This window comes from Branchiostoma belcheri, unplaced genomic scaffold (genome assembly GCF_001625305.1).
Source record: "Branchiostoma belcheri isolate BF01 breed outbred unplaced genomic scaffold, Haploidv18h27 scaffold5, whole genome shotgun sequence".
Taxonomy (NCBI): domain Eukaryota; kingdom Metazoa; phylum Chordata; class Leptocardii; order Amphioxiformes; family Branchiostomatidae; genus Branchiostoma; species Branchiostoma belcheri.
Window position 1 is genome coordinate 5,928,592 of NW_017804131.1, and position 131,249 is coordinate 6,059,840.

The following is a 131,249-nucleotide window of genomic DNA, read 5'->3' on the forward strand; positions in this document are numbered from 1 at the left end:
CAATTTTTAGTGGTCGTAGTCTCTAATGGAAAGGTGATGTTACGTTCCATGAAATATGAAAAGACAGGAACAGTACTTTAGATATGTTTTACGATTGTTAATCGAAAAGTCCCCACATTCGTGGACCGGAGTAATAAAATTGTTGATTGATATCTTTGAATCAAATTGTTACAACGAAAACCACCTCAGTATGGTTAAGACCATTTCAAGACCCCCAGCGAAGTGGGCGTGACCGCCTTAGCAACACATGGATACAACCTTTGACCGGGAATTTTCCAGATTTTTCCTATTGTTTCATAATTGCCCCGTCTCCACCTAGTGTGAAAACTTTTCAGGAGGGGAGCATGTGCACAAGGCCAGGTGAGGTGATACCTGGCACCCTGTGGACTATGAATGTTGTTCAGACATGGCTGTATGGAACACAAATGCTGTATGTGTATTGCAGTGATTCTCCAATCCCATGTCAAGAAAATAATTTTTACTTGATTTACAACCAAGGAATACATAAAGTTTGGTAGTTCCACTTTTTTCAATCGCACGCCGGAAAGGGTTGTTGAGATCTTTCAAATAGTTAGACTTATAGGCTAACTCAAGGCCATCTATCACAGAACAGAGTTGTCAAACTTCCACGAGATTTCCTTTTTGAACCTCCTTGCAAAAACTTACTTACTTGTACCGCACCAAAAAAGTATTTAACACCATCAGCTATCTTATACAAGAGCCAGATTAGACCAAAAATGGAACATTGTTGTCACATCTGGGCTGGAGCTGCCCAGAGCTCCCTAAACTGCCTCAACCGAGTTCAAAAGCGCTTACAAAATTTTGTTGCAAGTGACTTGTTCGCCACCCTACAACCACTCTCACATAGGCGTAATGTTGCAAACCTTGCTTTCTTTTATCGCCACTTCCACGGTAAATGCTCCGTGGAACTTCACTCGCTAGTGCCCCCACTTCGAACATTCTCAGCAAGGACACGTCTTGACACTTCCACTGAAGCAAATCGCCTTCTTCTCCATTCACCACCTCTTAGGAGGAAGTTACACGCTGAAAGCTTCTTTCCAAGAACATCACTTTGGAATAAGCTACCTCGTGAATGTTTCCCTTATGAGTACAACCTTAAACGTATCAAGCCTAACTGTCTAAGGTCAACAAACATCTGTCCACACTGGCTGTACTGTAACCAAAAACATTTTGAGCCTTGTTTTGTGGTGACCTATGAAGTAAATGAAAATTTAAAAAAACTTTCGAAAATCAGGTAGAAGTGTACGTACATAAATGTTATAAAGCTGATAATAATAACAATCAAATGTAACAGTATTTGGTACCAAAGCCCTGTCAAGCTAAATGATTTTTCACAGGACGGCTTGACAAGCCGTACTATTGTGCTGGGGAAAAACAAGCTAGGGGGACATTCTCCTCCTGTTTTGTTGTAACAGTTATTAAAATTAATGTACAGTGCTAATCTGGATTATGAATCTTACTAAGGGAAATATTGTGTAATGTATGTTCAGCCTGTTATTTGGAGCCTATAGTGCTTTAATAAAACATTCTTAGGCCAAGTCCAAAGGATGTTTATGTTTGTAACCCAAGCCAAGCTGTCCGGCACACACCAGGTAGTGCCAGGTAGAGGTGTGAACAAGCCGTGAACTGCCTATTGTTTCCTCTGGTAGTCTGCTCCCCTGCTATCAAGGTGCTATGTAAACAAGTTGATTAGCTGTATTGTTCACTTATCCCAACAAAGTGATCAGATTTCTTGTCTAGTGAGGGCAAAAGTTACATTTTTGACATCTTATTTTGTCCTAAGTTGTGGGCCCTCATTTTGTGCCCTTTTGGGTCAATACATACCTCTTTGGAAAGTATACAAAATTTACAAGAAGATAGCAGTGTGGTATTTGTGATAAAGGTTTGCAGTATAAAGCTATGTGTTCATGAATATCCCAATGCTGTCATTTTTGTCAAAATTTTGAAGATATTAATAAAAATCTTTGTTCCTACAATAGAGGCCACACTGCAGTGTTGTAGAGTTATCACTGCTGAATATATAGATACCAAATTTGTCAAGAAAAAGTGTACCTTTAAGGCCCACAAGGTGTCTAAAGGTGACAAAATTTATGCTTATTACATTAATATTTTAATATCTGTACGCTTTGGGCAAAACCCGTATGCGTTGGACATATCTACTTGATGTGGAGCTTCACATTTTGTGAAAATTTTTGGGAAATAACCAACGTTAACCAGAAAGCTTGTATAAGAGATGAAAGTCAGTGGATTAGTTAATTAGGCAAAAAGGCTGAAAACGGTCTTAACCATACTGAGACTGTAGTATAAGCAACATAATGTACAATGGATACATAAGTAAATGATACATGCATGTAAACAATCTACAACAATATAATATTTGTGAAGTGCATAGCATATAACGTTATATATTGCATATTGAGGGAGAATTCAGACAGGCTTTGAGGTGATACAATATGAATATTTGTAAGCTGCTTTTAATGTGCACCGAGTGATCCCAGTTTGTGATGATACTTGATATGTGGCGTGTTCTTGTGCTGTCATGTTCTTGTGCTTTTATCGTCACCTCCTGGTTTTAAAACTCTCCAACATAGTAGAGCTACAGCATCTCAATGACAGTTTCCTATGTTCCTTACTACTTCGAGGGTCCACATCAGGGCTTTAGCCAGCTCGAAATTTTTTACCGTCAACCCCAGGTCAACCCAATTCGCGAAAAAAAATACCGTCAACGCGAAAAAAAAATTCCGTCAATAATTACTTTTAAAGAGTGTCTTTCACGATCCGGTGATCGACATCACGCCCTCCCGCACACTTTGCATTCGGTGTTCTAAATACCCGTCAAGATTGCAGAATAAAAAAAAAAAAACTACACAATCTGCAATTTTGCAGAATGAAAAAAAACTACAGTTCTCACAAGGAGACAACACGCAATGAATAATCCGCTATTCCCTTTGTTTTGATCCGCTCAAATCCCGCCGCGATTCAAGCCGCGGCCATGCAAATGAACCTACTCATGACGTCACAGCCTCCGATTTCCACCGAGCCGGCCCCGAGCGCTGACCGACAGCGGGCGATGTGGCTCAGATCTCCGACGATTTCCTTATTTAGAGCGTTCGGAAGACTTCGGGTAGCAAACAAAATGGCCGACATGTACATGATTTTACTTGTCAGCTTCGCTTCTCAACCGAAATGAGGAAGTTACAACTCCTTTGCGGACTTTAGCGGCCATGAAGTTGACTTGGGGAAGCGCTGAGACGTGATTTCGCTACGACAAAGGGGATTTTGCCGCGGAGGGAGTTACGTGGCCGGCAAAAACTCGCGTGTCAGCGATCCTCCAGAAATCTTTATGCTGCCGCTCAAGTCTTCGCGGGAAGGAGGTCTGACGAAGTTTTAGATTAAATAAGGCCACATTGTGTGGATCAATCTCCGTTTTCTTGCGATAGTATGATTATTCAAGTACAGTATATTATTCAAAAACGTTTGATATTTCTTTGTTCGTTGTCACATGTTTATTTATCGTATTGTCATGTACAGTTAGCAGCGTGTGTCTGAGTCGAGCCATTATTTTATTTTATTCTTATGTGGCCGTTAGCACATGTTGTTTTAACAGACAGCAACATTGAACAATAGAGCCAAGTCAACAGACGTCGGCACGGTTCTTGAAATCAGGTTTCCCGCCGCCGTGCGTTTGGAAAAGACGCCGCGCCGTGGCTCATTCAAATTCGCTAGATTTTTTCCATGTCTTTACCCACGATTTTTGACCGTCAATGTTGACGGTAAGGACTAAAATTTTTACCGTCAGACGGGACAAATTACCGTCAATTGACGGTAAAACGGTCCCTGGCTAAAGCCCTGGTCCACATCACTCTCACACCTACAAAACTGTAATGTTTTTGATATAGTCCAAAACTTCATTTACAGTACGGGTAGATTCTCGTGATTGATAAACCATCAACTTGTCCTGTTTGTATTTATCTTGCATGCATGTGCATGTATCTTGTCAATGTGTTTTATACTCGTTGTATGCTTTTGAGTAGAAGGTTTCATATAAGCAACTGTTTCCTTTTGCCTCATACTCAATAAATATATGTGAATAAAATAAAATGAAAACAAACCGTTTGTTACTTGATTTGAAATTCTTCACCATCAAAGCTTTATCCGAGTGTATCGTTCTTGTGGACCCTTTTGTAGGACGCAAAGTTTGGCATGATGTTCAAGGTCAAACTAAACAAGTCGGATGATTCATGGTTCTTGGCACCCTACAAGGAGAACCGCATGGCCGTCATCTATTCATCCACGCCTTCGTCACCCCCTGGAGTACAGTCAACGGAGCCGCTGACAACTACCCAGAGTTTGACAACAACCGTCGTGTCCATGTCATCTACGGGTAGGCAGTTATCTTGAAAGTTCATACAGTGTGTTCATACAGATTCAGATTCAGATTGGCTTTATTGATGTCGCAGTGGAGTACACTGAATTAAGATCAATATTACATAAAAGTACAATATAATGGTTGGCGATATAGGGTTAAAAGGTAGTGCAATAGCACAATACAGTACATGATTAAAATATAGTACAATAATCAATAAAAGAGGAGCGTCATATATACAAAGAATTGGTCGTGACAGTAAGAGAATATTCGCTCATTGACAATGCATTAAAAATAAGTTACAGATTAAAAGTCATGCTGGTTCAACAATCGAGTCAGGTAGGGTATTGGTGTGTTTTAGCCTTTGGAATATCAAGTTTTTTACTATTTTTGGTACTTCTGCCTGTGATACTAGATCTGCGTCTCGGCAACCAATGTTCAAACTCAGAGTTTCATCATTATGAAGCAAGTTTAAACTGTAATTTCCCAAACAACAAATTGGACACACCCAAATTTTCGACTGTACTCCAGTCTCCAGTCTTTGTCAAGGAATGGGTAATCCACCGCTTCCGTGACGTCACGCAGATAACACACGTGACTCCGTGAGCAGTGGATCATATGCTGCAGAAAGTCTGTGGCGCCCCCCGTCTCTGTTGAGGGATGGTTGTAATGCCCTGATGTAGAATGGGTAGGCAGTGTTGACATCCTACTGCAGTCCGGATAATTGCATTTTCAACTTTGTGCCTGTAATTATAAGACAAAGAATTCAACAGTGAAGAATCGATTTCTTGCATTGTAATTCAACCAAGATTTTGGTTAAAGATGTTTGATGTCGACTTGAAGACGATGCTTTCATTCATTCATTCATTCATTCATTCATTCATTCATTCATTCATTCATTCATTCATTCATTCATTCATTCATTCATTCATTCATTCATTCATTTTAACATTAAACCTTGAAGCATAATGCCTGTTAATGCAGCAACAATGTGCTATAGCTATGTTGATGAGTTCAAGCTAGATCTGTATATAGTTACTGAAATATTTGTTTTTACACAGACATAGATGAGTGTACCCGGAAACCCTGTCAACATGGACGCTGTGTGAACAAAGATGGCGGATACAAATGCACCTGCTCGCCTGGATGGACTGGACACAACTGTCAGCAGGGTGAGCACTTTTTTATTCAATCAAGTTCTTAGTATTTCTTTTCTAAACAAATCCTTATATATCATTTTTGTTATACTTACAAAATCTAAATCTTTTATCGATTTCCTTGATCATAGAGTTGTATTCAGAGGTTCATCATTTGGTGTAGATTACCAACTGATGTAGCTCAAGGTACAAGATGTCTTTACTTAATCACACAGACATAGATGAATGTACTGGAAAGCCTTGTCAACATGGGCGCTGTCTGAACAAAGATGGCGGATTCACCTGTACCTACTCACCTGGATGGACTGGAAAGAACTGTGAACAAGGTGAGTCTTTTTTTAGTCATTCAAGCTTAAAATTGTTAGTATGAATAATGAAGTGGTATTTCTCCTCTTCAAAAAAAGTTTCAGATTGCTTTAATGCCAGGTTATGGTCGATTCAGTTCTATCTGCAACTAACTAGATACCTCCGCGTCTTACAGGCATAAATGAGTGCGGCGGAAACCCTTGCCAACATGGACGCTGTAAGAAACAAAAGGGCAGATACAGATGCAAATGCTCGCGCGGATGGACTGGAAAGAACTGTCAGCAAGGTGAGGTGTTTTTGTGTAGCTAATTCAAGTTATCCTACCTCTTTCTCATAGGAGTAAAAAAGAAGTTCTAGAGTCATCTGCGTGTTCTCTGATAGATTGTAGGTGTCTGAAATATAGAAGTTTTCCAGAGTTAACAATATCACTTACTCAACTCTTACTTTCCACACAGATATAAACGAATGTAGTAAGAGGAACCGTTGCCAGCACGGGACTTGTGAGAACAAAGATGGCGGATACACCTGTTCCTGCTCACCTGGATGGACTGGAAAGAACTGTCAAAAAGGTGAGATCCTTTTGATTCAGTACTTATATTGTTCCCTTTTCTACTTTCTGAAGTTTCAACCAATTTCTCTTAAACTAGATTCATAATCAAATGTACAGGTTCATTGTTTTGGTGAGATGTAATTCAAATGAAAGTAGGCCGCTCGGTACAGGCTTTGTATTCTTTATTCCACAGACATAAATGAGTGTACCGGGACACCCTGCAAACATGGACGCTGTGCAAACAAAGATGGCGGATACAAATGTATCTGCTCTTCAGGATGGACTGGGAAGGAATGTCAGCGAGGTGAGTCTTTGTTTGTGGAGTCACACACTCTAAAGGTTCAAATGTCGAAGTACTTCATGTGTTTTCTGCAATGTTTTGCATATTTTCTACCAGAAAGGTATGTTTTTTCTTGTACTTGTAGCCTGTATAATTACAGTGATGTATTTCCAGAGTTGTCAGTCTTATCAATGACCTTATGTGTCACACAGATGTTGACGAGTGTGTGAGGAACCCTTGCCAGCACGGGACTTGTGTGAACAAAGATGGTGGATACACCTGTACCTGCTCACCTGGCTGGACTGGGCAGAACTGTCAGCAAGGTGACCACTTTTTTATTCACTCGTGTTCACAGTATTTTAAGTTTGGAATTCTCTATTTGACAAATCTTTATATATTATTTTTTTATCCCCTTGACATCTGATCTCTCACTTCGATGTCATGATAATGAACCCCTGGATTTGAAATCGCCACTTTCGTTAATTGAACTACACTATTAATCTGCTTAATCACATAGGCATACATGTAGATGAATGCATCGAAACACCTTGTCAACATGGACGCTGTGTGAACGAAGATGGCGGATACAAATGTACCTGCTCACCTGGATGGACTGGACAGAACTGCCAGCAAGGTGAGCACTTTTTTTATTCAATCAAGTTCTTAGTATTCCTTTGAACTGTCAGCATGGTGAGCACTTTTCTTATTCAATCAAGTTCTTAGTATTCCTCTTGTGAACAAATCCCTATGCATCTTTTTTTTGTTTTACTTACAAAATCTGAATCTTTAACCACAGATTTGTATTTAAACCCAGAGTTATTTGGTGTAGATCACCAACTGGTGTAGCTCTAGGTACAAGATGTCTGTCCTTGATCACACACACAGACATAGATGAATGTACTGAAAAACCTTGTCAACATGGAACATGTGTCAACAAAGATGGCGGATACACCTGTACCTGCTCGCCTGGATGGACTGGACAGAACTGTCAGCATGGTGAGCACTTTTTTTATTCAACCAAGCTCTTAGTATTCGTCTTGTGAACAAATCCTTATGCATCTTTTTTGTTATATTTAGAAAATCTGAATCTTTTATCAATTCCTTTGACCGCGGATTTCTGACTGAAGTCACGAGCTTATCATTTTGGTATAAAATACGAACTAATGTAGCTCTAGGTAGAAGATTTCTTTACTTAATCACACAGAGATAGATGAATGTACTGAAAATCCTTGTCAACATGGACGCTGTGAGAACAAAGATGGCGGATACAAATGTACCTGCTCACCTGGATGGACTGGACACAACTGTCAGCAAGGTAAGTACTAGTACTTTTAGTAGCTTATCATTTTGGTATAAAATACGAACTAGTGCAGCTCTAGGTACAAGATGTCTCTACTTAATCACGCAGAGATAGATGAATGTACTGAAAATCCTTGTCAACATGGGCGCTGTCTGAACAAAGATGGCGGATACAAATGTACCTGCTCACCTGGATGGACTGGACACAACTGTCAGCAAGGTGAGTACTAGTACAATTAGTAGCTTATCATTTTGGTATAAAATACGAACTAGTAAAGCTCTAGGTACAAGATGTCTCTACTTAATCACGCAGAGATAGATGAATGTACTGAAAATCCTTGTCAACATGGACGCTGTGAGAACCAAGATGGCGGATACAAATGTACCTGCTCACCTGGATGGACTGGACAGAACTGTCAGCAAGGTGAGCACTTTTTTATTCAATCAAGTTCATAGTTTTCGTCTTGTGAACAAATCCTTATGCATCTTTTTTGTTTTACTTACAAAATCTGAATCTTTTATCAATTACTTTAACCACAGACACTTATTTAAACCCAGAGGTTTATTATTTGGTGTAGATTACTAACTGGTGTAGCTCTAGGTACAAGATGTCTCTACTTAATCACATACACAGACATAGATGAATGTACTGAAAAACCTTGTCAACACGGACGCTGTGTGAACAAAGATGGCGGATACAAATGCACCTGCTCACCTGGATGGACTGGACAGAACTGTCAGCATGGTGAGCACTTTTTTTTATTCAATCAAGTTCATAGTACTAGTATTCGTCTTGTGAACAAATCCTTATGCATCTTTTTTGTTTTATTTACAAAATCTGAATCTTTAACCACAGATTTGTATTTAAACCCAGAGGTTCATTATTTGGTGTAGATTACCAACTGGTGTAGCTTTAGGTACATGTACAAGATGTCTCTACTTAATCACACAGACATAGATGAATGTACTGAAAAACCCTGTCAACATGGACGCTGTGAGAACAAAGATGGCGGATACATATGCGCCTGCTCACCTGGATGGACTGGACAGAACTGTCACAAAGGCGAGCTACTTCTTTTTGTGGAGTCATTTCATGTATTTTGTGTTTTTTTGCGATGTTTTATAGTTTCCTAGTTTTAAATATTTGAATAGTTTAGACAAATTTATATATCTTATGAAATTAGACAAGCCGTGTTTTGTAAGTTCTATATGTTCATTCATCTACAATTGTTTTAAGAAGCGAGAAGAAGTCAATCCTGTAAACAATAGTATTGTTTAGTTTGTCTTCATGACCTGTACTTAGCTCGAAAGAGCATAAATGTGCAATAAAGGTCTTTCATTCATTATCTACTTGGGCCTCATGTCTTTCTTTAATTCTACCCCAACTTGAATCATTGCAATGGTGTATCCTGAGTTGTTAGTCTTACCACAACCGTTGTCTCACACAGATATCAACGAGTGTGTGAGGGAACCTTGTCAGCACGGCGACTGTGTGAACAAAGATGGCGGATACACCTGTACCTGCTCACCTGGATGGACTGGGCGGAACTGTCAGCAACGTAAGCATATCTTTAATCATTCAAGTTTATATTATCCCTCTTTTGAATTGAACAAATCCCTATGTATTCTTTGTATACTTTCGAAAACTGGGTCTCTGATGTGTTCTCTTGAAATTGGATTAACATAATTTAAGTCACAAGTTCTTAATTTTCATTACTCTAAGTAAATTAACAACTAGTGCAGCTAGATACAAGATTTTTTTTCTTTATCACACAGTTCTAGGCATAGATGGATGCAATGGAAAACCCTGCCAACATGGACGCTGTGAGAACAAAGATGGCGGGTACAAATGTATCTGCTCACCTGGATGGACTGGACGGAACTGTCAGCAACGTAAGCATATCTTTAATCATTCAAGTTTATAGTATCCCTCTTTTGAATTGAACAAATCCCTATGTATTCTTTGTATACTTTCGAAAACTGAATCTCTGATGTGTTCTTTTGAAACTGGATTAACATAATTTAACTCACAAGTTCTTAATTTTGATTACTCTAAGTAAATTAACAACTAGTGCAGCTAGATACAAGATTTTTTTTCTTTATCACACAGTTCTAGGCATAGATGGATGTAATGGAAATCCCTGCCAACATGGACGCTGTGAGAACAAAGATGGCGGATACAAATGTATCTGCTCACCTGGATGGACTGGACAAATGTGTCAGGAATGTGAGTTCTTTTCGTGAAGTCACGGACTCTTAAGATTCAAACTTTGTTTCATGTGTTTTTTGCTTTGCATGTTTTTCAACATGGAAGCATTTTTTTGTATCTTACCCTAGACCATGACAATATGTGTATTAACATTTTACCAGTTTTCAGTCTTACCATAACCGTTATGCATCACACAGATATCAATGAGTGTATGAGGAAGGAACCTTGCCAGCACGGGGCTTGTGAGAACAAAGATGACGGATACACCTGTACCTGCTCACCTGGATGGACTGGGAGGAATTGTGAGCAAGGTGAGTACTTATAGTATTCCTCTTTTTAACAAATCTCTGTATATAATTTTTATACTTTCAAATCTAAAATAGTTTAACCTTAATAATTCCTTTGAAACCAGGTTCGTATTTCAACTCACAATCTCACCATTTCTGTTAATTGGGGTAAATGATCAACTAGTGCAGATAGGTACAGTATTTCCCTTCTTTATACCACAGACATAGATGAATATGTTGGAACGTCAACCCTCTGTCAACATGGACATTGTGTTTTTGAATTTTTGTATTTTTGTTTGTTATGTGACAAAATTATTTTCGCAAGTTGATCTTTACCTAATGTTAATTAGGTTAGGTGACTTACTTATCGAAACTTTGCATCATCTAATAGACATAGATGAGTGTGCTACAAAACTATGCCAACATGGAACCTGTGTGAACAAAAACGGCGGATACAAATGCACCTGCTCACCTGGATGGACTGGACAGAACTGTCAGCAAGGTGAGTTAGTTCTTTTCGTGCACTCATGCACTCCAAGCAGTAAAGTATTCTATGTATTTATTGCAATGTTTTGTACATTTTGAGCAGACATTTTCCACCAGGGAGGAAGCCCATACTGATCACCACATTTATATATGTATTGCCAGAGTTGTCGGTCTTACCATGAACTTTATTTGTCCACCCAGACATGGATGACTGTACCCGGAAACCTTGCCAGCACGGAACCTGTGAGAACAAAGATGGCGGATACAAATGTACCTGCTCACCTGGATGGACTGGACAAAACTGTCAGCAAGGTGAGTTATTTCTGTATCTTAATATTATCACATTAATGGGTGATTTACATACTATCAGGAAGTTTCATTTATTTATGATATTTCTTTCTTTATCACTAAGACATAGATGAGTGTGCTACAAATGTCTGCCAACATGGACGCTGTGAGAACAAAGATGGTGGATACAAATGTACCTGCTCACTTGGATGGACTGGACAGAACTGTCACCAAGGTGAGTTCCTTTTGTGTTGCCATACATCCAAACGCTGTCAAGCAATCTATAATAGAGATGTTTATTGCAAATAAATATAATGATTATCTATTGCTGCAAGAGCTACCATTTGATAATATCGTTTACACAGATATTGATGAGTGTGTGAGGAAGCCTTGCCAGCACGGAACCTGTGAGAACAAAGATGGTGGATACGAATGTGAATGCCCATCTGGATGGACTGGGCGGAACTGTCAGAAAGGTGAGTTTCTTTTGTGTAGTCATAAATCCAAAATTTGTCAAGCAATCTAAAATGATTATATATATGCTGCAAGAGTTAACATTTGGGTGCATCGTTTACACAGATATTGACGAGTGTGTGAGGAACCCTTGCCAGATCGGGACTTGTGAGAACAAAGATGGCGGATACAAATGTGCCTGCTCACCTGGATGGACTGGACGGAACTGTCAGCAAGGTGAGGTTCTTTTGTGTAGTCTTTTGTGTAGTCATACATTCAAACGCAGCCAAGCAATCTATAATGATTATCTATATGCTGCAAGAGTTAACATTTGAGTGTATCTTTTACACAGATGTTGACGAATGTGTGAGGAAACCTTGCCAGTATGGGACTTGTGAGAATAACGATGGCGGATACACCTGTGCCTGCTCACCTGGATGGACTGGATACAACTGTCAGCGAGGTGAGTTCCTTTTGTGTAGTCATACATCCAAACGCTGTCAAGCAATCTATAATGAAATGCTGCAAGAGTCAACATTTGAGTGTATCGTTTATCAGATGTTGACGAGTGTGTGAGGAAACCTTGCTAGCACGGAACTTGTGAGAACAACGATGGTGGATACACCTGTACCTGTTCACCTGGATGGACTGGACAGAACAGTGATCAACGAGTTGGACTCCTTTGTGTAGTCATCAACGGTGTCGAAAGAATTTTTACAACTTCCTTTCAGGAGGGTCCGCTGTTTATTGTCTGAGGAGCTTTTGTGAGGAGCTTATAGATTGATAGCGTTTGGATGTCTAGAAAAACTTGACATTTGATCACTTCTTTTGTACAGTTGACGGATGTGCTAGGAACCCATGCCAGCACGGGATTTGTGTGAACAAAGATGGTGGATACAAATGTACCTGCTCACCTGGATGGACTGGACAGAACTGTCAGCAAGGTGAGTTTCTTCTTATGTACTTATTTTGCTTGCAAGCTGTTCTTTTTTTATGGATGAAAAACCATTAAGTTTGGTTTCCTTCTTTTCATGAAACAGATGAAATCTTGTTGTTACGCGTATCATTGTGTTATGTTAAACAAATTAGATACACTTTCTTTCCTTTATCACACAGACATAGATGAGTGTGCCGGAAATCCCTGTCAACATGGAACATGTAAGAACCAAGAAGGCGGATACAAATGTACCTGCTCACCTGGATGGACTGGAAAGAACTGTCAGCAAGGTGAGTTCCTTTTGTGTGAGCCCCCTTTTCGTAGTAACGTAAGCATAGAAGAGAGATGTCCGCCATTCAGATTCAAAGAGGGTTCACAATCACCATCACCATAACTAGGTTCAAGATTCCAGTCCTATTGTACACACACATAAATGACTGTGCCAGAAACCCATGTCAAAATTGACGCTGTGTGAACCAAGATGACGGATACAAATGTACCTGCTCATCTGGATGGACTGGACAGAACTGTCAGCAGGGTTAGTCTGTAGTCCAAAAACGTTCTTCATATTCTACAAGCATTAAGAGTTACATAAATCATCGGGTGGACTGTTAAAATCAGTTACATGTTTTCTCTCCTTTAACACGCAGACATAGACGAATGTGTCGGGAAACCTTGTAAACATGGACGCTGTGTGAACCAAGATGGCGGATACAGATGTCGGTGCGAAAGGGGATGGAGAGGACAGAACTGTGACCAAGGTGAGGTTGTTTTATCACCTTCTCCAGAAGATTCTGGAACCGCTGGAACATTCCTTAACAGTCTTTAAGGGGGGGTTAAGTCATGAACCGGTTAACCGATTGTCGTGATTTTTAGTATGTAGGCAGCTTAAGTGATGCTTGACATGGCAATACTTGTTATGTTGCAAATCAGTGTCTCATTTTTCTGCCATCAGATGTCGACCAGTGCAACATACGCCCCTCGCATTGTTTGCATGGACAATGTGTGAACTTTGTTCCTGGCTTCACATGCACCTGCTCACCTGGATGGACTGGGATACACTGTGATAAAGGTAAGTTTTAATGTAATTATATGTTTGAAAGTTGATCTTTTTTATTTAAAAAGACAATATTTTTGTTTCCTTCTTTCCATTACAAATCAAATCTCTTCCTTTTCTCCAACCTAGGATTATTATCGGGCTGTATGTTAATCAAACTTTCGAACTGCATGTTTTTGTACGCCAAAAAAGCAGTACTCAAGCAACTGGATATGATTTTGGAAAACATATCCAGTAGCTTGAGTAACTGCCTTTTTGGCATATTTTTATAGTCATGACCTGGATGTCTAACCTTCATCGACGTTTTTTGTTGTTGTTTTCTTCATCACTTGACAACACAGACATATATATTATGGGTGTGCCAATCATCCATGTCTACTTCTGATGTAGTTTTTTTGCTTTAGTTGGAAGTTGCTCTTTTCTATGGACAAAATTATATATTTGTGTCCTTTCTTTCATTACAAAAAAGTATTATTTTTTTTTAATGAGTGTCACATGAATCATCGGGTTGAATATTTGAAAAAGATATTTTTTTCTTTCCCTTATCACATAGGTTTAGATGGTTGTGCCAGGAACACATGCGGATTTGGAAAGTGTGAGAACACCAATGATGGCGGACACAAATGTATCTGTTTACCTGGATTTACTGGACAGAAATGTCAGAAACGTGAGTTTCCTCTTGTGTTTAAAAGTTGCCCCTTTCTCTGTGACAGATCATGAATATATCTGTTCCTTCTTTTCCGAACAAATTTGAGATCGTACTTTTCTCTAACTATGCCTTTACATAGTAAGTGCTATCGTGTACCCATGTAATTTTATGTCAAATCATAATTTTTCAGTACAAGCTTAAGGTTTTCATTTTCTCTAAGAATCTACATTGTAGGTGTTATTATCAGGCTCTTTGTTATTACTCCGTGAAGGAGGTCAGGACCTCCGGACGGAGTGTTGTGATCGGCTGATTTTTCATGTTCGCGGTCAAAACACTGGGTTCTCTTTGTGTAATCGGCACGCAATTTTATACGCCGCACATACCGCACATACTGGTAGATCGGGTAATTTTATGATTTGCTAGTTGTAAAGGCGTCTTGTAGTATGAGCCGGTATATGAAGAAGTAGCCTGTGTTACACAATCATGCTTTCGGTCGGATTGATGTGCAACTGTTACTAATTGCAGGGACTGCGCTAATGCCGACCAGTCGCGCTGTCCTGATACACCGCAAATGTGCGAGTGTTCCCTGTAGACAGTCCCGGGAGTCATTTTTTTCGCACATTCCAGGAGCCAAACCAAAATACGTTCATGAACCGAGTCCAAAAAACCGAAACGTGAAAATCGGATGATCGGACCTGATGTACATTTCTCTTTCTGTAAATTGTACACACAATACACACATCTTTAGATAATCTGGCCATGGCAGGTTTAAAAAAAAGTAACCCTGAATCATACTAGATTAGCGTAAATGCAAGTTTATGCGTTCAAAACAAGAAAAGAAATTGTTTCCGGGTATTAATCTCTTGAATCACGGCGCTGAATATTGACGCAAAAATATTTCGGGCATCGCGCGCCCTTCCCCGTTGTTTAGACTGTATGCAAATCCCGCGTCACGTGTCGGCATTTCGCATCTCTGATTGGTTGTTGCGTCTTAAGCTGAGCCGACGCGCGTTTAAACAATTTTTCTTTGTTCGATTTATCACACTTCACAGAGAATTGTCGCCAATGGCTACTTCTTTTTGTTGCAATATATGATACTTCACGGAGAATTGTCACCTATGGCTTCTTGTTAAAATTTTGTTCATTTTCTTTTCTTTATCACGCAGGTGTCAATGTGTGCGACTTTCACCCATGTCAACACGGACGCTGTGAGGAGAAACTTGGTGTCGGGTACAATTGTATCTGCTCATCTGGATGGACTGGACGGAACTGCCAGAAAGGTGAGTTCCTTCTCATGTATTCATTTTGTTTGAAAGTTGTTGTTATGGATGAAAAATAACATATTTTGGTTTTCTTCTTTTTCATTACACATCTATTAAGGTCTTGGTTTTCCGTGTATCATTGTGTTATATGTTAATTAAATTACGTACATTTTCTTTCCTTTATCCCACAGACATAAATGAGTGTGCCACAAATCCCTGTCAACATGGAACATGTAAGAACCAAGATGGCGGATACAAATGTACCTGCTCACCTGGATGGACTGGAAAGGACTGTCGGAAAGGTGATTTCATTCCAATATATTCATTATGTTTGCAAGTTGTTCTTCTTTATGGATGGAAAATCATTAATTTTGGTTTCCTTAATTTCATAACAGGTTTTAGGTGTTGGTGTTGCGTGTATCATTGTGTTCCATGCCAAACAAATTAGATACATTTTCTTTCCTTCATCACACAGACATAGATGAGTGTGCCGGAAACCCTTGCCTACATGGACGCTGTGAGAACCAAGATGGTGGGTACACCTGTACCTGCTCAGCTGGATGGACTGGAAAAGACTGTCAGCAAGGTGAGATCGTACTTGCCAATTAATACGAATACAAATGCTGCTCCGGGTATTCTGCTTGAATGTGGCTCTTTTCTGAGGAAATTCTATAAATGTGCCGTATTTCAAGGTTCCGGGTCGGAGTTTAAATCTGACCAGAGTCTAAGTAAGTGCGCAGTAAATCGCCGGTTCTGCGAGGTTGTCATGCTAGGTTTGGCTCCCCGTAGCTCGGAGATCGTTGTAGATTTTCAAATAGGTTTTGAATTGATCAAAAAACCTTGGGATTGTAGTGTTTTTCGGCGTGGTGAAGCTGGACGGGCAGCGACGCGTTTTAGGTATTAGTCCGCGAGCAAGGGTGATTTGTTGCCTGATTACCCAAATAGCTGCGTTCTATGTGGAATTTCAAGGCATTCGCGTCACCATGATTTTGCGAAAAACTTATCGCAACAACCTATATTTTTTCCGTTTTTCAGATACAGGAAGTAGTAAGCTATTTCGGCATATATAGCCTGGGAAAATTCGTTTTTTTTTCAAGCAGGTCCGTTGAAAAAACTGCAAAAAATCTATATTTTTCGTATCCAAAATTTACGTTTAACTACATTTTCTACCCAAATCATAGAGTCGACGGACAATAACCAAAATTCTATCGGAAGCTGGCTGGACCGCCAATGTGACATGCAAATTCAAAATTTCATTGTAACATAGTAAACGATAATCACCGACAACAGAAGATTCAGTTCATTACACTGTGATAAAGCACTTCTAGGTTCAATTAGGCCATGTTGATTTGATTATATGGATGACATCCGCGCGCGCATGAATTTTCGGCCGTTTCCAAAAAAAAAGTTTTCAACCATACTGTAAATCATACAAAACAGTTGCAAAATGAGCAAAAATATACCGTTAGTTACAAAAAAAACCATACCAATGTCGTAGAATGCCAAAATCAAAGGAAAAAACACGAAATTGTTAAGAAATGAATTCGAAGAGTAGGTTATTCGCGAAACCATATTCTGTGCCATTTGTTCAACCTTCGTGACCACGTACATTTCATAATGAAAACAACTTTTTTTTTTGCAAAACTTTTTTTATTCGCACGCGCGCATCAGTTTTGGGGTTCCCGGAGGATGTCATCCATATAATCAAATCAACATGGCCTTACAGTGATACAAGTCGGGTATCGTACTACATACGACTACTAGCCTTAGGGCTAATATCCTGATGTCGCAGTACACTTATTTTGCAAAAGGTGTAAATTACTTTTAAATTAGTAGAAATGAGTTTCGACTTCCTGAAATTACACGTTAAAGTGATACACAGTAATACATTCTAAAACATGTCGGTTCTTATCTTTTTAACATCACAGAGAAGCAAGAAGTCGAATTTACTTAATAGACTATAGTGCTAGTGCTAGCTTGATCATGTATATGCAAAATATCGATTTGTCGTGGCCTGTACTTAACTTAATAGGTATGCATGTACACAAATGTCTTCATTACCCTCGCCAAGAAGGTTATGTTTTCAGTAGCGTTTGTCTGTGGGTATGTATGTATGTGTGTGTGTGTGTGTGAGTGTGGTTTAGCAAGATAACTCGAGAAGCAGTTGATGGATTAGAATGAAACTTAGTAGGTGGGTAGATCTTAATGAGGCCTAGAATTGATAAAATTTTGGGCCCCCTGGTGACTTTCCTAGGTACTGCAGCAGAACTTCCGGTTTTGATATCTCATGATCTGGACATGCTAGGGTCAAGATTTTCGGATGGCAGATTGCTCTTGGAATAGGGAAGAAGTGACATGAGTTTGGGTCCCCTAGCAGCTTGTTCTGGAACTGCAGGAGCATTTGTTGAAAACATTTCGAAGGAGGATAACTCAAGAACCGGTGGACGTATTGTCGTGATTTTTGGTATGTAGATAGTTGAAGTGATGCTTGACATAATCAGATGACAATTATGCAAATAAGGAGTAATTTTCATAATTAATGAGAAAATTCTATAAATCTGCTTTGTTCGATAATAGAACTATGAAACACCTGTGACATCTACTTGAGAACAAGAAAAACATCTGAGGATATAGATTATGTAAATGAGGACCTGATTTGCATAATTAATGGCAATTTTTTATAATTTCATACTTGTAACTGCTGGGAATTTCATACTTGCCACATTTGGAAGTTAAATGAAGGTGAACATCGATAAACATAATTTATTCAAATCATGACCTCATTTGCATAATTTATGAGGAAGTGCTACAATAGCTTTTTTTGTTAAGATAAGGCTGTCATTGGGTGGAGAATAGGATGAACTGATATAATACATGTAAATGAGGCTCTTATTTACAAAATCAATGATTAGAATTGTATAATTAGTCAACCGCAAGGGTTAACATCATTTGGCGAAGGTATGAGATCGTGGAACTCTTGTTAATTCATTCGTTCGTTCATTCATTCATTCATTCATTCATACGTTTATTCATTCATTATACCTTACCCAGGAAGCACCAGCCGTGGGCAACTGTATAAGAGCCTGGGTTGCTTCAGGTACAAATCTGACCCCGCCATTCTGATTCTCGAGAGGACAGACCCACGCCTAGACGACAACTACAGGCACCGTACCGACGCGATTGAGAAGTGTTTCCAGGTGGCGCTTTCCCGTGGTTTTAACGTGTTTGCTCTCACGTTTGGCGGGTCCTGCTCTGGATTAGCTTCTGGTCCCACCGTCTACACGAAGAACGGACCCCCCAGACACGGTTGTGCTGCGGACGGTACAGGCGGGATTTTCGCACATGAGGTCTACCAGATCTTAGGTAAGACTCTGTAGATACGACAGCGGGTGAATGTGCTGATATTTCTATGTCAAAAAAAGTCCATTGCGTCGTTACGTTCATGCCACGTTCTGCGCGTTTAGTCATTTTATTGATTAGATTTGAAAATTTAGGACAGTTTGAAGGATGCCATTTCCATCAATAGTTTCAATCTTATCACTACATATTAAAGATAACGTTTCTTTTTTTAAACTTTTCCCGAGCATTCATTGTTGCCATCAGGTTAAATATTAACCACAATCTGCTTGAATGTGTCCCTTTTCTGTGGAAAATCGTATACTTTTCTATTTCATTATAGATTTAGTTTTCCCCATTTTAATTGCAATAATTTTTTTTCTTAGGAAAGAAGTCTATCGTAGGAAAGAAGTCCATCGTAGTTGAAAATAAAATACAGATAATGCTTGTTGCGTTTATAGCAGAGAAAGAGCCAATGATTTTGTATGGTTTGTGAATTTGTTGGCTGGTACGAGCTTTTTTTCTGCGATGTTTGTTGTGATGGCATTATTTCTATGTAACAGCCAAGAAGAGGACGGGGTACGAAAGACTAGGTAATACCGAGTACAAGGTATTTGCCGAGAAAAAGACATACAGCGGGGCCCAGCAGACCTGTGCATCAGACGGAGGCCGTCTTGCAACGATTAAGACAGAGGCAGTGTTCAGTTTCCTTCTTGGCTTAATTGGGCACGTTGATGGATTCAAAGGTTACTGGTTTGGTCTCAACGACATTTCCGTAAGTATTTTTTTCTGCCGTTATTTGTCGGAGTTTAAATGTGACCCATGCCCGTAGCCAGTCCACTTTTTATTTAAAGGTCCAAGATTTTTCACAAGATGAACTGATTCGTATCACCAGCGGGGCTCGAATAAAAACTACCTACTTAAGTACTTTGTCATTGAATAAAAAGTTATCTCTGATTTTTTCTTTGAAATCCTCTCAAAAACGCAGGAAATGCCATTTCAAAAGGCTCATTTTTTTTAATTTTCCGGTGGCCTAGGAACCTCGCGCCTTCGGCGCTCGCTGGTCCCTCAGGCACTGGGAAGAACCCTCTCTTTCAAAATCCTGACTACGGGCATGGCCGCTCGTCAACACACCGGAATGTTCCTATGTTTTGGTTCTGACTCCGTTGACGGGTACCTTGTTGTAAATTTTACCCTCCTCTAGGTTGAAAACCGTTGGACTTGGTCAGACGGAACACCACTGAGAGGCTGCGGTTTCACCAAATGGGCTCCAGGAGAACCCAACAATTGTAACCAACAGGACTGCGCTACTCTATGGGCTGCTCAAAACTTTCTCTGGGATGACAACCAGTGTGACGACGAGACGTACTTCATCTGCCAGATAGGTAACTTTGATCCATGGATTGACTTGAAAAGTAGGATTTGTAAATGGAAATGCAACCCTAACGCACTAACAGAATCCTGATCTGAGTTTCTGTTGACAAAGACGACTCCGACTGGAATCTCTACAGGTGAATTTGAGATCAGATTGTCTTCCCTGAGATATATTTTGAAATGAAAGTTCATCTGTGTAAATTGAATGCGTATGTTGTTGAAATGATTGAGAATAAGAAGCACTTGTATACTCAAATGTGTCTATTTAGAACGACTCATTATTATATAAATTTGAACTCTTCCCTTAAGTTGTTGTTGTGTCTTTTGCTTTTCAGGTCCAGGAGAGGAATGTGCCAAAGGTAATGTTAAGTTATGACTTTTATGACATCCTCAAAATATCCTTTTTTTCTTGGATATTGAACTGTGAAAAATCGTTTATGTCAGTTCCTCTAACCATCCTTATCTTTATTGTGCATGCAACTTCAACGATCATCAACTACAAAAGCAAATACAGTTAATGATGCTAAAGTAGTTTTGAACACAACTACTGTGATATAGAAGACTGTGTTATGGAATGGACCACGTTTTGGAATGCAATAGGCATTCCACACGTTGTATTCCAAATCATGGCACAAGACCACGAGTTGGAATAATCCAAAACGTGACTGGCCACGCTGTCAATCACGAATCGAATGATTGACAGGAGTGGTGATTAATTATTCATAGTTTCCATATTTGGTCTGTTAGCTGCTCGTATACTGTGTTGAATCGCGCCGTGTTTACTTGTCTGAACATGTTGAGCTTAAGAATGCCGACGGTGTTAGCACGTATTAGCTATATGGATACAAATGCACCTGCTCACCTGGATGGACTGGACAGAACTGTTGGCAACGTGAAAACATTCTGGTGTGCAGGCATTTTGCTCTAAAGTTGCTCTTTTCTATGGAAATCGTTTAGTGATTTTGTTTCCTGCATGCTTTTTATTACCAAATAAAGCTCTTTACTTTTCTCCAACTATCTACGTGTAACATGCATGGTTGGATTGACTGGCACTAGAATTAGATGCATTTTTATTCTTGCACAGATATATAAATGAATGCGCCAAGAATCCCTGCCCAGTTGGACGCTGTGTGAACAAAGATGGCGGATACACCTGTACCTGCTTACCTGGGAGTGGACAGAACTGTCAGCAATTCTATTTCAAGTGAAGTGGAGGCAACAAAAGTATACATATCCATTCAAGTGGAGGCAGTGTGAATATTGACGTTTCTGGGTGAAAGTATTGACTATATTTCAAGTCATTCTGAGAAAGAAGTGATTCTGTACACTGTACACTGTGAGGACAAAGTAGTATCTGAGTGACTTAGAAAGAAGTGACACTTCAAACTGTGAAGAACATATAGTATTATTTCATTCCACAATCTTTATTTTCAGACAGAACGTAGAAGTACGTGGCTGTTAGTAATAGTATTACACTATGTAACTATAGTTGTCAAATCTACAATGTAATGAACAGACTGAAGTAGAAAGTGAAGTGAGGACCATACTTTACACGTTACCAGAAAGAGCCGAACAATGTGTTGAATCGGTAACGCCAATTTGGTAGAAAATGACTTCATGTATGTTATGATGTTTCATCCAGAAGGAAGCTTGTGGGGGTATTTTTAAATACAGATGGACATTACTATTCTAAGACTTATACTCTGGTATGCCCAAACTGTGTCAGTGCGTTAGGGGACAAGTGTGGGCTATTTCTAGCTTTCATTTAGTTTTTTAGTCTTTTCTCAGCTTTTATGAATCAATGTTATCATTATACATCTTGGTGTATTTTTTTGTTTTGCTTTGTATGTGACACATTTTAGAATGGCAAATGAATTGGAAAAATGATTTTAAAATCACCCGTAGTAACAAAGTCACTGTTAGTCATGTTTCTTGGCTTAGAATCTAATAGAGAGACATTCGTGTGTCTTGATTCTGTGATCCCGTAACATATACATTCCTGAACATAGGAAACATAATCTTAATTTTAAATCATTGAAGGTAGTAACATCTGTGAAAAAAGAATGGAAGGGGCGAAGAAATGGGGTGTGTAGTTCTGTGTTTTTCGTATTGGATTTAAAAATGTGGTTTATTCTATCTATGGCAATCACTCGAGATCTTTATTTGCAATCAGATACAGATTCATGTACAAACATATTCATGTACAGATTCATGTACAGATACATATTCATGTACAGATTCATGTACAGATACATATTCATGTACATATTCATGTACAGATACAGATTGATGTACATATTCATGTACGAGGCCACTGTGGTCTATTCACATGATACATACGGCCATGTTGATTTGATTATACGGATGACATCCTCTGGGAACCCCAAAACTGATGCGCGCGTGCGAATAAACAAAAGGTTTTGCAAAAAAAAAAGTTACTTTCATTATGAAATCTACATGGTCATGAAGGTTGAACAAATTTGACACAGAGTATGGTTTGGCGACTACTCTACTCTTCAAATTCATTTCTTTACATTTTCGTTTCTTTGTATTCTACGACATTGGTATCGTTTGTAAATATTCTTTTTGCAACTTACAGTATATATTTTTGCTCATTTTTCAACTATTTTGTACGATTTACAGTATGGTTGAAAACTTTTTTTCTGGAAACGGCCGAAAATTCATGCGCGCGCGGATGTCATCCATATAATTATAATCAAATCAACATGGCCTATAATGGCCATCCACTCCATCTACATGTAGCAAGAAAAGCTATGTCATATATTGTCATTTGAGCATTTCTGCAATATACGTGACTGTATATTTTGCACAGCTTGCTACGCGCTGTTATGTTACCTCAGTATATTTGACAGTTTGAAATCTGAATGGATAACTTATACCTGGCAAAGTCATTAAATGTGTGGGATGAAAATGAGTGGTTCTATTTTTATTGCGTTTTGGGTCGTGACGTCATACGGGCTGCAGTACCAAATTGCGACGGTAGGGGGCACAAAACGTTGCGCTTTGCTATAGCATGAGCCAGTATCTTACACCAAGTCATAAGCACCAAGGACATTAAACATCAATATCCTTGCTTACAAGGATGCTAGTCAAGATTCCAACTTTGGTCAGAAGTTAGTGTCTATAGATTGTCGATTCCTCTGACGAAATAATGATAATGATAAAAGACCTTTATTGTATATTCATGCCACGACGGGCTAGGTACAGGTTAAGACACATAACAAACGTATATATAGACTAGAAAGGCCGACATTTGCTTGGGAGCAAATACAGCATATTTCAGTCCATCTCCCTCCCACGCAAAAGTGGACTATTCCAAACTTACCCCAGTGCAAAACTGGCAAAGGTTCTCAAATAAATTAATTAAATAGTAGCTACAAGTATATGAGAACAAAGATGCAACAACAAGTACTTTGAATCTCGAAAGCTTTACTAATCTTATTACAGGTATGCCGCGAAACTATAACAAACATAACAAACGTATATATAGACTAGAAAGGCCGACATTTGCTTGGGAGCAAATACAGCATATTTCAGTCCATCTCCCTCCCACGCAAAAGTGGACTATTCCAAACTTACCCCAGTGCAAAACTGGCAAAGGTTCTCAAATAAATTAATTGAATAGTAGCTACAAGTATATGAGAACAAAGATGCAACAACGAGTACTTTGAATCTCGAAAGCTTTACTTATCTTATTACAGGTATGCCGCGAAACTAACAATTATGAGATTTGATACATTTTGAAGGTCTTAGGCACATAAAATTGAATGTGTGGGTCATTACGCACCACTTAGGTGCAATGTGATCTCAGGTAACCCGCAATGGAACACGTGTTCCATGGATGGAATCGGCCATTCTTTAGATAGAACATGGAACGGGTACAGCACTTTTGGCCCTTTTTTTGCTGAAAATAGCCATTAAAGTCCCCCAAATGAGTCATTTGGAAGTGGTGTATGCCAAATATGTGACTGCTATTCTGTAGACACATGTTCAAGGTACCCTTATACCGAATTTCAGATCATTTGGTTGTAAAACCAGGGCTCAGGATCCAAAAATCCATTTTTGGCGAAAAATGCCCAAAAAAAACCTTCATAAAATTTTTTCAAAGGCATGTATCAAAAAAATGAAAAAAAAAAAAAACGACCTGGGGGTATTGGCCCACTACCTCCATGCCAAATTTCAAGTCATTTGGCTAAATGATGGCGGAGTTGAATCCCTCAGAGCGAGTGGCAGGAGAAGAAGAAGAAGAAGGAGAAACATGAGGGAACACAATATATTTCATCCATACCATGGTATGGACTGAAATATAAAAAGTGGAGACAAAAGATTATTACTTGACGTAGACATACATACATAAGGAACATACAAGGGTACTACACTAGGCTAATACAAAGTGCTCTAACTACTGAGCTAATACAGAGTGGTCAACTTCTTCTCTCTTTTTTGTACAATAGAAAATGTGGGAACAGATCATGTTTGTGATACAGGGTTTGTCTACACGCATCAAAAATATAGATTTATCGTTTGCATTTAGGTGCTCAAAGTATGGGAACTTCTCTTTGATATAATTAAAAAGTACAGATCTTTCATTAGAATATAAAGTACAGTCTAAAATAAAGTGTTCATCTTCTATTCTAAGTTAACAGTAATTACATTCTGAAGAACTAAGGGAGCTGTATGAATAATTTAAGACAGGTGTGTGACGTAATCAACCCCTGCTTGGTGACTGGAAGAACCGGTCGTTCAGTACTTACCCTTTGACCTCAACAACAATAGCATGGCTAAACACCCTCACGCTATATCACTAGATGAGGAAGTGCCGACCTGCACAAAGCTTATAATGCATGACACACTCCTGTCGCTGTTGGTTTATTTCAGGCTGAAAAAAAATGGTAAGTTGTCACTTTAGCTGCTTATTAAATTATTTCATTTCAATATCACAACTATGACAAGGTTGTTGTATGGCACATGTGATACGTGTGACACGAGACCTTCCCTTGTCTGAGTTGATATCTACCGCAGTTAATATCTGCGTCCAAAACAAAAGCACAATCATATTTTGTGTTACGATTTATGTAAACCTAATTCATGTATAATACACACATATCAACTCAACTCAAATCACAGCAGTGTTAGTCAGTAGCTTGCCAGTACCTTGTTTGTAGCTATATAGTAATATTTCGTGTTTTGTTGACAGTAATGTCTAGACTAAACAGTGCTCTGTGTATATACAGATTCTTTATCCACCTTGCCACAACACTGCAACACTTGGGTCACATACGAGTATTTAATGTTATTCATACAGATATGTTGACATGTGTGTGTGTGTTTTTGTGTGTGTGTGTGTGTGTGTGTGCGCGCGCGCGCGTCTGTGTGCGTGTTTGTGTGTGTGCCGGTGTGTGTGTGTGTGTGTGTGTATGTTGGTGTGTATGTACATGTATGTGTGTGTGTGTGTGTGTATGTTGGAGTGTGTGTGTGTGTGTGTGTGTGTCTGCGTGTGCGTGCGTGAGTGTGTGTGTCTGCGTGTGCGTGCGTGAGTGTGTGTGTCTGCGTGTGCGTGTGCGTGCGTGTGTGTGTGTGTGTGTATGTGTATGTGTGTGTCTGTGTGTGCGTGAGTGTATGTGTGTGTGTGTGTGTGTGCGTGTGCGTGCGTGTGCGTGTGTGTACGCGTTGATACATTCAAGGTTGACAAATTTAAAGCAGTACGTGTTCAAAATGTAAACGTAATTCCTATCCACAGAAAGATGGGTGCTGATTGGTCTGACGTCAGTGTTGTCTGTGATCGCCGTTGTCTTCCTGTCCACCAACTTCGACCTGAAGAGACATCTACCGGTTGACACGGAAATACAGGGTCACGAACATGCGGACAGAGAAGACCAAGTATACAGGTTAGGCCACACCAAGTAAATTTTATGGATAACGTCCTTTGGAGACCCTAAATCTAATGCGAGAGGGCGAAAAAAAAACAAGAAGGGCCCTAAAAAACAAGATGCCTAGATTAGAAATATACTAAGAGACGACAAATGTTAGGACACAAATTGAATGAGGTGACACAGATTAACAAGCAAGAAGTCTTTTATTCATCATCAAAACATCAATAAATCAGGTTGTCGTCCTGTGCTTTGGGGAGATAGATGGAGCGGTCAGCAAGTTTCTTCAAATGTGGCAGCATGTACCAAATTGAATTCCTAAAGGAAGTAATGATTTCCTTGCTTGATGCTTCATAAGCTTCGGTCCGTACAAACCTATTTGCGGCACTGTCGTGACTCTTTGGTCATGGTTAAAGGAAGCGGAATTTCTTGTTTTTTTTCTAGGAACAGGCCAAAATCAATGCGCGCGCGGACGTCATCTATAAAATTCATTTGGTGTGGCCTTACTGAGAAAAAATTGTCTACCTTAGTCTCATCCATATTATCTATATAGAGAATAGATAACCAGAAACCAAATATTCATCACCGTGTCCAAAATGCACCCTTACGTTCCTACTATGAGAAAACAACCTTACAACTCAAAGAACCCACATATTATAGAAGTGGGTAAATTCGTCCCCCACTGCTTCAAAAGAAGTCAAACCCAGCAAATCTAGTACCACACGTACGCATGTTGTAGAATGTAGTATAATGTTAGACGTAGTTTCTCATATCATTGTAATATCTTCTTTTTCGTACAAGTTGTATGTATCTGCAATTAGCCATCGGGCATGTATTTTCAATGAACTTTCAATATATCCGTGAATAGTTCCATCAGGTTAGTAAGACACTGAGTAAAGGGACTCTTTTTATACAACCAAGTCTTTCATTCAGCCGACGTTTCGGTGACCGTCTGTGATGCAATGTGAACCAGTCAGAATTGTCCTGAGGAAGGTGACAGACGGTCACCGAAACGTCGGCTGAATAAAAGACTTGGTTGTGTAAAAAGAGTCTCTTTACTCAACTTTCATTATAATTGTAGACATACATAGTTACAGTTCTAGACAGCTACCTTTATCATATAGACTTTATAGTTATTTTATACTCTATATGTTATTGTTATTTTTCTTTTATGTTTTGTAATTTGCAATTAGCCTCCGGGCACGAATTTGCAATAAACTTTCATTATAATTGTATACAAAACGTCACAAAAATGTGGTGCTTCCCTGTTTGTTTCCCAATAAACAGCTCCGGCAGACAGTGCAGAGAGCGAACAAACTTCGTGTTTGTGAAGGTGCACAAGTGCGGGTCTCACACCACCACGTGTATCCTACAGAGGTTCGGCTACGAGCGCGACCTGACATTCGTGTTACCCGCCCAGGATGGCCCGAACATCGGATGGCCACGTAAGTTAGTAACGGACGTTGTTAGGCCACAGCAAGTAATTTTTATGGTTGACATCAGCGCGCGCATTAATCTTCGCCTGATTTTGGAAAAAAAAACAAGAAATTTTGTTGCCTTCTGACAGTGGTCAACATGCCGAAAATGGGCAAAGATGTCTGTTGCCATGCCGGAAGATGGATGGCAGATAACTATGAAGAGAGGAGACAAGAAAAGGCTCTGATTTAATGTTTTGTTTTGTTTCTTACTTTAATGCAGTGGTATGTGATGTTGGCTGTGTATATGTGATGTTCCCACTGAATCTAAATTTGTACAATGATTGAGTAAAAATTTTAAAATGTAGGAACCTTGTTTTTTTCGGCCCACCTCGTTATTTTTCGCCCGCTTGCATTAGATTTGGAGTCTGCGGAGGATGTCATCCATAAAATTTACTTGCTGTGGCCTTACTTTGTCGTTTCAATGGAGTGTAATAAAACGTATATTTACTGTAGAATTTAGCGCATTTCACTTAAAGCTATAACTTAAAAAGATGATTTATTGAAAAGACAAAGGAGCTACATGTAGGGCCAGAAGCTGAAACGAACGTCATTTGAAAAATGTTTTACATACAGTGTATCAACAATCTGACATGTTTTTATATACGGATCACAAATTAAAGAAACTGTAAATTATTGTTTGGTACCACTTTGCGCTTAGGTATATATCGTTCAGTTGAAAGATCAATAAGTAAGATATACTGTACATGTGTTATATGGTTTTTTTTACCTGAAATAAAGAATGAATAACATTAACTGTTGACTTGCAATATTTAGATGGCTGTAATGAGAAAAGTTTTTTGAAGTGAAGGACTGGTCATAAGTACATTATAACAGTATAATCAGCATAACTGCCAACGATAATGATAGACATACCAAAGATGAATATTGTGTATTCATTTCCGTAGGTTTTCCTAAAACCGGTGACTACCTACCGTCTTCTGATGGAGTCTACAACGTGATAGCAGACCACATCCGGTACAACAAGGACATTGTGACAAACCTCATGCCTCAAGACACAGCCTACTTTGCCATCATAAGGCACCCCCTGAGTCACCTTAAATCAGTCTTCAACTGGAAAAAACTAGAAGGAGCTTTCAAAATAAGGGATAGGAATCCGGTCGGTAGGTTCTTAGATACACCATATTACTACAGGCGTACCCATCCCGGCATTGTCAGCTATACAAGGAACTTCATGGCTTTCGACATGGGTTTAGACTTATCTTACTTCAATCGGAACAGAGGCCACGTTTTAAAAGTCCCTGGACAGCTGTCTGGAAAATCCAGAACATCTCACTTTGAAAACGGTACCGGTGCGGAAAACCAACCTGATCTTGACCCCAAAGCTGCAGAGGTTTTGCGTCGATACATTAACACCATAGACCACGACTTCGTACTTGTGATGATCCTGGAATATTACGACGAGTCGCTCGTCATGCTCAGGAGGTTGATGTGTTGGAGCATCAAGGACATTCTGTACGATCTAAACCTCAGAAACAACAAGCCGCACAGATACAGAGACATGGACTTGACAGAGCTGCAAAAAATTAACCACAAGCGCTGGAGTGTGGCGGATTACGCCCTCTTCGACCACTTCAACGCTTCTCTGTGGGAACAGATTTCCTCACAAGGGCCTGGTTTCTACGAAGAAGTCGATTATTTCAGGTTTATAAACAAGGATGTGAATTGGTACTGTAGCATGGAGCTAGAAATCACTTGGACGATACCATCCTCAGATTGGAACGAACCTTTCGTGTTGAACAGAACATTCTGTGAATGGTTGGGTTTAAAACGCTGGGACTTTGATGACATACTCAAGGAAAAACACATCAAACGGTGGTGGGATAAAAAAATCTAAGTATTGGACCATGTTTTAACGTTTGTTTTGACGCAGAGAATATTTCCTCCATGTATATTTAAGAGACACACTCGCATTTTGAGCGAACTCATAACACTGACTTCCTATCACTTCCTTTTCCGTTTTAGCCTAGGGTGCACTAGACATGTTCATACCTTATTCATTGTTACTTGGAATCATGTAACGGTATAGACTCTCATGAAATGAAGATAATATATGCATCGGATCACCGATGTATTAAATAAATAAATGTTTTTTTTGTCCAAACAGTACCGGTACCCGTGCAGTTGGAGCCTTTATACGGCTGAATTGATGCAGGGTATTACATAATAATCAATACAAATTACAACAATTACAACAATCAAGTAATACACATGATACACATATTTGTTCCACAATTATTTTTTGTGGAACTGTCGCAAGGGTCTGTGCGGCTGCCATTCGGCGCCACAAGGTGACCTCAATACGACTTTCCCCAACCAAAGTCAGGTACCCATTCACACCTGGGTGGAGTGAGGAAAGTCGTGTTAGGTGCCTTTCCCAAGGGCACAACGTCGGGGCGCATGTTCAGACATGTACCGGGTACGACTCGGTCTCCCCGGTTCATAGTTGATTGCTCTAACCACTACGCCACCCGACGCCACTATACTATTATATATTGTCTATATATTGCAAAGCGCCATTTCTTGTTTACGTGTTCCCATATACTGTTATGTTACGGCTTACATAGCTGTTATTGACACAAGTGATGTAATGAAAATATGATACATACGTGAAGCACATGTGCTTTAATGTTGAATATTCATGTTGAAATCTATTAGTTTCCGTTCTCGACTGAACATCCAATAGGCCAAAGCAAGTAATTTTTATGGATGACATCAACGCGCGCATTAATTTTCGCCTGATTTTGGAAAAAAAACAATAAATTTTGTTGCCTTCTGACAGTGGTCACCATGCCGAAAATGGGCAAAGATGTCGGTTGCCATGCCGGAATGTGGGCGGCAGATAGCTATAAAGAGAGGAGACAAGAAAAGGCTCTGAATTAATGTTTTGTTTCTTACGTTGATGCAATGATATGTGATGCTGGCTGTGTATATGTGATGTTCCCACTGAATCAAAACCATTTGTACAATGATTGAGTCAAAATTTTAAATGTAGGAACCTTGTTTTTTTCTGCCCGCCTTGTTTTTTTTCGCCCGCTCGCAGTAGATTTGGCGTCTGCGGAGGATGTCATCCATAAAATTTACTTGATGTGGCCTTAATTCATATACAGAATTCCAAGGTGCTTTTTCAGACATGCATCGAATAATGCACCTCCATGTAGTGACACAGCCAGCAGCATTTTTTATTGCCAGGGCCCAACGTACCTTAGACAAGAAGGTTCCATTTCGTAAAAACAAGCTTTTGCTTAATCACCACTTAATAAATGGTTTCTAGATAAATATTAACCGGCCATTAACTGACCGTGCCATTGTTTGGATAGTTACTGGCTTTGATATTGCCCCCCCCCCCAAAAAAAAAACAAATAAGCGGCAATATAGATTACATTCCATTTGAACTCTAACTCAAGTTCTACGCTCACAAACACACATATTGCGTAGATTCATACACCGATAGTTAAGAAACTTAAGAGCTGTCTCTTCACTTTAATTATCTACATACCAAAAAATCACGACAATCCGTTAACCGTCTCTTGAGTTACAGTATCCTCCTTCGAAAATTTGTCAACAAATGCTCCTGCAGTTCCCGAACAAGCCGCTAGGGGACCCAAACTCATGTCACTTCTTTCCTACCCCAAGAGCTATCTACCAATCAAAATTCGTGACCCTAGTATGTCCAGATCACGAGATATCAAAACCGGAAGTTCTGCTGCAGTATCTAGGAAAGCCCCCAGGGGGCCCAAAATCTAATCATTTCTAGGTCTCATAAATACCTACCCACCTACTAAGTTTCATTCCAATCAATCTACTGCTTCTCGAGTTATCTTGCTAAATCACACACAAACAAACACGGACAAACGCTACTGAAAACATAACCTTCTTGGCGAAGGTAATGAAAAGCCACACACGTGCACATGCATGAATGTATTTCATGTTCGCGTGCAACGTGCTTGAATGGGACATGGCTCAGACAATCAATCATCATATAGTGACGTACTGCACATTCATAGGTACGTCCCAGTTCATTATGCATGCGAACATGGTACGCACTGCGGTGAACCACACATCTCAGCAGAAGTCAATTTGCAAGATGCTCCTAAACAAGGCACTGGTTGCGTTATTTCTGATTTCCAACCATCTACTTTTGGTGGCGCAGGAAAAAGCCCCACGATGCCCGAACCACTGTTACATGGATAGCGCTATCTGGGATCCAACTGCCAGCCAAGGTCTTCTTCAGTGTTCCTGTCCGGATGAAAAAGGGAAAGGTTCACCCTGTAGCTGGGTAGGATACGAAGGGGTCTACAGGTCTCCTGTCTGCCTAGACGCCATCCCGACCGGTTTTGACCAGGAGACTCGATCAATCTTCATCAAGCACCTCCGCTCTTCAACCATCCCGGAACGGTCTTTCCCGAACCTGACAAGTCTCCACCTCCTGAAGATACAGAAGTCGATGGTTTCCGCCGTACAGCCGGGGGCTTTCCTGGGTCTACCGGGGGTGGCGATGCTCCATCTTGACGACAACCGCATCACACGTCTGGGTACGTTGACAGAAATTTCAATATATTCGAGAAAAAATATTGATTATGTTTACCGAAGGAAAACATATTGTCTTTACTCAGTTTCTTCCTCTTCTGTTCCAAACACTAACCTTTGACCTGGCCAATGACATGATTTGTTTTGACGTCTGTCACCATGGTGACTGGTGTTGGGTTACATAATGTTGCAATTTCATGGTCTGCTCTACTCCTGTCACCATATACATTTGTACTCGTAGTGCATGTATGTGAATGTTTTAAAGTAAAAATTAACAGAGCAGACCATGTCCGAAGGTAAATATTGTGTATTTGCTTTCAAATGTTACTTCTCTAGTTTGCTTTCAATCTATATCTATTCCCAACGATAGTCCTAACCATGCCAACACTATATTTCCAGCAACAATTTATTTCCTCTACATGTAGTTTACACATCTTAACACATTGAATTGATGATAATATTTGAATTAATATTAAAATGTTTCAATGGAATGTTAGAATTGCCAGTTAAAGTATTTCCGAGGTCCAGTTTCTGCAAAAGCTGTACCAAGATGTCAGTTGGTAGAGACCGATATTTGCAAAGTGACTGGTGCATGTCATGGCAGGTTAATATTGAACCATTACATGTTTCCTGATTGGAAATGATATATTTTCGTCACTGTCGTTACATCACATCTATTTGACAGCACCATGATTTGATGGAAAAAATTAATTTGACGGAAAAAAACTAACTACTTTCCAACACATGGATCAGACATTTTCGACCACTCTTCAAGTTGGTCTTTTAATTAATTCCAGCAGGGACACAGATAAACTTTCATGTTGCCATGTTGATATAGATGGTTACTCTTCTTTTTATTCTTTTTTTCTACTACTCTTTTTAAACTGTGAGATCATTAGGAGCAGAACTTCTCAGGATTTTTAAACAGTTCATTAGGTGCAGGACTTGACACTGTTGATGTTTAGGATGTTGTAATTAGTAATAGTTTATGTACTGTGTATTTGTGTGTGTATTTTTATGTGTATCCAGTTTTACCTGATAACCAGGCCAAAATGGCCTGTTGTAATTACTGATTAAATAAATATATTGAATTGAAATTGAATTTTCTTCTTTCCAGAACCCGATACTTTCATGGGGCTTGACAATCTAGGAAAGCTGTACCTTGAGAAGAACCGTATTTCCGTCATAGCTCAGTACGCATTTCGTAAACTCCCCCTCCTCGATTCAGTACGGCTGTCCCACAACCACCTAAGGTCTGTGCCCATTGATACCCTTCTGCAGCCAAAATCACTTCTGATTGCAAACCTACGCCACAACCTCATCACCACAATCGACACCCAAGTCAAGCGTCTGAAGGAAAACCCGCGATTGGGTCTCCTGTTGGGGAAGAACAAGTTGAAATGTGACCGGGACCTGGGTTGGTTCATCTGTAATCTACCGACCCTGGACCAGGTAGAACTTCGGCAGTACTTGAAGTGTGCATCACCTCCCGGTATCCGTGGAATGTACCTGAAAACCCTAAAAGAGCACATCTGCCAGACCAACGTTAACACGAGACGGTATGCAGTAACGTCCGTCACGACAGCTTCTGCCAACAACGGTTCAACCTGTTCTCAATCTGTCTCAACCCATCCGTACACAGAAACCGTCTCAACTACTATAAAGTCTACGGAGATGCCATACACAAACAACAGCGAAATCCCTGAACACACAACTGAGGTAGATATTATCATTCTTTTGGGGAACCACATCATCAACCAGGATGAGAGCACGATCTACATTTTTGTCTCGATCTCGGTTGTTGTTGTGTCCCTCGTCTTTGCGATGGTATCATCAGTTATACTTCTCCTGTACTACCGCTGCTATCACTCAGGATTGGTAAGGGACGGAGTGTCCGTTTCTTTGGAAGCGGTGGGAAGCCAGGACGTCCAGCCGTACGCAGTAGTGTACGCTGAATCGGTTGAGCTGCAAGCACCTGTCATAAGCTCGGCTTCGGGAAGCCAGCCGGCCCCTGCTAGCGACGTCACATTCGATTCAGACAGTGTGGTTCAGCCATACGCGGTGGCATACGCGGATGGTCCGGGGAAACAAGAAAGCCACAACGCAGTAGTGAACGTTGACTCAGCTAAACTGCAAACACCTGTTATCAGCCCGGTCGTAGGAAGCCAGCCAGCCCCTGCTAGCGACGTTACGTCAGATTCGGACAGTTTAGTACAGCCATACGCGGTGGCGTATGCAGATGGCCGAAGGAAAGAAGAAAGCCACAGCACAATAGTGAACGTTGACTCAGCTGAACAGCAAACACCTGTTACCAGCCCGGTCGTAGGCAGCCAGCCGGTCCCTGTACATGTTAGAGACGTGTCTTCATATTCGGACAGTGTGGTTCAGCCATACGCAGTGGCCTACGCGGATGGTCGAAGGAAAGAAGGAAGCGACTAACTACAAGTGCATGCAGTGCCCTACGACGAATACCAAATGCACACGGATGCAAACATACAATACACGTAATATTTGAAGACCGGACTATAACTTGACTGGTATATCCAGCCGTGCACGACCTTATTGCCTCCACAGTCACTATCTAGCTTGCAATGTTGCAATACAAAACACATTATGCAGAAATCGTCACACAATGCAAAAAAAAAAAAGAAAGAAAAAAAGAAGAAAATTTAATGGTAAACGGACAGCTTTGATTGCAATAGTACTATTATTACTCAAAAGTGGGCTGTCTAGTGGCCAATGAAACGTGATAGAACGTCACCTACATATTATGTAACTGATGCATACGTGTTAAAACACGTGTATGTTAGCAATACATACTACATGTCATTAAAGTAAGGGTCATGTATTTACACATTCAATAATGTCGAAATCAAAAAAGGCATACAATGTTCACTGTATATAGTTCTCCCACGCATAAAGACAAACACACCAATTTCTACAGCGACCTAGGTGCCGAGACAGCTAGTAAATTACACCACGTCTTGAGTAGACATGTACACTGTAGTCAATAGTTTTGTGGCCTTCAGAAACAGACACATTAAAAGTTATATCAGCGAAGTTTCATTCTCCTGCGTGAATATATAGCCTGGTATCCAGTCTTACGTGATTGGGGGTATTGGGGTGTTCGTTCAGGTTGTGCCTTCGGGGGCTCTAATAGCTTCCCCCGCCCAGTGCAACAGGCCGTCCGGTAGGAGTGTTACGCTAATAAGAGACAGTATGATTGGGGATGTGGTTCGTGGAGGGCTAATCAATCTCTCGTGAAATACACACCGGGAAACCTATGTGAGGCGGGCGGGACAGAGCTCTTTCGGCCCCGACCACGAATCAAACTGATACCAGGCTAGAATATATAGGAGTGGGGTCAAAATTATCCGAGGTTTTGCCCATCGGTAAATCTTTTTGGACAACATAATGTACTTTTTGTAAAGTACGTCGCATCTAATTAATCTCCAAGCAGAGCCTAAGGTGGCAAAAGACAGTATCAAATTGGCCAGGGGTGTATGGGCCGTCTATACAGTATATGCCTGGCCAATTTGATACTGTCTGGCCAATTTGATACTGTCTTTTGCCATCTTAGGATCTGCTTGGAGATTAGCGTTCAATAGGATTTAGAGTATTTACATGTACACACGTTTCGAACAATTAGGCCACAGCAAGTAATTTTTATGGATGACATCACCACGCCTTTATTTTCGTCTGATTTTGAAAAAAAAACAACAAGAAATTTTGTTGCCTTCTGACGGTATTCACCATGCCAAAAATGGGCAAAGATGTCTGTTGCCATGCTGGAAGGTGGATGGAAGATAACTATAAAGAGAGAAGACAAGAAAAGACTCAGATTTAATGTTTTGTTTCTTACTTTGATGCAGTGATATGTGATGCTGGCTGTGTATATGTGATGTTCCCACTAAATCAGATCCATTTGTACAATGATTGAGTCAAAATTTTAAAATGTAGGAACCTTGCTTTTTTTTGCCCGGCTTGTTTTCTTTTCGCCCGCTCGCATTAGATTTTGAGTCTGCGGAGGATGTCATCCATAAAATTGACTTGCTGTGGCCTAAATATGAAAAGCCGCGCGAAGAGCTCACGGTTGAACGGGCACTCCGCAACAGCTGGGCGCTATATGGTTGGACCCTGCTCTAAATAGGGGAGCGTTCATTAATAACTCAACCAGTGGGATTTCGTTCACTTACTCATTTAAAATGTTATAACTTCGACTTGTGCTAGATATTTATGAATTGTCCCCAGACAGAGTGGCAAAAAGATAATACACGTGTCACAGAGTCACAAGCTGGTGTCGGTTATGACGTGGCTTTTAAATTGTCACAAAACCGCTGGACGAGTTGTATTACTTCTATAGAGATCAAGAAACGGTGTGTGGACCTGAGAAGGTAGGTTAGTTCTTTTGGGTACCCGCTCCCGCTCCCTTCGATGGATTTTAGGATTACGTGCATTTGTTGTGGCTCAATACATGATACTTAGTACCAAATTGTAGACGGCCGCACTTGAGTTTTCGCTGTTGTTAGGGTACAGTGACCGGGGAATAGGCTTTCATTGTGTTAAAATGCACACGAAATTCTTACTGTTCTAAATTCAACAGTCACAAATTGGCTATGCATTTAGAGTCACAAAAGTCGGTGAAATGTGGTTCAAAGATAGATGACGACCTGTCTGTAACAATAGGTTTTTGCTTTAGAGAACATATCACCATATGCATGTTGAGGGTTTGTCTGACTAAAACTTATAAACAGTCATCAGTGCATTTAAGTGGTTTCAACATTAGAGCATTTTTAATAGTGCAAAAAATGGGGGGGGGGGGCATAAAAGGAAAGTTGAAAAAAATTGAAAGATCTTAATTCATATGTTATCGTTGAAAAAAGGGAATCTTTGTCGCGCATACTAAAATGTTACATTGAACGCACTTCGCCGCGAATTTGCAGTAAAGTCAGAATGGGGAAAAACAGCAAAGCTGGAGAACTGAGGAAGCGAAAACAAGAAAAGAAGCAAGAAAATGGCACAGGTCACGTGACCAATGACGACAATAAAAAGCTGAAGACCGACGCAGCGTCAAGGAATGGGTCTGCAGCAAGGCATGCCGGGAAGCCAACCGACACGTTATTCTATGTCGCGGGCGCTTTTCTTCTCGGAGCAATTCTTATGGCATTTCTGAATGGCCCGAAAGAAACGGTTAATCTGCCAACAGAAACGCCACCAAAACCGGCAGAAAACACGGACAAAATTCTACAACCAGCAGAGAAAGAAGCCAAATCTTTCTTACCGCACAAACAACAAGAAAAGGTGAACCAAGAAAACGTGATCGAACAGGAGTTTATGAGACCTTGGTATCACTATCCCCGTGTGACCGACAAAAGCACCATCTCGCGGAAATCTGAGGAACTGCAGCCTGATAAAGTTGAGTTGATAAAAGAGAGTGCTTCAGCGGGAGGATGGAATTCTGCCGACAGGGAGACTGCGCAGAAACTGTCTACGTCATCATGTCTGATTGACAGGCACTACGTGGATGACGTCACTCCACAGATGTTCAGAGATAACTTCAGGTAAAATGATTGTAATTTTTTTTGCCTTTCGATGCGTAAACCTACGTATACAATTGATATCGATTTAGGAGGCAAAGGGTATGTAGCGATGTCTACTAGAAATAAAATACAATGCCTCTAGCCACAGTTATATCTTGAAAGGCACCCAAAGCGATTTCAGGGCAGTAAAACTGAATTTTTTAGAGTCAACTGTCTGGTGAGCATTTCTAAAATGTAGTACGTTGAATCAACCCAATTCCATTGCATATTGATCATGATATCTGTGAGGCAGAAATGCTTCAATTGTATGAAATAATGGTGCATAAGCGTGCTAAGAAATGGCAGCAAATGTCAATATCAAACAGATTTCTTCACCCAGAGATGATTTGGTACACACCACTGTGCAGTGTCTATAGTGCTTCATTATATAAAGATGAACGCCAAGAACTACTCGATATTTTACATTTAGACAAGATATGCAAGAAAATGTCAAAGCAGGACATGTTTAAACACTTGATGTCATGCAAGAACGAATGTATAGCAGACAAACTATGTAATTATGTTTCCAAATGTTTCAAAAAGAGAGAAGAAAGGGCAACTAACAGTAGATGATAGGTAGTACATAGTATTGTTGTAATGTATAAATTCCTAGCAATTAGCATTAGAATATAGCGTTCCAGTATATGCAATACTCATGTTGTGCATACTGCATATCCTCTTGTGCATTTAGCCCATCTGGGCAAGAACATGCAATAAAGATTCATTTCATTATCATTAAATGCATTTTCCAAAGTTGTTATGATGCTGTGCATGTACCGTGTTGCAGGTATAAGAACCCGCTCATCATCCGGTTTCGGAATGGCGCTTCCGGATGGGTCAACACACCGGACTGGGGAAAACGGAACCTACTGGGGAAATACTCCGGCTGGACGGTCCGATCAGGTGAGGGGGGGGGGGCGGGTTCTTTGGAGAGAGGACGGTATGAGGCATTGGCAAGGCTATGGCGGACTATCCCCGTCAAAAACCAATTGAATGTATTTTGGGTGAAATGAATTGTATTTCAGGGCCAAGCAAATTGTGTTAATTTGTTTATTGTGTAGCTTCATCTCTAAACACGGAGAGAAAGGTAAAAACTACTGAAATTGCATTAAAAATGCTGAAAACCGGCAAAGCTATGTGTATTTTGCCAAGTGGTCTAGCTGCCCATGAGCATTGAGATGTCTAAACATGGTTTCAGTGTCGTGTAGATAAAAACACTAAGGTACGCCTCTGCCATTATCTTATAGCTTAACGGTACTTTTGGCGACGCCTCAGGGATGTTGCCAATTACTTGATGCTTAACAGGTCGCCATGAGTTTTGCAATCTCAGATACGTGTGACAAAATCTGTCTTGTGGGGTCGTGTGGCGTAGCGGCAGAGTGCGCGACTCGGAACTTAGAGTCCCGGGTTCGAGTCCTGACACGCCACCGATCTTGTGCCCTTGGGAAAGGCACTTAACACGACTTTCCTCACTTAGCTCAGGTGTAAATGAGTACTGTCCTGTCATGTATTTGTCCCCTGTGTTGGTATCGGCATTAATATAAGTTGAAAAAACTTGAGTGTGTCGTCACCACGTCTGGTGATTACATGTTGGAATAAAAAAAAATCTGCCCTGCCCTGACGACTAGCAAAATCATGTTCCACACAGGTACATCCCTGGACATCGTGCGTAACGGTGGTGTAGGAGACAACGAGACGTCCTTCTACGACTTCTTATCGACTATGGAAGGACAAAGGAATGAAGAGCCACGGTAAGTTTAATATATTATTACTGTTAAAGTATCGCAAAATGCTTGTACAAATGACTTTATTTCAGTGTGAGAAAGTTATAGGTTGATTTTCAACGAGTATAGTGCGAAATGAAGACCTAGATTGTTAGGAATAATCTACTTTTATTTCTAACAAATAGAGTTTATCAAGCTTAAATTTTATCACAGTCATATGAAGCTCACTCCTATTTTCAGACAGGTCTATGACAGTGATTTTTACAGAGACAGCCGGCTGGACCAAACAGTCAACCCTCCAGCCTTTCTTTCGGTAAGAGTTGTTTATTGTTAATAAAATTATGTATTTATCTCAGGTTCGTGGCCCCTATACATACAGAAACATGTAGAATACTTAACAAAACACTCAAAGGTACCTGAAAAAAAAACACGTTTACCCAAGGATGTTATATCGTTTAATCTTAAGGGTCAACTATTGTATGGTCTGCTATTTTGCATAGGTAGACCATACAATAGTCGAGGGGTACACTAAACGGCATATAAACCATCTCTGCTTACGTTCCATCGTACCTTTATAGCCAAGTATCTCATTGATAAAAGTCTCTTCTTACCCTGTTGATTTGAACATAGATTGTATGTTGTAGAACCTTCGCGATGCCGTGACGCTTTCCGTGGGTCCCTCACAGAAAAAAAAGTATTTAAAGTTAAAACTTTTGGCCCAACACAAAAATTCTCTCACCTAGAGCTTTCGACCAGTCACTCTGGTCTTCCTCAGTAGACTGACCCAGTGAAGCTTGTCACGTGGCTTCTTTGAAGTGTGACGTCAACATTGGGTCAAAGGTACCTGGTAGACGATGTCGACCCCCGTCGCGGTTCAATGTAGGGTGATAGGCCCTGATATATATGGCTTCCTTCACTCCTCTCAAGAAATAGTCTTGTTCAGTGTCTAAAATCCTTACAGTGTCAAGTGAAACAAAATGTCTACTGAGGAAGACCAGAGTGACTGGTCGAAAGCTCTAGGTGAGAGAATTTTTTTTGTGTTGGACCAAAAGTTTTAACTTTAAACATGTAACTACCAACACAGATGAACTTTCATGATAGTATAAAAAATGTAGAATACAAAAAACGGTCAACCCTGATTTCAACTTTACGTCCCTCACTAAAGTTCTTTAGACTCTCATTGTCTTCCTACCCTAGTGATTGAGAATGGATTGTATGTTGTAGGACATTCGCGATGCCGTGACGTTTTCCGTGGGTCCGTCCCGGTCTGGCGCGGCATTCCACACGGGTACGGACGGCTGGAGCGGGCTGGTGTTCGGCCGGCAGCGATGGTTCCTCTACCCGCCACAACTCACGCCTCCAGGCGGTGCGTAATCACGTAACTTCCGTCCGCAAAACACCTCTTTCTGACCTGTCTATGTATCTTAATTGGTTTACATGTAGCCTCCTTCGCAGTCTTGTTGGGCGTCGGCGTAATTTTTTCTCTGAGCGACGCGAGTAATATGCGGCCGCGAGGGACGATTTGCTGCCGAGGGACTTTTGCAACGGAGAGAAGTTTGTTGGAGCGGGAAACCTTCTCTCCGTGGCAAAAGTCCCTGGGCAGCAAATCGTCTCTCGCGGCCGCATATTACTCACGTCGCTCAGAGAAAAAATAACGCCGACGCCCAACAAGACTGCGAAGGAGGCTAGTTTACATGTAGGTCCATGTCGGCAGAACGTACTGCGCCTTCGCCAAACCAATGTTTAAAGTCTGTTCCATGTTTGCGTCAGAATTTTGTTTGTTCCGTACGATATCTTTTCCGACACAACGTTTTAAAACTACAGGCAAGATATCATCCATAAAGATATGAGCACGACCTTAAACGATATGTTCTGTAGAAGTACACGCACAGTATGTTCTGACGTGCTGCCTGGAGTCATTACTTGGACCAATAATATCACAGTGTTATCCGATATTTTTCACAAGTTTTTTCTGCCTAGAGGTACTAGGTATTCAGCCTCTGTAGTTGACTTGACTTTGTACTTGGGAAATCTATCCACCTGAATTAAGCATTCCAACGACCATACGTTGTCAGAAGATAATGACTTTGAAAGTTTCAAAACTATTCTGTCCTCGCTATAGGTTTCTGGCCAGGATTCAGCGTGATCGACTGGTTCACTGACGTCTATCCAAAACTAAACGACAAGAAAAAGCCAAAGGAGTGTGTTTTAGAGGCAGGGGAAATACTGTATCTGGTAAGAACGCTTTATAATGCATGGTAGATATCTATGAAATCAGTCAAATCAAACAATCATAGTGTTGTTGTTAAGTAGTTGTTGCCATATATCAGTATGGTTGTCGAGCAATTAAGTTGAGTCATATTGTTTGTTTGTTTGTTTGTTTTGTTTATTTGATCGATCTCCATTAGTGTGTACAAATCAATGATACATCACTAGTCCTGGAGTCGTATTGAGTACAGACACTGCATTATACTATACCTACATACATACATATACAAGAAGCATAACGTAACTTAAATACAACATGGCAAATAAAATGCAACATAGCAATGAAATACGACATGGGAAATGAGAATACAACATAGGGTATAAAACTGCTGAGAGGTCAGAGGTCTCAATACAGTTAAGAGCAAGTAATTCTGTACGTCAGTCGTCGATTACCACCATGATTGCAGAGGTTGGGAAGTGTCCACTTTAGTTTTCAGCCAATCCCTGATATGTTTCTTAAAAGTTGTAGGTGCAGACAATCTGATGTGTTGAGGAAATAAGTTGCAAGTTTATTCATATCTAGTTTCGGAGTCAGTGAGAACTTTTAAAAATCATTGTATCTAATTGTCTAAATGTAGGGTTTATCACCCGTGTCCCATTCAGAGGAACACACTCTAAATGGCTCTATGTTATTGTTTATTTACCAGCCTGAAGGCTACTACCACAGCGTACTGAACATCGGGGAAACAGTTTCTATCAAGATGAAGAGAAAAGACGCCAGCACCAACTTGGGAAGGTGGTTCTTTGAAGGTAAGGACATCATCAGAACGTTAACGCAGTGTTAAAAAAGAGATCCTGTCTCAAATAGGATGACCCACAATGTACAACCATTCTAAGGATGATAAAGAAGAACTTTATTGGCACAACAAAAAGTACAGCGACTTTCGTAAGGTCTAAGACATGTAGATATACAGACAAATATACATGGGTACAACGAAAATATCCCACGTACAGAACAATAGGTGGGTCAACTAATACTACTTGTTCTAAGGTTTAAACATTCTTTGATATATTTACCTATTTGTACACAGTAAGGGTTATTGCCTTCTAGGATGAACTTAAATTTATCTATAGCATGAAATGTAACAAATTCTGTTGAGCAGGCGGAGAGACGGTTGAACAGCTTTGTGCGTTTATCGTTATATAGTGTACAATATCACTCAACAGATAGCTGACAGAATTTTTTTGAAAATAAAAGCTAATTTCTACAGCTACATAATATTTCAGCGTGCTAGATTAGAAGGTGGCTATACCAACTTCGTCTTCTTGGTTCTTTTCCCAGGGAACAGGAACGCCGACAGACTTGTAGACCCTCAGTACAAGTACAAGGAGCAGGCACGGGAGGGACAGGTTCACGTGTTTAAGAAGCTGCATGAACTCTTACCAGGTGTGGGATGTCACATGGTTTTTCGTACTGTTTATTATGTATACCGAAGGAAAACATATTGTTTTTGCTGTTTCCTCTTCTTCTTCTCCAAACAAATAAGGTCAATGACCTGAACCAGACGTCTGCCACCATGGTAACTAGTGTTGGGTTACATAATGTTGCAATTTTGTAGCAGAAGGGATTTAGGCTCCTGTCTTACCATTCCTGTCTTAACATTCCTGGCAAGTAATTTAGTCGACACTCTGTTTAGTAGTCATAGAACATGTTTTGCCGTTTTGTTTAGGTACAACTGCTCACTGTACCCTTCATAAGTATAGTTTAGCATATATGAATATGTTTGAGTAAGAATTGACAGCACAGACCATATGCAAACTTAGGTAAACATTATGCATTTGCTTTGCAAATGTTACCTTTCTAGTATATTATAAATCTATGACATTAGATATATCTAGCAGAGGACTACAATGCAGTATCTCCAAGTACGCGCTGATTTATTCGAGGGCATGCGCTAAGCAGTATCAAATTGACCGCAAGTTTCCATTAGACTACGCGGGCCAATGGTAACTGACCGGGCCGGTTTGATACTGCCTTGCCCCCAAATGGATCTCTGCTTGGAGATTCGCAAAGGGCGCAGAGAGGATGTAAATGATGAAAAATGTGTGGGGTCGTGTAGCGTAGCGGCAGAGTGCTCGACCAAGAGGTCCCGAGTTCGAGTCCTGACATGCCACTGATCTTGGGCCCTTGGGAAAGGCACTTTACACGACTTTCCTCACTTCGCTCAGGTGAAAGTGAGTATTGTATTGCCCCCTGTGTTGGTGGCGGCATTAATATAAATTGAAAAAACTTGAGTGTGCCGTCACCACGTCTTCTGATGTCATGTTGGAATATAAAAAATAAAAGAAAAAAAAATGATGAAAAAAACTTAGCCATGATTTGTTTCGTTTCTTCAGATAATACCGAGGTGATGCTGAGATACAGCCAAGCACTGGCTGATGTCGACCGGACGAAAGAAGCTAAACAGGTACGTACGATGTTCGTGTAGTGTCAAGGGATGGTCTGGTAGGTTTGCCTATCTGCCATGTCTACAAACTTTCGTAAATGATGAGATATGGAACAAGAAGTATTATGTTGAACATCCATCCATCCATCCATCCATCCATCCATCCATCCATCCATCCATCCATCCATCCATCCATCCGGATCCATCTGGATCCATCCATCCATCCACCCATCCATCCATCCATCCATCCATCCATCCATCCATCCATCCATCCATCCATCCATCCATCCATCCAACCACCCATCCATCCATCCATCCGGATCCATCCATCCGGATCCATCCATCCATCCATCAATACTATAATTTCATCCATCCATCCACCCACTCACTCATTCACTCACTCACTCAGTATAATTTTTTTCCACAGCTGAATCAGCGAGTGATTGAGACAGACCCGTTCTTTGTTCACGCCTACCTGTCCCTGGCTCAAATGTACACCGAGGTAAGTAACCTAACTGGAGTTACATACATACTATCAGATGGATACACACACATATAAACATATGTATAAAGCCTCTTAGGTGGCTTGCCTTAATCCACAAAACTGACAAAATAGCAAGGTTTCACTGCAATGGAAGATCTGTGTTAAAATGTACAAGCAACATGTATTCAATTCTCCCTTGCTTAGTATGAACAAGTATAGACTTAACATGAATGCCCCTGCTCTCGCCACTGGGATGCAGTTTAACGTCCTACCCAGGAAAATGTATAGTATGAATAAAGAAAGTAAGGGACTGTTGATTGATATGTTTTTTGTATCCTTAGCTGGGATTTCTTGGCCAGGCTGAGATCCTGTTCAAAGCTGCGATCAGAATGAACCCGAAATGTTGGGACGCGTACGCACAGTACGGGGACTTCCTACTCAACAGGGCGGTAGGTAGATTGACATTCTCATCACTAGGCCGGATGGGGTTTAGTAGACAGACTGCGTTTTAGTATTAACAAAATTAACGTAACTAGTTGATAAATGTATTGAGTGAGTGTTTATTGTTATCAAGAATGTCTAAAAAGTGACACTTTAACATCATTTTTCTTAATTTTCAGGGCAAAAGCAAGGATGCTGCGAAGATATATGAAAAGGTAAGTCTTTCATAACTCATAGTCACAAAATTTGTTTATGTAGATGATTTCACATACATGTAAACAACACGTTCGTGCATAGATCCACTTGTAGTCAACAGATAATATATAACCCGTTGTTCCATTTGAGTAATGATTACCACCATGAAAAATAGAAGTATTGTTTTTGGTACAAATGTATGTGTTTGTGTGTCTGTGTTGTAATCGATATATATACTAGTTGGCTTCAGTCTGCCCAAGAGGGAGAAAGTCATTAATCATATCTACATCTACGCTCGCTTTTTCACAGGTGTTTTTGTTACATGACCTCCTTGACAGCTGGTGCTGTTTCTCTTGCACAATAAAGAAAGACGCCATATGGTGAATGAGACACCTGTTTCCGATCAATACTGACATTGTGATATCTATCCCATACTAGCCCCCAACTCTTGTTAGCCTTATGAAAATGTAATTAATATGTACTTAGTAGATGCCATACTTTGTACCCTGTACAGCTATTGTGCAGTTATCGATGTTGTCAATTACACAGGGCGTCGAGGTTAGACCTGACATGAAGTCGTTCTACCTGCGGTTACACCAATCCCAGCAGAGGGCGCGGCTGACTGGTGCAGCCAAGGAGACCGCCAAACTCATCAAGGAGAGATTCGGTGATCAAATACTCTGATAGAAAACAGTGTAAACAATATATGTCACACAACCCACTATCATTAAAACGTGGGACTATAGCTAATGCCTCTAAAGAATACGCCAAATCCTGGTGATATAGTTGCTAACATCTGTTAGATGTACAATAGACAAATCTGTTAGATGTATATAGGCTACACACTTTTTACCTTGTCCGATATTATGATTATGTTTACCGAAGGAAAACATATTGTTTTTGCTCAGTTTCTTCCTCTTCTTCTTCTCCAAACAGTGACCTATGACCTGACCAAGACATGATTTGTCGACGTCTGTCACCATGGTGACTGGTGTTGGGTTACATAATGTTGCAATTTCACGGTCTGCTCCTGTCAGCATATACTAGTAGTACATGTATGTGAATGTGTTTGAGTAAGAATTAACAGAGCAGACCATGTCCGAAGGTAAACATTATGCATTTGCTTTGCAAATGTTACTTCTCTAGTTGTTTATTCCATTGCAACGACGTTTTGGGCAAAAGTTTGCAACAAAGTTTGATTGATAAAAAAGTTTAAAAGAAGTACTGAAACACGCAATGCCAGAAGCAACACATACAGGTTTATTTGGTCTCTTCCACTCACTGCATTCTCAAAAGCCAACTCCCTAACAACCAGGCGCTGATGAGAAAACTGTACTCATGGTATCAGCTGTCTCTCAGTATATACACACCGTTTGTTCTTATACTGCATCAGCTAATCATATAACATGCCTTTTCATTGGTTCAAGGCATTGAGTTGACCCCAAGAGAGCGAATCCTATGCATTGTAACATTACTAGTTCAACGGTATTTTTCAAATTTGATCTGAAGCGGCTCTGTACAAATTATAATGACATAGCGGGGTCACCCTTTCTCAACACTCATGTACTCTCTTAATGTACACTCATATGAGGAAAATACCAGTGCCTGTCTTTCTTTGTTGATGTTAGGAAGGTAAAACACAAATACCTTGAATACCAAATTTTGGACACAGCCAACTTTCCCTTTTGAATTCTTTTATGTATGGAAATACATACAGGGGCTGGTTTTTACTCACACAGACTTTCTGAAACTAGTGTCACACATTTTCAACACTCGTAATGATTTTCTTCAAGTTTGTACACATTTTTGTGGGACAACCTACATGTACTAACTCCTTCAGCCACATGGCTGCCTTTTCTTACTTCCGATGATACATTCAACAAATTTGCAGTGGTACATTTTGTACTTCATATGATTATTCCCAAGATATCGATATCTGAAGAAATTCCAGCACAGCACCTGTTTATGTTATATCCTATCTCTATCCATATCATCTGATGCTTCTAGGCAGTTGCATTTCTGACTGTTGCTGAGTGTCAAGATTATCAAGCAAAACATTTCATAGAACTGGTGTAAGTTTTAACAACAATAACTAGAGTCTTTTCAATTGTTAGTCTTAGGCGTTTCCAAAAATTGCACAAGACGACAGAGTGACACAGAAGATTGCAATGGTCTGTGCTTTCATCAACTGTCAACAATTTGAACTGTTTGTATAATGACTGTACATTCATTTCAACAACATTCTAGTGATAAATTACCTTTCCTGAATAAATTGTAATAACTTTTCAATTCATCAATGACTTAATTTTCAAGGAAACACAATTCAAAGGATCTTAAGTGTCTAAATCTTGACAATTCACTGATTTCGATGTTTGAGAGCCTGGTAGTCAAAATTGTATATCAATATGATTTATGATAAGAATGTTTGTTTCTTATATTCTTGTACACAACGCAAAAACTTTGCAATTCAAACTAATATGGCTTATATGAAGAAGGGAAGAACTTCTGTGTCACCCTGTACAACAACACTACATTGTAGCATTATCTTACATTCAGGCCATACAAATTTAGTTTCCTGGTTCATGAAGTTTCCATGTAGACTGGCTGATTTTTCTCGGTCACCACTTGTACTTAAACATAACTCCGTACTGTGTTTTCTGTACTGTATTGTACATTTCTTGTCTTGTTGATTATTTTCAGTAAATAATCCTTCATACAGGAAATTAACTTTGAGTGGCCTTGCTTACATTGCACTTCTGCACATTAAAACTTTTCTTAGCATACATTTTTTAATACAACATATAGGATGGAAGATTTACAATATGATGATTACTACTTGTCTATTAATATACATTGATAATCACATTGCGACAATTTTGTCTCTTGAATTGGACTAGAATTCCTAGAGGACATATGCATGGCACAGCATTCACCATGATAATAAATAAAACAAGTCAAAAAACAGAAATCACACAAAGTATCTACTGGTACTTCTTTTGCAGCATTTGCTAGAAAAACCACTGGCCTGTTAGTCCAGAAATAATGAATAAACACAACTTTTTAAATGTAAAAAAACATGGAAACAAATAAGTTTGAATAAAAAACAAAAATGGCAAGAAAGTTGCTCAAAAATTATGTGCCATTTTGTCCAAGCAGCATGCAAACTGAACCAGCTGAAGCACAAATTATACAGGTTATAGACCAGTATAAAATTCAGTAATCTTCAAAATTTTTTATAATATCCTGCTTTGCAAACTTTGCAAAATACACAACTAATTTTCAATACAGCTGGTCTCTATACAGTCACTTCATCCCTTTTCTACCATCTGACAACTTTGAAAATTCCTGAAAACTTATTTTCACACTTAAATACAAGCAAGGCAGATCACACAGCAAGCCATAATAAATGGTGAACTGCATATGCCATGCCTACGTACCATATTCTATACTCCTTACAACATTACTAACAACATTCATGGCAAGACATCTGCAATCTCACTCCACACCATACAGTCAGCACTTGGCTATTTGTACAATCACACAATCCATTCCACAACTGGAACGTGTACAATTAGGCTTGGGGAAAAATAGTACATCACAAAAGTTTGTCAAAATCTGTAACACTTGCATGTCTTTTTTTTTCTCTTAATTTTGCATCTCAAATTACTTGTCATAAGTTTGTGCGAGGCAAGGCTGGGTAAGCATGTTAAGTTAGCACTGAGAGAGCAATATACATTATACAGAACACTCTTGTTGGCTGAGCACTGATGAACAGTCACTACTGATCCAAAACTGTTTGACCATACTTTACGTACATAAAATGTAGGCCTTTCTTAGGTACCAAAGACATCCTTAAAGGGTTATAGCTGTAGTGGGGAAAGGATGGGGGAATACTGCAGCTTTGTAAAGCAATGTCCCTGTAACCAGACATTACATCCAAGTGCACTTCTGACTGCCATTGGGTGGTATTATGTGTAGGGAGGTGTTTAATTTGTAGAAACACCGATTAAGAGGAATACACATTGTCAAGTGTCTACCTTGCCTTTAAAAGCAATATTTTGGATAAGTCTGGTGGTCAATTCCCTTTCCTAAAATGTATGATAAGTTACTGTGATGTTGGGATGAGTTTAAAAAGAGCAGTCTCTCTCTAAATTCTTCTGACAAAGGTTCCTCTATATTCACGCAGCTCTGACTAAATGTTGCTGACACAATTGTAAGAATTTGCTAAAATGAAATGATTTTTGCCCTTTTGGATCAAGAGTGACGTATCATCACGGGTTGTGCCAACGAGTCAATCGACATGACATGACTTGTCTGTGTGCGCAAGGATGGTCATTATAGGAAGTACACATGCCACAATGTCTGACTGGGTCAACTGCACGGCTAGATTCTGAGGTAGGCAGCACGGCGGGCAAGCTTGGACCTGCAAAAAAACAAAGGACTGATATAGTTGCTAGCAAATCCACAATGCTTCTTTCACCCCTCCTTCAAATTAGTACATCAAAAATTAGTACATCACACTCAAATAGTGCACCATCATTGAACTCACTGATTTCAAAAGATGTTAAATGTTATTCTATTGTTCACCAATACACATGACTTTTAAACCTTAATTAGGTCCTAAATTTCTTGTACATTTTATGTTCTTACAAGCTACATGTAAGTACAGGTCATCATAATAAAGTAGTAAGTCTGGAAACAGTTACAGTGATATAGGAGTCTTATATGTTGAAAACGAGATGCACTTTCTACTTGACTGTACATTATATAAACTAAGATGAACGCCAAGAGCTATTCGATACTTTACAATTAGACAAGATATGTAAGAAAATGTCAAAGCAGGACATGTTTAAACACTTGATGTCATGCAACAACGAATGTACAATAGACAAACTATGTAATTATGTTTCCAAATGTTTCAAAAAGAGAGAAGAAAGGGCAACTAACAGTAGATGATAGGTAGTTTATAGTATTATTGTAATGTATAGATTACTACTAGCACTTTGCATTAGAATATAGCGTACTAGTATGAAATACTCAATGTTTTTGCATACTGCATATCCTCTTGTGCATTTAGCCCATCTGGGCAAGAACATGCAATAAAGATTCATTAACTTAACTAAGTATACATTTGTACACCTACAATACAATGTCTAATGTATATATTATACAGGATGAAGTTGTTGATCTCCACACTAATGTTGTTGTTGTTACCTGATGGTGCCTGCCAGCAGGGGGTTGATGGCATACAGCCAGTCATGGACGTCCTTATCACCCAGGGTCTGCAGCAGGAACCCGCGATGCTTGGTGCACACTGAGAACGTGTTGGGGGTCTGGAGGCCAAACAGAACAGAATACCTTAAGTTTGTATGAAAAGCTTACCCCTACTATTATTACCATAGGCCACACCAATTTAATTTCTTGGTTAACGGATTCGCCTGCTTCATTTTTTTCTGATTTGCAAATAAAAATAATAATTCAGATCTGAATCAACAGCAAAATGCTCATATTTTGCCCTTAACAGTTGAAAACAGTCCTTTTCATCCTAGTTGTTGCAGTTATTCCATCTTTCAATGCAATGGTATCATTGAAAGTTCAAAATTCATTGTTTAAATTTTGAACCAGCCTGGTGTGTTGACTTCTTGGCTGCTATTGTACCATTTTGGGCCATAATAGAATACCTAGGCCTGTTTTTATTTTTTATTTTTTTTGCCCGCCCGCTCCATTATTTTTCTAGAAAAATCCGTTAACCAAGAAATTAACTTGTAACACCAATTAGCCTGTGTTACAGAATCACTCACTGCTGGGTGTTTTTTACCCTGGGAGCCAGACTGACTATCAGGCCGTTAGCCAGAACCCTTCAGTGGCTCAAAGAACTGCAGTAAAAGTGCTGGCCAAATCCTCTTGGGCTCAACTCCCCTGTAGTGATATTTATTAGTAGATAAGCAAGTGTAGTGCTTTTGGCCACCAAAGGGCACTGGCTAACAGCCCTTTATCCAGCCTAGCTCCCAGGGTAGGTGTTTATTGGCCCTCTCCCCAATCAGTCAGGAGCGTGACTTAGTGTTGACAGAGTTACCTTGAGCATGGCCTGCTGGTCCTCGCTGTACTCCACCTGTGCAGTGGCCAGGTTAATCAGTCCCCGCTCTACAGGGTCCTTCTCATTGTTGTACATGTACACATACGGGCGACGCACCACCTACGTACACGGAACAAAATACATGATAAGAACTTAACTAATAGTATATGACAATTGTACACAGAACAATGTATGGCAACAACTATTGTACATAGTACAAAAAAAGGCATGGAATAAAATTTAACATCCTGATTTATAAAACAATAATATTAAAGGTCTAACATATTATAGTGCACCATTCAATTGTCAAAACTCGATTATCATTCATTCAACTTGATTAGAATTCAAATCAAAATAATCCTAAGGGTAGTTTACTAAAAATGAGAGTGTGATGTCTACATGTGCTTGTCAATGATCACTAACAGAAATTAAAGAGGAAACAGTTTGTTTGCCTTTGGAGGAAAAATTCCAGTGAATGCCTTACCACCCATCGCTTGATCCAGCCACTGGTTTTCTCCTCTAGAAAATTTAGGTATCCTTTGCGTGACACAACAGGGCTGTGCAGAGAAAAATGTTTGACCATAAATATCAATAGATTTTCATACAGAAATAATGCAACTTTCCCCTACTCACGCAATTACTGCCAAAGAACACTGTACATCATACACATACATTTGTATCTAGCATAATTTATAACATTATCAAGGACCACAAGTATTTGGTATCTGTCTCTGAATAATGTATAGCCAGTAAAAAAACTTGAAGTTCCTTTAACTGCCCTTCAGCATGACATACATGTATATACATGTAGGTGGCTTTTACACAAATGACTTGTTAGTGTTACAGTAACTTATACCTAACCTCTGCAAATCTGACTGTAAACATTGTATAAAGCTATCTAGTGCTAATGCCCCGATTGGTTAATTTAGTACCTGACTCTGATCTCCTCCACAGCAGGGATGTAGAGAGCCTGATGGTCAGGGTTCAGGTCGTCTGTAGAGTCGGGGGGCAGGGGGGGTAACACAGGCACCGCCACCCCTTCCGGGAGGGGCCCCTCGCTGTCTGGTGCCCCTAAAGGGGGTGGGGGGACCGGGGACTTGGCTGGGCTGTGCTGGGGGGAGTTCTCCACCAGGGTGGAGCTGAGAACCGGGGTGGAGACAGACCGGATCATCCCGGCTGGGTCATCATCATCATCTACATCATCTACATCTGGGTCCTGTTGGAAAGAAAATGTCATTATTTAATAGTAGTAGATACAGAGGAACTCTGTTTCATTTCAGTATCATATAATTAATTATGCATTTAAAACGTACAGTAACTGTTAATGAAATTTTGACTTATTATTGTTGTAGGAGAACATTTAAATTATGGATGACAACTTACATGCAGTACTCATAATACATGGTACAATGCATGGCAACTATTGATAATTATTAATAAATTATTGATAAATATTGATAAGTATTATAACAAAATAGAGGTATAAAACGTATCATGATCCTAATAACAGACTAAAACAAGCATATAAGTCTTTAATATAGTCACTGTGTTATAATATTATGTAATGAAAATGAAACCTGAGTGACAATTAAAGTTTAGATTTTTAGCATTAGCTCCAAGGCTTTTTACGATTGTAGTTCAGTGAGTTTGATAATAACTTATAATAAATTATTGAATAACTGAATGAGTATTCATGGTTTATAATTAAGCCAAGAAGAAGTTGGAAAGAAATGAAAACGATACTAAATAAATAAATTGAAGAAAGTGGCATTATGAAGAATGATGGTAAACAAGTGGGACGAGGTGAAAATGTTTCTAAATACCTTCTTGAGAATTTTTAGTAGAAAAGCCTGTAAGAAACCCATGGTGAAAATAAAGCATAATGTATAAAGAACATAATTGAAATATGAAATGCTTCTGCATCATTTAGTTTCTTTTATTTCCACAATAACTTTAAGTTAGTTATTTTAAGAATTTCTTCTTGTTATATAGATTTAGTTGGGTTGGTCCACTTTTTGATGATTGAATTAAGAAAAAAAAAGAAAACAAAATACTATCTTAGTCAAACATGATCAGGTAAGTGCTGAACTTTGCAATTCTTTAGTGTATATGATTGTGATTGATAAACAAGACTTTCCTTGTTTGATTAAGTTTATTATGTTTTGAACTTGTTAATATTCACTTTGTACTTTACTTGATTTCATCATATTTTGAATTAATTTTGTATCTCTGAGTGATAATCATTTTCATTTTGTCTTCTGTTTCATTTCTTTGTTTCACTTATTACAAAATTATGTGCATTAAAATTAACGGCAGTAATCAAAGATTAAAAACAAGACTTCTAAAAAGGTCTTACCTCTACAAAGAGTTGAAGGGGCTCCATGCTCCACAACTTTAAGCACTACAGAGAGGACACCATTAATTTTAGAAACTGTCACACAACGTTACTGTGATATCTGAAGTTAGCACATAGTGAGTTATTGTCAATTATATATTTTGAAAGTATAGCATTAAATCATACAATTAGAAGATTGTCTAGTCAACAGTGATGATCACTGAATTGATACATGCAACATAATGACGTGCAACAGCCATTAAGTATATTCTATTGTTTTTTTAACATCCTTTGTTTTTTCCATTACACAACATTTAAATATCAAAAGACTGGATTGTACAAAATGGAAACCTGTAGGACAGCAAAGAGGAGGTTAATGTCAGTATTCAGATCAAATATTCAAAATTGATATACACTTGGAAAATTGTTACAGAATGAACTGAGGCTCGGTGATACTGAATTAATATAAGCAAAAATAATGTGCAACAGTTACAATTCTCAACTACTATAATACAGTGTTGGCTGTATGATTGGTTGAATATTCCGTGAGCTCCTATTGGATGAGAGTACAGACCTTGTCCAGCAGGGCGATCTGCCTGTCTACAGTGTCATCGTCCCCCTCTCCCAGAATCCATCTCTTCTCCTGGGCTTCGTCAGCAGAAATGATGCCCATCTTCTCTCGCAGCAACAGCAAGTGTCGGACTCTCTCCACCTGGAAGACAATGTACAATCATCTTAAAATTCTACTTCTAACACAATGCAAACTAGAAAGGTAACGTTTGCACAGCAAATGCATAATGTTTACCTTTGCACATGGTCTGCTCTGTTAATTCTTACTCAAACACATTGAATTTCATATATATATGGCCAGACAGGAGTCTAAATCCCTCCTGCTATAAAATTGCAACATGATTGCCTTCTACACTGGTTGCCTTCCTGGGTTTGCTACAGTGGAAAAAAAATGTCCAGAACTGGAAAAGGTGGTTGTTATGGCCAGGTTGGCCTGCTTGTAGAAGAGACTGCTTGGTCAGATTTGGCTGTATGTACAAAATGTATTTATTATCTTGCATAGATCCAAAAATTAAAGGAATTAATACTGTAACATTGCACTTAGTTTAAACCTTCCACCCCAGAAGTGTGGTAAAAGTCGTGTCTGTGCGGACCTGTTCTAGCCGTGTGAGTTTCTCAAGCTCCCATTGGTGCTCGAAGATGAGGGAGTCACCGCGGGGTCTCCAGCCCGCCAGGTTTTCCTCGCCGCGTACGTACGTCGTGGACGTGTCCAGAACTCTCCGTCTCCGCCGCTGCACACCTGCCGTACCAAGCAGACGTACAATCCCGTAAATAATTCATCAGGTTGGAAGATACTTTAGGTATAGAATTTTCTTCTTACACAACCAGTAAAGGTTCTCACCTGCTTACGTTTCGATGCCTATCAGACACCTACTTTGGCGATAAATAGCAGCGAGTTGCAGAACTCCAGTCAGAAGCTCTGAGGAAGGTGTCTGATAGACATCAAAACGTAAGCAGGTGAGAATCTTTACTGGTTGTGTAAGAAGAAAATTCTAAACCCAGAAGTACAACCAGTAAATAACTTCATCAGGTTGGTGAATACGTTGGTGAAGGTTAGACATCCAGGTAATAAGATATGTCAAAAAAAAGTTCCTCAAGCAACTGGATATGATTTTGGAAACAGGTGGTTGTGAATAAAGAACTTTGCTATGCAGAGTAACAATGTCTGCCAACATTTACTTTATATAAATTAGTATTACATTGCCTTCTTTCCTTACTATTGAATCATTACCTGCCATATTCCCTCATGATATACAGCCATGTATAGTTCCCTGTTGGCAAGGGGTATACAAGACTTGTATATCTGAAGTGTTTGAAATATTATAAAAAAACATGGTAACACAAAATAAGAAACAATTCTTTCAGATATTGTACAATGTCATGTATGTCATGATGATGTTACATCATGGAGCTATTATTTGAGAATAATAGCTCCATGGTTACATGTATCTGTTGACATTTTTTTGTTCTTTTAGGCCACACAGACTTAATTTTATGGATGACATCCTCTGAAGACCCCTAAACTTGTGTGCGCGGGCGAATAAAAAAAAATTCCATCCAAAAATAAAATGCTACTAAACCACAGGAATACAAAGCTGGTATTGTGATTTGCGGTAGTACATAGCGACGTATACGACAAGCCGGCACATGCTGGCTTTTTGAATCGGCACTTATTATAAGTAGTCTGGGCACAGAGTTACCACCGGCTCCGTATTGTCGCTAACTACCATGGACTACCCAGGCCTAGAGCCAGGCCAGAACATCGAAGGACGTGTTTTTTTTTTTTAAGAACAGGCGAAAGTCAATGCGCGCGCGGATGTCATCCATAAAATTAAGTCGGTGTGGCCTTAGGAAATAGACATGAAGGAAACAAAATGATCTACAGAAACTCTCTTTTCACTTCAAAACGAGTATATTGGGTATTTTTTAAACACTCATCACAAGAGTCACAGGCATCAATCCACAGAAAAGAATGTGTTACATGTACAAAGTATAGTTTTCCATGAGGGTGGTGTGTATATGATATATATAGTGTTGACTGTTCAGGGTGGTTAAGGGGGAGGGGGGCAGGATCACGGACCACACAGGTAACAGTACATCCTCCTGACGAGAACAAACGAGTCAATCACTGGGGGGGTCGATCAGGGAACTTTTAGGAGGACTTACTTCCCGGTCCCTTCCCGTCAACAGAAGCACCATCTTCGTGGCATGAGGGAATCGAACGCAGCAATCAACAGTCAATCTCAGATACACAATGTACAGCTGAATGCAAATTTGATGAAGAAAATCTTAAACTGAGAGGTTACTTTTCATTAAAATTTTTTGTTTTACGTATCAGCAGCCCACAAATATAATTTACAGTTCATTTTTTCACCCCCTGTACCACCCTGAAGTGAAAATTTTACTGCAAACCCAAAACTATTTTGAATATATATCTTCCTCCTCAAAACTGAAAACAATGCACTGAAAAACTTTTCTTAAATGAGTTTTTTAAAAGTATTTCTTAAATCAAAATGATAACAGAAAGACAATGGTTTGTAATGGTGTGTAAGACATTATGAATATGTGCATGGACATGGGTGTCAATGCTGCTGCAGCTGCAATGTCTAAAAAACCTTTCTTAAATGAGATGAAAACTTATAAAAATTCTTCAATCAAAATGATAACAGAAAAGACAATGGTTTAGGTGTGTAAGACATTATGAATATGTGTATGAACATGGGTGTCAATGCTAGCTATAGGGTATAGGGTAATGCCATTACCTGGACTCCCCTCTGGACTGGAATGCTTCAGGCTCAGCTCATAAACACTGCTGACACGGTTGCTGAAAGAAACATGGACAATAGGCTGAACTGTAATTAATATTGCCGACACAAAGAATTGGACTCACTCAAATTTTGGACTGTACAACTCCAGTCTTTGTCAAGGAATGAGCAAACCACCACTTCCGTGCAGATAACACACGTGCTCCGTGAGCAGTGGATCATAGGTTTTTATTTTTTTTTTTTTTTTATTTATTGAAATTGCGACGAAGACAATACAATGTGGACACAAGGCAGCTAATCAGCTGATGGCGTGACCACATACATAGAATATACATACATACATACAATATACATAGGTTGCAGAAAGTCTGTGGCGCCCCCCGTCTCTGTTAAGGGATGGTTGTAAAGTGACGTCACGGAAGCGGTGGATTGCTCATTCCTTGACAGAGTTGTTTCGTGTTCACTTGGCAATTGCAATTCAATCTTGACTGTTCATACTGACTTCTACCAATACAGATGAACTTTCAAGATAAAACATGGACAACGTTGCACTATTTAGAATTAAGGGTTCAAAATCTGGTGACCCTTCATTCAGTTAATTCCTCTGTATGGTAAGTGATCTTAGACTTTTATTAAGTAGTTTAAAGTATCAGGACGGGTATATACATGTAGGTGTTGCATTTTATGAATCGGATGAGCATTGAACCTAAACCATACCTGTCTGGAGATCTGTAGTAGCCACTTCCAAACAGGCTTCGCAAGGATCTACAGAATGGAAATATCAAATGAAATAAAATTATGATGTTTATATCTGGCTGCATCTATTAATTTTGATGATTAGATAGCAAAGATGGAAAAACAATTGATGACTTTTCACATACATATTTTGCATTTGACATTTGAATCTTATACATTGCACATGTACTTGTAAAGAACTGAACCAGAAAGAACTTGACAAAGACAAATCTGGTGTTAATGATGTATATGTTTACCTAGGCTGTGAAAGTCTGGCATCTCTACTGTGGATGGTGAGACACAGGTCCTTTGTAATACAGGCGGGCTGGGCACAGTTGTCCAACTGGGAAGTACCAAGAACAACATAGTCTTTACTATTACTAATAGTAATAGTCTTCTTAGCATACTGAAGGGATTCTCTAACCTTAATGTGCTGCTACTTTTCCAGACAATTTCTAATTAAAAAGTCAAAAATTCCCAACAATATTCATTATTATCACTTTACATGTACATGAGCCAGGATACTATTTCTTCCTTACATGTAATTCTAGGTACACAAAGAAAAAAAAAAGTACCTCGATATAAGCTGATACTGTCATGTAGACCTTCTCTCTGTAGGGAGTTACTCTGTATGGAGGAAAAGAAAAATGTCAGTTATGTTTAGTATCGTGTTAACAGCAAAAGATTCTGAAGTCAACGCACAAGGAAAGTTCACAATGTTAATAATATGTCCAACATTCCAAATTGTCTTGAAGTTAACTCTAAACAAAGTGATTTCTTTGACTGACCTGTTGAGAAGTTTTGAGTTGTGCAACGAGCTGTCCCAGGCTGCTTCAAACTGGTAGAACACCCTGTCAAAATAGAAAATACAAGTTAGATTCTTATATTACCAAAGAGCTTATATTGTTGTACAGATTGAAGTATTTAGTCAGGACATCACTTTTCATGCAGCTACTCTAAATGCTTTGAGTAATAATAGTACCTATTTCCATTCAAACATAAATTTAACAATAATCTATTTTTAATTTGAAAGGTTTTAATAGTGTAAGATCAGCTTAATAACACTTGTTAGGTACTACACAGACACTGCATCACCTAAAATCAGATGTCATTCAACACTGACTTTATCTACATGTACCCCAGGCCTTAAATCAAATTATGCATTCTGTTATTGATAAATAGTTCATCACACTGCCATCTAGTAGGGACCAAACACAGTTATGACCGAGACCAAATACCTAATGTCATGTTCCTCAATGGTAGTGCTTGAAAGGGAAATTGGATGTTTGATTAAAAATCACTATAAGCAGGGAAGAAACATGATTGTAACATACACTAAATTTTGTGTAGCTCAGAAAACAGGAAATTTTCAATGCTCAAAACAAGACTTGTCATGCAGTTTCAGCTACTTAATTACTAGTTGAAAAATTCTAAAACTACACATGACAAGCAAATAAAAAATTGCAGGGGATGAAAAAAGACTACCAATAATAAGGTTACAAGTAATAATTGATACTAGATATAATTTCAGTTATTTGACAAGTATATCAGTAACTGTTGCAACTGTTATATACTGTTACATGATGAATTTTTCTCTACATCATTTTTTCATGCTAGGGACAGCCAGTCATCTGTTAGCTATAGGGATTACATGTAGACTGCACATTTGGGAAAATCCTTTAATTAATTTGCTACCAACTTGTATTCAAATCCTATGATGCCTCAGTTGTGGAAGAGATACATTGTGTGTGTTCATACATAACTTCTGTATGATAATGCAGAATTTATAAACAAACTTAAAGTAAAACACGCTATATCCTTAATATGATGAGCAGAAAGGGTGGTAACAGACCAACTCAAGGGACTGTAGTTACTGTAGCATTCTCAGAAAAATATAGAAGTAAAACTAAAAGCCAGGTTTTGTAGATGTACCTGAGATCATGAGGTGGGTAGAGGTACCCCTGTGAACAGATGTTGAGTGACAGGGCAGACACCTCTCCATCAGGACCCTTCACTTCCAACTTGTTTCTGATCCGTCCTGCAGGGGAGAATGAACATTACTGTTAAAAAACTATTATAACACATTGTTTAAGACAACATCAGCTACATGTACTAGCATTATCATTTATTTTTTTTTACTTAATAGATAGCTTTAAACAATGTCTAGAGTTAGAAGTTCAAGGGTTAGGTGTAACAAGTCGATCGGTGTAATATAGCCAGCTGCCACCGCACCGCGTGCCTGTGAAGCTGGTGTGTTACGCTGAAAGGCGGTTATATTGGCTATGCAGATACAGATACAGATACCCCAACCACACCAGCCTTTAGAACATGTAATTCATTGGTATTAAGTTACCATCCAACATAACCTCAATCATCTTTTATGGACATGCTATGGTGACACAGAATTTGGATGATAGAAAGCTCTTTTGTTGGGAAAGAAGTGGTATTAGTTTGGTAAATAAAAGTTCATCAAAAGAGGGGGAAAACGTGAACCATATGAGACAATGCCAGTATGTAGAACAACTTCTACAAACAAATTCATTTTTTTTAATTACCACCAATCTCAATTTCTTAGGAATCCAGTGAAAACTAAACAAGGTGTTAGAATAGAATGTAGAAAAAAGTAAAGCAAACATCTAGACTGAGGAAAAAATCCATTGTACATGACAGTATGTATTGTGAACCGTTATGTTGCAGGTGAACATTTTGGTTTTAGCTTCCCAATGTCACACTTCATGCCAATGTCAGACTCAAATGTCTTAAGAAATGTTTGGCAGTAACTGATGACACCATGCCACCCACCATAGAGGAGCTTCTTGCGTAAGGATTTCATGTCTTTTGTTGATTTGGGACGAATAGTAGGCCAACCTACAACACGGGGTTGTGAACACAGAACACAAAACAATACTAACAGACAAACGAGCCTGAAGCTAGATCACTGTAACAAACAAACCAATTTTCACTTACTGAGGATAGATAACTTTTAAAGGCATCCAATGTGATTTCAGGGCAGCAAAACTGGAAATATTCTGAATAAGGCAATCTTCGTGATATTGACACATACTGCCTCGCATTATTTATTTATTTATTTATTAATGCATTAGCACATTTAGATTAGCATTTCATACTTTGGGCATTTAAAACTGCAGAAACAAGCCCCAGGTTGACGAACTTCTGGGTGGTACCCTAAAAATCAGCCCAGGGCCCTTCTAGTAACCATTTTCCGTCAGAATATTGGGAATTTTTGTTCCATGCATTGGGATAATGTGGTTTCAACTCAGTATGTAGATAAGTGACTAGAATATTGACTTAAAAAAAAATCAGGTTTCCAAGCCCTAAAAACTGCACTGGATGCCTTTAATACTGACCATTAAGTTATGAATTACTTAGTAGGAAGATGACATTTTGTCTTTCATGAAGATTAACAAAGAGCTATGAACAGACAAAGTTTATCTATCTGTTGCTTTCTAAGATTACTTACCGATGACAACTTCTTTCACCCCCTTCCACACCACATCTTGTCCAGGCTCGTGAACAAGTGTCACTCGGATTCGTCTCTGGATACCCTGTATGAACAACATGGGCACTCAGTCTCACTTAATGCTTAAAAGTACTTTTTTTGCAAAAACTAAATGTATGATATCATTCCCAATATTTCTTAGGACAATATTTGGCTTTTGCCACCACTTATCAAAAATACAAGTCTTCTTAAAAACACAGTGACAGTCTGACAAATTATGTCAAGAAATTTTACACATGGCATGACATTGTTTTTTCTTTTATTTTCATGGCTTAAGGGAGAGAATCTGACCTGATGCAACATGAAGACCCCCTGACATGGCTTCTCATCACTGTGGTCCACTACAGCTGCTATGTACCTGTAGACAAGCAGGATAGATGTTATACATGTATGTCATGTATGTACACATGACATATACATATTGTACAAATAATTATACAGTCATTACTATTGCTAACAGAATAAGGAAATTCCTGTGCCATGCTATTCAGTCTTTGGGGTTTTCTACAATTTTTAGGGGAGCCTGGTAGAGACTTAAATTTGTCTACGGTACTTGTCCTGTAGATACAAATTTAAAGAGCAACGATAAAAAGCTGAACAGCAAAATCTAGTCTAATCCAAGATACTTGGTGTCTACAATATTGATATCATATAACGTCAACCCACAAGACAGAGGCAAGTGGCAGGCTGCCATCAAGCCTCAGTATTGCAGTGCAAGCACGTCTAACCCTCGGAAGATGAGGAACATGACTATAGACCAGATAGTGAGTGAGCGAGTATAACCATTGAATGGTGAATGACTGTGATTCTGTGCCCAATTTAACAATGATGAGGGAGGATTTGAGACAACTTACTCTCCTGAAGGTCCCAGCTCACAGATCTCCCACCAGCCCAGCAGGTCATAACTGCAGTGGGTCATGTTCAGACTGGAAAAGATCATATTTAGTTATTAATACATCTCTATATTATCTGCTATGAGCTTCCTTTTAACTCTAGAAAAATGATAATGGTAACCTACATATTGTAATCTATAGAAGTATGTTTTTGATTCAGCCTTCAGAAACACATTTTATGGACAAACTTTAAGACACTTACTTGGGTGTTGTTGGTACACGCCCATGTCTTGGAGATGGAACTGTAAGACAAATATTTGCTGACTTGAATTGAAAGTAACTTACTTTAAACATACAAAGAGAATAAAAAAATAAGCATAATTCCTAGAGAATCCAAAGAGGTTTTTCTGTACTGTATTATTTCCATGTCATGTATTTGGAAGAATGTAACTACTTGAAAGACAGGTTCTGAATGATTTTTGTTGATCATACCTGGTTTTGCCAGTGGAAGGGACTGTGGGAATGTTCGGGGCATTCTTCGCTGCATGCTGCAAACAAAATAGGAATACATGATGAACTGTGGAAGGAAATCAACATCTTATCAAGGACTATCATATAGAAGTGCTGATATTGCAAGAAACATTGAATTTCCTAATTTTACAACACTTAATTGTGCTGATTTGGTTACATCAATCTTTTTCTTTACATAATATTACTGAAATCATTCTGAAATGGATTATCCTTTTTGAATTTTCCCACTTATATTGTCACATTAAAAAGAATTTTAAAAGCCATACGCTAACTGCTCAATATATAATTTTATTAATATGTTCCTTTCATTTATGTACAGTAACTTGCACAATCATACAAATGTAATGTAAATTTCTTTTTGTGCCAAATGTGTTTTTACCATGTAATCTGTTATCAAATTGAATGTTGTATAAAATCATGTACAAATGTACACATGTAATGTTACGTGTTTTATTTTGTATGAACCCTGGAAGATTCGCCTTTTGGGCTTAAGGGCATCGAAATAAAGACAACAAAGACTTTAATTTTCATACACCATCAATCATGGCATCTGTCTTTGTCTGCAAAGTTCCTTAAGTACACCCATTTATTTGACAGTGTGGTAGTACTTACATGACCTCCTCCTTGGCCTGCATGTGCAGAGGATGCTGCTGGTAGTGACCAAACACTTCAAACACGAGGGGCTGGCTCCGGATGTACTCAATGAACGACTTGGTCACAACTACCGAAATCTGAGGTTGTATAGAAGGGACAGTCTTAGTGCAAGTTAGTATCAAAAACAAGTTACTGGTACTTTCAAAAACAAGTTACTGGTACTTTCAAAAACAAGTTACTGGTACTTTCAAAAACAAGTTACTGGTACTTTTAAAAACAAGTTACTGGTACTTTCAAAAATAAGCCAGTATCAAAAACAATTCAGTATCAAAAACAAACATTTCTATAGGTTTTTGTTTCTTTGCATGCCTTTGGGTAAAATGAACACAAAATTTTATGTAAAATCACAATAGACACAGACTACAACTCCTTGCCACTAGTTACATGACTTGTGTTATTAAAAAAATGCTGCTTACATTTTGGACATGATAGAAACCAAGGGGTGGCCCTTTGCCAGTGTTCTTCAGTGGTTCTGTGGAGAAGGCTTCATCATGGCGATGTAGGAAACTGTGGGAAAACAAACATAGTATTATGAAGATTACTTTTCATTGTAGGTAACTGAATAATTTGTTCTGCAATTAAGATCAACACAGACATTTAGAAGTAAAACAAAATCCATTTAATATAAAACATAATGTACAACAATGTATTTTTTATGTTTACCGAAGGAAAACATACTGTTTTTGCTCTGTTTCTTCTTCTACTCCTAACAAAATTTAATAAGGTCAATGACCTGAACCAGATGTCTGTCACCATTGCAACTGGTGTTGGGTTACATCATGTTGCAATTCTATAGCCGGAGGGATTTAGACTCCTGTCACCATATATATTATGAATGAGTTTGAGTAAAAAATCAACAGAGCAGAACATACCTGAAGGTAAGCATTATGCATTTGCTTTGCAAATGTTACCTTAAGGCCACACCAATTTAATTTGTTGGTTCTCGGATTTTTTCAGAAAAAATATGAAGCGACAGGGCGAAAAAAATAAAAATAAAAACAGGTCTAGGCATCCTATTATAGGCTTAAATGCTACGAAATGAGCCATGAAGTCAACACAAAAGGCTGGGTTAAAATTTAAACATTGAATTTTGAACTTTTAATCAAACGACTGCAATGATAGATGGGAAAACTGTAACAACTAGGAAGAAAAGGACTTTCCTCAACTGTTGAGGGCAAAACATGAGCATTTTTCAGTTGATTCAGAACCAGAATCATACATATTTTTTTTTTTTCAAATCAGAAAAAAACGAAGAGGCGAATCCGAGAACCAACAAATTGAATTGGTGTGGCCTAAAGTTTCTAGTTGTTACTTGATGTTACAATACTGACATAATAGACAAATGTTGAGAACTTACTTGAACTGACAGAAGACATCAGCATACTCCGGCGGGATGCCGGAGGCTTGGAGAAGAGTGACACGGAAGGTGAAGGTGCTCCCCAGCTTCAGGTGGGGGTGTTCCTTCATGAACTGTACCCAGCTGTCTTCCTCCTCCCCCTCCTCCTCCTCCGCAGGTGTCTTCTGGCCGTCTGCACCTGCTGCAGCTGCTGCGGCTGCAGTGGCCTCACTTGCTTCCTCGTCATCTGTGGAGGAAATAATGGCTATGGTCTGGCTTCCTACAATAAACGATGGTCTAACAGGGCTCTAGACTATCTTTTTGATTTAGGAGCACAGGTGCTCCCAACCTCTAAAAAATTCAGTGCACGGGCAAGGCACATAACTAATTTGCAAGACATTGAACAAATATTGTGTTTTTTCCACAAACACAGAAAGGAAGTACAATCATGTATCATGATCAGGGTGCAAGAAAACAAATATACATTTGTACAGTGACATGATACATGTACATTTGTACCTGTGTGACTGTTAAGCTTTGCTGTCCATAATAGTGCATATGAATTTTGAAAGGTGCACCAAAAAAATTCCAGGTGCAGATCTAGAACCTAATTTTGGGAGCATAATGCTGAGATATGAAATATCTCAAAGATATGAAAGATGACATACATGTGTCAAAGAAATGAAGCTTTAACTCGTGATAGGAAAACTTTCATCATGCAGAATGACACCCATAACAGGCGTTACATGTACATCACATGAGCTACATGTACAAAATACAATTTCACACAAGACGACATATATGACCACACAATGATTATGATGACAAACTTGATGGCATCTGATGTTTTAAACCAAAGAAGACTTTGATTTTAAATGGTGTGACAGTTGGAATGATTTGACAATGACAACGTGGAAGGAGATGAAGGAAGTACATATCATTAATCAATTCACACACAATCTGGAGTGTACCTGAACAGCGTGGAAATCAGACAACGTTTTCTAGTTTCACTGCAGGGTATGTTAGAGAAATGTTCGTACATGTTTTCAGGAAGGGAATACAGGCATGTGCCATATATGGATTATTTTAACACTCCACGCAAACCGTTGGATTTTCCCTATAGATTTAGTTCTGTTTAGTGCGATAGAGAAATGGGTTTTGTTGTTAGGTTGGTTGGTTGGTTGGTTGGGGTGTCCCATGTGTTCAGGCTGTGCCCCTACCTGTCCCATTACCTTGCCCTTCCACTATACGCAGCTCCTCTCCTGATGGTATGTTTGCCTCCGCTTCATTCTCAGCATCAATCTGAAGATGACAACAAAATACTTATTCTATTGACTTAAACTGACCAGCATTTTCAAGCAGTTAATTTTTGTTCTTTTTTTGTTTTTCTTTTGATGCCCACAATCATAATAATGATCATTCTGGCATACTCATTAACACCTGAGCAAAATGAGGAAAGTCGTGATAACTGCTTTTCCCAAGGGCACAAGGTTGGTGACATAACAGGATTTGAACCCAGGACCTCTGAGCTCTTGGTTCTGAGCTGAATGCTTTGCCGTTATGCCATAAAACCCCACCTCTTGTTCCCTCTTACATTGTTTTCTAGTTTATTTTTTATTGTGCAAATGATGGCTGAGCTACCTTTTTCTGCAGTTCCTCCTGGTTAAATGCAATCCTGGCCGTCCCAGTCTGACACACTCCTCCAGTGCAGTCAGGAGCATCATCGTCTGCAAAAAAATCAGTTTATCAAGTTCACTAACACTGTCCTTGGTACTGAAAAACACACGGACACTGTCCTTGGTACTGAAAAACACACGAACACTGTCCTTGGTATTGAAAAACCCACCGACACTGTCCTTGGTACTGAAAAACACACCGACACTGTCCTTGGTCCTCAAAAACACACCGACACTGTCCTTGGTCCTCAAAAACACACCAACACTGTCCTTGGTACTGAAAAACACACCGACACTGTCCTTGGTACTGAAAAACACACCACCACTGTCCTTGGTACAGAAAAACACACTGACACTGTCCTTAGTACTGAAAAAGACAACAACACTGTCCTTGGTACTGAAAAACACACCAACACTGTCCTTAGTACTGAAAACCACACTGACACTGTCCTTGGTACTGAAAAACACACTGACACTGTCCTTGGTACTGAAAAACATTGACACTATCCTTGGTACTGAAAAACACATTGACACTATCCTTGGTACTGAAAAACACACTGACACTGTCCTTAGTCCTGAAAAACACACCGACACTGTCCTTGGTACTGAATGCCATCCACACCAACACTGTCCTTGGTACTGAATGCCATCCACACCAACACTGTCCTTGGTACTGAATGCCATCCACACCGACACTGTCCTTGGTACTGAATGCCATCCACACCAACACTGTCCTTGGTACTGAATGCCATCCACACCAACACTGTCCTTGGTACTGAATGCAATCGACACTAACACTGTCCTTGGTACTGAATGCTATCCACACCAACACTGTCCTTGGTACTGAATGCAATCCCCACCAACACTGTCCTTGGTACTGAATGCCATCAACACCAACACTGTCCTTGGTACTGAATACCATCCACACTAACACTGTCCTTGGTACTGAATGCCATCCACACTAACACTGTCCTTGGTACTGAATGCCATCCACACTAACACTGTCCTTGGTACTGAATGCAATCCACACCAACATTGTCCTTGGTACTGAAAAACACACCGACACTGTCCTTGGTACTGAAAAACACACTGACACTGTCCTTGGTACTGAATGACATTCATACTAACACTGTCCTTGGTACTGAGTGACATTCACACCAATACTGTCCTGAATAACATTCACATTGAGAACACTGTCTTGGTACTGAATGGTACTCATACAGATAATGCTGATTGTACCAACACTGTCCATGGTACTGAACAACATTTTCGCATAGAGCTGTATCTGGTTCTGATGCCCATACCTGTGACATGTTGTACAGCCACTCGTAGCCACCCCCTCACATCGCCCTTCTCACTGACCACTGCCACACGGTGGACTATCCCCACAGGGTACAGCAGGTTACTCAGGTACACAAACGCTCTGTATGGGGGAAGAGAAAAACATTTTGTATTGTGCTGTATAGGAAGTAGCAAGTTCATTAGCAACTTTGAGGAAAAACAGGAACCTGATAGTTTAAGGCATGAAACAGATTTACTGTTAAAATTTGGAATCAGCTCTTATTTGGATTGCTAGGATAAATTATGCAGAATTTTCCAACTTTTGTAGATGAAAACTATTACAATACATTGAGATGTGAAGGTAGTCGGTGAGGTTTTAACTTCAGAAACACACAGTCACGGGCATGCCAACAAATAAATCTTGATGATAAAACAAAGATTAAGTATAAATATGTAATGTTTTCACCATCCACAAATAAGTACGGAGAACGGATGAAACTGTACTTCCGATGATTCTACTTAAAACAATGACATGTGTACATGACTAAAATAACATGCAGTCTCCAGTTACTGTAACAATTGACTTGGTTGCATACTAGTACTAGTCACATTGAAGCCTATACTGCTGGCAACTTCACAGATGAATAAACATCAACACTGGTGCAAGATAACATAAACAAACTGTCAAAGAAAACTAGCGATGGAATGGATATGAATCTGGGGTGAATGGGTTAGATAGACACATATGGATGGATGGATTTCACTTTACACTGTCTTTTAAATACATTTTTAAGACTTTTTAAAAGAATACCATTTTAGTGTGTTTCTGAATGTATACTGTTAAAAAAAATTGGAGATGGTATATTTTTGTTTTGAAAATCTTAAAAATAGGGGGCTGCTGGCAAAAGATGCATTTAGATAGAAATCTAAAGCTTAGTCATAAACATGATCCAAGAACTTGGAGAAGACATTTTTGGCAACAAAGGAAAAGATCAAGGACAAAAGATACCTTTTTTTGTTTTAATTCAAACGGACAATTTGACCACAAAGAGAAAAGGGTAAGGGAAATACGCCTTTTCTTTCTGTACATCTCATATTGACCTATGTCCCATGATACTCTGAAATATGAAATGCTGAAATTCTGAAACAAATGTTCGATTAAAACGGACATATTTCTGAAATCTGCACATTAGTGGCAGTTGTGTTCTTGGGACAAGTGATGCTAGTCTCCAAACTTATCTAAAGCCAAAACATTTTGAAGATGTTGAGTCAGCAAGCAGAAAAATGTCCATCTTTTAGTTTCACCTGAGTTCGAATGTTGTACAAGAGCACACCAGTTTTAACTTGGGGAAGGTATAACACTTTGATGGTGTGGACATAGCAGCAACATTGTACTTTGGAGAGTACATGGGCACAGAAGTCTACATGGGTGTAACACAAAGGTCAGTGGAGATGGCTCAACACTAAGAGTACTTCAGGCCAATCAGGCTTGACGCACTGGGGAAGCAATAGATCCTTAGCAATGGAGAAGAGAAATGCACAAAGTGTCAGCTAGGGAAACATGTACTGCCCAACAGGACTGAATTGGCAAGCTTGGAGAGTACTGATTTCCATTTGAGATGTGCAATGAGTGCTATGATTTTGAGCATCATTATTCCATTATCGTGAACATGCATATGAAAAAAAACATAGACTGGGAAAGCAGCATGAGTAGAAAACGTAGCTACTCACTGTCCAATTGCAATAGAAAGCAGTACTCTACATTGCAGAGAATTCTTGTCTGGGCATGTCTCTTCTAGTGTCACCACATTCATATACCTCTGTACAAATGTAGTATTAACCACCATGTATTAAGGATCTAGTGCCAAATTGTAGACTACATGCATACAAGCAGTGTCAAGTGCCTTCTTCTGCCTGTCCACACTGGTATGGTCTACTACAAAAATGTCAGAAAGTATTTAAATCAAAAACCTCTATGGATTCACTGCTTTATCAAACCCCAAGCAGTCTACCTATGTCTACTTGCACAACAATTTAATGATAGTAGAACAGTAGAGAGCTTGTAAGCCAACTACAGTTTTGTCAGAATATTTTACATTCAATTTGTCAATACTGTTGCATGCAACAATAACTACTGATAATTCAGTACCAAGGACATGTGATAACATTACATTAAACATCATATTTCCATGCACATTCTGGTTCAACTTTGTGTATTAAAATTTTCCACATCTGCTGTTCAGTATGGTTGTTGTGGCAGTGTTATTGATAGCAATATCATGTTGTTATTTCAACAACCTACAATGTATATGTTACATGCTATACAACTAGTTGTATCTCTATTGTCCCACTGACACTCAAACACTCAAAAATTACTCTTCCCAGCCAAAAGAAGATAATACAATCTTTAGCCTGCAGCCCCAAGATCCCATTCTTAAAACAACGTAAAAGTACTACGAATTTAGATTGCACGATAAATTTAGAATATTGTTTCAAAAATAAGTCTTCATGACAACCACCAATCAGGATGATGACATATGTATCTTTTTGGAAAATATGACATTCTCGTGAACAGATGCAAAATTATTGACTTGAAGATACATAGGAATTTTTTGTAGCATCTCGATCCAACTCATGGCTCTAAAAGATTTGTGAAAAAAGAATTCCTGGCAGGACATGAAATGGTCAGAAGTGAAGTCTTGCCTGAAACAAACCTGTGAAAATGCTGTGATGTAAAAATTAAGGATAATATAATCTGCTTACAGACTCTGATCTCATCATCATCTGTAAGATGAGCTAAGGAATACCTGCTCAAACCTTGTATGTAGATGAAACCAAAATATATCAGCATAATATATTCATCTGACACCACTGTACGACCACACACTAGCATCACGACACAACAACCAAACTAGGAAACCCAGTCAGATTAAAAGGAAAGGAGTAAAAACGGAAAGAAAATGACATGTACACATGTAGGCAGAAGAAGGCACACTGCTTGACATGCTCTAGCCGGCTGCCATCTCCACCAACCTGCCCACCAAACAGAACCACGACACCGGGTCGGTGAAGGGGTCCATGCTCGGGATCTTTAGGTCTTCGCAATCGTCTGACGGCAAGCTCGCACAGTCAGTATCACTGTCCTCGCAACTGTCGCGGGAATGGCGAGGCACGGGGCTTTTCCTGCTATCCACGACGTCATAGCTAGGAGGTAGACTTTGCTGCAGGGTACTTGTGGTCACAGAGTAGGAGGACTGACTATCCGAGTTGTCCGAATCGTAAAAGGCCTGGTTGTCGGCAGTGATGAGGGGGGAGGGGGTGGGGGAGGGGGTGGGGGTGGGTTCGGGGGGGTTTGGGGGCAGTCCAGGCGGTGTGGTGGGGGAACGGGTCCTGTCATCGGGAAGACAGGCTGACAAGGGGGTTCCACTGCTAGGCAGACAGTTGTAAAACATGGCTTAAGTGATACACATGGTAGATACAGACTTAGATAAAGGGATGTCCTGATCGTGAGGTACAGGTACATGTCATGCACAGACAAAGGAGAGAGATGGCATCAAACATACACTTTTGAAATACAGTTTTATATTTCTTTGGATATTTAGGCAAATATTTTTCCAGCAGAACCTTTAATATCCCCTATGGGTGATCAACCTACTTTTTCTTTAGTTTTGTATGGTAAATAAATATTTTGGAGTTTATGTTAAGTGGGCATTCTAGGATTAAACAGGTACATACACTATGTGAGAGTGGGTGCATCTATAGCATTTAACCTATTGGATCAAAACATGCAATTGTACAATAACTATCAAATTGAAAAGAAAAAAGAAGCCATTCCAAGTTATGCATGTGGTATGAAAAATGGAGGATGATTCTTATCTAATAGTAATACTTAGATGCTGTTGTCTTTTGCTGTGCATTACATGCATTGCAATGCTCCCATGATGTTCCTAAAAGCCAATGATTACATACATGTACTTTTCTAAATGACTATACGTTTAGGAAATTTAGGAAAAGGATCCAACCTTCCAACAAGGCGAAACCAGGGGAACCTGTCGTAGAAAGGGTCACCACCGGTCAGACTCTCCACCGGGCAGTCGGCGGCGGAAGTGGTGGTCATCTCCGCTGTACTGTCGTACATTTCTCTCATCAACTCAAGCCGCTGTCTGCTCCACAAACAAAACATAGTGGAATCAACAAAAGTTTTTCTCAGATTAAATACTAAATGATACTAAATCTATCATGCTTTTAAGCTCAATATAGGAATTTTTAAATGAGTGAGTTAATCATAGCCTGGATAGAGTGAGTGAGTGAGTGAGTGAGTGAGTGAGTGAGTGAGTGAGTGAGTGAGTGAGTGAGTGAGTGAGTGAGTGAGTGAGTGAGTGAGTGAGTGTGAGTGAGTGAGTGAGTGTGAGTTGCGTGGCGTCAAATGGCTTAGTGACTAGGCTAGCAAACACAAGATTCAATCCCTGGAATTCTTGGCTAGATATTGAGCTCTTAATAAAGACACTTTACACAGCTTTCCCCTCACTCCTTCATGTGTAAAATGGGTACCTAACTTTGGTTAGGAAGGTAAAAAGCAGCGCAAGCAGAGGGCTGGGCTCAGTCTTCCAATACCGTGCCCTAGACAGTGAACTAATAATTCACTGTGCCTACAGCCTAAAACCTTGGTCACAACCCGCCGTACGTGCTTCTGCGTGCTGTCTACGTGCAAAAACGTGGGCAAACGTAGGGCATCCGTGCGTGGTGAGTACCGCCTCCGTACAGAATCTACGGATTTGGGAGCACGCAGACACGCCGTAGAACTTTAAGTGCATGCAAAACTTATTCTACGTGCGGTCTGCGGATTCACCACCCGTATGTGCCAGTATGGGCGACGCGCGTTCCCCGTACGTGCCGTATGTAAGAAGCATGTGTAAGTACGACCTCCTTAAGAGAGGGCTTAAGAAAGCATTGAGTAAATTGAAGTGTACCTGAGTTTATCCAGTGTCCAGTAGTGAGTGGCACCGTTCTTGAGGTCGTGGACCTCCACAGCTACGATAGTGCGAGGGTAGGGCTGGTCCGACGCCACGTCTGGGGGCATCAGGTCAGGGGGCAGCGGGGAGTACATGGTGTCAGTCAGCAGAACAAACTGGAACTGGACCTGGGGAGAAACATTCAGGTGTCATTTAGGACACATTTAGGATTCAATTATAAAACATTTAGGAGTCATTTAGGAAACATTTAGAAGTCATGTAGGAAACATTTAGGAGTCATACAAGTCATTTTCAAAGATTTCGAAACATTTCCACAAACTGGGAAAAATTCTATTAAGAGATTTTTCTAGAGAGGTCTGGAAAAAGCAAGACCTGTCATCCTCACCTTTTTCTTTAGCTCCACACTGATGGCATTTGCCTCCTTGAGGAAAATTGCATTTCCCCACAGATCATCCTGGAGGTAAGAAACAATAAAAAAGATGATACACCAATACTGTACACCTTGGGGTTCTAGCCTGCATAGAGCCTGAAAGTTAAAATTCAAACATTTCACTATCTCCAATGAATAGTTGGAAACACCTATGTTTTCAGCACCAAGGAAAGTGACATCCAACTATGATGTTGGGATCATTTTTTTAAAAGCATTGAACAAACAAGTGAAATATATCATACCCTATCTCAACAATAAGATCTTGTCAAATCTATTTTCTACTGACAGTACTATATGACCATTTGCAAACAGTGTTTACCTACCCTGAGCGATGTGAACTGGTGATATCTCCACTTGATAAATGCCCACTGTGCTAGCTGGTACTCCTTCTCTGTCCAGGATGGTTCAACTGTATAATTACAGGCATAAACATATTCTTTTAATGTGCGTATGCAACTTCATGGCAGACAGAAATGATGAGTCTTTAAAGATGATAGATGATTTAACTGACATTAGTAAAGGTGTACATTTAACTTCTTCTTTTACTGGCCCAGTGAAGGCATTAAAGGCACAAAGGTGTATACAATTGTGTATCAGTACATTTTTCCCAGAATAAAGATGAATGACAGTATAACATCTGTGTTCATAATATCACCAGGGTCCCTTGAGAAACAGTGTGCTTAAAGATATTTTTACTACAACATACTTTTGGTATGCACTCCTTCACACATCAAATGTACATACCTAGGGTATGTTGCAGTAAAAATATATTTAAGTGCACTATTTCTTAAGGTGGCGATATTATGGACCCTGGTGATATTATGGACACAGATGTTACCTTCACCTACTGAAGAGGAACTGAACTTCTCTCTTTGTGGAGAATGGTGTTGACTTTTCAGAACTGTTCAGAACATTATGTTTTCTGTAAAATAAACTCACTCTCTCCTTGTTCATCGTCAGTACTATACTCTGGAGTGGTGCATCCTGACAGCAGACTGGCACGTTCCACTTGGCTCTGCAGGGCCTGCAGCTTACTCTCATAATCCTGCAGAAGAGGAGGGTTTTTTAGTGCTCATTTATAAGGTGGTATATATTGAATAGGATTGTCTCACACTTCACTTTAAGGTGATTTTTTGGGGGGGGGGGCACTGTTAATGAAGTCACCAATCACTTTCTAGATCTCTAATCTCTGAGCATAATTATTACAAACCTTATCATACATATAGTAAACATCACAAATACGTCAGTAATCATGACCTGCCATCAACAAGTAAGGCTAAGTTCAGAGTGTTCTCATTTTTTTTTGCATCTTATGTTTTAGTTGGTTGGCCTGTATAGACCTATTGTTTACTTATCATATATATAATTTTTTCTAAATCCTTCTGATGAATTAGTACTTGATGAAACAATACTTTTATCTATATATTGATAGGACGTATTGTTTAACAAAATTCCAATACCCCATTTCAGACTAATATGGCATGTATGTTTACATTTTTCCACTTTTACTATATAATTAGAGCTGTGTGTACACTGAATTTTTCTTTTGGTATGGTTTTTAACTGAAAGGAATATCATATTTCAAATGATGACAATGCAGATGTGTAGATGTATGCCAAACAGATACAAGAAATAATCATAGAAATCTTGTTGCAGAGTGAAAGCTTTCTCCTATAAGATTTAATGCTTTTAAAATCTGATAGTTGCATGCAACTGTAGGTATGAACTCTCTTGTATGTCTGATGCACCGATGCATACCAATAATAAAAATCTTTTCATTTTACTACATATATCATAAAAGGTATTGAAAAGAAAGAAAAGACACAAGAAACAAGACAAAAACCCACAGGCGGTATACGTGTGATGTATTCAGAAATCATTGTTTTCATCACAACTTGCTTGGATCAAATTCTGCGACGTCTTTTCAAACCACCATTTTGCCGCACAAAAGTTAGCTACTTTCTACAGTTGTTGAATTCTTTTTCCTAAATTTCATTTTCTAAAGATTTCCAAAATTTCAGGCACATGTTTCAAGATAAAGTTTCACACATCAGAGTATCAAACCAAAGCATTTTGGAAGACTTGAGAACATTGCTGTACCTCATGTTTTACCAGTCTGTCTTTTTATGATATAAAACAGTGTAAAATCTACTTTTTTTTCAAAATGTCTCTCAAAACAAGGCACATTAGAATACAACTAACTAGTAGATACATAGACAATTGTTCATAAATTATATGTGTGAGTGTTGGTAGAAAATTGTTAAATATAGCAAAGCTACATGTAGCCATAACTTACTAGAAAGCTTTCTTAAAGGTGTATCAAACACTATAAAACGTGTTGAGAAGAGTTCAATTCTAAACTTTGTATTGAGAAGTCTGCTTCAAAGTCTTTGTGTAAAGAATTCCACATTCAATCTTCTAAACATTGGCATCATTAATATGAGTGATCATACACTAAGGCACTTAGTGTCTATAAAATAGAAAGGCACTACTGTCCCTTAACGGTTGTGTAGTTTCTGTATTGTACAAAACATGGAAGACTCAAGTTTTGCAAAAAGTGATTTGGCACATTAGTACATGTATGACATGTACTTTCATTTCACTTGGCCTGGATATGCAATGTTAGTATATTGTACAGTGCTACATTGTATTATAGCAATTCTGCAATCAAAGGTACAGTGTTTGTAACATTACACTCAATGTGATCTGCAATGTACACACAATACAAATGTACACATCATCTAAGCAAGCTACTGAGTTTACATGTATACAGTTGCAACATCTGCGCAATGAATAAAAGCAGTCTTTGTCCCTCTCTCATCATCCTTTCAACTTCTTCATTTTAGTTTCTTTCAGCTTTCATTCAATCCTTTTTTCCACATTTAAAATCTTCAAATGGCAACTATTGTATTTCATAACATATCTAGATTAATAATTTCGACACTTTTGTATTCATTTTGAGAGATTATGCAATTTTTTTGTCATGGTTCAATGTGTTTTTTTATTTGTGCTTTCTTTATGCTTATCTCAATTTTCATTTCTCAAAAAAGCTTTGTAATTAATTCAAACCGAACAAACAATTTGGACAGTGAGCTTAACTGTTCCAGCAGACAATTTCTATTCTGAAAAAATAATGTTGCTGTTACTAAAAATTTTTCTTTTTTTAATCATTTACATTTTTTTTCTTCAAATTTTCTTGATTAATGTTAACAGGTTTTCCAAACTTCTGTAATTTTCTCAAACTTTGTGACCAAAATGTTGTTCCCAAATGTCATGGTTAATAATAATTATGTGACTGCTTCAAACATATTGTCAAAGATAATGTTTACCAGTCTAAAAAACAAGTCTCCACCTATCATGTATAAAATGTTTTTAAATATTGAGTGCAAACTAGATTTCAAGCCTTCCGCAATGGTGGTATATGTTAGCTTTCCATCGATATCACAATCATCTTCTAAAAAGGTTTATCATTTTTGTGAGAATTTTTAAGGTTCAAGTGTTACATGTATCTTGCATGAATACAGTTGATATATAGTTGGAAGTTACAAGTGTCACATGGCAACTTCTTGTGGCTTTGTTGCTGCTTCAGAACCCCTTCTGTCGGCAGGTGGGACTTCTTCTGTTGTTGGCGGATTCTCCCTTAAACCGGCTGCTTCTTGTTCTGACGTCATAGACATGTTCAACATGGAATAGTGACAAGCTTTATCCTTGTCCATAGCACCAAACTGGAAGGCTTGATTGGGGCTTTCTGCACTGGAGCTGGAGCCAAAGCTGAGGCTACGGCCGCGGCCACTGGAAGACTGTTGCTGGCCAGCTCGGAAGGGGAATCGCAGCTTGACTTGAGGATCCTTGTTCTTGTTAAAGTTCTGGCTGAAGTTGTAGCCTTGCTGCTGGTATCGTTGTTGCTGCTGCTGCTGCTGTTGCTGCTGCTGTTGTTGCTGCTGTGGGTACTTTCCGGTCATGCGCAGCTGGCTACGCTCCTTGGCCATCTTCAGCTGCTGCTGGCGTTGCTGCTCCTGCCGCAGCCAGCGCAAGCGGCCGCGCCGGAAGGCCGGATCTTCATCCATCAGCCTCTGAATGCGCTCCTCTCTTGAGAGATCAGAGGTGGAGTGACTGTGTCGCATGACGGGCTCATGTTGTTGAGGAGGAGAGGACGGGCTGTACTCCATGGGTTGGGGCTGCGGCGGGGCCTCCGCGGCCTCCGCCCCTTTCATCCGCTTAATCGACGCCTCTGCTTCCGGTGAAACGTATAGCTCCATTTTCTCCAGTTTGCATCGCAGGTTAGTGATCTCGGCTTCTTTGGCTTCGTTGACCTTTTTGAACTCGTGGATCATGCAGGTTAGCGCGGTGACGTTGTGCTTCAGCTCCTCCATATCTGTCTTGCTCCTCTCGTCTACTTCTGGATGATGTCCGTGGCTGGGAGGATCCCCGACTCCCACCGTTTCCCACACGTCGCGGGCTACCGATTTCCATGACTCGGTTGCATTCGTGTCCTTCTTGTTGTAGAGTCGACACAGTTCCTTCATCTTAACTATCGACATGGCTTCAATCTCCTGTCGTGTGTGCTTAAAGTCGTTCAGGGCCACCTCGTAACAGATCTCTTTTACGGCTTGCACCTTGAGGTCGGCCATGGTGAGCCACTTCACGTCCTGACGATTCAGCTTCCGCCTCTCGGGGATCTGGTATAACGGCATGGACGGCTTCTCCTTTCTCTTCCTCTCGCGTCCGTCGCTGGGCAAACCGCACTTCTTCACGATGGACTGTAGTTTGACGGGGGAAACTTTCTCTCTCAGGGAACTGATCAGCTTCCAGCTTTCCTCACAGGAGCGCTTTTCACTCTCTGTCTCTTCTTCTGACATGGTCTCATCGTCCTTCTCCATTTCAAGTCAAACCAAAAAAAGAACAGAAAAGAAAAAATTCTATATAAATCAAAGACGTAAAGCACACACGGCACAGAAAATATATGAATCAAATAGACGTGGAAAGAAATTAGATGAAGCGGAAAAGAAAATTACTGGTGGAATGCATCAGCACATCAGAGTCACCTCTGAGGAATTTCCAATCTCATGTTTTTGGGATTAAAAATCTCGCAGCCTTTGTCGCAAAGACTTCTTGCATTAAGTTAGTGCTAACACATCTAATTCTGATGAATCGATTCTTTAAAATTATGTTACTACTGTATTTAGTTAAACACTACAAACATCTAATATTGAAATTTGCAGGGGAAAGACTGTGGAGTTAGTAAACTGATGCTCAGCTTGAGGTTAAGTGTGACAAAAGCTTCACACGGTGCATAACAGCAACAGAACAGAGACTTATTTCAGTCACTGTGAAACAACGCTGTCGCAGCGCCAGACTCATTTTACGTCTTCATTCAGTTCAGTGCGTAACCAAGTGATTCGGTCAATTTTGCCTGGTTTCTGATTTCCCCAGGGGTTGATCTGATTGGTGAGTGCATGTCCAGCCAGATTTGGAAGGAAAAATTAACGACACAAGGAGAAGACAACAGTGTGCATCTTACCCGTGGCATTGGCTCGTTTTCCCATGCCGACGGCCAGACCCTCACTCCGCTCATTTAAAATGTGAAAATCTCAAAACACGATGTCCTGAACGATCTTAGCAGGCAACATGGCAGGCAGACTTCCATCTTTCTTGACTTCAAAGTGCCAAAATGTGGATAGAGAGTTCCAAAAATTGTTTCATAGCTTAACTGTGGACCTCTTCAGCTCAATGGTATATATCTGTATTGGTGTGCATCCTGATCAAAATTCCTGTCATCTTTTCTAGGATAATTAATTCTCCAAACTCTGTTTGGATGTTTTATGACTGTAAGACCATAAAAATTCAGAAGAAAAATGTACATTTCTGGGTTGCAGCCTTTCTGTACCAAAAAAAGAGACCATGATAATTTTATAAGTTTTAAGGGCTGACCGACGTGCATGGCTACGCGCTGAACTGTGGTTGGTTGGGTGATTGTGCAAGTGAGGGGTGGGTGGCCATACCAGTCGTTGCTGCTCCAAAAGCTGGTCAGCCTCTTCCTTCTCTCTTCGGTACTGTTCCTCCATCGCTAGCAATCTGTCAGGAAACATTTGATGACGTACTATGGTTAGAGGTTACTGTAATGCCTGGTTTTCTCACAGTACTTTTATGCTAACTTTGCAGTTTTTGTGGTCACTTCTGTACCGCAAACTTACATCATTCAATAACCATCAACAAAATTAAGTAATTTGCCAATTTTCTTTTTTTGCTGCCACTGTGAACATGTAGTAACTGTTGAATGAAGAACTCCACTTTCACAGAATTTTTCCTACAGTGAACATAAAAAGTGAATAATTACAGTACATATTATAACAGACCAGTTCAGAGCTAGAGAGGCAGCAATTTTGAGGAAACTAACATGTAGATATACTAGTTTACATGTGCTACAACTGCACTTTAAAGTTAAAAACATGACAGTTGATTTTTAAGTCTACTTGTTGGACTAACCGTTTCTCCATCTCCAGTTTCATGTCGATGCCTTGCTTTTCCAACAACTCCATCTGGGCAAAGGTCCAGTCCACAGGTTCTCCCACTGCAGCAATGTTATTACAACTTGTTAGAAACACACTTTTTACTCATTTAGGAGTCAATCATGAAGAACAGCACAAACGTGGGCAGAGGATGAAGCTTATAATGAAGCAGTCTGTTTGAAGCTTTGAAAACTTTACCAGTTTGCAATGTCATGACCAGTTGCATGATGTATCATAAATTAGAAGCTGCAACATCAATGAAAACAAGTTGCATACATGTATGACAGACGTGAGTGTACATGTAGTTGCTAAAAAATTAAATATCTATGCAGTGTTCTAGCCAGCTTGACATTTTTTCTGTCAACTCAATTTTGTTTGACACCTAATGCTATGTCCTTCAATATCTTTGCACACCAATTTTTGTCCGTGAAAGATGACGAATTGGGCATGGATGCTGGCTAGAACACTGTATCGTACATGTGTCTGAACTTTAACAAGCTTATCCCATGGTTATGTAAAAACACACAGTAACTAGTTTTCAAAAGTACCTACATTGTGCATCAACTGTACCTGGAGTTTCCGCTGATGGTGTCTTCTCTCTTTCTTGACGAGCTGAAAAAAGAGCAAAGTTATGGTTACATTCGCAAGAAACACAATAATTAGTCTGGTAGTCAACCACAAAATAACTCAACTACAAAAAAATGTATAATGTCACAAGTGTATTCTAAAACTTAGAGTCTACATGTTACTTCTCAACAAACCACAATATTATAATATTCACAGTATAATGATACAGAAGGTATTCAATTTGCTAGCATACCAACAGTCCCCTTATCATGCTTTCATATGCGTGCGGAAACTTTTAAATTCTATTGGGTACCTTGCTCTGGATGGTTAAACCGGAAGACATGGTTTTTCCCCAGGATAACACGGTGTCCTTCAAAAACACAAATCACGATTAACAACACAAAGTAGAAGTTTCTTGGAAACCCCAATTGCATTAGAACGTAGACTTTATAATATGGCAAAACACTGTTACAGTACATGTGTGAAACTGCTGTAATATCCAAATGATGTCAAGTGTTAAAAATCGTGTTGTCTGTCTAGTCAAAAATACCTGTTTTGAGAAGTAGCGGTCCTTCAACAGTTTTTCCATTGACAAATATAGTTGCACCCTTCTCTGGAGTCACAGTAACAATAACTGCAGGGAAAAAACAATAAGTTTAACTTAAAAATAAAGACACATATTTGACTACATTGTAATACAACTCTACATCAAGCTTTTTTTTATTACATTTTTTTTCAATTTCTACCATAAAGTTCAGCAAAAACTGAAGATTATTGCATTTTGTTTCCAATATGATTGATGGCAAGTGATGTTACAGCATATTCCTTTTCAAGAATATTCAATCATCATGTTACCGTTCATGCTACAGACTACAGAACTCACTTTCTCCATTCTTTTCTCTGCTCTCAAAGGTACAGTGATGATCGCGGATGTGTGGTCCACTCAGGATAATGTCTGCATGTGTGGAGCCCACCCTGAAACGCACAGTTTCTTTACTGTTTTTTTTTACAGCTTATGTCTGACAGTGACTACAGCTATCTATACTACTGCAACATTGTTGTACACTACATACACATGTAAATTATGACTTACAAACATGTATCTTAGCTGTTATTTTGTTGCAAAATGAACTGAGACAGACTAAACAGTGGAAGAATAATGGACAAAAAGCTGAAAGGATAATGTCTTCATGTGTGGAGCCCACCTTGAAATGCAAACAGTTTCTTTTACTGTCTTGAATTAAAACATTTTGTGTCTTGGTCAGTCTACGACAGCTTATTTCTGACAATATTTTTCCACAGTGACTACCTATACTACTGCAACTTTCTTCATATAACTTATGGCTTGTCTTAACCATTCTTTTGTTGGAAAATGAATGGAGTCTAAAGAGTGCAATAATAACGAACAAAGGCATTTTTCAAACGTACTGGAAGCACACTGATTGTATGCTAGAACTTGTCATGACAAATTGCCCTTTGCAGGCCTGTCATGGTGAACCTTACATGACACGAATCATGACAAATTTGTTCCAAAGAATGCCAAAAATGACTCTGGGCTAAATAAGTTTTCATACATTAATCTTCAACATTGATTACAAATTATCAGCTGTTGTCATTATATCCTCTATACTAGTCACATACATTAAAATTTGTAACTGCAAACCCTGTTCAAGAGGTCAACGTTTAATCTAGAGTTTACTAAGTCTCCTAACTCTAAGTTTACTGCAAGTTTGGAAGATGATACATTTGTACATCATGTTGCAAGTGGGGTGTATGGATTGAGTTACATCTTGGCCATTAGCACTTCAGCATTGCACAAATGGCCTTGCTTCAGATGCTATTTTGGTTTTAAATGGATCTTTTTGAAACACATAACAGTCAACATGCAGAAAACTGAAAAAATCTAATTATATATAGTAAGTTAAATCATGGACGTTTTGAAAATGTGACTTTCTCTTGATTCTGTGTAAAAAAAAAACAACTGACACATGAAACAACTTCTGCATGTATATAATTATACAACATTGTTGGTTCATTCATCATTACATGTGCAGTGCTGTAGGAATCTGGCATGTCACAGTTCTAAATGTCAAAGAAAACAAGGGACAGCAATGATTAATAATTTTCCCCTGCATTCTTTACATTTGTAAATTCTCAAATTTCCTGACCTGGTGCAACATTTTATTGCAAGTTTTTGGATCAAATTCAGTAAAAGGATTTTACAAACTTAACTGTACAAATTATAAGGCTTAAATAATTTTACAAATCTTATTGCTTATGCTAAATCTCAGAGACAGAGGTTTGAAATATGAAGATTTGAATAAAATTCATCCAGGCAGAACCCACATGCCATCATACACAGCTGTGAAACCACAGCCACACACAGTTAAGTACTGGGTGTCTCAATTGCCAATATATATAACAGCAGGGGACTTGGCTGGAGCCTGTACATGTACATGTGTGGTAATGACTCACTTCATGATTCCTGGTTTGATGTAATACAGCAGGCATTCAGACATCAGGGGGTCCTCATTAAGGTTCACCAAGTGTGGGGTCTGGGTGAAGTGGGGAAAAAATGGGGCAGTTATATTTACTGTGCAATAATAATGCCAGTCTATTAGAGCACTCTTTTGCAATCTTGGTAACCGTTATGCAATGTTAAATCCTGTCTAAAAGGACAGCTAACACCAGCTAATATTTGTACAGTTGTGTAAAAATTATTTCTAACTTTATATGTTATATGAGTCCCACATTTAGTACTGGATGTAGTTGGCATCAAATTATACTCATTCTTAAATTTGGAATCCCCAAGTTTTTAATTTTTAAACTTTAAAATGTGGGGTTTGATTCAAGATCTAGTACTGTTACTTACATTTTTGGGAGAGCACACTCCAATTGTAGTGCCAGTACCATCCAATGCCACACCAAGCTCTGCTAAAGCAGCCTCTCTGTAAGACAACACAAGACATTTAATGCAACCTTCTTTAGTTACCTTACCTTACCTGGGCCCTTGGCCCCGTGTGGAGCATAGGCCACCGACAATTTCCCTCCATCTAGTTCTTCAGTTACACGAGACATAAATTGATCACAAGATGGAAAATGGAATTTCAAGACAAAGCAGTTTATGATGAGATTCAGAAGGTAGACAACTTATAAACCCTTCCAAATCCACAACTCAGTCTAGAAGATTCTGTTTTATATAGCCTTCTTTGTGCAGCCTAATCTCGTAACCAACACAAAGGTTAAATACTAACCTCTCCTGCTTCACTAGCTCTGTCTTCTTCAGTTTTTCCTCCCACGTTTCATTCAGCTCTGCAATCAGCTTCTCTGATGCCTACGGATAAAAAAAATACAGTTTTCTTTGACTGATTCCTACAGATAGGTTTTTTTTTTACGAAATATCAATAGTGTACATAAATTCAACTTCTGAATCAATAATTTAAATAATTTGACACTTTTGTAGAAATACAGCATGGCAATAAAAGGCGAACTGCTGATCCACAGTCAACTTAGTGAGCTATTGTGTACAAGTCATGTGTATGGCACAACAAAGCAGAAGAAAATCAGACAGGAGTATAAATCCCTCCTACTATAAAGTTGCAACATTTTGTAACCCAATACCAGTTACCATGGTGATAGATGTCAACAAATCAGGTCATTGGCCAGGTCAGTGGTCAGTGTTTGGAATGGAAGAAGAAGAAACTGAGCAAAAACAATCCTTCGGTAAACATGATAAACATACCCTTAATTGCTCCATAGCATCCTCATTCCTGGGGGTCATAATCCTCTGCCCACCATCACTGGGACTGGCAGGACCTAGGAAATACAGTCACACACAATGTGTTACAAATGTACATGGACCACAGTGACCACTCCAGGTGCTCCAAAACATCTTGGAGACCTCCAAGTGATTTTCGAAAAATGTGACATTTTTTTTTCAAGAAACTTACGATGCTTCATATATACGATGTATGTCTATATTCCCCAAAATTTCAGGTTATTGAGGATTCCAGGAGATTCCTACTACTGCCTGTGCACATGGATATGTTTGTATGTTGTTGATGTAGGTAAACTGAATGGGTGTGATCTTTGTGTGTAATGTTTGTAGAGGTAACTCATAGGAAATGGTGGCACCTTTGTTAGTACTTGGAGATCATATCATGCCCAATTTTAGTGATGTTAGTTGGTTAGTTACAGTGCAACAGAGACTACTAGAATCTAGTCCATTTGAAATTTTAGAGAAGCTCAGGCATTATAGAAGATGGCATTCATTGTGTTCTTGTAATAATTCAAGTTCTATGAGTAGTTTCAGTGAAATGAACTTAATGCTAGCACTCACTTTGCTACATGTACATGTAGGTCTAGACATTTACATGAAGCAATTTTTTTCATGCAACATATGAAAACTTGCCAATTTCTGCAGTATCAAGGAGCAACATTTGACAATCTTGCCAAGCTTTCTATTCTCTTCTAAAACAAGTGAATATTTTAAACTTTAAAATTGGAATGAAGCAATCCTTAAGAGTTACAGTTCATGCTGTTTCTTAGCAATGTGAAAATAAATGCTCATTGTAGCACATTTTACAATACAAATTTTGGTTTTGGAGTTTGGACTGTTGTTACTTGCCATTTACATGTAATGTTAGTGGAATAAAATAAGGCACCATCACACAGTAAGAAGACAGAAAAGACCATACCATTAAGGTTGTGAGGTTGGAGCTGCAGATTCTTGTTAGGAACGTTGGCATTGAGCTCATCTGTCGGTGACAACAAGGGAGTGGATCCATCCGATTTTGTATACATAGCTTAGAGGAAAGGAGGCATTTGGAGATAAAGAGGGCATATATGTCAACATGTGAGGAGGTGAGACTAGGGTTCCAATGAGGCGGCAGCTTAAGCAACTGCAAAGCCAGTGCTCGCAAACTTAAAAACAGGATAATATAGGAAAGCTATAACATAAAATAAAAACAGAATGCTTGGAAGAGGTGTTGCTGAAGAAATAAAAACTGATGGTGCAAAGAAATTTTGGGGTTATGCAAGGATACCTAATAGATATGTTCATGTGAATGCTGGAAGAGGGCATAGGTAAGTTCTAGTGAAAACTGGCTGTCAAATAACAGTAAACCTTGCAACAGAAGTGCCAGTGGACAGGCATCCAGTCAGCTTCAGTTGGCTTTCTCCTAATTATACAGGAAACCAGCCATCAGCCATTCTACTTACCTTTGTAGAGTGAGTTGTGTTCTGTGGCTTAAGTATCATTTAGAATTTGATTAAAAAACTAATTCATAAGTCATAAATTTAGGTAAACCAGCTTGCCAAGCCTTTTAAGCTTCAAAAGCCACTATCATTCAACAAGTATATCACATCTAAAGATAATTTAAGGGCATTTGACTAATCCAAGCTATCATAAGGCCACACCAATTTAATTTGTTGGTTCTCGGATTTTTTCAGAAAAAATATGAAGCGACAGGGCGAAAAAAAATAAAAATAAAAACAGGTCTAGGCATCCTATTATAGGCTTAAATGCTACAAAATGAGCCATGAAGTCAACACAAAAGGCTGGGTTAAAATTTAAACCTTGAATTTTGAACTTTTAATCAAACCACTGCAATGATAGATGGGAAAACTGTAATAACTAGGAAGAAAAGGACTTTCCTCAACTGTTGGGGGGCAAAACATGAGCATTTTTCAGTTGATTCAGGACCAGAATCAATTTTTTTTTTTTTTGCAAATCAGAAAAAAATGAAGAGGCGAATCCGAGAACCAACAAATTAAATTGGTGTGGCCTAAAGACCTGTCAGCAGAAACATTACTGAAAATGGCAATAATACAATGTACCAAGCAATGACGGCAAGCTGTTGTACATGTACATAAAAGCTTCAGCTACATGTACATGAATTGGTTCAAAGTCTTTAATTTTTTTCTATCATGCACCTACACATTCTTGAACAATATTATTAGTATTACTAAGTAAAAAAAAAAGTTCAATTTCATATGTCCTTTATGACATGGTGCATCCCAGAACTTACAATCCACAAGTTCTGCTAGTCCTTCTGACTTGAGAAGTTCCTTGAGACGGAAGACTTCCTCCTTCAGCTCGCGGATCAGTCGGGCGTTGGGGTCTTCGTTTACTACTGCCTTGCACACAATCTGCTTGGCACGGTCGGCATATCTAACATTGATTCAGAAATAATCATTAGGCCACAGCAAGTAAATTTTATGGATGACATCCTCCACAGATTCTAAATCTAATGCAAGCGGGACAAAAAAAAAAACAAGGCGGGCCGAAAAAAACAAGGTTCCTACAATTTAAAATTTTGACTCAATCATTGTACAAATAGTTTTGATTCAGTATATATAGGAACATCACATATAGCCAGTGTCCCATATCACTGCATCAAAGTAAGAAACAAAACATTAAATCAGAGCCTTTTCCTGTCTCCTCTCTTCATAGTTATCTGCCATCCACCTTCCAGCATGGCAACAGATCTTTACCAAGTTTTGGCATGTTGACCACTGTCAGAAGGCAACAGAATTTCTTGTTTTTTTTTTCTAAAATCAGCCGAAAATGAATGCGCACGCTGATGTCATCCATAAAAATTACTTGCTGTGGCCTTATTAGAGCACTACAGTACAAATATATGCCTTGAGGCTATCCAGAATATTTAATACGAAAAAAGAAAGACAAGCATTTCAAAGAATTGACAGTCGGACATATTCTTCATAAAAAAGCTTCACCCAAAAATGTTCTGATAAAAGCAAAGCCTTAATTGTTGGAATAGCTAGTACATGTATGTTCTGGAGGAGCAATAAGATTGAAAGGTTGGACAACTTCCATATCTTTAACATGATAAACAGAGTGATGATGTCAAATTTTGACCAAGCATAATTTTTGTAAAATTATCATTAATTATAGCACTAACAGTGTAAATATTTTTTGTCCCACAAAAATCCTGCAAATGGCAAAGATAGCTTTACATGTATTTATGCTAAAAAAAAAGATAACCTTCAACTTGTTATAAGAAAATCAAGTTCTAAGAAAGTAATTTGAGATGATTTGTATCTTGTATAGGTTGAACTATTTCTAGCTCTAACATCATGAAAGTTTCAACGGTGCCTCCGACTGACGCACAAGCACATCATTTACTTCAATCCCAGACGAGATTTTGGCAAGATAAATCTGTCTGTAATGTTATCCTGAGCAGTTTTCTAACTCGGATGTCAAGCCATCCTGGTTACCTAGGTGCAAGAGATCAGCATCTATGCTTGAAGGCTTCCATAACAATAAACCTATGTCATGATCTTTCCTCTCCTACAGGTATCTACATTCATGAAGGTGGCTGAAAATGGTACTTGCTTCAAGACTAGCATGCTAATTATTGTGTGGTGCTTCATGGTTCATGCTGAAGTGTCCATTACAATCTTTTGCCTCTTGAGACCCTACATGTATCTATCTATAGTATTATAATACCGAAACCTGTACAGCTACAGGGCACAATTATAAAACTCAGCCCTGCATGCACACTAGTGATTGTGATTACTTTAATTTTACCATCATGATTGTTTGTACAGTTCTTTCCATGTTTTTAATGGTTTCGGTAACTTGACCTTACCTTAGTGTACTCAGCGTTTCTTCATAGTTAATATCAGCTGGACTAAGAGCAGCAATCATAGCGGTCTTGGAATTCCCACCTGAAAATGATAATCATGGCATAATAATAATTATCATTGATGTTTGGTTTCATTTTTAGTATCATCGTAATTCAGATATTATTCAGATTCAGGGAACTCAATGACATGCTCAACTGTATTGTCTTACATGTACATTGGCATAAATGAGATTTGCAAGATCATACACCAACACTTGCACAAACTACAATATTACATCACCAAGAGCAGTTTCATCAAGATTTGGTTCTTCGAATTCATATCTTAAGCCTTGGTCACAACCCGCCGTACGTGCTTCTGCGTGCTGTCTATGTGCAAAAATGTGGGCAAACGTAGAGGATCCGTGCGTGGTGAGTACCACCTCCGTACAGAATCCTACGGATTTGGGAGCACGCAGACACGGCGTAGAACTTTAAGTGCATGTAAAACTTTTTCTGCGTGCGGTCTGCGGATTCACCACCCATGCGTGCGAGTACGAGCGACGCGCGTGCCCCGTACCTACCATACGGAAGAAGCACGTGTGAGTACGACATCCTTATGGTAAAGTTGCAGTCGCACAGAGATCGTAGGCACGTACAACTCACTTACCACTTGCGCAACGAATGAAGCACGCAACCGCTCACGGCCAGACATGGCGTGCAGACCACACATTTACACCTTGCACAAACGTGCGAGTGACGTGCGTCAATGCCACTCCTTCCCCACGTTTTCAGAGAAAACGTAGCAGAGGTAGCCTCCCAAAAAGCACGCACGGCGGGTTGTGATTAGGGCTTTATTGAAACCTACCACTTTTTCTTAAGAAATCTGACACAATGAGCCACTCACCAAGGTTCTCCCTGAGAAGCCAGGTCAGAACAGAATCACGGTACGGAATGAAATCAGACTTCTTCCTCTTCTTCGAGCCAGACTGAGACTGAAATCATTTTAAAAATCATCACAGGGTGAGAAACAACAACACACCAGCCAGTTCACACACTTAATTAACAGTGTCAACAGAAAGTGCCATGGATGTGGCCAGAAGAAACTAGTAAGAGGAAGTTCTGAGGATGCTATAATAATGACATGGAAGTTCAATACACAGAACGTCACATGTAATTAAGAAGAAGTTGAACACCTTTATTATCTTCTTCACATCCCCAGACTGCGACTATAATGGGGGGGACAGGATTTCAGAAAGGAGCCATGGTTAGTTAGTAAACATGGCAGACTTTTTCATCTTTTTTTTCTATTACAAAAAATGATGGTTGAGCCAGTGCATGCGTAGCACAGCACTAGAAGCGCAACGAAAGCAATTCAGATTTCAACTGCAACAACAAAGAAGAAAGAACTCTTTGTGGGGCTTGGCTTTGTAGAATTATGGCATTTTGAGAATCATGGCACTAATGTATGCACACTAGACGGCACTATGCAAAATTAAACTTCTCCTCCAATAACAACAAAGTTGTACGAGCAAACAGCAACTCTTATGACCTCTATTTGAAATTCAACAAAAAAATCAGCCAAAACCTAAATGTAGTATTCCAAAGAAAGCACTTCTTGTCTAAAGAAAAACCAAAAGCAGCAAAATTCAGAGCTGAGAAAACTTACCGACTCTGCTAGTGCATGAATGACCTTGCCCAAGGTGGTTAGGGACTTGTTGATGTTAGCTCCTTCCTATATTTCACATAGAAAAGAAAGAAAGAAGTTCAATGAATCAATGAATTTCCACAGATCTTGTACATGTATATCAATGCTTTTCAGTCGTTATAAAGAATTTTATAACTAGTCTTAGATTGACAAATTTCAAAGCTGACTATGTTTCTTACCTTCAGTCGGTCACCCTTAGCACCAGTGGCGTTCGCACGTTCACTTCCAGCCAGGTCTACTAGACTGATCTTTGCAACCTGCAAGACAATCGAAAGAATATCAATTAAACACAAAGTTTTCATTTAGAAGATCTTTCTTTTTGTACTTTTCAAGCTGAAAAAACATGTGAAAGATAGACAGAATTTAAGATGAGTAGCTGCTATAAAATCAGTGTTTTTTCCTACCTTTTCAGTGGAGAGGTCTGTCATTTCGTCATGTCTTCTCTGAGTGAAGACCACGGTGAACACAGCATGGGAGCGGCTGCTGGTCTCGTTCATGTTAGTCGCTGCCACAGTTCTGAAAAAAAAATAATGTTGATCACAGTACTAGTCAGACAACACAGAATGCTGTATGGACAATAATTATCATTATCAGAGTTTCTTTTTAGCATCCTGCATACAGTACCGTTCGCGTTATAGTTAACCGGGTACCCCGTTACTAACGAGTTAGATTTTCGTCAGTATTTGGTTAGATTTTCGTCAGTATTTGGTTAGATTTTCGTCAGAAGATCGTTAGAAAATCGTCAGAAATTATTTCTAACGCGTTACCGTTTGCGTTAATGTGATAGGGTCGGATTTCATGTTTGTTTTGCGCGCCGACAAGACAATAGCAATTTGCCACCTCCTGGGGTGTCCGCTAATGTGTTGCGATGTTGCCCCTTGAAAAATACTAGTAACAGTACCAGAGGCAAGTGGATATGTGATTCGTAAAATAACTTTGTGGTTTATCCATGTGTCGACTGTGCTATCTTTTATTGCTATTCTATCGTTATTTCTAGCGGAAAATTACGTTGTGTAATACAATGTATGTCAACAAAGTGTAGCAGTGCAGGGCAGACGACGTCTTGTACATTTTGTACCAGCGGCGGCCTACCGCTCTCACAGGACGTCATGGGACGTGACGAAACAAGAAATATCTGCCGTAGAAGAAATATAAATCGGTAACTCATGCCTTAAATTCACGGCGGTTTTTGGCACAAAAGAAAAATTATTATAATTTTTGTAAGGCGCGCGGCTTACTAGTAGTAGCGGCTTTAATACTCACGGTAAAATGTACCGTCACTCCCGGCGCAAGGACTCGGTTCGCTAGCTGAGGACTTTCCACAACCATGATGATATCATACTTAAATAAAGGAATATATAATAGATCTATCATGTTGAAATGATAATTGTAATACATGGTTCTATTTAATAGCGGTAGTTTTGTTTCTTATTTTGAGGAGGGAAACACGGGGGAAACTGTCAAAAATCGAGGGAACGCAAACTGAGATCGGCTCACTTCCGGGTGCATAACGCCAAAATTTCTCGACGATTGTATAAAAATGACCACTCATTTGCCGCCTACGGTAGCGTGTACATGGTAGTGCGATCATATCGTGCCAAAGTCAGCGTCAAACGTCAGAAAATCCCCGTAAAAATATAGTTGCAAAACACATTTCCCGCGCACTCAGGGCCGGCCGCCGGCATGTGAAGCAGCATGCTCATTATAATATGCAAGTAGCTACGCTCTGATTGGTTCACCTTAGATGACCTGCGCTCTGATTGGCTAGAACGAAGCCCGTTGCATGCTGGGGCGCCCTTCCCCGCGCGAAGTGCTGAGAGAGCTCGATCTCGAGATAGCCACATTTACGCTGGTTTCTACCTTATTTCTACGACTAATTAGCAAAATCCTAGTGGCGAAATGCGTACTCAAAAGAATTTTCGGGAAAAATATATATGCACATGTGGATTTGTGGTGCCTTTGGCGTAATTTTGTTGGTCACGTACAACGTAATGTAACACGGAAGTGCACAGAGTCGGAGTCGCCGCACGGCTTTCTGTCCCACTCTAAACAAAACCCCAAGGACATAACAAAACTCCCCAAAACTGGTCAATAATTAGCCATAAAAAAATGTTTGTGGGCACGTGTAAATATGCTGCCTTTTTTCGAGTGTTATAGGAATTATTCGCGATGTTTTTGCACATCCCTAACGTTACCTCACGCCGGGCCCGCCGCCTATTATGTACGGCGGACCGGGGTATTCATAACAGTTACTTCAGATCATCTAGGATTGCATATTCGGTGGTAAAATAAGTAAACAAACAGAGAAAAACAGCAAAATAAAGTTGACAAACTATAGAAACGCTTGCATGGGCAACACTGACAAAAGAAAATGTCGATCTAATTGATGCGCCGGTTTTAAACGTTACTGTTATATAGTAAAATGCGGGCTAGATCAACGTTCCTTCCGCTGTTCCAGCGGTGTGTATCGGTAATTTCCCGCCCCGCATGAGGTAAATTAGTACTCCTCCCACGATTCCTGTGATGTTACCGCGCCTGCATATGAATGGAGAAGTCTGACGAAAAAGAAACGCGTTACTTTCGGAAAAGTAACGGAAAACTTTCGGAAAAGTAACCAGTTAATAACGGAAAACTAACGGGAAAAAAACGCGTTAGTAACGGCCGTTAGGGTAACTATAACGCGAACGGTACTGTACATAAGTTTTAAATCTATGAACAGAAAATTCAAAGGAAGCCTGGGTTCAATCCATCATAGTTGCTGCCATAGTTTTGAAAAAAAAATGGTGACCACGATAAGACAACACAGAATTGATAATGTCATTCTCAGAGTTTCTTAAAAGGTCTGTGTGACACTGTGTACTTAACTTTAGTTGAAACGTTTTTTGGGGAAAACTATGAAATGAAGATTCAAAGAAACAGGTTTCACCTATTAGAGCCTGGTTTTGATCTGTGAACGTTTTCAATGTACATGTACTTGCTCTGACCTCCGCTAGGCTTCTTATAGTAGTAGTAGAGTGTAAAACAAGTGGTCTATGAGCATAGTGTTCATGCATGGAACACAGGCTACATGTATATACACTGTACAAATGTATATAGCCTCTACCTGACAGAAAACTTTTGACTGATTTGTTAATGTTTTTCTTCTGACAGCAGATATATATATTACATTTCTATTCTGCATGGCAAAAATTACGGTGTTCTCTTAGCCGTGTAGGAATCATGCCAATCTCTGGACAAGCACTACATTGCGTGTCGCAATAAACATCAAGTTATGGCCTCGTTAAAAGCCGGTGTGTCATCTTTCACTCCTGTTTATGGGCTGTTCTGCTCCTTGATGTTACAAATCACCAGCTTTGACGAGCCGTTTTTAAACGACTCCACCTTAGGGTGAAATACCAGTTTACTCCACCCCACCGCTCCCCTTATTATATACCCACTGCAAGCTATTCATTATCAAAGTGCAACGAAATAATTCAACATGTCAGAAAATGTGTAAACGACAACCAGCTTTAGTATGCTATGTATGCCTGATTTACTGGGAAGTTAAAGCTGCTAGATAGGGAATAGCGGGGAAAAATCGTACAACAATCTTCTGGAAGTACATAATGAGTACATGACACTTTTGCATAAATTTGGATTGAAAATGTACTGTAGATGTAGAGGAATACAGGGATACTAGGATAGAGGGCTACCGGGATAGGGATAGAGGGGTATACACAGGGATAGAGGGATACAGGGATAGAGGGATACAGTGATAGAGGGCTACAGGGATAGGAGGCTACGGAGATAGAGGGATACAGGGATAGGGATGGAGGGGTATATACAGGGATAGAGGGCTACAGGGATAGAAGGCTACAAGCATAGAAGGCTACATGGATAGAGGGCTACAGGGATAGAGAGCTACAGGGATAGAGGGCTAAAGGGATAGGGGGCTAAAGGGATAGAGGGCTAGAGGGATAAAGGGATACAGGGCTACATGGATAGAGGGCTACCGGGATAAAGGGCTACAGGGATAGAAGGCTAAAGGGATAGAGGGATACAGGGATGAGGGCTACAGGGATAGAGGGCTAAAGGGATACAGGGATTGAGGGATACAGGGATAGAAGGCTACCGGGATAGAGGGCTATAGGGATAGAGGGCTATAGGGGTAGAGGGATACAGGGATAGAGGGATACAGGGATAGAAGGCTACCGGGATAGAGGGCTACAGACTAGGGATAGTGGGCTATAGGGGTAGAGGGATACAGGGATAGAGGGATAGCAAATAATAAGATGATTGTTTCTGTACCTTGCTTTGTTGCCTTCATCCATGAGTGTGTTGATCTCGTTAAAGGAAGTCACAGCTAACTTGGAAAGGTCCTCTACATATGGTCCTAGCAGAGGATGCTCTCTGTTGTGGGAAAGTGTCAAATTTCACATTTAGAAAATGCATCATACACCAATGTACAAGACAGTTGCCAAAGTAGTTACTTATTAGTATGATAACCAAATCTTCTGTCCATTACGTTTAAGCATCATCCGAGTCATACAATGTACATGTAGGCAAAAACAATATTAGCAAGATCAATATTATATGCCTTTCCACAGCACCGCAAAAAAACTGGAGAATGGTGACTATACAATGTCATGTACGTTAGATTAGAGACTCCGATCTGGCGCCAATTCTACCAGTAGAGATACTGATCGAAGTTTCTGTCGATAGAAACTCTGATTGCATATTCTACCAGTAGAGATCCCGATCGGGCATGTAAATTTAAAGAACTTTACGAAAAAGACAATCAGCACTTTTCAACTCCGAGTCTTGTCACTTTAGATCCATGGAATGAATTGAGAAATATGTGTAAACTAGAAAGGCCGACATTTGCTTGGGAGCAAATACAGCATATTTCAGTCCATCTCCCTCCCACGCAAAAGTGGACTATTCCAAACTTACCCCAGTGCAAAACTGGCAAAGGTTCTCAAATAAATGAATTAAATAGTAGCTATATGAGAACAAAGATGCAACAACAAATACTTTGAATCTCGAAAGCTTTACTAATCTTATTACAGGTATGCAAAAACTAACAATGATGAGATTTGATACATTTTGAAGGTCTTAGGCACATAAAATTGAATGTGTGGGTCATTACGCACCACTTAGGTGCAATGTGACCTCAGGAAACCCCCAATGGAACACGTGTTCCATGGATGGAACCGGCCATTCTTTAGATAGAACATGGAACGGGTACAGCACTTTTGGCCCTTTTTTTGCTGAAAATAGTCATTAAAGTCCCCCAAATGAGTCACTTGGAAGTGGTGTATGCCAAATATGTGACTGCTATTCTGTAGACACATGTTCAAGGTTCCCTTATACCAAATTTCAGATCATTTGGTTGTAAAACCAGGGCTCGGGATCCAAAAATCCATTTTTGGGCGAAAAATGCCCCAAAAAACCTTCATAAAAATTTTTCAAAGGCATGTATCAAAAAAATGAAAAAAACGCCTGGGGGTATTGGCCCACTCTACCTCCATGCCAAATTTCAAGTCATTTGGCTGAATGATAGCGGAGTTGAATCCCTTTGACTGTGTGGCAGGAGGAGAAGAAGGAGAAGAAGAAACATCAGAGAACACAATATATTTCATCCATACCATGGTATGGACTGAAATATAATGAGACACATCGATAACATCCTGATTAGAATCTCTGTTGACAAAGATCTCTACCAGCAGAATCAGCAATTCTGCCAGTCTGAGATCGCAATCTCTACCCTGCCAAATGTACTGGTATTAGACAGTTAGGATTTTTTAGTGTTATTCTATAGTTATTACCTCCATGAAAAATGGAGGTATTGTTTTTGGCGCGTCTGTGTGTGTGTGTGTGTGTGTTTGTGTTTCCGCACATTTGTAGTCAGCATAACTTCATAACGCCTTTATGGATTGTGATGATATTTGGTATGCTGGCAAGTCTTAGGAAGATGAAGGTCAAGGTTAAATATGGGCCTCCTGGTGGATGACCTTGGTACTGCAGCAGAACTTTCGGTTTTTGTATCTTTTGTTATAGTCTGAACATGCTATGGTCTTGACCTTTTGGTCTCCAAATTCTTGTTGTTGTGTGTGTGTGTATGTGTGTACCATGTACAATATATTGTCATGCAATAAAGTTCTTTTTTTGTATTTCTGGCCGCAGTTGTGCTTACCTAACACGTAGGTTTCCCTTGTTCTTGGGGTTGAGCAGGTCGCGCACACGCTCGCAGTAGATTTCCATGTAGCTGACTTCCACCGAGAACTGCAGGTCCTTGCTTTCCTGAGTCTTAATTTTGTCAAACAGTTCTTCACATAGCTGGAAGGAAATGTTGATAACACTGTTAGAACTAGAAAAGTAACATTTGCAAAGCAAATGCATGATGTTTACCTTCGGATATGGTCTGCTCTGTTAATTCTTACTCAAACACACTCACATACATGTATATGGTGACAGGAGTCTAAATGCCTACTATGAAATTGCAACATTATGTAACCCAACACCAGTTACTATGGTGACAGACATCAACAAAAGTCTAGAGGCCATTGGCCAGGTCAGAGGTTAGTGTTTGGAACAGAAGAGGAAGAAGAAATGGAGCAAAAACAATATGTTTTCCTTCGGTAAACATAATTATAGTCATTCTCAGATGTACATCTTTCGTTTGGCTTACAACAAAATTCTCATATCATCTATGCACACATTTAATATACAAATTTGTATGTATTGCAACATCTAAATCTATTAGAAATTCAAGTCCATCCCTGTCTCCCTCCCCTACTGGCTTGTATAAAATTGGCTTACAACAAAATTCTCAAATCGTCTATGCACACATTTAATATTATACAAATTTGTATGTACTGCAACATCTAAATCTATTAGAAATTCAAGTCCATTCCTGTCTCCCTCCCCAGATGAATATTTCATTCCCGAGTACAATGCTTCAGACAATACTAATAAATCACATTGCCCTGTGCGGGGGATGCATAACTTGATTGCACAGCGGATATCCAATAATTGTAATCCCGGGACCAGCGCGTCTTTGTCCACAATCAAACATGGGGCGCTCTTAACAAAGACCTAATCTATTCCAAACTCCAGGTCTGTATACTTAATAGTCAGACATGGTACATGTACATACTACACATATTCAATATTATTCCTGTTGCTTAAAGCTTCTAATACAAAGATAAGACAATGTCATATACATGTCACAGTTGACTGGGCCTATGGATTTTTGACTCAGGTATTCTTAGGGTATCATCATAATATAAATATATAATCATGTTGTATAATCATCAGCTATTGAATTAAAATACCTTTTTTAACCTGGTCCCTTCAAACCCTTAACATCCTGTCGTACCATTTTGGGCCATAATAGGATGCCTAGCTATATAGGCCTGTTTTTATTTCTTATTTTTTTTCCCGCCCGCTCCATTATTTTTCTAGAAAAATCCGTTAACCAAGAAATTAAATTGGTGTGGCCTTAGATGAAATTACATTAATTATTGCTAACCTGGAAAACCAACTACTAGTATCAGCATTTACTTATAGTTATTACTATTGAGTATGAAATATGGTCACTGTCAGAAAAAGTCCAAAATTCAATCCTTTTTAATCAGTATGTAACTACTTTTGACCTATTTCTGTTATCTATTTTAGGCAAGATGACTCATATGCACATATGCATACAACCTACTGGCACATCAGTTATGCATATTATGCATTTCCACAACCCTGCTCTCTCTCTCTCTGACACTTAATCTCTTTTTAATTTCCTTTACAAAGGAGGTTATCTTGTCTGAACTGGTTTGCTGGGGTGTGTAGTTTGCGTACAGAATACAAATGGACTTCTTCACAAGTCTTTTTGGGATAGACAGGCCTTGGCCAATATACATAATTAAGAAACTTAATTTAGACTTAATGACCACCCTGCTTACATATAAACGAAAAAAAAGGTCCGTAAAATCGATATTCACTAAGGCCACACCAATTTAATTTCTTGGTTAATTTCTAGAAAAATAATGGAGCGGGCGGGCGAAAAAAAAATAAAAACAGGCCTAGGCAGCCTCTTATGGCCCAAAATGGCACGATAGGAGCCATGAAGTCAACACACCAGGCTGGTTCAAAATTCAAACAATGAATTTTCAACCTTTAATGATACCATTGCATTGAAAGATGGAATAACTGTAACAATCAGGAAGAAAAGGACTGTTTTCAACTGTTCAGGGCAAAATATGAGCATTTTGCAGTTGATTCTGCATTTTTATATTTTTTTTTGCAAATCAGAAAAAAATGAAGCGGGCGAATCCGTTAACCAAGAAATTAAATTGGTGTGGCCTAAACAAATATCTAAGAATGTCAAAGCGACAACAACCCTTCTAGTGTTCCATACCTGAGGAATGATGCCTTGCTGGTCCCTGGGCTCAGGTTTGCCCATCATGGTGTAGGATTTCCCGGCTCCCGTCTGCCCATAGGCGAAGATGCACACGTTGTAGCCTTCAAACGCATGTTGGAGCATCTCCTCTCCTATGTCCTGGTAAACCTTGTTCTGGCCGGCAAAGTTGGGATCTTGCTCCTACAGTCAGAGAAGATTTTAATTTCTTAATCTTTGGTATACTGAAAACTTGGCTACCAGTTCTCTACTGTTTATTGAATGAATGAAAGACCTTTATTGTACGTTTGTGCTCTAACAAGCTAAGTACAGGTCATGAATAGACAAGGAAAAGGATACAGGAATGATACTTAAACTATACACACTAATGTGATCTACTATTTACATGTTCAACTTCTTCTCGCTTCTTGATGCAGTTATAGATGGAGGAGCATATAGCACTAATGATACATTGTTTGTCAAGTTTCATAAGAAATATTAATTTTTCTGATTTATTTAAATGTCCAAAGCTGGGTTTAAGGCAACAGAGAGAACATTAAATTGGCAGTGAATTCTGTAACATTAACTTTAAATGATATTTGACAGAAAATATGCATTTATGAAAGGCAAAATTTGCAGTTAGTTAGGCAGATACAAATAGCTTCTTTCAAATTTCCTTTATAAAAATCATATGGGCTTATCACTTCTTTGTTCAAAAAACAGTTTGCATACTGTAATAATTCTGTATGTTACAAAAACAAAGATTATTTGTAGCTTATTTTCAGTATGATTAGTACTAAGCTGAGGCCAGACCCAGCTATTGACCGATTTCCTTTTTACTCCGAGATCAATCTTGCATTTATAATCCTCTCTCTGGCAGGCGCACGCTTGTATTGATCAACTGTTCCCCTTATATATTGAATAATCCAGCCAAAAAACAGATTGCCTAGACTGAGTCACGTATTGATCCGATGGTACATGTATTAGATAGAATTATGCAGTGTGACCAACTGTACATGTATACATGTACTAGATATTCTCCATACAATTCAGTATTCTTTTGGGTTTTGAATTTAAATGAATTCTCATTGATGTAGATGTAGATCATCATTGAGCGTAGATGAAGTGTTCGATCTTGAATGTCTAATTTAGGCTACTTTCCATATTATCAAAAAGGAATATCACAGTGGAATTCAAAATGTATGAACACACACAAGGTTTATAATGGCTTACTGTGGTAGGTGTAGCATGAGTAATGCAGTTACATACAATGTACTGTATATGCATTTTGAGATAAGATTGGGAACATGCATAGTGTTATAATGCTGCATGTGAAGATAAAAGGCTTTATGTTGAATATTTTCTGATATCCTTCCATTAGTTATCTTCTGAAGACATTCTCGAAACATGATTCAGTGCCTGTATAATGTATGGATGGAATTCTGGAACTTGACACACCCACTGAAATTAGGGGCCCAAGTATTATGAAAACACTGCTGATCAATATACAATGTACAATGTATGAATTAAACCACCGAAGGGTAAAGTCATTACAGATATAGGCCAATGACTTTAAGTTTATGCAATAACACTAGAACACCATTTTGATAAAATATCATGCATTTGAAAGATATCTAGATAGCCAAACATGCATGTATATTTGATAGTGGCATTCTACATGTATACAGTCATCGTATGTCAACATTGCTCAATGTTAGGCATAAAATTAGATGACACAGATCTAGATATGCGGACAGGTATGCATGAATGGCAACCAAATCAGTAACTAACACAGATCAATTTCATCCAGTATGTATATATAAACAAGTCCAAAGCATAATGAGGACATTTTGTATTTATTGCACTGCATTAAGAGGCTGAAATTACAAGCTCTAGACCATGCACAAGTGCAGGCGTGTGTTTCATATTAATGTTTGATTTTTCCATTGGCATTTATTACTACTTTCAGTTCTCACTGTCAAAGTACCACATGCAGCTATGCAGTTTATTGTTTTGTTGGCTGGTCAACCAGAAATTCAATTTCTTTTCCTTTAATTTGAAACACATTTTCTGTGTGCATTTATGAGAAATTATATTTCATGACTGTGGTTCTGTTTATCCTGTTGCCATGACAACACAGCAAAAATCATTTATTTTGACACCATAAGCATTTTCATAGAAGTAGTGGTTTGCACTAGTGAATAAACAAAGAACTGTTGAACCATCGTAATTTCATTCATATCAAACCTTGTCATGTACTAGAAAATGTTCATCTTTGCAATTTGTAATGTTCTTGATGTTTGTTTGCTCTGGGGAATGAAACAGAAAATCTACATCACCCACAAAGCTAAGTTGAGGATGCCATTACAGGGCTCGAAATTCATTTTTGGAAATAGGTGCACTGGTGCAACAACCTAACAAAATTGGGTGCACAAAATTTTCTGTGGGTGCACCATATAAGATAAAATAAGTAGAATATCAGCGAAAACTAATATATATATGTTTTGTTTCTAAAGAAAAGTACTACAACTAGTAGTACAAGAATGATTTTACTATTTTTCTGACACTTGGATGTTAAGAATATGCTGAATACTATTACTACTCTAAATTTAACATCTTGACTTATTATTATTACGTAAACCTACAAAAAACATTTGGGTGCACTGGTGCACCCATAGAAAATAATTGGGTGCACAGCTCCAAATTTGGGTGCACTAAAGTGCACATGCACCCAGTATTTCGAGCCCTGCATTACTACATAAGGGTGTGGGTATGCTGGAGCAAATGTCACGGGACCATGACTCACATTGGTGTGGGACCAGTAGGAGTAGTCAAAGTTGAACGCTTTCACATCCTTCGACTGCTTGGGATGTTGGATGGCTGAAAAGGGAGGAAAATATCCGTCCAATTCAAAACATGGAACAGTGGCTATCGCATGACTGGAATGTGAACTAGAGGCAACTCCAGAGAACGCAATCACACAACGCATTGTCATAATTTTGAACACAACATTTCACAAGTTATGAGTGTACTAATTTATTTTACAAAATAGATCGCAGACAGACTGTCTGAAAGTATACATAATAACAGCTTTTAATTGGTTAATCATGTCACTGCGACTGACAAGAGATGGTAGCCAGATTTCTTTTCAATGACATTCATACATTCAAAACATAAAAAGCAAACAATGATATGTCACAATACAAAGGACTTGTTGCACATTCTGTGCAGATATATTTTAGTAATCATGTGTCTCAAAAATTTTGTGAGGATGAGTATCAAATATCGAAGGTATGGCCTCATGTCAAAAGACAACTGCGTAGTAAGCTTTGTCTAAATCTATGGACCATCAACACCATACCACCATCGGTACAGAAGCTGTGCATATTTAGTAAACTCTGCATGTACGACCATAAGTAGGCCTTATTGCCAGGGGAGCCCGATAATCCTTAGACGTCATCAGCCCCTCCTCACTCCCGCTAAATGGGAGTAATATTCATCTGCGCTAATGGAACGCTGCGCTGCCTTCTGACGTTTCAGGTCACCAGACAGGAAGCCTGAATGAAACCAACGCTGGCAGAATTCAAACTGTGACTGAAGAGGCAATAACAACCTCCTTGTGTGCATGAACCTTCTTTCTTCCTTGCTGCCAAAAGGCAAGAAAGAAAGCTTTTTTGTTAGGGAAACTGAGTCAGCATTTTGAAGGACAGTCCTTGGTTGTGTGGTTAAATGAAATTTTTGTGAATTCGATTACGGTTGCATCTAGGACAATAGTACAGTTGTTGCTACAGAACTTAATTTCACAACTGAGTTATATACATTGACAGACAGTGGAATATGTGTGCCCTCTAAGCGGTCAGTCATACACTATTACTGAAAAGGACTTATTGTTACGGTAATCAAAAAGTCTTAAATTTTCATTTCATAACATCATTTCATTTCATCTTAGTCTTTCCGTGCATCAAAACGTCTGAAACAACAAAGACATTAAATCTATCTTAGATAACAAGACAAGTCTGTAATACAATATAAATGACAACATTAAGTTCAGATCGATCCTTACCGGTTGTTTTGTCTTTCATGGAGATGACGCATTTTGCTTGGCGGCCGATCTCCCGGTTGTTAAACGGCCGTACGCGCACGGCAACCTTGACGGAGGACATGGTGCCTCAACCTGTGCTCAGTTCCTTGTAGCTCCAGCAGATATAGAAGAGTCCAAGAAGGAAAATAGAAGGAAAGAAGAAAGTAGGAGTCTTGGCTGTTGTGTCTTCAATCTGCAAAGGAAAGAAAAAGAATACAACTACTGTCACTCTCAGAATAAATTAAATCATCAGTTATTTGAGCACTAGGGCCTTACAATGTACATAGTGTCTTAGTGTGTTGAGTCTTATAGCAACAGTAGTAATTTTCTCGCCTTTTCTGCCCATCTGTGCACATGTATCTTCCAGTTCATGAGCTAATTCATATTCCAACTTCATGCAATTCCGTTCTCATCCAATTACTACACACACTTTCAAGATGGGAACCTTATCCTCTTGAAAGATAAGACCAGTTCCATTGATCTGCCCAGTTGGAAGCAATGCCAGATCATCAAATGCCTTGGATGGGAGAAGCCTGCACCAGGCCTTCCTGAAAGTTATGGACAGTAGAATTTGGCAAAAATAGGCTGAACAATTAGCCAGGTAGTGACCTGCGGTAAGAATAACATTTCAAATTTCCCCTTAGAAGTGCTGGCAAATTCTAACTCTCCTTGCAACTTATTTTCCTATAGCCAGAATAGTTGGACTAGCAGAGGCTAGGATCAGCTTCTGCTAACATAATGTACTGGGACATATTGGGTGTGTCTCTATAATTTAGCCGGAAGAAAAATATACTGCCCTCAGCCTTTTAAGTCTTTAACTGTATAGAATTCACACGGAATGGTCTAATGATAGATTAAAGACTTAGTGATGTTTTCCGTCACTATCATTGTACTGAAAGAAATGAACAACAATAGTACTGAAAGAAAGAACAACAATTTTACAACAAGTTGATGCTAATGGATAGCACAAATCTCTGCCAACGAAGCATTACTCAGTATAAATGATAGACGTGCTCCTAATGTGAAACAAAGATGCGATATCAAATCAAAGGAAGCTGTTATCCTGGAACTGCCCCAGAATCAAATCATTTCTTCCTAGAGCAAGACAAAAGTACCCACATGGGAAAAATAACATATTGGAGCATCCCACAATGCTGCAATCAACCAGACAGTCAAACAACAACTGCAAGTGAAAAATTATACCTTGCAAAGTCACCTTGGTCTGGGTTATTAAATATATATTACAAAATTGTGAAATTAAATGTAGCACATGTACATGTAGGTCACAAAAGGAACACTGCCTAGTGATGATAAAATAATCTGCGGCAATGAAATGACTAGAAGTCATTCATTTTTAATTTGATGGGAATGGTGTGAATCATGTGTGACACTGGGAGCAGCGTACACCCGTACGCACGTCATACGAAATGGAGCAGCATACAAAACAGCTAGCAGGTCTTCGCAGAAATCATAATCTTTATTTCCTTCAAAAGGCAATCCGATTTGTGAATGCTGAGCACATTTTGTTCCTGACCTCCAGTTTCCAAGTAGTGGTATTTACTGTAAGCTCACGCAATGAAAATTATAGCTGGCTCAACAGACTTTTAAGAAGGCAAGATTTACATTTCTTGGCATGACTAAACCCAATTTTGGAGTTGGCTTTCTTGAGTGACCCCTATACATAATACAGGATCACAACCATAAGAAAAATTTATCTAAGCCAAGAAAACTACATTTTCAACGTTCCCAGTCAGAAATTACATGTATACCAATTCTGATATTCAATTGCACTCGTCCCTCTCTTAATGAAGATGGTTTTTCAGATCTTTTGGCCTATACAAACCAGCAATAACACTCAACAAATTACATATACATGTACTTTAATTTTATCTACTTTTTTGGCTTTTCTATTTGTTACATAGACAAAAGTAGTACAAATACTACTTGAACATTTTACATGATTTGTATTCTTTATCATTTCAATATAAGGTGCTCAATGCAAAATTGCAGCCCTAATGGCTAAGCTGAATGTTAACCTTCTTCATGTTGTGATTGATGAATGTGAAGTTATAAACTGCACCAAAACACTACTATTTATATATAGAAAAAGACAACAGAGGGAGGGCTAACAGCTGATCAGTTCACATTTGCATATTAATGACCCATCAGTCAACACATTAGACACATGTTACTTGCATTTAGTCAAAACATACTACTTCACCCTTGAAATTAAGAATGTATGACGGCTATGAAAAACAATCAGTACTACATATGCAACATCTTGTAATTTTATACAAGATGATTTAGGTTTAAAAAATGTGGGGCATTTTGTTTGGACGTAACTGGGCGCCCACCTGTCTTGTTCTGATTGATATGCTAATAAGAACGTCACAATTAGCAACACTACAGGGCCTCCTGATCAACCAGAGATTGGATCCACGCAGCTAAGCAGGATTGATTTGATTGGTTAAAAGCTGTTTTGCATTCCCAGCATATTGCGAGGGTTACCGGTGTGTTGTTACCCACAATAACAAATTCCTTTCATAATTCCCCTGGAATCCTTTCAGCCCACAAATTTCATCAAACGAGTCCTTTTTATCAATGACAACGACATCTGCTGTCTGTGGACTGAGTTATTGATATTTTGGCAACAGTTTGAGTTCTGATATTACAAAGACATCTGTTCATTGTCTGATGGATGAATCTTCATGATTAATTTAAAAGTTATAACACACATATATGCTTGATGGAAGAGCTGGACCAAAATAGACCACTCTGTTTGTTTTGACTGAAAGCATTTGATAGAGTGCCCAGCAAAATTTCTTGCTGTATGAGACTGACTGGTCCTCCTCCCCTGCATAACTCGATTGTAGTCAGACCAGCATAGACTTAAAGGCCTTGTTCATATGGAACCACCTAAACCGCGATTCGGGTAACTCGCATTCCGCACATCTGGTCCACATCCTAAAATGGACACATTATTTGACCACTACTGCTCTTTAGGCTGCTGCCACGTAAAATTTGGTATTGCATATAAATAAAGAAATATCACTCCGTAATCCATGACCAGGTGAAGTCACATTGAAATCACATTGCGTTCAGACGCAAACCGCGATGCGGGAAAACCGATTCGAACCACCTCTAGAAGTGGCTTGGGATCGAGGCGCTTTCAATGTTATTTGGAGCGTTCAGATGGGGCCACTTGAAACTGGTTTCGGGGGAAACCACATGTAAAGCGCCTTCACTGACTTCACATGAACAGGGCCAAAATTACACCTGTATATCTGTTGAGTACCTTGGCAAATTGACAGAACAAAATGACAACACTTGTATGCTCCTCTGTCTTCTTGCGTCAGTCTCTACTACTGGTGTGAAAAAACTCATATCAAAGACTCTGGAAACTGCCAAAAGGTATAATTAAGTAATTTGTAAATTAGTGTAACAAACTGAACTATTTTACCCTGAAGGATGTAGTAAAACACAAAAAAACAGACACATTTTTCAGCTTGGGAGTGTCAGCTACATAATGTGTTATGGAAGCTGTTTTGTGAATTGTAACGTTTCACTTGTCTAATAACAAAGTACTTAAACTGAAGTATTTTACCCTGGGGTACTACTATGAAGACAAGTGGTATAACTACTATGCGTTATGACGTTGTCTTTCACTGTTTCAGAACATCTCACTTGTGCAATAACGCAATGACATCTTTGGTTTTCTGACTTATTTTTGCATGTGTTGATGTAACAAAAAGAATACTAAAGAAATACATAAAAACCTCTTTTTACAAGAATCACACCTTTTTTTAACAATAATAATTATTGATGCTTTCTGACACTATGGCACATAAAATTTAAATGAAACAGTTACGCCATTTTAGTGTAGTTAAAAGCTAAGGGTCATTGAATCTTGTAAATATGGTGTTCAGTGTAAGAAATAGAGCAGAAAATAGCCTCTTTACAACAGCTGACCTGTATCAAATCATCGTAGAATAGATGACCCACAATTAAGTATGGCAGCAATATCATACATTACTTACAATAGAATTAACATTCAATCTAAGACATCGCCTTTAAAGCCTAGTCATTTCTTTTATATTAAGAAAATCTTAATCTATTGCAAGAAGTTGTCAAAGAAAATTGACAAACTGTTAGTATATGAACCTACTAAGCTATCCTACATGTATACAGCATTCAAATAGCAATGTATTGATGTAATGGAAAAATTTGTAAAAAAAAAAAATTGGGGCCCATTTGGGATTCTGGTCCAGTCATCCAGCATATGACCTATGACCTTTTGAAGAGAACCTTAAAATGGTCTGAGGTCACTGCTATGTTATGGGTCAAAGAGCATTTGGGCTGACAAAAATAACAAAACTTATCACACTCTAGAATCTATATCATTTCATTTCATTTCCAAATTTGTCGGAACGTCATTCATGCATGACATTAAATGAGTGTATGATTATTACTAATGCTATTCCGTATAAGAAATATGAGTAATTCAACATCACATTCAATTGCGTAACAGGATTACATACGCAGGGTTGGACAAGTTTTCAAAAATCCACTTGCCTTATCGAGCAAGTACCTAGTCATTTCCACTTGCCCGAACCAACTTTTTACTTGCCCAAAATATGACACATTTCTAAGCATTTTACTAGCAGAAAGAGTTTATAATATTGGATGCTTTACTCATCAAAATTGTTTAAAACTTGGTTGAAATACTGCAGGGGCTAATACTTTGCATCCAAAAAATGTACTTGCCCAATTGGGCAAGTACTGGGGGATATTTACTTGCCCGAACATTGCTTTTACTTGCCCTGGGCAAGTGGGCAATGGGACTTGTCCAACCCTGATACGTATCAAATATATGTTGTATAACAATAAGTCATAGCAAAGAAGGGCATATCTTTGGCAAACAGACCCTGACAATGGAAATATACTGAAGCAGGTCACGTCACAAAGTCATCCAGAAGCCACTAAATCAAAGTCCTCTTTTGCCAAACAACATACATTTCTACGGCATTAAAGTCCTTTCATAGCAACAAAAATGGTGGCTGGTGAAATGGATACTGCTCTGAGGCCAAGTGATGTCAGCATACAAAGCATGGTTTTACGACTTGTCCATTACAGAAAATAGAAATGGAGGAACAGAAGCCATTCTCCAAGTCTACTCAAGACTGTTTCAAAAAGGCTGTTTCAAAATAGGCCCTCAGGTACGACAATACAATGGAGGTCTCTGCATACAAATACATTGCATCATCAATTTGCATGTGGCATAAGAATTGGCAAAGGTCCTTGAAGAAAAAACGTGTCACTTCTACTCGTATTTTGTCTTCCCTGGAACAGTATTTGTCTATCAGTTAGTACGTGTACCAGTGAATACTAAAAAACACACTCAAAAAAATCTACTTAAGTAGTGTACAGTAGCACTTGAATATAAAATTCTTAAGAAAACATCACTAATTCCTCCAATCTTAAAATAACAAGCAACGCCATGTGCAGCTTATGTAATTGTTGGTGCAAGTTCCCCAGGGAGCCATCAATGTTCAAATATCTCTGAAGGCTTGCAAAGGACCAAAGCAAACACATCAAGGGCTCAACTATTACAATACAATGTGAGAGATAAATCTGAAAAACGTCAATTATAGGCATTAAAGAGTTATGTGATTAAGAGTCTTTAATCCCTACTTTAAGATAAATGAAATTGAAGAAATGAGAATGATAGCTCTCTGAGTGCCACATTTTCTGTCATTTTGATTGGCTACATGACATTGTATCCATGACGACTCGACCCAAAGGCCCAGACACTCGTATTCGTTTTTACCGTACGCGTCTGACGCCTAGATTTTTGGAGTGGGCACTACGCCTTGAATTATTGATAACACATACACGGAGGGTGCGTGAGGTCCCCTAGCTTACCTCCGGGAGTTAAAGAATTACAATGCCGTCATCGAGCGAGGAAGAACGGGAAAACGATATCGGCGGATCCGTGGACTTGATGTAATTAACAATCTGGCGATGGCGTAAGAGGGCGGGTTATATAGGTGGGGTTTGTAATGTATGTATGTATGGCTGACATCATGGTGATGTGTGCTGGCGTCTGGACGGAGCTGGGGCCTCTCACATGCCTGGAATACCAGAAGGGCCACCAAATATAGCTGCGGCAGCTGTCTGAGGGAAAACTTCGCACCCCGTCACACCAGCGTCGTCTGCACCCCGTGACAGCCCGCCTGACCCCTCTTACTAACCAGAAATGGGAGATATCCAGCGCAGCAAGGCGACGCATCGGTTCGCCGGAGCCTCCCTGTCTCTGACATAGCGATGGTCTGTCCGTGCAGACGACATTTTGGGAGGAGGTTGCTCAGAAAGAGCTCACATAGCGGAAGTCGGCATCTGGCATCTTCCGAATAACATTTGCCTTACGTATTACACTCATATTATGACCCTGACATAACAAATACATGGATTTCATCATTTTCTGAGGAAAATCTTTGCGTAGGCCGGCACTGAAGCGATTGTATCACCCTTCATATACACACAACCATCAACCTAAAGATGTCAGCTGTCAAAGATACAACACTGTGTATATCCTACGCTTACTGGCGGCGCTAACATGCGGTTTTGCCGCTTATCTGGTGGCAGAGAGGTCCTTACCTAGATTGTCCATGTCGTGGTTGTGTTTTCGGAGCGGTGTGGGGGTGACAACAGCGCCAGGGCCCGGTGGTTTTGCACAGAGGAAAAATATCTCTGCCCTTCCCTCGCCGCCGCTCTCCTCTCTCCTCTCCAGTGGCGGAGGTCATGTGACAGCATGACGTCATGTCAGGGGGTGTCGTTCTGCTAACAACCGCCAGGGGGCAAATAGGCCGACTGTCAAAACAGGACCCCCAAGATTGGCATACATTTTGTCGTTATACGAGCGCCTGTAATGTTCAGTTAGATACATATTGCTACCATTTACTTGTTATCTAATCAGACTCCAGTTTGCGGCTATCCTAAGAGGGAAATTCTAGCGAAGCGATGACGTCATTGCATGTCACCTAGAGCATGGGATTGCCACCTATCTCAGTGAATGATCTTTAAAGTCAATTTTCTTCCGGCAAATCGAAAATAGCGAACCATTTCCTGCCTTGTATGTGATGCCTGTAGCCTGGGACAAATCTTTGGATCGTAAAAGGCGCTTCCTGTATAGAATGCCTCAACTATGGAATACATGCAGTTGAACTTTCTGGCATACATGTAAGCTTTTTAGAATGGATGATGATAGTTTATTCAAATACAGGGCGGGAAAACAAAACAATAACAGTAATAATAATGATATGGGTTTTCATTCGAAGAACATTTCATAGCCCAAAGGCTGAATTACATGTCCCATAAATTGGGTAAATTGTAAAACAACAAGTACGTAACATGCACATTAACTCTATTGTACTAGTGGTTGAAATAACAGTAGTAGCATTACATTTACAACACAGTTCGGTGTAACGTTACAAAACAGTAAATCATTCTAGTTAGCCGTTCCGATTTAATACAGAGATTAAAAGCTGTGCGGACTGGCAAATGGTCAAGTTTTTTGTTCTGTCTAGTTTCCCTCCCCCTTATCTTTCCCGCAGTTGAGGAAACCAATGTCTGTACTGTTCAGATTTGTGCAACTATTCTAGATGAGGAAATCTACTTGGAGAGTATGTCAACCTAGAACTATAAATGCTCACCCAGTTTCTCAATGTTTTCCGTCCACCAAAGTTTGGGCTAAGATATACTCTCCAAGCAGAGGTTGGGTGTATTTTTAGCGTGTTTTTAGGCTTTTTTTATCGGGGTTTCTCTTTTGCACTGATTTTTTCCCACCAAACCCAACCTCTGCCAGCAGTCGAAAGCTTCAATGCCGGGTTTGGTGGGAAAAAACTCAGTGCAAAAGAGAAACCCCGAAAAAAGCCTAAAAACACGCTAAAAAATAACCCAAAACCTCTGCTTGGAGAGTAGCTAAGATACATATCTAACCAAGCAATATGAAATACTTAGCATGCACGCACAGAATGGAGATACAGTAGTATTCTTCCACGGGTGACTGCCGGGTTAAAGTGTTTGAGGGGGCGGGGTCTGGCGATTCACATATAGATTGCGTAATTCCGAGGTTTTACAATGTAATAGGCTACTAGTGTAGCTCCTACTGTAGTAAAGCAGATTTCAACAACCCACGCACTTGCGGTGAGAAGGGGTAGGGTTAAGAATATTTATGCGCTTGAACTACATAAAGGTCGGCTTGAGAAGAACTTATACACAGTGAGGGATCCAGATAAAGGTGCTAATAGTCACAACAATCACAACGCTTCTAGTACTACAGGGACAACTTAAGCTGTAGTCAATGCAAGTCAAATCTGCTTTAAAGAACCCCCTTGACTTTATGCTATCATTCAACTTCGTAACAGACGCTGAAGCACTACATGCAGAGGGCAACCATAGAATTTTATTTCCAAAGGTTGAGCATTTTTAAAGGTACTTTTTGTGGGGGCGTTGATACACAATGACTTAGAGGAATGCAGATAGCTCATGTAGTGCTGTGAATGGCAATAGTTATTCAACTTCAGAACAGACGTAGGGACACTACATACAGAGGGCAACAATAGAATTTTATTTCCAAAGCTTGAGCATTATTGAAGGTACCTTTTGTGGGGGTGTGGATACACAATGACTTAGAGGAATGCAGATAGCTCATGTAGTGCTGTAAATGGCAATAGTTATTCAACTTCGGAACAGACGTAGGGACACTACATGCAGAGGGCAACCATAGAATTTTCTTTGCAAAGATGGGGGCATTTTGGAGGTGCCTTAGCTTTTGTGTAGGTGTTGATACATATAATAAAAAATACAAAATAACACGCCATAGAGTGCTCTAAATAGCATAAGAGTATTATTCAAAGTTTCTTCACCATTATCACTGACAACATCTGCAATTCTGAATCTGTATCGTGTATCGGTACAGCCAGTATAACCGCCAATCGGCGTAACACACCAGCTTCGCAGGCACGCGGCGCGGCGGCAGCTAGCTATATCACACCGAACGACTTGTTACACTTAATCTTTGCACATTTGATTGCAAGAGTTGTTTAAAGCTTTCTAGTGATGATGCCCCAACTGTGCTTGGTGGTAACGAGTTCCAGTCTACGATAGTTCTGGGGAAATACGACTTTTTGAATACCTCAATTCTTGGTTGATAACTCTGATATTTGAAGGCATGACTGTTTCTTGTTCTTTTCTGGGCTGGTATCAGATACTTAGTGGTTGGTACGTCCACCAGTTCATTAGTCATTTTGTACATCATGCACAGTATATGATGCATGAATAAGCTGTATAAAATACAAAAGAGCGCCTAAATGGAGGGATGGCTTTTGATTTGCGTCATGGAATCCTAGGTGGTGATGGGACGAGACAGATAGGACAGAAGAGAGCGGATTCTCACTTAGCCGGTATTAAGAACGGCGTCAGGGTGTCTTCTGCCGACGGCAGTGCGTCACTGGTGGAATGCGAGAAGCGTATAGCCGCTTTGTACGTCTTTTATAACGTTTTTTTAGGGTAGATGGATTGTTTTGATATTTGCACATCTCTGTCCATTTTATGACGACATCAGAAAACAACTATTTAGCACCGTGTCCAAAATGCTCCCTTACTTCCCCACCATTCCCTACCACAAAAAAAAAAACAGTTTTACTACTAAACTCAAAGAGCCCACATATTATAGAAGAAGTGGGTAAATTCGTCTTCCATTGCCTAAAAAGAAGAAGTCAAACCCAGTAAAACTAGTACCATGTATCTTGTAGAATATAGTATAATGCTAGACGTAGATATAGTCTCACATACCACTGTATTTTCTTTCTTATGTTGTTTGTAACTGCAATTAGCCCTCGGGCAAGTATTTGCAATAAACGTTCTTTCTATTATACATTTTTAGACGCCAAGCTTGTATGAAGAGGGCTAATGATGTATACATCACGAAATATGAAGATTAGATAGCGACAAGATAAATAGTAAAATAAATTAAAAGGCACATCATACTGCTTACGTGACAGGTAGACGGATGAATTCACTAAATGGATTGAAATATAAATGGATTGAAATATAACATTTTCTTGGGTGTATTTATCAGGGATGTATTATGAACAAGAAAGGTAACATTTGCAAAGCAAATGCATAATGTTTACCTTCCCATATGGTCTGTTCAGTTAATTCTTACTAAAAATATTCATATGTATGGTCAGACAGGAGTATAAATCCTCCTGCTATAAAATTGCAAGACTAGTTTCCATGGAGACAGTCGTCTGGTTCAGGTCATCGACCTTATTGGTCAGTCGGAGAAAAAGAAGAAGAGGAGGAGAAAAAAACAGAGCAAAAACAATATGTTTAACAGACATCTTTCTTGTGTGATATGGAGCCACAAACAGTGAAGCTGGTGTGTTACGCCGAAAGGCGGTTATACCGGCTATACAGTTACAGATACAGATCTGCATAGCGTTATTACATGCGGTATAGTAACGGTTACTCACCTCTCAGGATCGTTCTAGGTTCATGTCAGGTCATGCTCACACAATGCACACGGGGCGCAGAGAGCGCCATGATAAATAGACACAATTCCGTGAGCTGATAGGATGATCTATCAACACAGCACGTATTCTTCAGGATATTCCTAAGATTCTATGTACGCTGTGGCCTTGGGGTCCAGCTATAGGGCCATTTAGAGAAAATCCTACTCTAAATCCTTTATCGCAGTGTTGAAACATCCTTTGATGTTGCGATCGAAAAACCATTGATATTCCTTAGTCCGATCATTTTTGCCTTGAACGTTAGGCCATGTTGATTTGATTATATGGATGACATCCGCGCGCGCATGAATTTTCGGCCGTTTCCAAAAAAAAAAAAAGTTTTCAACCATACTGTAAATCGTACAAAACAGTTGCAAAATGAGCAAAAATATACCGTAAGTTACAAAAAAAAACCATATCAATGTCGTAGAATGCTAAAATCAAACGAAAAAAGACGAAATTGTAAAGAAATGAATTCGAAGAGTAGATTATTCGCCAAACCATATTCTGTGCCATTTGTTCAACCTTCATGACGACGTACATTTCATAATGAAAACAACTTTTTTTTTGCAAAACTTTTTTTTTATTCGCACGCGCGCATCAGTTTTGGGGCTCCCGGAGGATGTCATCCATATAATCAAATCAACATGGCCTTACCAAAATCCCCTCGTCTGTAGCCCTTTAAAACAGTTTATCTTTATAGAGAAGAAATATTTGCCTTATTTGGTAGCACCCAAGGTACGCCTTATGTAAGAATTTGCCTGTCAAGGTAAATATGCGAGGATAGGTGAACAGTGAACTGTGGATGGTTATCGCTGTGTGGGGTTAATCCATATGTCCTGACCCCTATCGATTTATTAAAGTACTGCAAATGAGAGATATACGTGCTTTCTGGACTGAGATTCGGCCATGCATATTTATTTCAGCCAGAATATGCATGTGCATTCACCTGTATGTTGTTTATATGTATTAGTGCTCTTTATTGAAAATATTGAAAAAATATTTTGCTTGTCATTTTAGACGTTCTCAGTGGATGGAATAACCATATTTGATTTATTAATCTAATATTTTCTCTCCCTTTTTTGCTAGGTTGAAATACTTGAAGAATGGTTTATTTCATGTTAACATGATATGTTCATAAGTCACAGGACGCGTACAAACCACAACCTAAATATCGATCAAAATTATAGAGTTTTGATCTAGACTAGCTCCAAGTCAAAACGAAACAGAGAAAACAGAACAAGACTGGCAATGAAAACATATATTGCCATGGCGACGGTGGTTGCTGTTAGGGTTATTGTTTGCATGGCACTGCCATCATTTCATGATTTTGAGGAAGACTTGGTACCTGTTAAGTCTAGACAGATACAGTGCACCCCTCCCCTGAGTGCATATTGAACGAGCCCCGGGGTCACAGAAAGTAGGGCCATCCGGGGCAGAGAGGTCTTCCCAAGGGTTTCCAGGAATGTGGGCATAGACGTGGGCCAGAGACATGCCTGTGGACATTCCATTCCTGTGTACAAAATGCCTGTACCGTTCCTTAGAATTCTTGCAAAATGCACACAATACTGTACCATTAGGCTCCTCCCTGAGACGTCGCCAAAAACAGTCTAGTACGTGAATACCAATATACCTATTTCTATGCGGGCGCACCTTTTTAATCAAAGCCTCTAGCAAACTAATTTTGCGGCGTGGTTCACTCCTGTATCCCCCCAAATCCTCCGTCTTTCTACCTACGCGTCCACCCCCATTTCCGAAGTGCGCATTGAAATGTATTTTTGTACACGCGTATAACTATAAACCCCTTGTAAGGCCACAGCAAGTAATTTCTATGAATGACATATTAGCGCGCGCATTAATTTTCGCCTGATTTGGGGGAAAAAACAAAGAAATATTGTTGCCCTCTGACAGTGGTCAACCTGCAAAAAAATGGGCAAAGCTGTCTGTTGCCATGCCGGTACGTGAATGGCAGATAAATATGGAGAGAGGAGACAAGACAAGGCTCTGATTTTTTGTTTTGTCTTTAAGTTTGATGCATAGATGTATTCCATTCCTTTTATACTGGTATGTGATGTTCCCACCGAATCAAATCCATTTTGTACAATAATTGAAAATTGTATTTTTCAAAGTTGTTTCAGTGACAAATGGATGTCATAATAGTTGGCAATAAACTTAGCACAATATAGGTATCATTTCTTGTTTAACAAGGTTTATGATGTCAAAATTTGAAATTGTAAGAACCTTGTTTTTTTTTTGGCCCGCCTAGTTTTTTTTTCCTCACCCTATCGCATTCGATATGGAGTCTGCGGTGGATGTCATCCATAAAATTTACATACTGTGGCCTTAACAAGGTTTATGATGTCAAGATTTGAAAATGTAGGAATCTTGTTTTTTTGGCCAGCCTTATTTTTTCTCGCCTTCTCGCATTAGATATGGAGTCTGCGGAGGATGTCATTCATAAAATTTACTTACTGTGGCCTTAACAAGGTTTATGATGTCAAAATTTGAAAATGTAGGAATCTTGTTTTTTTTTTACCCGCCTTGTTTTTTTCTCGCCCTATCGCATTAGATATGGAATCTGCCGAGGATGTCATCCATAAAATTCACTTGCTGTGGCCTAAGTATTCCCGTGCGTGGAACCCGCCTTGTTTTTTCTCGCCCTATCGCATTAGATTTGGAGTCTGCGGAGGATGACATCCATAAAATTTACTTGCTGTGGCCTAAGTATTCCCGTGTGTGGAACCCGCCTTGTTTTTTTCTCGCCCTATGGCATTAGATATGGAGTCTATTGTGGATGTGATCCATAAAATTCACTTGCTGTGGCCTAAGTATTCCCGTGTGCGGAAGTTTTACAGATCCCGCCGTGTTTCTGTGACGCACGGGCGCGGCGATGCGCGTCCTCACGCCGACTCTCTGGCGCCAGACCTGCCGTCTGAACTGCATGTACTGCGGAGGTTCAGACATCAGTAAACTAATAAAGGTCTGGAGCCTGTGTGTCATCTGCCGAGTCACGACTCTCACTAGCTGTACAGCAAACGACGTCATCTTTCAAACGACACGGACACAGGGGGCATCTCAGAAGTTCGACCTTATCTGGTTTTCAACACAATTTTATCCTTGTTTTGTAGATACACGTACGTGATAACTTGTGCTTTCTTATGTTTATCCTTTGCTCTTATGCATAATAACTTATGATTTGACTGATGGAAGTTTTTTTGTTCAATTTGACATGTTTTTGATAGTCAGATAATTAGATAGTTAGATAGTTCGTCGTGTTAACTCTATATTATTTTGTATCTATTTTGATTTAATTTGTTTCGTTGTCACTTATTTACAGTACACTTGTGTAAAAAGAGGTCATATAAAAAATTGGATTTTAGGAGAACCCACTCGATAAACCCTTAGGTTTCTTGGGTTCTCCCGCACGTTTGGTTGTACATATTCATTACATACTGTTTTTATTTTTATGTGCAAACTGAAACAAACAAACAAACAAATAACGCTGTTCAATATATCATGTAGATAAAGGGGTCTGAATTTCTTTTTTGTTACAAGACGTAAAATTTACAATAGATACGTTATCTATAAGCACCGTATTGCAACTTCTTCTGTGAAAATACATTTCTCGACATGTACAACAGTACAATATTTACAGGTACATTTGTAGGGCATTGAAAGGGATGGTTTCAGACCGGCTTTTATATGTTATGCAAAACTTAGTATTTCAAACACGACATGCATGTCTAGTCGGTAATTTAGTGTATTCCAACTGAGAAGGTTTTGTCCAGTAGAATTAAGTCAATCTTGTTCATTCTGCTCGTTAGAGGACATGCGTTGCTCTGTACACAGATCCTTGTGCGAAAGTCCCAAGGCAAGGTCTTGTATGTAGCACTGTACAATGGAGCCCGGAAATACTAGCTAAGGCCACACCAATTTAATTTCTTGGTTAACGGATTCGCCCGCTTCATTTTTTGTCTGATTTGCAAAAAAAAAAAAAAAAAAATCAGAATCAACTGCAAAATGCTCATATTTTGCCCTGAACAGTTGAAAACAATCATTTTCTTCCTAGTTGATACAGTTATTCCATCTTTCAATGAAATGGTATCATTAAAAGTTCAAAATTCATTGTTTAAATTTTGAACCAGCCTGGTGTGTTGACTTCATGACTCCTATCGTACCATTTTGGGCCATAATAGGATGCTTAGGCCTGTTTTTATTTTTTTTTCGCCTGCCCGCTCCATCATTTTTCTAGAAAAATCCGTTAACCAAGAAATTCAATTGGTGTGGCCTAATATCTTAAAATCTTGAATAAATTTGTAGGTGTCACGGTTGCCACATAAACGTTTACTGCCATTTTATCTATCCTGGAGGTCATCGTTAGCTGTAGTACCATGGAGTTAAGATTTTAACTCCACGGTAGTACTGGTTTGGAATTCAGTTGTAGAGTTGATCACAATTCAGCTTCTGGCGACAAACTGTTATGTAGAGTCACCGGAATCGTGTATGTTTATTGCTAGCCTCACTTTTTTTTATCGCTGTACAAATCTGCTAGCGCTTCCCGTAATTTTAAGGCATCTGATATCCGCTTCCCATGAAGTCCGCTAGGTGTCGCTGCCGCGCAGGTTTGGTTGTGCCTTGGAGAAAATGTAAGAAAACTGGATATATTATGAGAACTTTAAACTGTTCTCCAACTCGACTGAATTTTTGACTGAACGATCGCTCAACCTGGACGGTGGGCGATATCGACTTCAGACAACCTTTGACCCTTTGCTGACGTCACACGTGGGAAAAATTTTGAGTTGGAGAACATTTTTAATTTCTCATAACGTAATATACCAACTCAGATGAACATTCATGCTGAAAGTGGATATAGCGAATGCCTACAAGTATTTTTGTTTCGTTGGTGTTCGTTGAATACTGGAAAACTTTGCTGGGAACTAGGCTCGCCCTAAACTAGGGTCACAGTAAATTAGGGTCACAGTAAATTAGGGTCGTCCTAATTTAATTTTTTCAACACGTTAAATTAAAAAAAGACACAAACGTTATGTCCGATTATGCTAGCTTTTCTAGTAACAGTATTTGTCACAATCAACTGTTTCCTTATGATTAACTAGCAGTTAAAAGGAAGCTCTGGATGTGAAACAAATCGTTTCCTTCCCCTTGCTGTAGACCCCCCGTGAACCGATAGGCGTCTCTGCTACTCTTCTCATAGCAAAGAAGACTTGAACCCTCACATGCCTGTATGAATGAATAAATGAAACTTTATTTTCGTGTCGTGCGCTTTCCCGCGCCCAGCCCTTGTGGGCTTATACGACACTGTTTGAGTATAAACAATACATAAACAAAAGAGAATCAAAGGTACAGATAACAGAATCCAAACATAATATGTACACACTGTACACAAATAAAGGTAGGCGATAAAATAATGGTGAACAAAGTGAACTCATCATAAATGCAAATAAACGAATCTGTACATAATGAACCAAGATTTCACAAAATAACTGTATATACTAGTATGTCGCCCACTTATTGTTGTCGTTGCCAAATGAGAGTTCATCAATAAAACTGAATGAAAAGCTGACGAAGAAATATCTATATTGTGATTTATTCTACCACGATGTTCATGCTTTTCTTATATAGGATATTATAGCCCATACCAAATCATACCGTTTTGTCCTGAACAAGCTATGGTCTTGACTTTTTGGTGACAGATAGCTAATCCTGTCAGGAATAAGTGGCGTAAGTTTGATCCCCCTAGCAGCTTGTTCTGGAACTGCAGGTTAGTTTCTGGTAAAAACTTTCAAAGCCAATAAGTCCAGATTGGAACAACATATTTTCATCATTTTTGGTGTGTAGGTAGCTGAGAGAGAGATGTACATGATTAAATGCAAATTATGCAAATGGGGACTTAATTTGCATAATTAATGAGGAAATTCTATGATTACAGTGTTTCATATAATTGTACTGCTATACATGTAATCTATTCAATCTGTGGCAGGCGGAACAAGGCAGGCGGAACATAAACAGATACCAATTATGCAAATGATGACCTAATTTGCATAATTAATGTGGAAATTCTGTGAATCCTTATTGGTGAATGATGGGAATTTTATACCTCGTAACATGTGTAAGTTACTTAAAGGTTTGCGTCGCTATGCATATATTATGTTAATGTAGAGGTCATTTGCATAATTTATGAGGACAAAGCAAGCCCATATTTCATGGAGGTATGAGATCTCGGAACTCTTGTTAAGTGATGAAACCAAACAAGCAACCACATTAAATGCTTTTAAGAGAGCAATAAACACATGACCCCTGACCTCATGGACTGACTTATCTTTCGACTGGACTGACACGGACTATGATTATGCCTTATGATTTTGACTATTTGTTTTGGTCGACTATCCTGTTTCCAATGATTGACTACTTGTACTCTTTGTTCATATTATTTATTATCTCTATGTTTAAGTAATTGATTGTCTACACGTATGTCCTTTGTAACTTGTTCTGTCTTATGTTGGGCTACCTTGGAAATCAGTTGTCCTAAACTGAAGGTACCACCCAACCGTTTTTAATATCAATCAATAAATAAATGAATAAATAAATTAGTTACGTACAATTAAATTTTATACTGTTTGCCTCGAGAAGGAAAACCAACATTTGGTTTTCACTCATAAGCGTTACTCTGTCCCACAAGTCACAACATAGTAATAAATTGATGTCAACTATAACACTATTAATCTTACAGTAAGTCACATGATTTCACGGGTATGTGTAGATTTGTGTCTTCCGTATTTCTAAATGACACATCGTTAGAAAGAAATCCGTGAAGATCTGGGTGACCAATGACATTTCCTGTGCTCCTAAGAGTGGATTTATATTTGTTCCCCAGTAAAACGTGGCTACGAACACTATTATAGGCCAGAACATTACTCATTGTAACTACTACTGACGTAAAGCATTTGCCTCCACGGTCGTAAGAAGAGAAAAAAGCTTTCGGCTAGTGTGAGATTGAGTGTATAAAAAAGAGATTCAGGCCTAAGTGCACGCAGAAAATCGGCTTCTCAAAGTCTTTTCTTGTCGTTTCTATGACTACGGAGCAATTTGTGTTTGCTGTGGCTTTTCCGGACTTGTGTATGCACCAGGATAGCTCAATTTGCGGACTACTTCTTGAGGGAAGTGAGCTAACCGCTCGCGGCAATGGATTTAGGGGAACTAAGCGTTATGGTTGCTGCTGCTGCTGGTGGTTGTGCGGAACACGAAATAGAGATGAATAGTTGACGTGCAAATGAGTTGTGATCTATGGACTATTAGCGGCGATGTTCGTAACGAAGTCATATCAGTATGAATGTTAGGATGACGACGTGAAGACACTTTGTATTGAGATCAAACGGTTCAGCCAGAAGCCGTCATGGGGAAGGCAGTTAGCGTGCTACGTTCTGGCGGGAAGGAGAGGAAAACCAAACGACTGTTCCGCCGAACCGTCTCCCAGCTAGAGCGCATCACCAACTTCAGCAAGACCGAGATCAAACAGTGGCACAAGCTGTTCCTGAAGGACTGCCCGAGCGGCCAGCTCACAGAGGAGCACTTCGTCTCGTTCTACGTCGGTTCTTTCCAGTCGGGCGACTCCAGAAGGAAAGCCGAGCTGGCGACGCAGATCTTCCGCACGTTTGACAGAGACGGTAGCGGGACGATAGATTTCAGGGAGTTCATGTGTGGCATGAACGTTCTGATGCGCGGCAGCATCACGGAGAGGTTGAAGTGGGCCTTCTACATGTATGACCTGGATGGCAGCGGGTCCATCAGCACAAACGAACTCCTCGATGTCTTGAAGGTAAGGTTCTCAGTCTGATTTTTCCCGTGGGGTTAGTTATTTTAGCAGATAGCTCAGGGCTGTTTAAGTCTGAAGTTTTTTTGACGTCGCACAAATGAAGGAATCTCCTGTGTACTATCGATCGATGGCGATAGGCCTATAGGCAGCTCGTCAGTTGATCGGAGATAGCACACGGGTTGAAAAGCACTGTTGGCTCGCTACCAGGATAGAAATGGGTTCTTTAGATTTACAGTTTGAGTAAACGACATGTCCATCCCTGTGCGGTAACTAAACAGTGAACGATAACGTGAACACCATGCCAAGTACGGCATAATCTCATACATCCAACAAAGCCACAGAGCTAGAAACTTTTTCAACGGTAAAGCCATTTCCTGATGCTTCTTAAAAATGTTCGCCAAGGTAGAATTCAAAGCAATGTAGGTTGATGGGTTTGGGACCTCTCAGTTACCAGTGACTTGTACTAGCCATGTACACTGTATTGATGTGTTTCTATAGCTAGGCTGCTCATCTGTTGAGAATATGTACCAACGATATTGTCAGGTAAACCAGAGAAACTAGAAAAATCCAGCAACACAGCGGAGTGCAAATGTGCCTTTGGTATCGCAAGAACTGTCTAGATCTACAAGTTGTGATTTCATTTCGCGAAAAATTTATCGTTATAAGATAGCATAATGATACATTGTACCCGCAAGCAAGCCTTGCCATCTTTTGATCGAAAACTGATACGCGAATACGGCTCTTTCCTTGGTGCTGTTAGCATAGCTGCTGTTTCCTTAACAGTGACGCCCACTGTGGAAACTCTTTGTAGCGTTGAGGTTATTAGAAGCCTAAGGCGTACTAGTTGTTATGCAGTCTACTGCTGTGCCAATCTGGATGACTAATGCCAGATTTTATTGTACATCCCCGGTGGCATTTCTCCACCTGCCACGCCAAGAATGCGCACGCTGTGTTCACGTGATTACCACGTGTTTCCCGCCCGCCTGGAGGTGCCAGATTACATTCTCATAGGATAGCCGGGCTTTCTACACGTAATCAAGACGTTTCAAATGAGTTCGTGAAAAATGTTTGTCATAATTTCGGGAAGACATTAATGTAGCCGTTACAGTGAAGGGACATTTGTCAGACCTACTTGAGATCAGCGTGCTTACGGTCAAACTGCATTGTATGCGTGGCTTTTTGCCCCCATACCAGAACGCAAACCTTTTGCTACGTTTTTGTGCGAATAACCAAGTTTTTCTTTTTCTTACAAACAATTAGTATCACAGGAAGAAAATGATTATTACCAAGACATCTATGAATAATGCAAGCCGAAAGGAGTACATTTATAACAGAAATGGCAAGGAGATACTGTTAATTACTAGTTGCACATTTGTCATAGTTGTCTCAGGACGTTTCATGGTGAATTACTTTTATTCTTCTTTGCATTGGGAGATGTCTAACCCTTTTGATAAAGTAGACCAAGGCACAAACCGTGACTTTCTTTCAAGATTAATATTCAGTCTTCCGGATAACTGACCTTACGAACACGTTACTTCGGCAATTAGTCAAACGTGATAAAATTAATCTATTTTGCACCACCTTGGTCTCAAAAGTCTAATTTAACATTAAACCGGTACGTTATTATGTTTACCGAAGGAAAACATATTGTTTTAGCTCTGTTTTCAATTCTTCTTCTTCTCCAAACCAGTCAATGACCTGAACCAGACGGCTATCACCATGGTAACTAGTGTTGGGTTACATCATGTTGCAATTTTATAGCAGGAGGGATTTACACTCCTGTCTGACCATATATATGAATGTGTTTGAGTAAGAATTGACAGATACAGTATACGATGTATGCGAAGGTAAACATTATGCATTTACTTTGCAAATGTTACCTTTCTAGTTGCAATGCTGCTGTCGTAATGTCCCAGTTGTGACGGTTATTTTAAACACCTAACGGTTTACTTTCCACAGTTGATGTACGAGATCCGGTACCCAGAGTACGGTCTGGAGGAGTTGGAGAAGACGGAGCCTCAGCTACAGATGCTAGCCGAGAGGATATTTCAGGTGGGGCCGAGCGAGAAAGTCCCTGTCACACATTCAGAACCAAGGTTGGCTGAAGTCTGACCAGCCAGATTTTGGCCATGGCTACGTAGTTTTAACTTAAAAGTTTGAGTCAAATTTCACTGACAACTACCCTCCCCCATATTCTTCCGAACACCAGCCAATCACCAAAGAACCATTGCCGTACCTCCTGTCAACAACCGAATGTTTTCAAAATGTTGGCCGCGAACACCAGCCAGCCTTGCTCTTGGTCTACTCCTAACCCTAGTTAGGGGAGAATAGAAAAGTTCTTTGATCACAACCATTTATTTTTTCACGAGCCGACGTTTCGAAGACCGTCTGTCATCTTCATTAAGGCAATTCTGACTGGTTTACTGTGCACTGACGCTAGATGTTACTTGGTGCATAGTGCACTGTTACTTGGCTGACAGTGCAAACAGTGAAAAATAAATGTTTGTGTTTAAAGAACTTTGCTTTTCATTCGTTTACCAACCTGATGAAATTATTTACGACCATAGTTGGGGGAATCTAGCAGTGTTCTGGAGGCCATATTTTGCTATGTGTGACAGGGCTTTACTTTTAGATTGACTATTTTATGGGTAACACTACAATTTACATGGTCTTTGATGATTAATAAAATCCCAGAATTGCTAGAAAAAGGAGATATTTGCAGGGTAATTATCTTTAATGCATTCATCATTCTTTTTCTATTATGGTTTTTATTTCCCTTGGCTGTATAATTACTACATTTTGCTCACGCGTACTTACTTAATTGCGAAACAGGATTAGAAAAAGCATCTGTTGCCAGCTTCCAACAGCGTTTATCTTAAAGCCTGAAGTTGATGAATTCATACATGTCTTAGGTAACACATCAATGTGATGCATCATAACGTTTCAGTTCCTGTATAAGTTATGATACTCTGTTGCCCTAAATTGTGATTTCACGGTGCATGTTTAGCAGCGTTTTGGTGTCGAAGTCACGTCGTAAAAGGGGTAATTAAATACATCTTTTGACGAAATTTAAACAATCCACACAAGAAAAATGTTTGCTACTCTGGGCCGGGGAGCTTTCGACACCCACTATGTTTCTTTTTTATATTTATTCATTTCATCTTATAAACACCTGGGTGGCCTCTACAACAGAAAAATTGTTGATTTCCAAGAGGGCCCAGGGACACATTTATAAACAATATAACATAACATAATTAAACACAACATAAAGCAATTTGTATAAAAGTAAATTATACAATCAAGTAACATAACTGAGAAAAGTTAACAGAGATCAGTTTAACGGAAAATAAGTATAACTGAAAAGTTAACAAACGATACAACATATATAAACGGCTGAACAGAAATATACAAACCAAAATGTCAAAATCATAATCGTGATCCATAATCTCTTTGTCAAGTACCCAGTGAAGTCATACATTTTGCCTTCATACATGTATATTGAGATAATCAGTATCTTGATCAAACATTATTAATCAAAAGAACCACCAACCATTCGACATTTTTATCTTCTTCATGTCGGTCGTCGTCTAGCGATTGCTCTTTTGTCATGCGCCATCTTGCCCCCCAAAAAACGTGACGTCAGGACCAAGTAAAAGTACCCGGATGTCGTCCGCCATTTTGAAATATCAGTATGAAAACTTTTTACAAAATTTTTTTTTTTCTCACAGGAGCTGGACGAAGACGGTAACGGAGTTCTGCAGATGAAGGAGTTTGTTGAAGGGATCCGTATGAAGCCTTACCTGCTGAGCCTGGACGTGGAGGGAGGGAGACTTCTCATCTTTGAGTGAATTCTTCGCATCTGAAGCCTGTACAGTGCATCCAGTGCAGTTTTTAGGGCTTAGAAACCCGATTTTCAAAACCGATATTTCAGTCATTTATCTACATACAGAGTTGAAAACACACTATCCCAATGTATATTGACACTCATGGAGCAAAAAGGTACAAAATTCTGACGGAAAATGGTTACTGGAAGGGCCCTGGGCTGATTACGGTACCACCCAGAAAATAAAGGACTCATCTTGGGGCTTGTTTCTGCATTTTTAAGGCCCAAAGTATGAAATACTGACTCAAATGTGCTAATGTGAAGCAGTATGTGTCAATATCACAAAGATTGCCTTATTCAGAATATTTCCATTTTTGCTGCCCTAAAATCGCTTTGGATGCCTTTAAACAGGCCACTGGTACTTGCTGTTATGGATAACAGTCACTTGCTGTGTTGGTCTGAAATGATTCCTGAGAGCAAGCAACCGTTCAATTTTGACAAATGTGTTCAGATAATCGTCATGCCTCGGCGATGTGTTCCTACATAGTCACTCCTTCTTAGTTCAGTTACCAAAAGATGAGAAAATGTGGCGCTTTTGTCATCAGTGGTCAACCGTGCCTCCCTAATGATGCCACAAACCAACCTATATGTACTAATGATTTTTATTGCATTAGAATGTTTTTCTTGTCGTGAAATCTCATCATGGAAATGAGGTTTGCTTCGCCTTAAATGTGTATACACATATACGGATTGATACATCTATGATGTACACAGTACAAGATGAGACGTTACTCATCTCCATACCAAAGGACAAAAACAGGGGTGCCAAAGAATTTATCAGAATTTTACGGAATTCATACGTTCCTTACTAGGAAACATACGAAGTTTACGGAATACATAAAATCCTTATTAGAAACATACGGAGTTTACGGAATACATAGAATCAATTACTAGAAACATACGAATTTTACGGAATACATACGATCAATTACGCGGAATACATACGATCCTTACTAATTTGGAAATTCAAGATGGCGGACTATTATAGCGATGTTCTCCCTAGAATATCTTGGTTTCAAAGAATTTTAAGGGCTTATCCTGCCCTGCTAAACCCCAAACTGCACTTATGCGGACTTCTTTCACGACATAGTAGCCTGGATTTTAGACCAAATAGCAGGGCGATGCTGGAAATCGGTGAAACCGCCTTGATCGCGAGTCACCAAATGACCCCAAATTAGTAAGGATCGTATGTTTCCGCGTAATGGATGGTATGTATTCCGTAAACTTCGTATGTTTCTAGTAAGGATCGTATGAATTCCGTAAAATTCTGATGAATTCTTTGGCACCCCTGAAAAGAATAGTTGTGTGTTGATGTGCGTTGTTACAGAAATCGCAACATTTAACATGATAGCCAGAGTTAATTGTCTCCTGGTGCCATTCAGTGAATGCAGTGAGACATGCTGTGTACAGTGATATCTGTTAGCATGACATGTGCTAAATTAGATATCGTTCTCTAACTAGTAACTTTAAACACAACCAGGGTCCACGAGCAATGAACATCGATGTTCATGTTCAGTAATATACAGTTACATTGTACTGTTACTAAGTATGGTGTTTTAGTTAGTTGGAATTCCATGCAACAAATGTCTCAGTCAGTATTAAAATGTTGGCAAGTTTGAAGCATCATTCATGGCTAACTTTTAGCTATGATCTTTCCATCTTTTCTTATCGTCGTTGGTTCCCATAAGTTGAGGGCTATTCCCAAAGCATACTTTGTATATATCAGGTATATATATTTCAGGTAAAGGTATAGGCCAACGTTGACGTATATGCCCATCTTTTCAATGAATGCCAAGTCCATACCGTTAAATAATAATTGTTTTATTGCAAATTCGTGCCCGAGGGCTAATTGCAGGCCAGAAGAAACATATGGTATAAAAACAGATAATTAGTACACACAGAGTTACTGATAACTACTAAGAAACTACTAGTAAAAACTACTGGGTTTGACTTCTTTTTTTGAAGACAGAGGAAGACAAAGGATCCCACTTTTTCCATAATTTGTGGGTTTTCGGATGTTAAGAGGAGAGTAGTTTTCTTCTCATTTGTATATGTGTGAAAGTTTGGGTAGAATTTGGAGACGAAGCTCAAAGAGTTCATTTCGTTCCTTGCTATACAGGGTACAATTTGAGATAAAATGCGTTTCGTCTTCCACCGTATTCAACGTACAATGTTTGCAAATTCGTTCAAACATTATACCAATGTCAAGGACCACATCATGTGATGATTGAAACCACCAATAAGACGGGATTCTTTGCTTATACCTCCTCGTCCTTTGAGATGCTTTTAACGCACGTCCTGATGTACATCACCAGTCTTTAACTTAACCTTAACACTGCCTTTCGCCAGCCAAACCTCTGACAGAGCTACCGGCAAAGATGACGGATGATGCTTTTAGAGCTGGAGGGAAAACTTTTATGAAGTCAACTTTTATTATAACAGGACTGATTGGCACCGTTCCAGAGGATTTTCAAAGAAAGCCTAGCTGTTCCACGCGTCATGATCTACATGTACTCCTTCCACTGACCATTAGTAGTAAAGAGAGCTCCGGGATAGATTTGGAAAATTTTGTGCTACTTTTAAAACATTCTGTATCTGTATCTGTATAGCCGGTATAACCGCCCTTCGGCGTAACACACCAGCTTCGCAGGTACGCGGCGCGGCAGCAGCTAGCTATATCACACTGAACGACTTGTTACACTCAATCTTTGCACATTTAATCGCAGGAATTTATTGCATCACTTTCCAGTGATGATGCCCCTACTGTGCTTGGTGGCAACAAGTTCCAGTCTACGATAGTTCTGGGGAAATACGAGTTTTTGAACACCTCAATTCTTGGTCGATAACTCTGATATTTGAAGGCATGGCTGTTTCTCGTCCTTTCCTGGGCTGGTATCAGATACTTAGTGGTTGGTACGTCCACCAGTTTATTACTCATTTTGTACATCATGCACAGTATGGACATTCTACGTCTGTCTTCCAGCGACCCCCACTGTAGGTTTCTTTTCATTTCACTAGCATCCCTTTGATAGTTGTTCGTGCAGAATCTTGCAGCTTGGTTCTGTACCCTTTCTAGTTTATATTAGTAGTATTAGATAGAAAACACCGTACGTTAATAGTTTCCTCAGCTTGGTAAGATATTGAGTAAAGAGACTTTTTTTATGCAACCGAGTGTTTTATTCACAGCCGGCGTTTCGGTGACCGTCTGTCACCTTCCTCAGGGCAGTTCTGACTGGTTCATATTGCACTGCACAGGTGTCACTGCTATAGACGCATGATACGTTTGAGAATACATCTATAACAGTGACACCTGTGCTGCAGTGTAATGTGAACCAGTCAGAATTGCCCTGAGGAAGGTGACAGACGGTCACCGAAACGTCTGCTATGAATAAAACACTTGGTTATGTAAAAGAGTCTCTGTACTCGCCGTATAACTTATATGTAGGTGTAGGTGACATATTTCACCCACGTGTGATGTGATTTTTTTTCTAATCAGTGCAACCTGATCTTAACATCGTATATCGATGATTTTCGGTTCAATATAATGTCACATCAATTCCCCTCGCTTAAGTACACAGCATATTCCATCCCAAACTATCAAATACATTATACATAATACATAATTGCATGAAACATAATTAAGAACGAAGTAGGGATATACTGTATCAACAACGCCCGTATTCTTATTGTATGACTAGTAGCTGGCTCATTTTAATTTCCAGTTGTATACGTACATGTAGTTGTTGTAGTTGTTGTTGTTGTTGTGTTTACAAATATTCGCCCCTATCTTGGTCACCCATGATCATCGTATCTGCTTGAAGATTACCCTTGAGGATTAGAGTTTGACCTAATTACCTAAGCAGTCAATCAGCAAGAAGAACAACACAAATTTTGCAATTGGGTGATGCATGCCAAGTATGGCAACACACACCACATATGTTCACCCACTGTTAACAGTACATTCTGCCCTGAAACAAACTGAAAACACGAAAAATTATGAACTTAACGTTTTGCTAAATATATTTCAGGAAAAGTTTGGTGACGCTGGCACAGGCCATTCGGTCTCAGACATAAAAGTTGGCGCGGGACTATAAGAAAGCGTCCCCATATGAATAGGGTTAACGCGTCACGTATGGTCATATCGTAATATCATCATCATTCTACGAATATGCTGAAAGATCCTCCAAAGCTTTAGAACCACAAACGTACTCCGCCAACTTGGCTAGGTAGTTGGAATCTGTAACAAAGACCATCATCCATCAATTCTAACGCATTTCCTTTATCGTGCTTCAAGTTCATAGAGAACTTTATTGACACAACAAAAGTACAGCGACTTTCGTAAAGTCTAAGACATGTAGATATACAGACAAATATACATGGGTACAAGGAAATTATCCTACGTACAGAACAATAGATGGGTCAACTAATACTACTTGTTCTATGGTTTAAACATTCTTTGATATATTTACCTATTTGTACACAGTAAGGCTTATTGCCTTCTAGGATGAAATTAAATTTATCTATAGCATGAAAAGTAACAAATTCTGTTGAGCAGGCGGAGAGAAGGTTGAACAGCTTTGTGCGTTTATCGTTATATAGTGTACAATTCAAAATAAAATGTTCGTCTTCAATATCATTGGGACAGAATGGACAAAACCTCTGGTCGCGAGGGATTTTTTTTATATCTTCCTACTTCTATATTCAATTTATGGCTAGAAATTCTCATCTTTGTAATCGATCTACGAAATATACTGCTCGAGCTAACGTCTGGTCTTCGTTATGTAATTGTCATTCTATGAATATACCCAAAGCTTTTAGAAACTCAGAGGTACTAGGCCTAGGTGGCAGGATCCGTGGAACCTATGGCAAAGACCATCATTCATCAACGTTGAGGCACTGGCCAGGAAGACATAAAAGTCCACTTCAGCTGGCCATTACGGATCATATCGTACCCAGGCCCGATAACGGATGAGTTCGTGTATGAGATACATTGTGTCTTATCGTTGGGTCGATCCCTTAAGAGGTGCTTATGATTATGATAATGACAACATACATACATTTCGGTCAGTATACTGTATTCCCCAGTGAATTAGGCCGTGTTTATGTGCAGTCACCCAAACCGCAATTCGGGTAACTCACATTCCTCACATCTGGTCCACGTGCCACACATTCGTTTTAAAACGTGCCCGATCACGATTCTCGGTCACGAAACTACATTCATTGTTGTTCGATGACAACACGCTAGGTAGCGTGTTATTATTGTCAGAGGTCAACGACCTGCTTGCTGGTGCCCCCCTCCTAGCGTATCTCGGCCGAATGCCGACGTGGTCCCGCCAGAGGCGGTGAAGCTCGTCCTTGAACGGACACATTATTTGACCATTACTACTCTTTAAGTTGCTGACACGTAAAATTTGGTATTGCATATAAATGAAGAAATATCACCCCGTAATCCATGACCAGGTGAAGTCACATTGAAATCACATTGCGTTCAGACGCAAATCGCGATGCGGGAAAACCGATTTGAAACCACCTATAGAAGTGGTTTGGGATCGAGGCGCTTTCAATGTGATTTGAAGCGTTCAGATGGAGTCACTTGAAACCGGCTTCGGGGTAAACCACATGTAAAGCGCCTTGGGTGCCTTCACATAAACACGACCTAAGAGTAAAGGAGCTCCTCGTAGCCTATGGCTAATGCCAATACAGGGTAGCTTTGAGTTACTGTACTTGACAGTACGAAGATTATGGCTACGTTGGCCTGAGGGTATTATAATACTACCGACGAGTGTCTAATGTTACCAACAGTGGCACTTTACTAGCTATAAAATTTTATACAAAGAGGGAGAGGGGGGCACTAAAAGTCAAACTCAAACAAGTCAAACTCTACAAGCGATTCCTGCGTTTGCAGTTTACATTCTAAGGACCATTTTTGGCCAATCCAGTCGGATGTCTACTATACTGTTTTCTTGTTAAAATATTTCAACGTCGAGTCTGTATATCGTTTTGAGAAATGTTCAACCGTTTCCTAACATCTTGCCCCTGTATGTATGTGTAAAGATATCGTTTGCACTGCTTGCAAATTTTCCTCATGTTATCTTTTTATACATCAAAGGCGCTTTCAATTTAGAGGTTGCAGAGAATGATGCAATTCGGAACTAGAAAAGTAATGTTTACCTTCGCATCTGCTCTGTTAACTCTTACTCAAACCCATTCATATATATGGTGACAGGAGTCTAAATCCCTCCTACAATAAAATTGCAACATTACGTAAGCCAACACCAGTTAACATGGTGAGAGAGAGTCTGGTTCAGTCAGGTCAGAGGTCACTGTTTGGAGAAGAAGAAGAAGAAGAGGAAACGTAGCAAAAACAATATGTTTTCCTTCGGTAAACATAAATATATATATATAGTCTCCACCAGACTAACAACGCTGAAAAATAGCAGAATTTAGCCAAGTAAAGTGAAAAATCTGTCAGGGGAGTTGGGCCACCGTAGGGTTCCATTTGCAAACGCGGTAATGTTACCCTTGCCGCTGGCTCACTGTCTTGGCCAATTCTTCAACCCATTTTTGCCGCGCGAATCGTACAATCCATAACCCCTCACGGGACTTGGGAAGATGTAGGTAAACTAGAAAGGTAACATTTGCAAAGCAAATGCATAATGTTTACGTTCGCATATATCGTCTGCTCTATCTGTTAACTCTTACTCAAACACATTCATATATATGGTAGGTCAGACAGGAGTCTAAATCCCTCCTGCTATAAAATTGCAACACGATGTAACCCAACAATAGTTACTATGGAGATAGCCGTCTGGTTCAGGTCATTGACCTTATTACTTTGGAGAAGAAGAAGAAGAAGAAGAAGAGAAAACAGAGCAAAAACAATATGTTTTCCTTCGGTAAACATACTAACTACTGAGCTGTCGACAATACCGCCGCTTAGAATGAGAACTTCGCTGGAAGACGAGTTACATGTCATGACGTGCAACAGTACAGTATCATCACTGATAGGGGAAAGAGAGAGAGAGAGGAAGAGAAAGGGAGAAAGAGTGAGGGGAGAGAGAGGGAGAGAGGAGGGTGGAGGAAGGAGAGAGAGTAGGANAGAAGGAGAGAGG

At 39.4% G+C, this 131,249-nt stretch overlaps 5 protein-coding genes across 5 annotated transcripts; 4 read left to right on the top strand and 1 right to left on the bottom strand.

Annotated features, from left to right (window-relative positions):
* Positions 1-5,513: 5,513 nt before the first annotated feature.
* Positions 5,514-18,984, top strand: LOC109479706 (fibropellin-1-like; the record flags this gene model as incomplete). The annotated part of the gene is made up of 20 exons (XM_019781697.1): positions 5,514-5,559; positions 5,760-5,870; positions 6,893-7,003; positions 7,198-7,314; positions 7,566-7,676; positions 7,885-7,995; positions 8,089-8,199; positions 8,293-8,403; positions 8,614-8,724; positions 9,428-9,538; positions 10,867-10,977; positions 11,163-11,273; positions 11,374-11,484; positions 11,829-11,939; positions 12,539-12,646; positions 12,819-12,929; positions 13,290-13,400; positions 15,799-15,909; positions 16,083-16,193; positions 18,659-18,984. Coding segments are annotated over 20 exons (2,373 nt in total), but the record flags the coding sequence as incomplete, so codon positions are not given.
* Positions 18,985-37,187: 18,203 nt separating this feature from the next.
* LOC109479707 lies at positions 37,188-39,065 on the top strand. The gene is made up of 3 exons (XM_019781698.1): positions 37,188-37,795; positions 38,601-38,716; positions 39,061-39,065. Exons 1-3 carry the CDS (start codon positions 37,188-37,190, stop codon positions 39,063-39,065), a joined length of 729 nt encoding a protein of 242 aa, XP_019637257.1.
* An 813-nt stretch (positions 39,066-39,878) lies between these two features.
* Positions 39,879-45,996, top strand: LOC109479709 (F-box protein At1g78280-like). The gene is made up of 10 exons (XM_019781699.1): positions 39,879-39,893; positions 40,762-40,903; positions 41,660-41,772; positions 42,453-42,555; positions 43,088-43,192; positions 44,143-44,213; positions 44,620-44,694; positions 45,018-45,125; positions 45,297-45,332; positions 45,862-45,996. The coding sequence occupies exons 1-10, from the start codon at positions 39,879-39,881 to the stop codon at positions 45,994-45,996; spliced, it is 903 nt and encodes a 300-aa protein (XP_019637258.1).
* Positions 45,997-48,108: 2,112 nt separating this feature from the next.
* Positions 48,109-108,649, bottom strand: LOC109479710 (kinesin-like protein KIF1A). The gene is made up of 59 exons (XM_019781700.1): positions 108,507-108,649; positions 101,832-102,042; positions 100,575-100,648; positions 97,790-97,972; positions 95,573-95,715; positions 93,685-93,786; positions 89,802-89,913; positions 89,577-89,654; positions 89,359-89,424; positions 88,886-88,918; positions 88,597-88,684; positions 87,717-87,795; positions 86,133-86,275; positions 84,801-84,908; positions 83,846-83,919; positions 83,358-83,437; positions 82,976-83,051; positions 82,579-82,658; positions 80,987-81,078; positions 80,654-80,737; positions 80,417-80,473; positions 80,089-80,148; positions 79,514-79,598; positions 79,030-79,102; positions 76,582-77,901; positions 73,967-74,072; positions 73,351-73,436; positions 72,983-73,051; positions 72,595-72,764; positions 71,647-71,787; positions 67,648-67,766; positions 66,309-66,394; positions 65,888-65,969; positions 65,498-65,507; positions 64,689-64,964; positions 63,748-63,838; positions 63,290-63,408; positions 62,639-62,694; positions 62,409-62,448; positions 62,168-62,239; positions 61,605-61,671; positions 61,275-61,359; positions 60,596-60,661; positions 59,726-59,831; positions 59,032-59,058; positions 58,582-58,644; positions 58,369-58,420; positions 58,051-58,136; positions 57,776-57,823; positions 57,056-57,117; positions 54,887-55,032; positions 54,298-54,435; positions 53,745-53,789; positions 53,212-53,238; positions 52,321-52,604; positions 51,873-51,945; positions 51,389-51,508; positions 50,527-50,645; positions 48,109-49,735 (listed from the first exon to the last, which is right to left on the bottom strand). The coding sequence occupies exons 2-59, from the start codon at positions 101,929-101,931 to the stop codon at positions 49,696-49,698; spliced, it is 6,567 nt and encodes a 2,188-aa protein (XP_019637259.1). The 5' UTR covers positions 101,932-102,042; positions 108,507-108,649; the 3' UTR covers positions 48,109-49,695.
* Positions 108,650-119,834: 11,185 nt separating this feature from the next.
* On the top strand, positions 119,835-124,102 carry LOC109480084 (neurocalcin homolog). The gene is made up of 3 exons (XM_019782238.1): positions 119,835-120,257; positions 122,214-122,306; positions 123,983-124,102. Exons 1-3 carry the CDS (start codon positions 119,835-119,837, stop codon positions 124,100-124,102), a joined length of 636 nt encoding a protein of 211 aa, XP_019637797.1.
* Positions 124,103-131,249: the final 7,147 nt, after the last annotated feature.

Bases quoted from the DNA above. Each gene is read 5' to 3' on its own strand.
- LOC109479710 (XM_019781700.1), bottom strand. From the start codon at position 101,931: ATGTCCTCCGTCAAGGTTGCCGTGCGCGTACGGCCGTTTAACAACCGG. The intron at 80,474-80,653 runs GTATTTTTGACT...GTGTTTTTGAAG, and splicing joins ACCGCTACTTCTCAAAACAG to GACACCGTGTTATCCTGGGG. The intron at 50,646-51,388 runs GTAACTCTGTCA...TTTGGCCTCCAG, and splicing joins ACCAGCAGGCCATGCTCAAG to ACCCCCAACACGTTCTCAGT.
- LOC109479707 (XM_019781698.1), top strand. From the start codon at position 37,188: ATGGGGAAAAACAGCAAAGCTGGAGAACTGAGGAAGCGAAAACAAGAA. The intron at 37,796-38,600 runs GTAAAATGATTG...ACCGTGTTGCAG, and splicing joins ATGTTCAGAGATAACTTCAG to GTATAAGAACCCGCTCATCA.
- LOC109480084 (XM_019782238.1), top strand. From the start codon at position 119,835: ATGGGGAAGGCAGTTAGCGTGCTACGTTCTGGCGGGAAGGAGAGGAAA. The intron at 120,258-122,213 runs GTAAGGTTCTCA...TACTTTCCACAG, and splicing joins AACTCCTCGATGTCTTGAAG to TTGATGTACGAGATCCGGTA. The intron at 122,307-123,982 runs GTGGGGCCGAGC...TTTTTCTCACAG, and splicing joins TAGCCGAGAGGATATTTCAG to GAGCTGGACGAAGACGGTAA.
- LOC109479709 (XM_019781699.1), top strand. The intron at 42,556-43,087 runs GTAAGGACATCA...TTCTTTTCCCAG, and splicing joins GGGAAGGTGGTTCTTTGAAG to GGAACAGGAACGCCGACAGA. The intron at 44,695-45,017 runs GTAAGTAACCTA...TTGTATCCTTAG, and splicing joins TGGCTCAAATGTACACCGAG to CTGGGATTTCTTGGCCAGGC.